We start from the raw sequence: 121,896 nt of genomic DNA on the forward strand, positions 1-121,896 counted from the left end.
ACTAATTGATAGGAAATCATTTTATAAATAGTTTTATCATTATTCATTAGTATAATAATTCATTATTTCACACAACACAATATTATTAGGTAGTTTCATTAAAAAAATTAATTTATCAAAAGGCATATACAATTGATCATTATATTATTTTTAAACGTTTTCTATAGGTAACCAACAATACTTCCGGGTAGGTAATAATAGTTTAAATTTATTTTTAAAGTAAATTCCTAATATAATAATTTGTTTCAAATCGATATTTTTTGGTAAATTAATATTATTTTTTTGTTATTAATATTTACAATATAAATTGTAATATATGTGTACTGAGTAGGATAATAAAAAGCTTTGATTACATTATGTTTTCTTTTTATCAAATATTAACTCATGAGTATTCTATATTCGATAATTTATTAACTTACACTGAGAAGTTTCTTATTTTACATACCTATAGGGATCTTATCTACTTACCAAATTAATACAATAGTAAGTGCTTGTAAATTCGAATTAAAAATTGTATGTTTATTTTTCGAGAGAATTGTATTATTAATTTTTTTTTATTTTTGTTTGGTACTATTAAAATAATATTAGACAAAAGTTTTCAATTAAATATGGTACTTAAAATATTAATCATAAAAAAATTGTTGTCAAAAATTCTTAACTTTAGTTGGTGTATATTTGAAGTTTATGTAAAACTTAAAAGCTGTACCGTTATCACTTATCAGTTACTATAAGCAGAATGTAGAACGCTGAAAATCGATTAACTTGTACTTGAACGTTCTAATCATTTTATCAGGTTTATCTAGCCCGTCATATAATCGAGTTAATGAATTATCATAAACGTGAGTACCAGATAATGACTTCAGTATAAGTATGTATAGAAATATTTGATGTACGGAAATTCGACATGCCGAAATGAATTAACACGTAATTTTAATGATGAACTGAAAATAAATTTGATGCATAGAAACTGAAAGATACCGGAGTTCGAGATGATAAGGTTCCACTGTAGGAATGTTTGAGTATGTATAATTGTAATGCATTTATAGGTATCCACAAATCATTATTAACATAAATTTATTATTACATTATCATTAATAAATATTTATTTTTAATTTTTTTCATACATTCCACGTTCGGGATCAACGTTTTTATAAACAAAACGTTTAGGCATCATGAAAACAACAAAAGTACAGTATTTTATTATTTATTTTGTTAGTTGTTTTTAAATTTTTAGTATAATATTTATTAATTGTGTCATAGTTTAAAATATATTTTACACTTTAATAATAAAAATTAGGTTAAAGTAAATAAAAATAAACATTACAAATCGACATTACTACTAATGTATTACAATATTACATTTTATAAACTTCACCTATAACTAGTAGTGTAATTACGGAGCTGTACGATCGTGCACTTACACTCCCAAATTAATTTTTAATTAATAGTTATAGATTATCATGTATAGAATATCAATTTTTCTACTGATCCAGAACTAAGTCTTTATCTAGTTTACCCAAAATAAATGTTTACTAATAACATAAATATGATAAAAATAAAAATAGTAATTAATGTAGGTACGCGGTCTCTAGTAATCTAATTATTCCTAAACATTTATTATCAATTTTTAAAAATAACTTTTGAAGAATTGTACAAATACTGGGTCTGTAAGCTATCGTAGCCAAAAAGTCTGGTTAACGATACCTGATAGTTCGGTTCGAGATTCGAACAGTTTTACCGGCTATAACTACCTACAGTATTTTATAATTATATATATATTATTCATGTAGAATTCTACACTCACGAATTCCTAACTAAAAACTATTTATAAAAACGATATATCTATAGTATATAGTCATAATTAACCATAATTGTCCATCAGCCTATTAAATAGAATATAAATTATAAATTTTTTTTTTATTTTAATTTACATTATACTTTATATTTTAAATAATTAAATATAAAATATAATCGACTATATATTAGATTTGATCTTCGACAAGACCATCAGTAACGGTTATGATGCCTCAACCATTGAAGAAATTATAACGGGACAGTTCACACATTGGTCCTGTACTCAAAAACAACAACAACAAGACAACAAAATCAAATGAAGTGTTAAAGCAATAAAGGGAACAGAAAACGGTAATCCGGTTTTAATTACTGGCAAATTCTCACTCGGGGGTGTGTTATTTTTATTTAAAATAAAAATTCGGCCACATCTCAGCGGGGTTCTATTACTTTTACCGAATGACCTGAGGGTTCTACATCGTATCCATGAGACGGAGATGACCTAAAGTTTTTGTTTTTCTCCTGTTATACACATTGAACAATGGCGAAGCCCCGAGCGTGCTGTTTTATGTGGTGAGAATTTAGCAGAAAAGGACAGTGCAAATATGGCATGAAATTAAAACTTAAAATTAAATGTAGTACACAAGATGTATCTATAGAAGAAATTTTTTTGGGACGCCCTGATCACACACGTACAGACTCAAGTTATAGAAATGCACAAAACCAGTTCCTGTTGATTATGCGGCTTTAATAATTTACTCTGTATAGTGTATTGCTAGGGTTATACGTTATTAATGACCAGCTTGACCTCTCTTCTGGTTGACAAATATAAATGATGGCAAGTGAAATACGAATTACAGTTTTATATAGTTAGAAAATAAATAATTAGTTATATGTATTGAAAATAATCAATAAAAACATTAAACTACAACTATATAATATTATGCATAATATGCATAGGTAGGTATAGTATTTAAAACTAACTGAAATATCATATTAATTATCTCGCAAATAAAATGAAATGAACAAACTATTTTATAATCCTAGTATATGAAAAAAAAAAAATTAAATAATTAGTATTAAGTTCTAGTAAATAATTTTTGATTACATGTATATAGGTTGACTATAAATTCATTTAACTTCATGCAGCTTAAATTAGTAAAATGGTCAATTTATAAATCGTCTTACCTATATAAATCAAGTAATAAAATATCACCATGTACTTTATTTTATTTAACAGATAAATAGTATATAATGAGCTTTATAGGGTAATTTCTACTGCTAGAAGATTTTATTAAAAATATTATGGAGTAAGCGTGACAAGAGTTTGGATTTAATCGATTAAAAATGTATTTATAAAATTATGAAAAGTGAAATAATATTTAAAAATAGTCCATTTTAATATTTAAAAAAAAGGTATAGGTATATAAAATCCAAAAATATATTAAGCAAACCATACATGTCCTGTTTAATTACACACAATATGCAGACACTATTGTTCCTAACCTAACCGTTTTAATCAAGGCCACCTGTGTCTCTTATAGATTCTGTTTTGTATACTCAAATCCATGATTTAAATAATTAAGTGTTAATATAATATTTATCTAAAGCGGGGAGCATGGCCCCATCGCTCTACTCCCTCTAGGAGCGACCTTGGTCCTAATGCATATAATTACATAATAAATTATTTGATAATTGTACCAAAATGTCCAATAAATTTTTATACATGTATTATATTATTCACTTGTTGGTCATGAAATGTTGATAATATAATATTATTATTATCGCTATTCTAAGCAAGTGTCTTCATGCCTTATCTACGCCATATTAAGTTTTTTTTTTATCGCGTTTTGAATTTAATTTAAAAACTTAATGATTTAAAAATGCATCATCCGTAATAATACAGCTTTTAACATTCAAACTTCTAATTTATAACCTACTTGGTGTACAATGTTCTTACAATAGTATCATCGCATCATTATGTTACTGATCATCGATGGTTTAAAAAAGAAACGTTCATCATAATAATATGTGACCTAAAGTAAACGTTAATTATTTTTTTCCCTGCGAATCGAGTTGGAAATAATATATTATACAACTACACGTCCACACATGTATGGTTCGTTGCTAGGTAATAGACATGTAGCATCATCATACGAGCATAACTTATACTCCTGTAGGTACAAATAGGGATACAGAAAAAAATGTTAAACCAGAATCCTAAAACATAAAAACATACATTCACATTTCATATATTATGTACATAATATACACCAGTAACGTATAAATTCAATAATTATATTGACTTACACAAGTTTACATAGTACCTAGTAGCTAGTACCCACGTTACAATATAATATAAACGCCTACGCTTTATATAATAATATTCCTCATGGGAGACCTTGAATTTATATATTTTTCTATTTGATTATTGTTATTTTTTCCGTTCATTTTGTTGTTTCCACACACACATATGATACAAGTAACAAGTATATACCTAATATAAAATATAATTTAAAGACGACGTCGTAACACAAAATTATCATCACGAACGACCGCGGGGCCGAACATTTTAAAAATACGGGTCGAATAAAAAATAGTGTTGTAGCTTAAAATGAAAAAAAAAACTGGAAGTGTACTCTACTTCACGTTTAGAGCCCCTTCCATTTGTTGACCTCAACATAATATATTTTACTACTATTCTGACTTATGAACTATTTTTAATTTATATTTATGATATTATTATTATTACATTGTGCGAATATCGGGAAGGAACGAGCGCATGTGTAAGTTAATGATAGGTATTTATAATAATATTATAAACAACAAAAGGGAGGAAGTGTGAAGGGGCAGAGGGAGAGTAAGAGTGAGTGAGAGAGACAGAGAAAGAGAGAGATATAGAGAGAGAAACAGACCTTCAAAGAACGTTGGAAACACGTACCGCCAGATAAGCGCAACCGGCAGACTGCTTGGTGCTCAACAGCAATAAGTTATCTTCGGCCGGTTACGCAGCGTGGACCCCGCGTACCGCCGTCGTTGTCGTTGACCATGCTTGTCCGATGTTATTATACAACTGCATCATTGTTGACGGGAGGGGCAAAGGGTTCACATTCCGTGTCGACTGACGTCTATCTTATCCGTACTTGACCTTTTTATTTATTTATTATTTTTTTTTTTATATAATTCCAACATAATGTTCCATTAATTACTCATACGCGGCTTTACATGTATTATACAATTGTATAAATGTATTAAAAAAAATCAACACAGTGAAACTTTCATACGCCTACAATGAACTTTCATTCGACGACATTTTCTGTTTAATGAAATAGTTTTTGTAAAACATAACTATTAAGTGATCAGAACTAAATCTCATGTGTAGTATTTAATTTAATAAATATTTCTATACAATGTGAATTTTTCGGTTTTAGATAATGACACATCGTACAATATAAAATTAGGTACTATCTATAAACTGTAGGTAGGTATGCGTTTTTTTTTTACATTTTTCGAATAACTCGTTGCATAAACTTTAAGTCTACATAAATAATAAAAAATTGATTAATTTTTAGATTTATGAGATTTCATTTATTTTATTTCCAAATAGATATAGGTAAATTGTATAAGTTACCCTGCACTATATATGCGTCGTTATGATACAGTACCTACCGCGTATGCTACCGGGTTAACAATTAATACGATGGTCATTGACATCATGGTTTGTAATATTATATATATTAAGCAGAGAAAAATAATTAACTGTTATATTATTATTGTAATGATGATGTGTTTAAATTAATTAGTGTCTATAAATAAAGCAACAATTTTGCAATATTTGATAACATTTCAGAGATGATTTAATAATACTACATAGTTTTATCGTACTGTTTAAAACTCATACAGAGCATTCCATTGTATTCTGAGTTATTCTTGACTATTATATAAATAATTGTAATTGCAGTGGCTCAATTATTTCACTATTTAATAGGTATACAGGTCGCAAAACGCGGAGACACTGTGTATAATATTATAATATTCACAACATTGTGTGCATACTAGTAAAGCTATTATAATTTTGCTGTATATTATAATAATATTTATTATAAATAGTAAATACAAAGGAAGATTCAAATATTTCATTTTTTTTTTTAAGTATATTATTATGTAGGTAATAAATTATTAATAATTATTTTCTTTTATTAAAAAGAGACATTTTAAAAAGTATATTAAAATGATTCACTGTGAATACATATTATTTTTAATTTTTATTTATTTTAAAATACATTATGATATACTTAAATTTAGAAAAAAATAAACTAAAAAATTGTCTTAAAAGATTGTTTAACTCTCAATCCATTTTAAAACATTATGTCCTTGGCAGTATGTTATTTTCTATAACATATGATTATTTTTAATGTATTCTACTTATAGTTGTTTCTTTATAAATAATTATAATCAATCATTATATTAATTTTAACTAATACCAACTATATATCCATTAATATAAAGTGTATAATATAGTTAACTACATTAGTTGAATTACAAATTTGTATAATTTTAACGGTTTCTTCAGAGTGAATTAAAATGTTGTTCAATATCATAAATTCATAACTACTCTTACATTAGTATAATCTAAATGAATAGTATTTTAAAGTATTTTATTAGATATTTTAAATTTTATAATTTATGCATGTACCTGCTGTAATGATATATACATCCCATCTAATACAAACTGTTAAACATCATAAATAACCGGCAACATTAATTATACTTTATACCTAACTAGTTAATTGTAAGTGTACACTTTACAGTATTACTTATTTTAATTTTATGGTATTGATATTAAATAGGAATGACAGAAAGTGTAACTATAATCGGATAATAACATATAATATATACTATAAAATATTCGTTTACTATACTTTAAATATCTATTTAAGAGATACCTATATATGAACCTAAGAATTTTATAAAAATATTTTTTAAGTATTAGGATTAGTATTTATACTATTTATACTAATTTTCAATAAAATCACATTTTTTTCCATTAGAATAAAAATTTAATTAATTATTCAATAATTCTTTATAAAAACTATTTAAATATTTCTCCTCGCTATAAGGCAATTTTACGCTATCGATGGCTTATTATATTAACTTGTGCATTCCTATATATTATATTTTATTACTCCACTGTATTATTTACATAAAATAAATTGCTAGTTTTGGTCATAAATTGTATCTCAACTTTATATTTTAGCTAACATGTTGATGACGATTTTTGAAACACCAAAATAACTAAGTCATCATAACTGTTGTAGTGATCTTAGTTAAAGGATAATAAATAATAATAATATAGTTACAGGCCTAACTCTAAATTCTGTATTGAATTGAATTTAAAATTCAAAAGTAAAGTAAAGTTTTTAAAGTATTGCGGCGCGTATTATAATATTTCTTTTAGTTTGTTTCGATGTTATTTTATGACTTAATTCATTAAAAAACATTATGCAATTTCATAAAAATATCAAGAGAGAATTTAAAAAATAAAACCATATAATATATACCTACATGACTATACTACAATAATATTCAGTTTATTTTACTTATAGACCATACAATAAACAAAGCTATCACGTGTTTGCCGTTACAATCATTATTTGTTACGAACGAAGACAATAAAAAACTGGTGGTTTTTGTTAAAATATTATAAACATAATCATATAGGTACCTATCGTATATAATGTCGACCATTGGTTTGTAATTTGAATAATTAACAAGCAACTTGTACAAACTTAAATATCTACTTCACTACAGTATTATAATATATTATTTTATTACAGGGGTGGCTAGCGAGAAGAGACTCGCGAGCCTCCAAATGTATTAATAAATATGGAAGAGCCAAAATGTAAAAAAGGTCATATTATCATATAATACATATATTCATATTAAAAAAAAAATTTTGTAAACATTTTACGACAAGATGCGAGCCGCATGTAGCTCACGACTCGCGAGACGCGGTTTAGTCACCCCTGTTATATTATATTCACATAGTGCAAATATACCAATGGTATTTATTCTACTATATCTAGAATATTCATTATTTCTTTGTTTTGTTTTTATTTTTATAGGAAAATGAATAAACAATGAAAATTGAACGAATATTAGGTATTATTGTGTGTTATGTTGAATTAAGAAGAAAATATTTTCATTCTAAAATCATAATTACCTACACTTCTAATGTTCTAAAAATTTTAAGCAAAATTAATACATAATAGGTATATAATATCTTACATCTAAAAAAATACGTAGTGGGTATATCGTATTATTTTTGAGTTTCTCTATAGAAGTTAGAAGTCTATTAATTAGACAGTTGTTTACCAAATAATCATAAACAACATACTAGGTATTCAATACGAGATCATTGAACCGATGAATCATTAAAACACGTAGTTATCATATTATTTTTTTATGTCGACTATTGTTGAAACAAATGTATATATGTAACTTTATAAAATACTTATAAGTTATAATTGTACATTAACTATTTTTATATTTTATGACAATTTTTAAATAAAATATAAATTCTCAAAAAATTATTTATTTGTATAAATGTACATCGTTGTATTTGGTACTTATATATTATGTATAAATGCATTTCAGTTATTAAGCTGTATCATATAGTCATGGTGTAACGATATAATAAACATATATCATAATCAGTGGCGTACGGGGGGTTATGGGTTTAACCCCCCTCCATATAACTAAAGCATGTATAATGATTTCTTTTATGGAATATTACACTAATAATATTTTATACATATATATATATGGTAACCTCCCCCCTCATAAACGAATTCTGCGTACACCCCTGATCATGATATTTTATTTTACTATACATAAATGCTATACTTAATATATTGTATATGAATGGCGTATAAACATTTAATTTTAAATTTAATTATAAGTTTTAATGTTATTGTTATGTTATTCATAATATTCTATTCTCATTAAATAATATTATATATATAATATGTGTTATCATGTTATAAAATATTATAATATAATTTATTATCAAACATGTGTAGTAACTTTATAATAATATTCTTATTATTGCGTTGTTGTCTGTTGATAAGCTAAAACTAATGTAAATAGCAAATGTCTATACTATCAAATACACAGTAATATAGATACGACATTTTTTGTCATATTAATAAATATTTTGAAATACGTAAGTACTCATCCAAAATAGTATACAAGCTTTTATCATCACAGACATTTTATTGGTTTATAAAATAAAATCATGATTAACTTATGCTTAGAATTTTTCAGAAAAGTAACTTTTTTTACCACCAAAATTAATAAAAATCATAATTAATATGAATATTATCAATTAATTCTGTTGTAGTATTAATCGATGATGGGACTTATTATGCTGATCTATTTGTTTTCATAAGGTGGACCCATTATTTACGTATGACAGTAGTAATAGGTATAGTAATTCTGGGTTATTTATTTATTATTGTAATATTATTCTAAAGTACAACATCATAATTTTATTAAAATATTGATATCACTACAATATGAGTTATAATTCGATATTGAGGGTAATAGAGTGAGATTATACCTAGCATAAGGTCAAAATCATCTGAGGTTGTAAATATTTTGGCCAAATGTGTTAAAAAACTTAAATAGTATAACAATAACTCTTGTAACCTGATTTTGATGTTTTAAAAATGATTTTTGTGATGACGTATTGAACGATAAATAATTAATTTTAAATGAATTTAGTAGACAGTCTTTAATATTAATGTAATTTTTATAGTTTTTCATTTATATTTATATAGTAATGTTGTATTAAATACTTACGAGTTACGAGTACCTATACCTATAGAAGTTCATAATTTAATATAGTATAATGTATCATCAGTCATCTCATTTGTAGCTATAAAATTAGACTCACAGAGATTGAGGAACCAGAAGACCTCGACTTTTAAATAGTTTAAAAATCAACGAGTTCAGGTGTTATCTTAACAGTTCGTTGGTGGTCTTAAAGGTTTATTTTTGTGTACTTTTTCCTACGAGTACTAAACCATTGAAAACGTAAATGCAATAATTCGTGAAAATATGAATAAAATATTTAAAGTGACGAAAAATTCGATTTAACCACATACCTCCATAAAATGTTTGTTAAAATGTCAATACCTAATAGTTTTAGATTAAGCCCAATAAAAAAATAAATTATAAATATTTTCTTATAATAAAATTTATATTATACAGCTTAAGTAATACCTAATTTAAATCAACGAATCTGACGTACCTATTTGTATAATAACAAATAAAAATATTATAATAGGCATGTAAATTATTATTATTAATTAACATTAATTTATTATAAGTTATAATATATTATTCTATTATCTATGTAACCAGATAAATTAAGAAATCCCATAATAATAATTCATAATTGTGTTGATTATTCATACATTTTTATTTACAGAATCATTATCTTAGCTACCGAATTTTAAATGTTACTTATTGGCTATTGCTATTGGACATAAGTCTTTTTAATTTTACTACTATAATGCTCGGCGCTCGCACATATTATATTTTTGTATGTTGTTTGTTATATCTTATAGAAGTCAATTTTAAACTGAGGTAATAATAATTAATAAAATCAATTTAATTAATTTTTGTAATCTTATAGAGTTTAATACGTCTAGGTATACTTCTGCTATACACTTATAACTATAGTGCGAAATATTGAAAATGAATTAGTTAGAAATTTGAAAGTCATTTTTATAGTTTATATTACCACGGTAAGGGATTTTAATAAGTGAATCAATCAAGCGTTAAATATATTATCTATGAATGTCATATTTAGTTGTGTTGCTTAATTAAATATTGTGAAATGCGTTTATGTATATAACCCATAAAGTTGTCTATTATGATGTTATTTATTTACATAAATGATAACGTGACGTAGATTAATAAAAGGCGATTATTTGATATAAATTAGGTTTTTAAAAAATCTATTGCAGAATTATTGGTTAAGCTGTCGGTTATCTGTTTAAAAAACTTGATATATAGCTGTTGATCTATGAGATATCGAAATTTACAATACGTAGTTGGTAGATCAACCACAGCTGATAATATATCAAATATGTTACATATTATAGACAGCTGATAATGACTAGATACAATAAACTTCTGTATATATAGTAATTATATACTATACGTGCAAGGTGCAACAAAGTAAAATTACAATATGTTTTTTATTAAATACTATAATAATATGATATACTATATAGATTACACGAGTTTAGTTTTAGAGTTTAATTTATTAAATATTATTAGACTGTACAATTTAAAGATACGGATATTAGTACCTACTCATATAACATTTTGACATCATTTTCTTCTTTTTCATTTATTTATTATTGCTTGTTTTATTGATATGCAGTTAATGTTTAACTATAAATTTATAATAGATACTATAAGAAATCAAATCAAAATTACCTATACCGGATCGCTCGAACAATCACTGTTTCATGATTAATAGTGGCTTTAATAGTTCTCACTTAAACGTGATTTAGTGGACCATTAAATCAATTAAATTTTATGCAATCCGGAACTAGACTGCAATAAATACTTTATAGTTTCAATAGTTATATCATGTTTGTAGGTTATTTAAATACTGAAATTATAAATACAAATTCTTCTTATATTCATTAACGTATAATGTCACTATCAATTACATATTTATGTTATAATATTTAACTAGTACAATTAGAAAAATTATACCGAATTATCGAACGTTTTTTTATTACAATAACTGTTTGTCTACACTAAGTATACTTTCTATATAATAAAATAATATATATATATTTAAAATAAAAACAAATATTTATATTAATGCTTGCTTAATGCTTATCAACTGTAATTGCTAAAAAACGGATATATACTTGTAAAATGTATGTATTATGTTTATAAAAAATAATTATAATACATAACGTACCTTTATAATATAATTTAGTATCTATATTATAGATAAAAATATTAATTACATTTTTAAAAAACGTATCGATTAGAACAACCAATCTTCTTATTTATATCCCAAGATGATTGGTACAAACCTATATAATATACTTATTGTATTTCTATTTAGTATATTTTGGTAAAGTCTACTCTGTTAACTCTTAATGCTATTTGACTCTATAATTATTCAATAAAGAAAAGATAATATAGTAAAATTGTTTGCTTTACCGATGTCATAAAAACGTTTACATGTAACCATTAGAAAAAAAAAGTTTTTATGTTTTATATATTTTGAAATACTATACACTGGAATTATAGGATACTGGATATCATAATATTGTAATAAAACTACAGGTATAGGTAGGTACAAATAAGATAATAATACCGAAAAAAAATGAATACAATAATATATATCTATATTATATTTTAATTAGTTATACCTACAGGAAATATTTAACCTACTTATAAATATCTATATCCTACACATCATATTATTATACCACATCTACGGATCAGATTGTAAAATACGAGAATATTAAAGTCTTATGATAGTATTGCATGAGTTTACCGATAACTACGGTGCATTCCGTACCCGGGATTTTATAAATTATTTAACGACATTCGTAGCTCATAATATTATACGTATTATATATATATAGTTAGGTGGTATACCTACACCGTATACCTAAACCAGGTACCTCTATATAATATACCTGTATATTATTATATAATAAATATTGGAAGCGGTACGCGGAATGCGACGACCGAACAGAAATGAAAAAAAATAATAAGAACCTCCACAGAGGGGACTGCTCCGAGAAAAACGATAAGAGAAAAAGAAGCATAAAAACTCAGCGGCGGCCATTAGCAGGATCGAGGAGTCGCGTATCCTCGTCGTCGCGGTGGTCGCGTCGTCTCCACGACGGCGGCGGAGGCGGCATGCACACACAAACACGCGCGCGCTCAAACGCACACGCACGCAACAGTGACCGGTTGCGGCCAGCGGTATTTTACGAGCGCACACGCATGCACACAAACCTCACACACAAGCATAAGGACGCACACGCACACGTACGAAACCACACCCACGCTGCCAATCAAAAGGAGACCGGTCTCTCTCGCGACGCTATCGGCGGCGTCCGAGTGTCTGCCGCGTCGCTACTGCGCGGCGCGCCGTCACGGCAATATACACACGCACGCGCCTCCGGCAGCAAGCAGTGCCGCACCGTCGTCGCCGCCGCCGGCATGAGGCGCGCATCCGGGCCCGCAGGCCCACTGCCGCGGCCGCTGTAGTCGGCATGACTGCCGTCAGGACCACCGACAGTCGCGTCATCCTGATAATATTAGGTAATAACGTCATCGTTTACGACCGCCATTCTACGTGACATTCGACCGACGTGTGTGCTGCAGAAAAAATACGTATTCACCAAAGAATGGACTGATTTTGAATATTTATATACATTTTTATTGGTGAAAGATTTGAACGTAGCTATGCACGTGCATTGCCCCCGCGCCACCTACACGTGGGACATTTGATTGGACTTTTCATCGTGAAAACGAGGTTAAGATCGTCCTACAAAAAATGAGCCAATTATAATAAATAAAACTATTATTATTTTAATTTTGGGGTCCTAGTACTCCCTCCCCAATCACCACATTTATGCAGCAACACCCCAATATCGAGATGGTATCAAATTCCTGCCTGAAATTCCCAATGTGGTGACTGGTGTGACAGTAAAACTACTGCTATATTGTGGAATGAAAACGAATTGATAACTGCAGATAAGGTGGATTTTGACTTATTAATCATATTATGTGTTGGAATTCATATGAACGTCCGGCATAAGAATATAAAACGGAAAAACTTTCGTGCTTTTATGATTTGAAAATGTAAACGGTTTGTTTGTTGTGGTACGCTCTGTATAGTAAGATTGTATGCAGCAGCCTCCCTACTCCGCCCCCCCCCCCAAACCACACCTGTGACAATCCCACGGGGACTCTTCTCGCGGGCCCAGGTCAGATCTATTATAGATCTCTCTCTCTCGTTCTCACTCACTCATTCCCTCCCCTCTCACTTACACTACCTCACTTATTCTCTCACTCATTCCCTCTTTCCCTCTCTCTTTTTCTCTCGTTTTACGCGACCAGGGCGCATTCGTACTTAATCACGCGCGTATCGTCATGGCATTCGGAATGTACGGTTTTTTTCCATTTCAAACTTGTTTTTCGTGTCAGCACATTTTTTTTACAATCGATCAATGTTGTAAACAAGTTGGTAACCTATTGACACTAATGTGTATGCTCACACGCGCATAAGCGCGCGCCCGGCTCACAGTGCGACTGCAGGGAAACGCGGTGATTTTTTTTCTTGGCGAATGGTTACGTTTAGTAGAATCGGATTTTTTTTCTCTATCTATATTATAACGAAGGTGCACTGATTTTTTACGGAAAAAAAATAAAGAAATAAATAAAAATTACCATCCTACGTAACGAGTCATTTCCAGTTTGTATTATATTACGGAACGCTGTGTCGTTAATCATCGTGTAAACATGTTGCCGATGACGCGAAGAGCACGTGGATCAAATCGATAAGGCGTTTAGAGTAGGTACATGTTTATTTTATACGCGTGTAGGTCCCATTATTATTTTAAGTATTTCGTAACAAATGTCTTCCAAGTGCTCACGTCGAAAACGCACAAATAAATCGACGACGAAGAGGAGTAATAGTGATATCTTATCCCATTGTACTATTGTTTTATCCGATCCGGCTCGTCGATAAATATTTTTCTGCGACAATAATAAACTGCACGTTTTTGTTCGTCTTGGTCAATAAAATGTTTAATGCTCTTAATAAGTCTCGACGTCACTTATACAGAGATTAATCAAGAACGAGAACGACGAACAATCATGTTGAATATTTCTATTGATATGTAAATAGTGAGTTTATCAATCGTGACTGTGTTTTTCATCGGTACAACCATTATGAGTTATGAGTTTATGACACTAAACTTATTATTATTTATTGTCATCATCATTTCACTTTTAAATGTTTTTTTTAGCATTACTAAGTGTACCCATCATTAAAATAAGCTTTCAAATTTAAATTTATAACAATTGTAATTAGTAAGTACTTAGTCAAGAAAAATAATAATATAATGATTTTTAGATATAGTAATAGTTATAGTTATATAATTTTAATAATAATATAGAAATATTATGTAGAAATAAAAACTAAACAATAGCCGCAACTATGCAACATATCATAATAAAAATATATTAAACACAAAATGGTTGTTGGTTGAATTAACTGTCATAATTGACAGGGCTATATGTAATACAGTCATACCTACTTATCTCTTATTCTTATTCATTATAATGTATTTTATATACTCATATAATTCTGTGCAATAAAGAAACGGTTACTTCGTAATATATACCAGTCAGCAACACAGCATGAGTCCATGTTAACACCAAAACAGTTATTGATATATTATATCGTGTATCTATGTATTAATATATATCATCTATTAGGATAACGGAGAGGAGAGATGTAATAATAATTGTAATTATCTCTCCACTTAATTTGGAAAAAAAACATTTTCTCAAATAACAAATATAAAAAATAGATTAATAAAAATAAATTATTTTCCATAGGTATATCTTTATTATATACGAATACCATGGTTTAAGATAATAAAATGACTATATTTTAAATATATATATATATATATTATCCATACTTTATATACTGTGTACTAAATAATACATGGGTAATAATTAATAATATTAAAATGCAAAAGTAACTCTATTAACCTGTTACGTTTCTGAGACTATATACAACAGATTTTGATGAAATTTGGTATGGAGTCAGCTTGAACCCTGATAACAGAACATAAGCTACTTTTTATAAATTTTTAAATCAATTCGTAAAGCTATGTTATTGCAAGTGAACTGATTGGATATAAAATAACAATTTGCAAAGGGTATTAATTTTATATTGTACCTAGTTATAGTTTAAAAAAGACTTTTTTAGAAAATCAACCTTTTAGATGATGAAATGAGGTGTAAAGTCTTAGTTTTTATTGATAAATTTGGTAATGAAGCTTATCTTTACTATTTTAATAAGTAAGTATTAATAAGTTGAGTAAGCAGTTGTATTATTTTCAATTGTACAAAACTCCTGTAAATTGAATAGTTATTGTTTGTCATATTATAGTTTTTTCTTTATTTCTATATAACAACCTTTTTATCTTATTTTTTTAAGTCTGATAGTTGTATTATTTAGTACATAATTACTTATCACCACTCATCACAATGAAATTGTGGATATACGAGTAAAGCTTGGAGAAATATCTAATATTAATATTAAAGATTGTTATTATATAATATACTTGCAAATGAATAACATTTTTAATTTAATTTTAGACATTTTACAAGTGGTTTATAGGTGGAGAAAATAAAATATAAGGTGGATACAGTAATGTTTGTTTTATATCCATCAAAACTGACCTATTTTGGTTGATGAATGTTTTCACCTCTATAAAATACTTATATGTCACAAAAATCAACCTTAAGCTGGCGGTTTTAAGCTTTGAGAATATCGATAAATCATGATTCGGCAATCACTATTGCTATCAAAAACCTTGTATCATATTCATGATAACTTTTGAATTTATATTCATTATGTAAAAATAGTGTTTAGTATTTTATTTCCTTGTTTGTACAATGGGATTGAGTTCGAGTACTGCAGTACTATATTTTAAGTACGAACATTTTAACATATAATGGGAAACGTTCTAGATTATAGAGAATACCATCATTTCTCAGTGATTATCGAAAATACTATACCATCATAACCGGTTATACCGTTGATACCAGTATAGTAAACAAATACCGGATATCGGTATCGAAATTTGAAATACCACCTTGTGCATATTATTATGACGTAAGACAATAAAATAATTTAAGTATCAGGAAAAAAAAAATAAAGCCACCAACACATCATAACGTCCTGGCGGCTGAGGGCAGGATTCGCGTAGAGAACTTACGACGACTCGGTGGCGTCGAGCGCACGTCATCGGCAACGTAGGCGAGGGCGAGGAATCCTCGTGATATAACAATATACATAATATAATATTATTTTTAAGGGGGCAGCGAAAAAGGGGGATGGCGTGAGCGCGGAGGGGAGGGTGTCGGCGTATAGGTGGTCACGCCATCCCCTCCGCTGCCGCCGCCCATTCGGCCGCCCGCCAGTCCGTCCGCCGGCCGTCGACGCGTGGCCACCACAGCTAGCGGGTCTCGGTGGGAGCTCTCTTATGCCGCCAACCCGGCCGACCGGCCAGCCGTGCCGGCAACCGCATCAGCGTTCGTCATCAGTTCACGGGCCACTCTCGAACCGCGCGGTACTATTTTCACTCTCGCCGCAGTCTCTTGCTGTGCGTCGGGTGCCACACGACGACGGAAACACGTTCGCAGACGGGGTTCATGCTGTTAAAATAATATTATTATCTGTTAATAATAATACGCGTTTGTTCGTATTACGATTTTATTAAAAAATAAATTTTTTTTCGGATGTTTGAAAGTTCCGTTTCGCCATCACGCCAACAATACTACAATAATAATATTAATAGTAATAGTTATTATCATGACGTCTTGTTCGTTTCGACCGTGGAATATGCTTAACGCGATTACCTGCTCTGATCTTCATCAATAATCGCATACATTATTTTATTACAATATTTTATTGTTCCGTCATCGAATACAGTAAAAATAACTTTCGACATCGATTTCCGTTTTATTAGTATTTTTTTTTTTTTTTTTTTGTTATACAAATATATGAAATTTGCGATTGATTTTGTGGTGTGTCGCTTATCCGCGCCGTACCGAGATTGTTAATATTTAGTGCAACGAACGAATACGCCGGCCATATTTGTCGGCATGAAAACCGACAAAGACCGTGTCACAGGTACGTGTCGTGTGCTCTACTTACTATTACTGGCGAGCTTTTCATAAAATAAAAAATAGTTCAAAAAATACCACGTGTACCTACTACCACTGTGCTGTTTTGTGTCTATAGGCTCCGCGATGTCTGGGGGGCCCGAGACTACTACCAATATTCTAGTCGTTATCGCAGTTCATCGCGTGAGAAGTGTATGTAACTTAATATCATATTACTATGTGTGTGTATGAGAAAAAAGAACTAAAATAATTGCGTCACTATCTATAGTCTGAAATAATTTATTTCAGTTTTCGTCGTTTAGTTTTTTCCTTCCTATCGCGATCAGTTTTTGATATAGGTAACATATAGACGCGCGAATAAACATGTACCTATATATTAATGGTAATAATAATCATAGCATAATGCGTTTATTTCATATAATATAATAAAATATATTGATAGATGGTTATGACTTCAAGTTGATCGAAATTGAAATCCGAACCTCTGTCAAGAAAGTTTTTGTATACAAGCACTTGGCGTATTTGTTAATCGGCCTGAAAACAACAGAAAATAGTATTGAAAACATGTTATTTCGTCAAGTTTTGTGCGTCTAATACACCAGTATGCACTGTATCACGTATTCACTTGCACGTACCTATCATTCCGCGATATAAGCACCTGTAACGATAACAACCTGTTCCAAAATGCCGTTAATCTAACCAATAGTTGTGACCTTTCTCTTTCACGGTGGTAATGGATTTTTTTATTTTGCGATTCCGTATTACACCCATTGTCACTTTTCAAAAGGTCATCTGTCCACCTTGAAACCGTTCTTGTGTTGTAAACGATTACCGCATAGGATCATAATAGTATTTTGTATCTATACGATGTATTATGTAGGTACGTATAGAAATATGAATGCACCATTTGAATTTATCGATCAAAAAATGCATTGACCATATACTAACGAGACTTTAAAAATACAATTTAACCTAGAAAAACAGTAATCAATTGAAAACGAAGATAATTTTACATATTATATATGATATGTGTTTGCATAATCTGTAATTAATGTGCGTAATATTTCAGTATTTGTACAATGAACTATATACCTAATATTGTTGAAATATTATTATGATTTCAGACGTTTGCATCGTGCGCGTGCACCCGCTCGATTTATTCGAAATAATAGGCATTGCACAGTGTGGTAATAAAATACGATAAAGTTAAACAACTTAAAAAAAAAATAAAAAAGTTTTATAATACAAATAATAGTGGACATTAAAAACATAATAACTTATTATGTATTTAATTATTAAAAGTAAAAAAAAATCTATATATAATATTATTTATATTTGAATTTTATATTTTAAATAAAATTATTAATTTGTCGTTATAATAGCGTAAATTATTATGTTATACCTATATAATTATTGTAATAGATATACTTTATTATTGTGCTGCTAAATGACGTTAGTTAAAGTATTATTGAGGCACACAGTTGTTTCATGTGGATTTTCAATTTATAAATCTTACATAAGTCTCACAAACCTAAAATTAATTTTTTTTTTATAAAAACAATTATTTATGTTTTATAATAGGTGTTTGAAATTATTTAAAAAGTTGGTTTTTACAAGTCATATAATATTTCGATTGAATGAAATAGTGTATGATTTAACTATATTTTCAATACCATAACGTGAACATGTAGGTATAATACTACCGCCGAACATTATTTAATTGAATATTCATGAAAACCTAATGTTTCTACCATTTGAACTGCTGCAATGACCTCTCAGTTAAATTAAATTCAATAATAAGGTGTAATATACAGATATATCTATGAGCAAATACACCAATTATTTGTGATCCATCGAATTAAGTTAATCTATTGTTTGTAGGTTATTTTATATTCTAACTTTATATTTGTGCTTGGAGAATGAAGCAATAATACTCAAACGTATACGATTTTAAATTTAACTCTACGGACATCAGGGTGACAGGGTGTGATCTAAAGACATTTTCTTAGAATCTTATGTGAATACGTTGTTCAAAATAACAATATAATTGAACACAGCACTTAATGAATATAAAAAATATATATGGATTAGCTTTGTAGAATACTAATTACAAACGTTTTTAGACATCATAAAATGAATGACACAAAAGAAAACTATTATCAATGAAGCATAAAATCGCAATGATTGTCACGTGCTGCACTTTTTTCGTTGTCTTCGTATTTCTTTACTCGTGAAGATTGTAAATTGAACTCTAATATTATAAGCCTTTTACGGTAGCCGGTCAATTAAATACAGGTTTCATTTTCACCAGTACGTGTGTCGAGTACTATATTAAATATGTATCCAAAAAATAATTGCTCTGCACAAGTCCAAATAATTAAAAATAATTATTATTATTAATTATACATTAATTTAAAGGTCTTGTTGTTAATTAATTTAAAGTAAAATTCATATTGTAAATAAAATGTACTATTATTCCGTGAAATATTATTTAGACTTTGACCTTTTGATGACTAATCTCTTCATTCTGCGGTATTATTTTTTTAAATTTTACTTCAATTTGATTACATTATGTGGAATAATATTTTGTAAAAGTGTATACATTTAACAAAATTCTTGATCAATGTATTTTTTTTTTTATTAGATATGTTCATTAGATAATTATTACGAGGTTTATTTAAAATATGTAAATACCTATAAAAAACTACAATTCAATAATAATAATTCATATTATATACATATTGGTTACTGATATTAATTATGTTTTACTTTTTTTTTTAAATAAATCAAATATCATAATAATATGTAATCATATTAATAGTTATAATAAATAGGTACACTTATATTGTTACAATCGATATATTGTCGATATAATTCATATAATTTATAATTGGTCAAAGTGAAAAACGTTCAGCTAATGCCCCAGATACAGACATAAAAAACATATTTTTCATTTATTTGGTCGTTAATCGTTTGAAAAATTATCCATTTTCATTTAAAAAACCAATTATAATTTGTTTTTTTTTTATTTTTCTCATTTGAAAATTTAATGAAAATGAAAATTTACTGAAACAATAAAATTCATTTGTGAATAAATATATTGATTTTATTTAATATATAGTTAATATCAGGTGCTTTTTATTAAACAGCTTATTTCCATACTTCAAATATTATATATTTAGTCACTTATATTATTTTTAATCAAAAAAATACAGAAACTTACAGATACTTAATAGTTATTTTTTTAGTTGAATATGATAGTCATGGTCATATTATAAAGTAAATTATTTTAATATTTGAAAATAGATTACATGGGGGATTTCTCATTCATAAAAGTATTGACTGAGGTATTGGATCTATTTGTTTTCAAAATTTTAAATTTCTTATTAAAATTAACAATAAAAATAATATAATATCTGTTGAGATTTTTAAAATGTACTAAATATTATTAGAATATATACAAATATATTATTGTAGTAGTATTTTAAGTCTGAATATTTAAAATTATAATTTTTGTCAAAAAATAAAAATAATGAATTTTTGAATTTTTACTGCTTATATAAAAAATGATTTAAAAAAGTACAATCCTGTGTTTTCTGTTTGGAATTAAAAAATAACAACGTAAAATGTATTTAAAACGAAAGTTCCAATAACATGTTGTAGAATTCATACTTATTACATTGTGATTTTAAAATTAAAACAGTTTCAATAATTAATAGGTAGGAATTTGTATTTATATAACGTTTTGATATAGGTGCCTATACCGTGACTTAAACAAGACCGATGGCACATAAATAATATAATGATAATTAAATCGAAGCTAATAAAGATTATAATTATTGTACGTATAATATTATTATTATCGTGTGTAGTGTGGCAAATGCGCTGATTAATGTTTTATAGGCACGTGTCTAACGTCTGATACAATCACATTCGGCTAATTGATCCGACCAATATAATTTTGTTTACCCGTTAGAAAACATATTATAATTTATTATTGCCTAAACGTAAAAACAAATTAACGATATGTTTACTGATTTCGTAGGTGCTTGATCGACAATGATAAGCGGTGTGCTGTTGATGGTGGCTGTGATATCAGGCATAGTGTGCGGCGAAACGCCGAGACCGTCGGGCGCTAGAGCCGCGTTCAAGGACGCTGGCCAGGCGGAAAGGCACTTGCTGGCCGCGCTGGGCATGAAGCGTCGACCGGTGGTGGACAAGTCCAAAGTGGAGATACCGGCCGCCATGCTGGAGCTTTATAGGATGCAAATGTCGTACGAATTCGACACGACGGCTTTACCGTTACCGGGACACCATGTCAAGTCCGCGAATACCGCCCGCACGTACTTGCATAGAGGTAAGTTCCATTTCAGTTTGTAATACACCGAAATTTAATATAAGTATCAGTCATTATCATTGACGTGAACACCGAATATATTATAATGTGATTTACAGTTTCAACATGTCTTGTAAAACGTATATAGGTAGGTAATATAATGAATCTATTATATTATGAGACAATATGTGCCACCTAAATTTGCATATAAAAATTTGTTATCTCGACAAATAACACCAAAAAATACAAATTTTATTTTATTAAATTCATCAACTAATATATTAAAACTTTTGAAATTAAAATTACATAAGAAGAATCACATTAAGAAAAAAACCCGTTTTAAACATTTCCTATTTGGTTCAACATTCATTTATTAAAATACATAAGTAGTACATCAGAAAAAATAATATATCATACTTGTACTATTGGCTATTCTCCAATAGTAAGTTTTTTGAATTTTCGGAGTGTTCTGCAGTATTTGTACTCTGTATTTTTCTGGGAGATCTGATAATTATAAAATAAAGTGTTATTAAATGATTATATTAATATTATATTATATTATTTAATATAAATGTTCAGTTTATTCGTCATATATTAAATTTACTTAAGAGATTCTTTCAATTTTAATATAAATAAATGAAAGAAAATAAGGAACTGTTTCATTAACTTAATGTTAATTATTTTACAGTAAGTTATAACTTAAAGGAACATATTTAAAAAAAAAATACTCTATGATTATTGTATATTATGCAATTTGCATCCTTTATTTAATTTGTGGTTGCTTAGAACAGTCAAACATGTATTATAATAGTTAAAAACGTTACGAATGTAGATATCGAAAATGTATCATGTTTGAAATATCAAATAATATTATTATTATTACAAAAAAAAAAAAAAAAAACTTTGAATAATAATGATAACAAATAGTATAAAAATATATGTGATTTTCCGAAAATTATTACATATTTTCTTTGAAAAAATAGCATTTTGTTCTCGAACATTTACGCACCATTTTTAAAATAATAGTGTATTATATAGGTTAGGTTAAATGCTTTAAATTTTTTTCAACTTTTTCTCGAATATATCAAAATTCTAAACTAATACTCATAAATTTGAATACTGGTCAGTATGGCTATTTATTAAATTTCGTGTAACATATAACGTTTTATTTCGTTGATTAGGTAAAATATTTATTGGTACCTACTAATGTATCATAAATTAAAAATAATGTCGGGTTGCTGTCATTGTTTAATAATACTCTTATTTACCTATTCAAAAATATTGTAACTTGCATTTTGTAAATTACATTTACAATTGAAAGTTATACCAACAATTTTTTTTTTTATTTGTATTCAGGTTTAAAATATATGATCAGAATTATTTCATGAAGTTCATTATGATAACATTTTACAACAAAAATTTTAAATACTTTTTATTGATTAAATTTTAAACAATTTAGAGCATTCCTTCAATTTTGGTCTTACATTTTTAACAGTTTACATTAATTTATTAGAAAACACTAAGTAATATTTTAATTTTAAATATACAAATTTTAGCTTTAAGTATAGATTTATGTTTAGATCAATTAGAGGTGTGTTTTACTTAATAATAAATCTAAAATAATTTTGAGTATGTTTGTAAATCAATTCGAATCAATTCTGGGTCATTTAGTTAAGCTTAATGTATAATATTGGTTTTTAATTAATATCTGGAGACAATTTTTGACAAAATGTCTAAACATGTGTACGTTTTCAATTTTACGACACCCGTCATCAGACCATATATCAATCTGGCATACTATTTTTGACTTATAAAATACTTAATTTTAAATAATATGATACCTAATAAGTGAACAATATTTAAATCGAAAATTAGTTTTTGGAAATATTTTTTACATACTCGTAATTTGTAGTATGTAAATTAAAAAAAAATTTTGTTTATTACTTTTTTGTCATTACAGTTTTTTAGGATTTTACTTTTTTATTGACAGCAGACGTATTCTTATATTTCTTACAATATATTCCTTCGCAGAATATTTTTCTAAGAAATTCTAAATAAAATTTTAAATTATTAGTTAATTAGTTATTAGTGTTTAAAATTTATATTACTAGAGTGACGGACATTCTATGGTATCTATTAAAAAGTAACCAAATAAAACAAATATAAAGAAAAAATATAAAAATTATGTTTTTCAAAATTTTACTTCATAATGACTTCAAAATATCTATGTAAAAATGAAATGTTAATTCCTTTAAAGAAAATAAGTGTTTTTTTTATAAAAAAAACCACCTTGTATGTATGTAATATAGTTATAATATTCGTATTTTGTAATACACTTACCTAAAAGTGCACTTTTAGTATACACTATACACTTCATGTTTATTAATATGATAAAAATTATTGTATAACATAATAGTACTTCGCAATATCTCTTTATCTGTCAAATTTAAAGTTGACATAATACGATTTGAATTAGGCTTAAAAAAAATTGATGCCAATAAATGGTATATTCACTTATAAACTATACCTATCGCCTATATAAGCTCAAGGTCATAGTGTTTGTCCAACATTGATAATTAAAACATTTTTTTTTATAAATGTATGTAATGAAATGTATGAAATAATGTAGTTTATAAATGTTTTAATTCAAATATCATTTATTATTTAAAAAATTATACTGACAGCCTATAATAGTTATATTTGTCGAAGATGGCGTACGCAGATCTTGAATATAATAATATGAGAAAATATATATTATTATGTAATATTATATTATAATTTATAATATATTATATACTTATGAATTATTATAACAAAAGTAAATCATGTTATATGTACACTGCATAGTATAGCTTATGCAGACGACAATATTTAAACTAAATAACTATTGCGATTGTATTATAACTGTATTTGTAACGAACATGAGTCCAAATCATTGATTAGACATTAACATGCGAGCGGCTAGAAATAGAAGGCTATTGACACGCACGTATATGGTGGGAAAATGTGTGCAAACACGCAAAATCCCTCTGAAACACGGGACAAAAATAATTGGGTCGAAGTATTGGAACAACTTCAATATGTCGATAGTAATTTTGCCCATTTTTTAAAAAAAATGTAATTTATTTAACAGATGCATAGTTTCATAATTTGATGTAGGTATACCTATACTAATCTAGCTAAATGTATACTTCCTAATCAAAAACATTGTACCTATATTAAAAAAAACTACATATTTATGACAATATTTGAACTTAAATATTTTTCATCAGTAATATTTATAAATTTGTAAAATGTATAGTATATATTAACCTATATTATAAAATATTATCATTCATTACTGTACTTAAAAAAAAATTAGTTTTTCGATACGGAATCAATTCATGTACGATTTAACAAGGTTATACAGTTTTTAGTTTCATACTAAAATAATAGTTGCTCTTTTGTAAAGTATTTTTTTGTTTTGTTTTAGAATAATAAAATTACAAGTAACAATTTATACAAGTACACTATAAATTTGGTAATATCGCTGGTTTAGGTCAGTCGATGAATTATGATTAAACCGCTCGACAAAAATATCTAATACTTATTAAAATTATGAGCAAGGTACTTAAAACAACTAACCTATATTTTGTAACTACCAAAAAATAAATTTTGCATATTACTTATTATTAACATTAATATTTTAAATTGTATATTATAACTATATCTAAGCTATACTCGTGTTATAATTTATAATATTTATGTGTTAGCATTAACGGAGTGAATAAATAGGTAAGCATTTTGTTAAATAACAATTTGAGTAAAATATGTTAGTATAAATAAAAAAAAAAATAAAAATTTTAGCTAGTTATTATAAATTAAATATTGTAGTATAGTATAGTTTTTAATGAATTTATATTATTAATGTGTAAACTAGTAATGTTATTACGTTTTAATTATTTCGTATTTAAATTTGTTAATCTAAATTATTAAAAATATTTTTTACATTCATATTATTATACTTAAATTATAATTAATTTCAAATACATAGCTTTAGTCTGCTTAGATTATCTCTGTGCACTGATATAATTATAATATTATATATAATATTTTGGCCCAGTTATAAATCTATTTTTTTAAGTCTTACCAAAAAATGTTGTCACTTAAACTTAATAACTATTTGTGAATATGCACATTATTATTTTAACACAATAATCTAATTAATATATTATGTATATTGTTATCAGTCAGATTTAAGTGATTTAACTTGTACCTATTTATGATTTCTCTATATTTTGTTAAAGGGTTAAGTTCACAACGTTCACAACAAATAATCTAAAATTAAATTATATTTTAAAAATATTAAGTAAGCCATCTATGTTTTCTATTACCCTTATATTGTTGGTAAATTATATTGATGCTAGGCTGTATTATTATGTTTTTACAACATCCTAAAAATGTGTTCGTCATAATTTGGTATGATTAGTTTAAGATGCTTCTGACAAAAACATTGTGAACACTGAACATTTATTATAAAAGGTCTAGCTTCGAGAAAGAAAAAAATGTATACACTTCTATACATTTTTTGATATTGTTATATATACCTAAATCACTTTCATAAGTATATCACGTGAATGTAATTTAAAATTATTGTATTATTATCATTTTATTTTTGCATAATTGTGATGTATTCTATTAATAGTAAGATCACCATCAAAAAACTGTCTTAATAGAGTTTGTTAAAATACCAAATACTTATTTTATTTTTATTTTTTATTGAGAACCACGGAACTGTACAATCGATTTATGATAAATTATTGAAAAATATAAAATAAACTTTCGAAATAAATGAATCGAGTGTATAGTCGACATCTTTAAATTTCACCTAAAATGAATTATTGTCCTTGTAGTATGAGTCGCGTGACTTTTATAATATTCTATAACACGTATTATAATGTATATGAATTAGCTACCTAATTTATGTGGTTTTGCTATACAATATTAAATTACATATCTAGTTCAAACATTATTCAATTTGCAAAAAAATGTGATAGTTAAACAACCGCAAATAATGTATTGAAAATCTGTATAGCTATATGGATTAAATCTTTAATATATATTACACATTAAACGGTTAGAACCTAACACTCAACTACTTGTAAGTATATGAATTGGCAGAATATTGAATAAGTCGTACTCTAGGTACTCCTTGTTCAATATTATTCCACTAATTTGATATATAAAGGATCACAAATTGTATAAATATAGAATCATTATTCCTTCGGAAAGATATCCGCGTGATTGACAATAATAATATGTATTTTGTATACATTTAAAAATGGGTAAACTGTATTTATCTACCACCATGGTTATATATTATAATATTAAGTTAGTGACTTACTGTACGAGGGTTTTTCATTGTATTTCTCTATACACACACGTTATCAGAAAGAGTAAATATCTTGTTAAGTGGGATAAAAATTCTTAAGTTCAACGTGCGTATTAATTTCAACGTATGAAACAGTTATAACTGTTATAAGATAATAATGACGTTATTGGTCGTCTCGATTTGGCGTCACAATGTCCGGAAAGTATAGACTGTAGAAACATCCTTTTTGGTATCTATAAACTTACAAATTACACTTATACTTATGTTAACTTTTACAGTAATTTATTGCTCAGCGTTTAAATTCACAGATTTATCATACTTTATTTTTTCTGGTTAACTTTTTTTCTCATATATTAAAACGATAGTACAAAATGGAAAAATCATTAAATAACTACGAATATTTAATGATGTACAATATTTATTTTAATTTCAAAAGTATTAAACTAAGAAAATTATATGGCTGTTTGAATTTTTTTTAGAACTAAATGTTTTATTAAAAATTATCATAACCACACGTTACATGTACATAACAAGCATTCTATACTTAAATTAGTTAAAAAAAATTTCATAATGAAATATTTAATTTTTTTTTTAATTAAAAAATTAGATTTTATAGTTAATATTTTCTTAATTAAATGTTGATCATTTTAAAATTCCTTTTTTTTTTTTATTAATTTTATCAATTTAAAATTAATAAACTATTTTTTATACACATTATTTTGTGTTAAATTATATAATAATTTTATAATTATATTAAATTACTTAATTTGATAAATAACATGCTTATCAAAGTAGTATTTGTGAATTATTTATTAAAACTGTATTAATTGTATGTATATCTCAAAAATAAATGTTATTATATTTGGTGATTTTAAATTTTAAACGTGTTATTAAAAATATCAATTAACAAGCTTTTATAAAATTAAGTAATTGGCTTATTACAATTGTATTATAACTAGGTACCTATAGGATTTAAAATGTAATTAAAAACTCAATTATTTACATAATTAACTCGATAATGTAACCATCTATTTAGATTAAATTATAATCATACCAAGGTAATAATAAACATAATTAACATTAAATTTGTGACTACTTATTGGTTGTATTTGTTATTAATGTTAATATAAATATAATTCTTTAAACATTTATAAATTAACTAAAATGTACCGCGAGATATGCTTATTTTTTAATAAAAAAATTTATATTTCTGACATTATTAATTTTATGAGCCGTAGGTATCTTATCCCATAGATCCCATACACTAGACATACCTACAATACTATCTAATCACAATGTCCCAGTTTGTGGAATGGCGCAATTCGATCAAATTGCTGTTTGAAGAAGAGTTTATTTGCGTTAAATATGTATATCCAGAGGCAAGATTCGTGGAATTTGAAGGGATATAATCCAAACACATTTTGCATTTCAAATAAGATGTTTAATATTATACTGATGCATCTTAAAATATTAAAATGAAAAATAAAATCAACAAATATTTTTTAGCGTATAAAATAATATATAAGTAGTTAATGTACTTGAGTATGCACACATACGATAACGAGACTATTGATATTTTTTTGAATTTTGTAATAACACTTTATTGTATGATTGAATTCGTCGTCAATTTGGATTGTCATCTCTATAAATTGGACAAAACGTCATGTTAATACAAAATATGTACACATTTGTGTGGGCGTGGTGACTATGAATTTTTATTTAGGCCACATATAATATATAACTAGATTGATATTCACTCATTCTTCACCACTTACCAATACATATATTTAGGATATAATTCATATATATAAACTTTAAATGGAAAAAAATGAAGAAATATAAAAATACTACACTATATACATTATACATACACTATCTACACAATGTAATAGTATGTATAACACTCATGTAGTACCATATTTTTCAATTTTTTTTTTTTGAGATTAGTTCATAAGTGAATCGGCTTTTTTTTCGTAAACGATATTTTGTGAACTAATTTTGCCGAGGTAGACAATCGTTTGCCATAGATTAGATATAGCACTTGGTATATTTTCTAATGTTGTTTAAACTAATTTCTAAATTTTTTTTAGATTTCTAAGAACAATCTTTAAAATTTTCTTCCGAAATAAGTCAATTATTTTTTGAGTATATAAACTATAATATTACATAAAATATTATAAAAAGGTTTTTTTTTTATTTGTGAAATTATGGTAATCATTAATCTTACATCTATATATATATATATAGAATTAATTTTCGTGATCCAAAATAAAATTGCTGTATGCACCAGCCTTATAAACTTATATACTATATAGCTAAGTTAAAAATAAAGCTATAAACACTCTTAAGTGTCAAAGAAAATGTTTACAAATTTTGGTATCAATTAGATAAGTTATATCAGAAATTAGGGACTAGGAAGTATTAACAAACGCAAAATAATTGTTATTTGTATATGTATAATTATATACCTAGCATATATTTTAAGTAAATTGTTGTTTTATTGTATACTTATTTATACATATAAAAATCAAATATACCATTATTCACTGATTGTTAATTCTTAAAAACGACAAAACGTTTATATAAGTAGGTACATGCAATTTGGAATAGTGGTTTCTTGAATGATTTAGATGTTGAATTAGAATGGATTTAAAAAACTTTAATTTTATAGATAGTCTTACTCTAGAATATTATTTTTTTTCAACAAAACTCGAATTTTTTTATAGTGTTATATAACTCTATAAACCCTTTTGTTGTAGAAAATAGAATAACTATTATGATTGGATATAATTTTTGACCTGCATATTTTTCTGTACAATTTATATTTGATGAAGTTTAGGAAGGGGTAAATCCACAGAAATTTAATTTGTTACTGGCAACGCTGTGTAGGAATAGCTTATATGTTATAAATGTGATGATATCGTGATTGTTGGCTTGGCATCATTCAACTATTTCAAAGCAATTTACATCACGTAACTCGTAAGTCACCGCCGACGTCAATATTGTCGTTATCTCGCTAGATTAGTTCGAAACATTTTCAATTAAAACCAAACTTTTTTTATATGATACATAATGTGCAAGCCAATGCATTAATTAAATGTAATGTATTAATATGAAATGTTAGTTAGAATTAAGTGACTTAGGTAATTAAAGAAAAAACATATTGTACTCTGTGCGATTATATACTTAGTTGTTTATATTTCATTACGTTGAAAAGTTTGTCCGTCTATAGATCAGTTGGGTGATATGTTCGGTACAATAAGGTCGAATAATTTGAAAATAAAAAACAATTTGATAAAAACACGCATTTTATGTAACGCTATCAGAATGGCTCTGCAAATTAATTGAACGTAATAGTAGTAACAAATACAAACTAATAGGATTATAAATTTGAATATTATAAAATGTTATAACAAATATAACTTATAATTAATGAAACGATAACGAAATCACAAACTAGATAGGTATTGTGTGTATATATAATAGTTACAAAATGATTACAACATAAAACCAAGCTCACGGTTACTTTATTGAAAAAAAAATTGAAATTTTAATCACAGATATTTTTTGAGGGGTTCAACTCCTAGTAAATATATTAGATTTATTTATGTGATTTGGCGGTACTTATAAGAAAAGCTGTATGATGGTAGGTATATCATAATTCTAATATTTTAATAAAATTAAGAACCACTAAGTGTAATAAATGCCTTGCGTTAAAACTTAAAATAATAATAATAATAAAATTACCTACAACAATATTATACAATCTAAACAACTTTAGATTTTTCGAGTAATATATTTTTCTCGAAATGCTCATAACTTTAATATGTATTTTAAATTTATTTATTAACTAACCATCATTATTTTTTTAAATTAGATGTTTGATTACAAATTTACATATATGTAAATTATATGAAAAATTATAAAATTATTTTTACTTTCTCGTTATAAAATATGATTAGTATCTTGATATTATTTATCGCCTTGTAATAGTTAAATTATTTAGACGTATATCGTCATTATTATAGTAAATCCATATAATAATCTTCAAAGACTATAACCATTATAGTAACTTTTATGGAGAGGGATTTTTTTATACTTTATACAAAGTAATAAATACAATTACAAGCTATATTGGCGTGTGGCTAACGATATTCAAAAAATATATTTATTTTACTTTTACTGTAACCTAAAATGTGATTAAATTAGTAAATATTATAATTATTACATAAAACTATAATTATTATTAATTATATTATATTTATACATATATGCACTATATGTATAATGTACATAGTACATACTATACATGTAGTATACGCAAAAAAAAAAAAATGATTTCCGTATTGCGTTGTTCACTTTCATAGCAAAACCAATTGAGAGATAATTGTATTGGAATAAAATGAATATAATATATAAAAATATACATTATTAATTTATATTAATCCGTTGTCCTGTTATAAAAACAAATTCCGTTTCGACATAGTGATTGAATGATAATTTTAAACGAATCATAAACTTATGAGCTATGACACTGTGGTAATTATATTATATACAGAGCGTTTTCAAATGTATTACATTTATCTACAGTACATTTTTTAAATTTGAAAAAGTTTTTTATTAATATGGCTTATTATATAGCAATATATAACACTTAATTTGAACTAAAAAATTGTTCATCTAATTTTTATCATAGTGATTTTGGGTTTTTTTTTTTAATTGTGCCTAGCTATTGTTTTTGAACTTTGTAATCGGAAACAGATTATTTATATTTTAATAAGTATATAATAATATATAAAATATTGAATTTTATTTATGATCTTTTGAAATTTATAGAGGTATCAGAGCGACCAGAGATAGCTGGTGAATTTTTACTTTGTAATATACTATAATATAATATATAATGTATATACTTTGATCATCATATTCTAAATGATTACAAACAATAAATCAACTCGTCACATAACTACACAATAATAATATAATACATCAAGGAGGAGGAGAGGAAATATTGCTAGTTAAAAATTATTTGTTTTTAACTTTTGTACTTAAATAATAATATAGGTAGTATATTATGTAATGTTAACTTATGAACGTGATTAAATAATTAATTGTAACAATTTCGCTTTTAATTTGAAAAATAATACGTTAAGTTAAAATTGTGTTTTCACCCATATATAACTGTAAAATTATAATTAATTGATCTATTTATTTTTTTTAAATTAATTGCCCAGTATTTATATACAATGATTTTAACTACTGAAAAATATTCCTTGATTTAATCATTTAGTTGACACAAACGTGTAACTGTCTAAATCCTTATAGCTAGTATGCAATACAAGAATAGGGACAAGGCCGTACCCAAAACCAATTTTTGGAGGTGGTAGGGAGGTATGAAAATTATATTAGGTGGAGTATGAATTAATAACAAACAGTTTTAAACGTTTTACAGTAATTGAATATGTATTTGATTTTGTAGGGTTGAAAAAGTGTAAGATAAAACGTTACACAATCAATATTTTCGATTTTTCAAATCATTAACTTAATAATATTTAATATACTAATTTGTTTGCATTAATCCCTCTCCCTTTGAAATATTTTAGTGTTATTTACCGACTCAAAGTTATTATCTCATAATATTATTTTATACCGCGTATTGATGTATTCCGCGTTTCATTTTTTTTACAGAGTCCGAACCAAAAAAGCCAAAGTGCCGTAAATACAGGCTACAGTTCGCAGTCGACCCGTTGCCGGAGGGCGAATGGCTAACCGCGGCTGAGTTGAGGCTGACGCCGTCGCGGCATCGGCCTGCCGGAAATCCGGGCCGCGTGCAAGTACTCGTACACGATATCGTTCAACCAGGTGTCCGGGGAGTGTCGAAGCCAGTGCTTCGGTTGCTCGACTCGCAGTACGTAGACCTGCCGGACGCGTCGATAGCGGGACAGGACGGAGAAGCATCGGTCACGTTAGACGTGACGCCCGCTCTGGAGCGGTGGTCGCAGCACGGTGGCCGGTGGATGGCCGGCAATCACGGACTGCTGATCGAGACGCTCACCGACGGTGGCCCCAACGTCCGGGCCCCAATACCTGAAACGTTCGAGTTGCGAGCTGCCGACAGGCCTGCGCTGCTCGTGTACTCGGACGATGGCAAGAACAGCCGTCCCGTCGGCCCGCCACGGCGGAAACGCTCTTCGGGTGCCGGCCAACAGCAACAGGGCAGGAGTGGTGGCGGAAAGCGGCGGAAGGACGGCGGTGGCGGCCGGGACATCTGCCAGAGGCATCCGCTGTATGTGGATTTCACCGACGTCGGCTGGGACGATTGGATCGTCGCGCCACCCGGCTACGACGCTTATTACTGCCATGGCGACTGTCCATTTCCAGTGGCCGAACACCTAAACTCCACCAACCATGCCATCGTCCAGACGTTGGTCAACTCCATGAACCCCACCGCCGTACCCAAAGCGTGTTGTGTACCTACTCAGTTGGCATCCATATCCATGCTGTACCTAGACGAGGATAACAAAGTGGTGCTTAAAAACTACCAGGATATGCAAGTGCTCGGGTGCGGGTGCAGGTAGGCCTCGGCCTAGACCCATCACACACACACACACACACACACACACACACACACAACCCATTCACCCACAAACACAATAGCGTCGCCCAAAGATATTATTATTAATAGTTATTAGTTATTAGTTATTATTATTATTATTAAATATTAATATATATATATATATATATTTACGTATATATTATTATTATTATTTTACTATTGTGCGTTTATCGAATGAGGGGGTTTATCCATTTTTACGAATTTTGTTTTTAATAAAAATGTTTTCTATTGTGCGATTGTTTTACGCGGTAGGTAGGTAGGTAAACGTTTTATTTGCTAAACTATATATTCCCTCAATGAAACATACCTAGACAAATCGAATAATCACCATTACTGCAGTTGACGGGTTCATTTATAGACTAAAAATATTTATACTACTATTATGTGTTTTATGTAAAAAAACACATCGACGAAGTACATCCTCTTAAGACGGATATAAAATGGTATTACGTAATATCACAATCACATTAGATAATATATACATTATACACTCTTTGGCCACAGACAAGCATAAAACGAGATCCCCGACATAATCGACAAATATATTTTACATATACCTACCTACATTTACGTAATTTCAACGTTAAAACGGCTTAAGATCCATTTTATTGGATAAATGTTGTAATCGTAGTAATAATAATTATGTAGTATTAAATTATTATGCCAACATTATGGACGTGACGAGAATTTTTTATTTAACATATGGATACCGTTAACTTTTCCGTAATATAATATATTATTATTACGTTCAGTCGAAATTTCAAACGAATATATCTGTTATTTAGTTTTAAACGCGTATTACCAGAAAAATAAATTCAATCATTTTCGGAATTCGTCGTCTGATGTCTCTTTAATATAGGTATATCGTTGTTCGTCGATTTAAGACATCGATTTTTTTTGTTTTTTTAATGTTGTTTGAGATTGCCATATCTTTTCCCCACCCCTTCTTAATCGATTCCATCACAACCACCGTTTCCGTTTACCGTTAAGTCATCACCACACTCATTGAACCCCAATTCATATAATATTATTATAGTATTGTGTCCCATTTTTTTTTTTTTTTTTTTACTTATTTATTATTTTATAGCTTTTGTACGCCAACCAGTGAACATAATATGTTATATATATATAGGTATATATATATTATATTGTTTTAAACACCATGCTCATGTACTAGTCTTTTTTTATTTATAAATTACATATTTTTTTCACCCCTACAATCAAAACCGACCAAAATATTACTTTACACAGTTGTTATATTATATATTATACTTACATTTTTGTTTGTTTATTTATTTTATTAAATTTTGACTTGTCTCAATATGTTACCATAATATTATTGTCCATGTAGATTTAGATCCGTGTTTTTATTTAATGAGTTATGAGTAAAATAGAATACAATTATTGAAGAAAAAAGAAATTCCAAAATATCTATTTTATACTTCGAAAAGAGTATCCTATTTTTTTTTAAATATATTAAATTGTACATATATTTTTGTAAATAATAAATTCTTGTGTTAAATGAATCGTATGTAGTTAAATCATTTTGTAAATTGAATTGTTCCATACCAACTTTCAAAATATAAATGTATTTGTATTGTCCTGTCAAAATTATATTTTGAGTGTCTCAATGAATATTTTTTCGTTATCATTATAAACATATACTTAATATTAATATAATATAATTATATTCACAGAATAATTTTTTTATTTTAAATTTATAACCCATATCTTTATAATTAATATAAGAACTGCTGAAAACAGTTTAAATTAATTGTTATGTGTACTTGTAAATTAAAATATTATTAAATTATATAACCATATCACAGTACCTACTCAACTTACTACAGTATTTTTAGCCAGTTTTCAAAACTTAGAAGTCATGCTGGCTGGATTTTAGATTCTAAGTGAAGCAATGAAAATATTGCTAAATAATATTGCTTATACGATGATGTGTTGATTTTATTTATTTTTTATTTTGTGTCTGTCATTACATACACATTTAGGGGCAGCACTAATGTTCCGATTTTATACTTTAAGAAAAGTTTTCCGAAGCAAATGGATGTACGTAGTTAATATTTAACCAATAATTTTTAAAGTAACTAAAAAAAAAAAGTAAGAATTAGTAATGATATTTTAATGTAAAACAAAATACTGGAAATGAAAAAAAGTTTAGATTTAATTTTAAAATAAAAGTAGTTCAAATTTTGATAAAACACATTATAAATTATAACAATCTTTGTTATTTTTAAAAATAATTATCATAAAAACTTAAAACATACCTATTATTTAAATTATCAGTTTCTATAAACAAGGAAATTAAAAATATATATACTAGTTTTAAGCCTATAAATATCTTAATTTTTTTTTAATATTGATTATTTTATATTTTATAAAAAAAAAATTTTAAATGTAATATAAGTACCTAACTTGTATTATAACACGAATGATTAATGAGGAAATTTAATTTTAATTAATTCGATTGATTAAAAATACAAATGATAAACGATAATTGTAAGAAAATAATTATTTCAATCTATTTTTTCAGATTTGTTTTAAGCATTAGTAGGTATAGGTACGTAATATAATGTTATATATTATTTGACAATCTAATTGTATAAATAATAAATGAATTATATGAAGTACATAATAATAAATTAACGGAAAAATACGTATGCCTATAGGTACCTACATATATAGTTATAAATAACACAATGTTTCGATATCTGTATATTATAATGTATGCTTCGCGATTGTGACAGCTACAGACGATACATTCAATTGTGATTTATTGGATATTCGGCCCGTTCGAAACTTGTTTATCGGTCGTTGCCAATTTATTTAATTTACATGGGTAGGGTCGAATTGCGCTCATTTTAGTTGAAAATAAAAATAGGTAATGTTTAAAGAAATATCAAGCTATGATCTATTATTCGAACACATCTCTTTTAGACAGTGTAGTTCTATATAATATTATGTCATAATACACTTTCTTAAAATGTATGCAAAAAATAATTTCATCAAATAATATATACTTGTAATATAATATACATTATATATACAATTAAAAAGTATAAAAAAAAATAATAATTAGTATGCCAATCATTTGCATTTTAAGTGGTAAGGAAAATTAGTGTTTGTATTAAGATTATTTTTTGAATATCTGCTTTTAACCCGATTGCAGTTCGATCATTACCTTTTTTTACCGTGTTCAGATCGGCTATTATCTAAGTGCAATTCGACAATTTAATTTAGGTAAAAAGTGCACTTCGGATATCCCGATTTACATAAGTAGGTATAATAATATAAGTGTATACATTTTAACTATCAATCAGAATAAGTTTGAGATAATATATTTAAAGTAGGTATCTAAGAAATATACTGATACCAATATTATTACTTAGTTTTTACTAATAATGAATAAATATTATAGGTACTTATATGTAGAAGTATAAAAAAAAATTTGAATTTGAGTTCAAATTTGCTTAAGTTCTGTAAATTATTAGAAGAAAAATTTTATGTTTGTAAAACTAGAATATTATACGCAAAGTCAAATTATTTATGTAAAATAATAACATTTAGATGTGCGGGTGTACGTACCTACTTACCTAATCTACATCTAAAATGACCCAAGATAAGGTAAATTTAGATAAAGTATACACTTATATAAGCAAGGAATGTTTATTTTACATCAAGTTAAAAAATCAATTTAGATAATTTGTACAACGTAGATAATGAATTGTAAGGTTTTTTTAGCACATTATTATTCAGAGATTCTTATTAATCTAAAATGATTATTTTCTCTGTGAAAATTATAATTTTACAAACAATTTAACTATGAGTCTTTCAAATTTTAACATATGATCTCATGCATAATTACTTATATGATGATAGGTATGATACTTTTTATATTATCTTGTTGTGTATCATATAAAAACCTTTGGATGCACGTGGCTGACAGAATTTTTTGTTGTTTTTTACTGTAAAAAACAAAACATTTGATTGATAAAAGTATAATAATAGGTACAAAAGATGAAGACATTTTTATGTATTAGAATTAGATTTAGATTCTAAGTTGAATAAACTTGTGATAGGTACATATATATATATACATTACTTATTATTTTTTCAATAATATTATTATTTATTATTATTTTTTAACTTACTATACATTTATTATATTTTTTAACTTACTATACATTTATTATATTTATTGACTACTTCTACATTCATATATTTGACAATTAATATATTAAGTACATACATATTTACAATTATTATTTTTTGAAAAGTCAGTTAATTTTTTTTATTTGACCATACCACGTGATATTTCTGATTAAGTTTCATGTAATCCATGTGATTAAGATTTTATTTTAATATTGGAAAATCAATAAAAAGTGATTTGATGCATCTAAAGATTCTTTTAAAAAAATTTAAATGAAATTTGATTTTAACTTCTAGGTGTAAAGATTATAGTGATAGATTTTAAGTTATTTATGGAAGAGTGAATAATCACAAGGATGTCCAATTAAATAATAATATTAAGGAGTAGTCCTAGATACTTGACCAAATACAAAAAATATTAAGTTTGTTTTAAAGAAGAATGCAATCTATTGAGGAGCTAATTCTTTTTTAAGAATTTGATGTTGTTGGTTATTAGAAGATTTTAGCCTTTGTAATCAATTATTCAATTATTTATTTAATAAAAAAAATAGATCTTAAAAGGCTCCCTTGAAAAATACTAGAGAAAGATAAAGTTTAGTTAAAACATCATTTAACTTAAAAAATTACTACCAATCTAGATTCTAGATAGACCAATACAGTAAATATATCAACTAAGACAAAACAAGATTCCTAATACAAAAAACTCTAAGTTCTATCAATTGTGTTTAAGTTTCTGAAAATCAATAAAGATGAAAAAGATGTAAGCCCATAAGTAGTATTGGTGTAAATTAAAGTGGCAGGGAAAATTGTGTAGATCCAAAATTATTTGAAGATAGATTAATCAATTAAGTGTTTAAGGCAGAGAAAATATTTAATTATTAAAGTGCACCACTAAAAGGTGAAAATCAAAAAAGTTTCCTGTTATATTTCCAAACTATACTCAGTTTTTGTAAGTCGATTGGTGACTTAATTTTGATTTGTGTATTTATTCAGTTCAAAAAATTAGATTTTTAAGTTATTTGGAATCAGAGATAATCAATACCCTACTTAATTAAACAAAATATCTTAAAGAACATGTCATGGAGTTAAAATTAGCAAACTTAAAATCAAAATGAGTGCATTATTAAAATTATCACGTTGATTAGCAATATCTTGTTTTTATTATTGTCTTTTATTTTTTTATATTTTAACACATACCACAGATCTATATACACGTCTGTGAAACATACCTCATAACTAGGGCTCGGAAGTTGATGCATTTTGTACTTTTTTTTTGGAAATTTTTAGACAATGCTTTTCTAACCATAATTCTGTTTCATTAGCATGTGAATCTGAATGACTTATTTTCATTTTGCATTTTCTGGTGTTTATTACTTTTTAAGTTATTTTTTGACATTTTTCCACATTTTTACTTATTTCACACTAGTTCACTTCTTATCATTTCTTGTCGACCATTATGCCAATAACTTAAAACTTGGAAATTACCACAAACAAATATTTGTAATTTTTTATTTTCCTATTTTAATGAGATTTTTATCATTTTTATGTCATATTTTGAGTAATTCGAAGCTTTGATAAATTTATATAGAATTTTATAGTAAAATATTTAAAAATAATGTATTTTTATTAATTTAAAACCAATATTTGTAATTTTTCGGTCATTTTTTATTATTTTTAAGGTCATCAACTTCCGAGCCCTACTCATAACATTTAATTTAAAAATACCTATTCAAAAAAAAAAAAATTATATATTTTAATCGCTGATTAAAAAACTGAACAAAATATTAAAAAAATCTATAACACCACGAGAATACAATTTTTATTTTATCAATATTAGGTGTATCTAATATAGCATAATATGGTGACCAGATATAAAAATTTTAAAAAAAGTACATTTTAAAACTTAGCTCCTACTCGGTTCATAATTTTTCAATGCATATACTATTCTATCAAATATTTGCCCATGTCATAGACTATAAGTAATCTCCTATAAAAATTGTTTTTTTTTTTCATCTGATTACTCCATTTTATTATTATTATTATCAACGACTATAAAAACTAATTATTTAAAATTAAAATGCCAACTCATTTGGTATGCATTTTTATAATGAGAATACTTTTAAATTTAGCTAATTAATATCTTTTATTAGCTAATAATCATTTTAACAACAAAATTTAAATTGCAAAAATTGAGAATGTTTTAATGTTTAGTCTGAATATTCAGTAACATTACACCCAATATAGTTGTCATTTTTAATTGCTTGTGACAGTACATATCTCCAACAGTAATTCTTTTGCATTGTTGATGGATTTCCAATAATTATGAGCAATGCCTTAGACCTAGACAATGCAACATTAGTGCGTTCTTTAGCAATAAGAAAACCGAGATTAAATGTTTTATCTTTTTGACTTCCAGCTATGGATTTGCTTCTAACTATTGATATGATAATAACCATTCTCTCTTGACCTTGGAACATTTCCACTGTGCCTACTTTTGGTAATTTTATATCTGGATGATACATTTTCAGTAACTCATTAATTTTGGAAACCTTAATCACACACACAAAATAATTAAAATATGAGTTTGTATGAAACTATACATTGATATTATTTACTTGAGAAGCGTATGGGGTAATAATTCCAATATCATTAGCAGATATACCAGACTTTATCAATCTAGTAAAGTACAATAAGACTTGAGAAGCTTCATGAGGATTAAACCATGAAGGACTATTGGGATCTTGGCTGTCTTCACCAACTACACCATGCACAATAACGGGTCCTTTACAATCTATTTCCCAGTGAGCGTTTTCATTCAAATTGTTTAATAATATTCTTTCCCGAGAGTTATCATTCAAAATCTAAATAAGCAGTAAATAAAGTAAGAACATTACATAAATATTATTAGGTATATCTTACAAATTTGTTATTATTACTCACAGTTGGTACTAATAATGATTGATAAAATAAATGATTGTAATTCAATACAATTTCTGGCAAAGCTCGATAATTATGAGTTAAATGTGTAATAAGTTTTGGGTTATAACCATTGTGCTCAGGAAAAACATCATTATTTCTCAGGTATGATGGGTAGTTGATAAAACGAGATAACATGGACAGTCCCAGGCCACAATCTTTTGCTAAAAATGACATGACCACAGGTCCTAATTGTTTGGGATCTCCACCCAATACAACTTGTCCATCTCGGTATGGATCCAAAAATGCTATAAAATCAGTTTCAATAATAAAAATATTTTTAAAAAACAATCTTAATTACAAGACACATACAAAGTGGTAATAATATTTCTGGTTCTGTTGATTGTCCAGCTTCATCTATAAATATATGAGTGAAGGTTCCACTCTTTAAACCCATCATATACAACAATCCAGCTGTACTTTCAGTGGAAAGAACTATTCGTAGCTTGAGAATATCTTGTTTTCTAATTAACCTAGAATCTAAAAAAAATGTATGTGTTTAAATTAAAGTAATTATTTTTAAAATATAGATAAATTTCATCTCCAGAGTAATTAATGTTAATACATCCCTAATGTAAATAATAAAAGTGGCTTAACATAACATAATTATCATAAAACATAAATTATCAAATACAGAATTAGAGAATTATTATTTTCTGTTACCTATTTCTGTGCCATCATTAAATTGCGAATTCTCAAGTTCTGGTAAAACACAATATTCATCATAATCCATGTTATAAGCTGAACCAATAAAATGATTATGGCCAACTAAACGTTTCATAATAGTGGTATCAAATAAACCAGAATCTATAAGTTTAGACAGTAACATGTCAACAGCAGAATTGGTTGGAGCACAAATCAATAATCTAAAAACAGTTAATATAAGAAAGTTTACCAACCAGTATTCCAAAAGACCTATTATAACAATTTTAGTTAAGCATTATAAGTAAAGCCTAAATGTTCTGATGACCCAAAAATATATTTGTATTTTAAAATACTAACTTGCTTTTAGGGAATTCTTTATATACTTGAATGATGCTTTCTGTCATTGTTATTGTTTTACCAGTCCCAGGGGGTCCATAAATAATGTATGGCATTGGTCTTCCTTCACCTTTCAGAATATTAATGACAGCACTTTTTTGTTCAAAGTTCAATTTACTATTAAACCATCTGATTTTTTGTACTATCTTTGGTTGTGGTAACAGGGTATTGCTATCTTTTTTAAATTATCCTCATTGGTGTTATTTGTGTCTATCTTATCATGGTTTAGGATCTTTAATTTTGATGGCCGGTATTCCAAGGAATCACAGTATGGAAACAAGAATAATTCGCCTAATCTGTTCTTTTTCCACACATCGTCGATTACTTCATGTTGTTTTCGATACATCATTCTAGCATTGAAAAAATTCACACTATAATCCCAATGGCCACATATACTATGAAATACAGGATCGAACTTCAACCATATTTCATCTGCTAAAACCTTATGAATTATGCCTTCATAGCGACCACACTCACCTAGTAACAAATTAATCATTTTAACGTAAAATTTCTAATAAAATACAATCAATACAATCACTCATATTCAATCAAAAACTAAAACTTCATAAATATTAAACGTATAATAATAATAAAAAAAAAAAAAAAAAAAAAAACGATTACCTAATTTTAGAAATTACTTTAATAGTTAAATTACTCAGTATTAGAATATAGTTGTTCATAAAATATATAAATTAAACCAATAGATATAAGTCTGTTTAGAAAAATATTTACCTAATCTTTTAGTACAGTTTGGTGGATCTGTAACTGTTATTCGATCACCAACAATTAAAGAAGGTCGTTGCTTAGAAAGGTTAGGTATTTTTAGAACTAAATATTCACCAGCAGTCTCAAAATGTGTTCTTTCTTGTGCATATTTTTGAAGAGCTGCTGTAATCTAAAATTGATAAAAATTGATATAATTTAAAAAATATAGTTTGCATAATTAAAACTTGAATAAACAAAAGTTGAGAAATAAATACATTATATATTTATATTAAATTAAGTTTCACGGGAAACCCAGATTAAAAATAGCAATAGATTCATAACAGTGTCAAATATAAAGAGCAAGTCTATTATTAAATATGTAATTACTAATTAGTAATACGATATTTCTCATTTTATTGTTTTAAATAAATTGATGAATCATTCTTTTTTTCTAATTTAAATATATTACCATTGATTATAAATAGTATTTACATAGTTGTAGACTGTAGTATCAATTACTCTTTTTAACAAATTGGTAAATATACTTACTTCTATTTCATCCATAAATAAAATAGTATGATACTTTGCTTTGTAATTTTCGTAGGTAAGAACTTCAAAAGCAGCAGGATAAAACTTTTGAATGTTACTTTTAATTTCAGATGGTATTCTAATTAAAAAATAATAATAATAATTTGTAAGCACTATTATGTTAAATTAATTTGAAACAACAGTTTTATTATATTTAAATTATTGGAGTTGTCTAGACAGAACAATAATCTGTAACTATGTTAGAGTTGTTTGACTACATTCACTTGTTAATGATTACATAAATACTTCATAATTTAACTAAGTGATTACTGATTACTATTAGTTCTATTTATACAGATCTGTATTGTAAGTAAACTTCATAGTATTTGTTACTCTCCTAGAAGTTTGTAGTTAAGTAATATTTGTTAATAAGTATACATAAACTGTACTTATAACTAAATTTAACAAGAAAACTTTTGAAGCCAGTTTACGTATTTTTTAAATGATCAAAATTATTAAAGTATACAGTGATTTTAAAATATAAATCTAAATAAAATTTGTATTACTGATTTAATTTTCCATCTTCTGACCAATAACATTTTGACAACTGAGATGGAATATTCCATTGTTTTAAACGGACTGCAGGAAACTGTGTTTTAGTGCCACTTCGAACACCAGGAACTATTGGATCATTTTGTAATTCAAATAACCTTCTGTAATTGTTAAAATATAATGAATTACAAGCTGGTGATAAATTGATTGTTTTTTATTTAAAAAATAATACTTACTGCATATCAATTTCTTTCCTGGAATAACTACCTGAATTACCTGGGAGAATTAATCTTGAATCAGTAACATCAATGCTTATGACTACTTTGTAAGTAACATCTTTAAAAATAAATTCAACTCTTTCATAAGATTTTCCTAAATACCTTGAAAAAAAAAAACTATTAGTATCTAGAAAATCAAGTACAATATTAACAACCATCAAATTTGTTTAAAATTATTTTTAGTTAATGGATATTATAATACAAATATGTAGGTACATGGACTTATAACATACTTTCCTTTGAGAGTAATATCAAAAATATATTCTGACTGCACTCCAATTATTATAGGCAACTTATTTTTATTAACAATTGACAATTGTACTTTGTTTCCTAACATGGTTTGATAATCATTTAATATTTTCTCCTCGACAAAACTGTTATTTCTAAATAATATCTAGTATATAAAATGAAATATATATTTTAATATTTTATCTTAAATCAACTTTATTATTATTATTTTTTACTAAAATATAAGTAAAATAATAATAATAAATTAGTTTACAAAAGAAAAATTAAATATTAATACCTGTATAACAGTTTCTTGTTCAAAACCAATTACTTTTGGCATGTCACCTAACACTTCAATAGTCATTTGATTTTCATTGATATTGACATCATCAATATCATCAATTTGAGAAGTTGGTTCAACATCATCAAGAAGAACACGAACAGACTCATTTGATCTGATTCTAAAGATATTATATTAATTATTGTTTATTAGCATAATTAACAATTTTCGTTGGTAATTTAACTATTTAAACATGCGGTTAAAGAACATACACATTGGGCTGATAACGAGGACCGTCTCTGGATAGAAAACAACTTGCAACCCTCCATTCTGCATTTTTAGAGTTTTTTTCTCTATAAAGAGATATCCTGACAGGACTGTTAACCTCTATGTATGGGAAGTTTCGAATTTCTTTTTCGGTTTTCGGTTGATAGTGGTATTTATCGTCAATGAGACACTTGTCAGTGTCCAATATTTTTGTCACTCTACCATTTACGTATCTGACATCTAACGATGGGTTTAATATACATGATATCTAAACATAAAACCACAACATATTAGTAGAGATATATATTACAAGAGTAATATACAAATAGAGAGTCCAACGACAGATCTTACCCAAAAATCATTTTCTGGCGTTACATCTTTTTCAAAACAAATATTTTTTGGCAGCTCGGGCACATCGGTTTTTCCGGTCACCCAACTCCAGATGTTGTTCAGCAGAAACATAGTGTTCACACTAGAATATAGAGCGTACAATGTCAATTTAAAACGCTATTTCGGGCAATCGGTGGGCACAAAATCTTTGTACGAGCAGCGAAGTGAAAAGGTTAAAATGATCTTGTCAGATTAAGAAGATACGTCTTGTACACAATAACCATCCTTTCCTCGTGTCGAACGTACAACATTGCTGATCATTGGACAGAACTACACAGTACACTGGCTGGCAGACACGCAGTACACGAGAGTTGCAACGTAAGGTTTTATTTAATTGATAATAAAATTATCTACTATTTATCCGACGAGCCAAATATACAGGGAAAAAACCAAGCTATATGTGCTTAAGGGTGGCCCTTATTTTTGAACTCGCGAATTTTTGATTTCTCACCCCCTCATTTTGTTCATTACTATAAAAAAGTAATTTTTGTTAAATTTGATCATGGTTGTTCACCCCCTTCGCGTGCCCCAAGGGGGCTAAAAAATGCAAAATAGGGGTTTTTTGTCGTTTTTTGAGTTTTATCAGATAAATATTGCACTTATCGATAAAATATATATGACTTAAATTATAGATATTTATATTTTTAATAATAAACATATTTATACAATTTGTTATAAATATATTGTTTTCCGAGAAAAATGATAAAATACAAAATTTTTAATTTATTTAAAAAAATTATTTTTATAAGCTTTTTTACATTTATTAGAATAACGGTTGGTGATAAAACAAAATATCCTGTATAAAAATGATCAAAAATTTTATCTCCAAAAAAAAGTTAATAAGTGTAAATTGTATTGGAGTTAATGTTCTATTGTCACAGGTAAGTTAAAATAAAAGTATATACAATTGATCTATCGATAATTATAAGATCACAATAGGTAGTGTAATTTATAATCACGTTTTTAAGAGAATAATACAATGCGTACGAGTAAAATGTAGATAATATAAATTTATACCTAATCGACTTTATATCTAATAGTTATTAAGTATAGGTAAACGGCAAACGAAACGTTAGAGTATTATATTGGAATCGGCAAATGGCAGATATTTTACATTTAAGATTAGATAATTTTATCGATAATGATATTATATTGTGACAGTAGAGGCAAGGCTATCAAATATTTGGCAGTTTGACACAAACCATTGTTATTAATTGTCATCATACCTATGTATTAAACACAATTTTAATTTTTTGCATAAGAAATTATTACTCATATATTATAAATACCGTTCGTTTAAATTCTTATTTTTTAAAATTTATTATTATGACGTCGTCATCAAAAATAAATCTTCGTGATTCCAATAAAATATTTTTAGTTGGACATATTTCGAATCAAATTATAGGTAGTAAGTTACCTTCAATAAAACAGGTGTTAAGTGTTCTCTTTTTTAACATGCGTAAAGTAAATTTAAATTTACGCGACAGTGCTAAATTAGTGATCCGCGAAGTCATTATATTTTGGGAAAAAGCACGTATTCCCGTTAGAGAAGACTATCACTTGTTGAAAAAAGTTGAGTCATTATATAACGAGTGGAGAAATTTACAAAAACATTCGACTAGAAAATCAGCAAAAGATCGAAAAAATGAAGAAATTTTCGTTAATAAGTTTAATGATATTTTTGATATCGCTCATGCTCGTGCCTTAGACATAATGAAAATAGAAAGTGATAAACAATTTTTAATTGCTCAAAGGACTAAAGGAAGACCCGGTTGTTTGTTGGGAATAGATAGGAAAAATCAAAAACTTGAAGAAAGCATTGAAAAAAAATTGAAAAATAAGTTGGAAAGAAAAAAAAGAGTATATGAAGACATGGAAATTTCAGGTACCTAGATTATTTGTGAATGATGGTTTTAATATTTACAATATTTACAATATTATAAATATAAATAATTTTTTGTAATTATTTCAGAACGAGTTGTTAATAGTGAGACTCTTGTTTTTTCATCTGCAAGTAGTGATTCTGATGAAATAGAAGAACACAATTTTAACACAATATCAGAGGAAGAGGTTATAGAACAACCAAATTTATTTCAATTAAGAGGTAAAACTAATTTTATAACCGATAAAATGGCTGCAGCTCTTGATAGGTGTAAGATAAGCGATCGAGATGCGGTTCATATATTATTTGCAACTGCAGAATCATTCGGTATTAATATAAATGAATTAATAATAAATCGGACATCAGTAAATTCTATTCGACAACGTTTTCGTAAAAATAGAATAGAAGCACTTCGAGTTAATTTCAACCCATCTCAAATAGGTCCATGTGTTGTTCATTGGGATGGTAAACTTCTTCCCTCATTATCCGAAAAAAAATTGGTTGACCGCCTACCAATAATTGTATCATATAAAGGCATAGAGCAGTTGCTTGGTGTACCAGAACTTATATCTGGCACGGGGGAAAATCAAGCAACAGCAGTGTATCAGGCTCTTGAAAATTGGGGTTTAATCGATAACGTACAAGCATTATGTTGTGATACAACTGCATCTAATACCGGTCGACTAAAAGGTGCTGGTATATTACTAGAACAAAAGTTAGAACGTGAAATTCTTTATTTACCGTGCAGACACCATATACTTGAAGTTGTATTAAGAAGTGCTTTTGAAATAAAGATTGATATTGCATCTGCCCCAGATGTACCGATTTTTAAACGTTTTCAAAAATGTTGGCCTAACATTAATGTTAAAAATTTTCATATTGGATTGGAAGATACTTTTGTTTTTCAATCATTACAACATTTAAAGGAAGAACTTTCAATATTTTGTATAAATCAATTAAAACAATATCAACCCCGAGATGACTATAAGGAGCTGCTAGAATTAACTATTATATTTCTTGGTCAAACACCTCCAAATGGTATATTTTTCAAAGTTCCTGGACCAATACATCACGCTCGATGGATGTCAAAAGCTATTTATTCTATAAAAATATTTTTATTTCGTAATGAATTTAAATTAACTTTAAAAGAAAATAATGCTTTGCGTGACATATGTATTTTTATAATTCGTATATATATAAAACAATGGTTTTGTGCTAGAGCTGCTGCTCTAGCTCCAAACATGGATTTACAATTTATTAAAGATATAATATTGTATGAGGTAATTGATGAACAAATTTCTAAGTCAGCGTTAAAAAAAATGTGTGGTCATTTATGGTACTTAACACCAGAAGCGACTTCATTAGCATTTTTTGATGACAGAGTGTCATCACAAACCAAAATAAAAATGGTTAAAGCTATGCAGTCTCGTGATATCGAATCAGAAGCCAACAAACGAATAATTTTAAAACCAAATGAAATATACGATTTTGCTAATAAAGATATCAACGATTTCATATCTATCCAATCTAGTAATTTTTTTAATAGATTTGGTATAACGATGGACTTTTTAGATTTAGATCCCAAATTGTGGAATGAAAATGACCAGTACAAAAAAAGTAAAGAATTGGTAAATAATATAAATGTAGTAAATGATATTGCGGAGAGAGGAGTTAAGTTGATTGAAGATTATTTATTTATTTATTTATTTATTTATTTATTACAATACGGGACGAACCCTTTAATACATGAATATAATATAATAATACAGTTTTAGTAGCTTATGGAAACGTGGCTCAATATCAGAGAGAGAATGAAGGGTCAGTGTTGGCAATGCGCATAAGACGAATGATCGGCGAGTTAAGATAGTAGTTAGAGGAAGAGAAAGGTATATGAAATGGAACAAATGATCGTGTACAGCGAGAGGGGACATTAAATGAGACTTACATAACAAGCTATTAACCAAAAACGAAGATCAGAAGCAATATTTACTGCAAGTAGTCAACGAGTATCGTCAGAAATTTCCAGATTGTAAAAAAAGCACTTTATCCAAGAACTATTAAATTATCATAAATATCACCAACCATTATTCTAATAAATGTAAATAACCTTAGAAAAATAAATTATTTAAATAAATTAAAAATTTTGTATTTTATCATTTTTCTTGGAAAATAATAAATTTATAAGAAATTGTATAAATATGTTTATTATTAAAAATATAAATATCTATAATTTAAGTTATATACATTTTATCGATAAGTGCAATATTTATCTGATAAAACTCAAAAAACGACAAAAAAACCCCTATTTTGCATTTTTTAGCCCCCTTGGGGCACGCGAAGGGGGTGAACAATCATTATCAAATTTAACAAAAATTACTTTTTTATAATAATGAACAAAATGAAAGAGTGAGAAATTTAAAATATTAAAATTTTTTTTTTTCATCTCTGACTAAGGGCCAAATTACAGTGCTGCTAAATTGTACACTATACATAATAATATCGTTAATACCTACCTCAATGGCACTGAAATAAAATGCAGTAGGTAATAACTGCTGTTTACATCGCTGATTGCTGAAATCACGAAACCGGCATTTCTACAGTTCAATTCGCTATTCCTAAAAGAAAAAAAACGGAATCGCGGACACTATATTATAGTAATCAGTAATTTACTACTTACTAATTAATACTAGCGACTAATGAACGTTGGACACAGCACTAATAGACGGTCTACTATAGACTTCTGCACGACGTACAAACAATAAATTTCATTGTAAAAATCTGTTGAGGCATTTTGAAATACTGGAACCATGACAACGATAACGATTGCTATGAGCCATGCGCTTTGGTTGAGATGACGGTTTATAACACGGTAGGAGTGCTGTTAACGCGGTTAGAAAAGATATGGTTCGTAATATGGAGGTGATCTTCCTTTTTGAGTCTCAGCGCTACCTGTTAGCGACAAAATATATGAAATAATCAAACCCAACCAAAATAGATTTTAAATGTTTTTTAAACTAAAAGTATTGAGTTTTAACTTTAAACTTATAAAATTGATAATAGTTATTAAAAAAAAAAAAAAATTCTGTGTAATAATTAGTTAAATATTTACTTTTAACTGAACTAAATACGTTTACGTATATATCACGTATGTGTACGTATTTAGTTCAGTGGTAAGAAACACAATTTAATTTTAATTTTTATCGCCACCCCTGAAAACATAAGAACAACTTTACTAACATTTACTTTCGTTACGTTACAGCTACGACGCCTACAACCCAGCCCTTGCGTTATTATAGATTTATTATAGGTAGGTAGGTACCTGTTTAGTTTTTTTGTAATTAATATAATATACGATATTGAACGATTGGATAAGCTCAATGGCATTAGGTAATCGTGAGTATATTAAACATCTTCAAAAACAATTAAAAATATTTAATGAGAAATTTGCTGTTTTTAATAAAATATGAGTTGATAAAATAGATACAAATTATTATATAATATATATTTAATACAGCTTAATATATACTTTTATAAAATAAACACAAATATAATATCAAATATGTATAGTGTGTATAATATACAGTATATACTATTACTACCTAACCTTACTATATTATCTAGTCAAATAGGTAGGTACGAATTGTTTTTTATTTCCACTAAACACAATACAAATTTTTTGAATCTATAAAATCTCCATGTTATACTAATAAGATAATTGAAACTTAAATTGATTCCGATTGTTTAAAAATATAGTATAAGAATTATCAATTTTGAGCTCTTTCTACCAATTATAGATTAAATTTACTACCAGAATACAACTTCATTGGAAGTACCTAGAAGATCGGAACCATGGCTAAGTATATATATATGATTTCCAAATGTATTTTTTCAATGTTTCGGTCAGTCATTTCAAAATCTAAATGGACTACGGCTGGTCTACGAGCAGTGACATATTTAGGGGAACAGGGGGGCTTGGGCCCCGGATGATAAATTTTGGAGAGCATTTTGATATAATACGGTACCTAGGTCATTTGGGTACAGATAACCTGGGGTGCAAAATTCCCAAATACGTCTCTGTCTACGAGAGGATCAAGATACGTACATTTCGTGTATTTCTCTCTCATAATACATTTTTATTATACAGTTTTGATTAATTATTCATATGTAAATTGGATTTTTATATTGAATAAGTAAAATATTGGAGTAATAAATATTGATTTTACTTGAATCCCATATAGATACATATAGTTGTTGGAATTTGGTCAGCAGTAAATAATAATATATACATTTGTAATCCATGATTTATTCTTGAGTAACAATTTTAAACCATCATATGACAGATATCACAGATATGTATGACGAACATTGTTACCTATATACTCGTATGTTTATCAGAGTTTGAACCATTATCGTATATAGCATAAAATCTTTTTAAATAGAAATTGTATACAAAGTGTCTAAGTGACAATATTCTCAATTCTATGAATAAGTATACTCAAACAGATTTTTTCAGAGAATGAGTACCAATGAAGATAATCTTTTACCAACTTCCTGATATTATTTTCTGTTAACCTACAGTAATCATGGATTATATATACACAATAAATTGTTCAATAATCAATTTCCATCTAAAAATGTATGTTCTAAATTATTAACCATATGATAAATAACAATTATAAGTAATAAATCAAAAATAAATTTTGTACACCAGATATAAAATATGTTTGTACCTATATTTTATACAACAGGGGTAACCAAACTTTTTTTGGTTACTATCTACTAAAAATATACTTCACCTTTGAAGATCGACTTCCATAAATTTAGGGATAAGTTGAAAAACTGCCACTTCAAAATTGATGTTAAGAAAAATCATTATATTTTGTTGAAAGTATTGATTTTTTTCTAAAAAAGATACACTAATTGGATTTATATTTAACAATGATAAATTATAAAACGGAAACTATTAGTGTTTTGATTCAAAACAAAATACTTCACATTTAATTTTTTTTAATAAGGTTAAATTTCAGAAGTTTAAAAATTATTTTTGTAAATAATAATTAAATTTTGTATTTAAATTGACATAATATAACAAATTACAAATACCTAATGGAAGGCTAAAGAAATTCCATAAAATATATAATCTCTAAAGTATGTATATTAAATCTCAAAACAAATTTTCACCTCACTATAAAAGTCTTTTATGTTAATTTTCCTACAAGAATTTGCAAAACCAAACCATTCTGGGCCTATAGTTTATGCACATTATTTTAATAATATATAAGTACATCATACAAAGAAAAATAGTGAACCATATAGAAAAGTTATGCAATAAAAAAAAGAGTTAGCAAGAATTAATAATTTCAATATAAATAAGATTACTTTGTGGGCTAAATCAACTTTAGAAGTTGCGTTCAAACAACTACAAATAACCATACAACAACTAATTTTTCGAAATTGCGTGTTCAATTAATGTAGTTTTAATTATCCATTATACATTATTAGGTACTCAACAAATTATTTACATTAGTAAAGTGGGTCATGTTTTAAAATACAATTTATAATCATTAATATTTAATAAGTATACTAAGTGCCCCGTGAGGATTTACCAATAATTGTTACTATACCTCCTAAAACAATAAAAATTAAGGATATCATAATTCTATCTTTTTTTCATAAGACTTGCAGAGAAGAATTAAAAGTTTTCATATTTTAATTTAATTTTAATTTTTGATAAAAAAGTTGGACATAATTTTTCATTTCATAATTATTTTCAAAAAAAAAATCAAAAATAACCTATTGTAGAGTTTATTTTTCTGAACATTTTGACGTTTAAACATTTTATTTAGTTTTAAATTAACATCCTTATAATTTTTCTGGAAACTAGAAAAAATATTATGAACTATACAATTAATGAAAATAAAACGATGTTTTCAGAAAAATAAACTTTTCAATCTTTGATTTTTTTTGAAAATTATTTAATAAAAAATTATGTTTTAACTTTTTTATTAAAACATTATATTAAATTAAAATATGAAATACTCGTAGTCCTTGCCTCTGTGAGTCTTATAAAAATGAAAAAAATAGAATTATGATATTTCTATTATTTCAGGATATATCGCAATGATTAAATCTTCACGGGACATCATGTTATGTATAATAATATATACATATAATATTATTCACTTAACTCAAGTACTTATTTATTTAATTATTTAACCAATTTTTTTTTATTGACTATATTTATGTGTATAATTTTAAATAAATATTTATTTATGAAAGACTTGTGTAACTAATTACCTATTTAAAAAAAAAAAATTGAAATACCCATTTTTATAAACATCCTCGTATACTTAAAATTATAATATTTATTTCATTTAATATTCATCAATGGATCAGTACCTATGTTATTAAAGTATGGAGTAATAATGTTTCAAGTGACAAAGTTCAATATTATACAATACCATTTAAAAATAAAAATTCACTCATGTTTTATGCATGCACTTATAAAGGTATGCATAAAAATTTAACTTTTTTCTATATATATTAATCAGTGATAACAATCGATTTCGTAGGTCTGTTTTCGATGGTCCACGTTTCCAAAGTTTTTTTTTTTTCATTTTCATATTTTTTAATCAAAAAGTTATAATACAATATAATATACGAATAATACTATATCAAAAAAGTAGTCTTCAAGTGATAAAATGCATATTATACCATTGTTACTTTGAACAACAGTATACATTCTAGAATAAAGGAAAATTAATCTCAAACATCGTATTATAATTTATATAGGTAAATATTAATTATAATTTATAATGACTTGTGTATGAAAAAATATCTATGTATTAATAGTACAATTAAATTATAAAAATAATTAAAGTAAGTTAATTAACTGTAAGTACTTACGTGAAAAAAAGTGACATTTATTGACAATAAATAATCAAAATAAGAAAATGTCTTCCTAAAATCGACATGGTCCACATATTGAAAGTTTAAGTGACCCGCAAATTCAAAAAAGGTGAGAATCAGTGATTATATCTAGGTTAACACTTCAAATATAAATCTGTCAAAAACTTGGTTTTGTTGTGAACTTGAAAAAGTCAATAATATTGATGTTTCTTTATCATATTTAATGTTGAAAATAAAGTGTTTAGTAAATTATTCAATAGACTGTTAAACTATTATTTCTTAATTTTCGCTATCACTAGTGCCCCTCGGTGACCCACACGTAGACAGTATAGTACTGAAAAGGTTAAAATCAGAATACAATTTCTAACAATAATAGTTAATTTTGGACGCTGTGATTGATATTTGCGCTTAAAATAAGTAAAAATTAAGATTATATTTGTCATAGTTCTTGTCTTGAATTCCTACGAGAAAAAAATAATAATGATTGGGCCACTAATGCCATACATTTTAACTTTAATTACCTATAGCCTATAGGTATATTTATTATAGTAATAGTATACTAATAACGGATAGGTCTAATATTTCAGATTTAATTATGATTTGTACGATTACCGAATACGATATACTTTAAAACTAAGTAAGCAATAGGTATTATATAATATAATATGACTGGTTTAAATTTCTTTTTTATTAGAAATCTATTACTAGAAAATAGGAATAAGAATATTTTAAATTGAAGTTATTAACTAATATTGCAGCAAACTTTTTTGAAAAATGTAATATACGAGTATACTATTACACTATTACACATATAAAATTTATCAAAACAATTCCTGAAGTGGCATCGTATGACCTTAATTGTTATGAGTTTAAACTATCGAATACCGATATTTATATGAAGATATTTTGATATCAAATAACATAAATGTGCAATTATTAATTTTATTCCAATAATTTGACATAAAAAAAATAAATAATAAAAATATATTGAGTTGTATTATAATTCAAAAAAAAAAAGTAATTCAAGATAAAGGTATGTATAAAAAGTACATTTAATATCTAAATTCTTAATTATTTTCAACTTTATAATGAATTTAAGTTTAAAAATTAAATTACGTTACCTATTAAATAATTAATATTTTAAATAATAAAATTGTAAAACATGTCATAAAACTACTTATATTATAGTACTAGGTGTCACCCGCATGCTCCACCGCCGAGGATAGTTGTTTGCAAATTTTGGGGCTGTTTATTTGTTTTATAGTTATTTTGATCATACAATGCTATAAAGTGTACATACCTTATACCTATGAAAAATAATAATGATTTAAGGTGTTTATAAATACTCATAAATATACTTATAGATAATAAAAACAATTTTTACATCCGAGAAATGTATTATATAATAGTAATATTTTAACGTCGTTAAATGAACAACACTAATAATGATTATTAAACAACAATATTTTACATTGGGTATGGTTTTCTGTAGGTTTTCTCATCACACAGTCAATCAGCGCTATACTGACTTACTATACTACTTTTCTAGTGGTTATTATTACTATTGAATACATTTTAACCTAACTTAACTACTCGAATCTCAAGATTAAGTACGTCAGTTGTAGTTAGAACGCGGACTTCAAAACCCGCAAGACTGTTCAAAGCACCGAGCCGTTGTCACATCTCATATAGGTACGTCGATAATAATAATTGATTCATCGTCGATTCTATACACATTCTGAGGTAGGTCGTGGGCGATTGCTTAACTATACGCTTTAAACAATTATTTTAATATATTGTAATGTATAATACATATACATCAAAATTTAAATTTTACAAGAGACACAAAACTTATTTTGTGTAACTTATTATAATCCCTTTTCAAAATAAATGAAATAAAGATGTGGATTTATATGCGTGATAAAAAATCGAGACTTGCTTTTATAGTATAGATTATATAATATATATATAATATATATACACATATATCTAAGGTAAGTAGTATAATATAAGGTTAATAATATAAAATAAAAATGAATGATATTTATTGAAAGAAGGTAGGTAGACATATTTTTTAAATATATATATTCTATAACGATATAAAAATCAATAATATTCCAGCCAATAAAATATATCAGGATTATTCATGAACCATGATTTATTTAGTACCTGTTTGTTTGAAGCGGTGTGTACTGAAGGAAGTTTGAAATACGCAAATGTCAAGTTTATAATATAGGTACCTGCAATCTATATAACTATTACTTATTAATTTATTATTAAATAGGTTAATTTAACGTAGGTACATTTATGTTGTATTGTTTTTAAATATATCTTATATAATTAAAAACCCATTAGAAAATAAAAACCATAATAAAACATTATGTTTACTAAAGTATGGGTTCCAAAATCAAGATATATAAATAATGTATTATAATATATGATTATGCTATATAAATTATATATATATACGTTTATTACATAATTTTCGTTTTTGAAAATATATTCATATTTTTCTCTAACTTTCATTAAACTTAATTTAAATCTAAATATATTTATTTTCAAATTCAAGGTTATTTTTTTAGGTAGGTATATAATATAATTTCTTCACGATATTGGCCGTTTAAGACCATTTAAAATGAGTGGAACGACTGGAACGTTACATTATTTTGATTATTTCACCAGTTTTACTACACATAACATCATTAATGTTTATAGTCGAATATTATCTACTTGGATTAATTTTCAATTAGGTTTTCATCCCGTAGGTATAATGTTGTTTTTTACGTATAAGACTAATAAATGGATACCTATACATGTTTCGATAAATGCATTTTTGATAAATCATCATAATATTATATTTGAGATTTAACGACTTATTATGTTTGTTAACAGTTTAATTTCTCAAAAATCAGATTTTAATTTCCAAAGGTTTTCAACTCTAAAGATATGTAGGTACCAATGATATATTATCATAATTATTATTCTTATGTATTATTAAATTAAAATTAACCATTATAAATAATCAATTAAGTGTCTGACTAAATAAAATAGCTAGATCTTTGGTTTTATAATTCATATTTTATAAGCTATTTACCTATAATTTTTAATTTAAAATAATGTGTTTCATTTTTATCATTGTTTAGTGAAATCCATGGCATTGTTGGAACCATTGCATGTGTAGGTTTACAAAATCGTTCTTACATATAAGATAATCGATTACATAGTGTTAAACACATTTCATTACGCAGATTAATACATATATATGAGTTTAAGAAGTATCTACTATATATTTTCATTATACAAATATTAACGGCAACGACGAATTAAATGGTCGCGGATACGAATAATGTATTTTATTATACTTCAAAGCTATATTAAGCTTATACAAAATTATAGTTGTATTCGCGTGATTCATAATTAAATTGGATTGCAATTAGTTATAATGTTTAATTGTATTTAATAATTTTTGGTTAAAATTTAAACGCATATTATATAAACATTATAATATAAAATTACAGTGTGTTTGAGGAATATATTAATAGGTATATTATTATTCTTATTTTGCAGCTATTGCAGTACCTACCTACTTATTTAAAACAATTTACATATCTATTTGTTAACAAATTGTTGAATCGCACAAGATCATCAAAAATGTTAAATCGCTTATTCGTTGGTTTCAGTATAATTAAAAATTTCAATTCAACGCATCAGCTTACACCTAGAATTACAGGAAATGACAGTGTAGGATATAAGTGGTTTAAAATGGTTTATAGCCGAGGGCTTACATCAAATCCCGGTTTAAAAATATCAATCCAGTTTGAATCTGGTTTAAAAATATCAAACAAGTTCAACAATATCAATACGAATTTGGAATGCAATCTGGTTCTAAGTATTTGAATACAGTGTAACCGATGAAAATGAACTCTTAAAATAAATGGATGGATATGTACCCAATTTATAGATTTTATGTAGGTATCCATTATATTTGCAATCACATTAATCACATTAATGTAAAATATCTACATGGAATGCGAATAATGACAATGACAATCAAAAATAATTGTAGAAAAATAATGGATATTTATACGTCTATATTTTCATGCTGATTGTGAAGTAAGTATAAGAAATAAATACTTCTAAAATGACACGAGCAAAATTAAAAATGTTTTTACTTTGTAATCAATATCATAATATGATAATATTATATACTAATATAACAATATTCTTCAACGGATGAATATCTCAATACAGTATCAAACTATTATAGTAGCCCCATATAGAATGTAATGAAACGTTACATCACGGACGTGATTTAGGAAAGACTTATCAAACTTTATTTTGACTACCTACCTATTTTCGCTTTTTTATCTTTTTGTCTACAAATTAATTTTTTTTAACTTTTTATGATACGAATTTCGTCTTTTTAATATTTAATAGTTTTCATTATATACTTATAATAAGGACGTATATCATATATTTATCTTATACTTTATATATGTACAGTCATTCGTATATTTTTGTGTTATTTTTCATTATATACATAGATATTTGATCAATACGAATCACGATTTATGTATCTATATTTATTTCATATATCTACCATTAGTTTACTATTTACTATTTCACGATATTTATTAATGACTAAAATCACTATATAAAAAATGTAGCACAAACAAAATCTAAAATATACAAGAGAAGTAATGTGTTAGACAAGATTTCCTTTATAAGTTTTTACTATCTTATAAATTATAATATAACAACTAATAAATTTCAAACTGAAGTAAACCAACACATACACAGCCATCATGTACGGGATATTGACTTATTTTCGTGAAAAAATTATGTGACATCTGATATACCTAAGTAGCTATGGATTATAATATTAGTACAACAACAATGATGATAAGTAAAAATGGCCATATTATAAGTAGTATATTGTAGTGGTGATGCTGCAGAGTTCGTGCGACGACTTATTATCAACCACTGTCCGCCCGCCGAAGCCATCATATAGTAATGATAATAATATAATATTATATAGTTAACATGTTATAAGCCGCGTGGCACGGTGGTTTAGTGGGCGGGGGAGCGCGCGGTGAAATTATTAGAAGCACCAGTCTGTCTGGTACATTCCTACCGCCAACGACCGCCAATAGCTGGGCCGCCCCGCCGGTACCAGCCCGAAAGCATTCCACAATAGACGGTCGACGACGCGGCTTGTCGTCCCGACCCGATATACCTATATGTGTAATATATTATAAAAGTAAGTTTACTATAATAATAATAATATAGACGCGTATATTATTATTATTAATGCAGCGATGATACGGCCTGTAGTTATATACAGAGAGAGAAACAGAGACTATAGAGACCCACGTCCAGCTGCCGGTGAAGGAGACGGAAGATCGAAGAGGAGGCTTTTTCGTCCAAACGAGCTCGGGATATTTATGATTGCGTATACACCGAAATATCATTATTATTATAATTCGGAAAACAGAGTGTGTGTGTGCATGAGAAAAAGAGAGAGATAATTTGAGAGAAACGATAACTTATAACGCGGCGGCGGCGGCGGCGGCGGTGATGATATTACATATATTATTTTACAAGAGCGCGACCGATGCGTAAAACAATAATAACGACGACGACGAGGACGACGACGACGACGATAATAATAATGGTGTGTATAGTCGTCAGTGAGCGCGTGTGTGTGTGGTCGAGTATATTATATATATGTTTTTATTGACGTGTATATGTTTGTTTTAAAAAATCGTATATAACAGAGCGCAGAGAATAGTCGAGTGGGTGGTCCAGCGCGCGCGCGCGTGTGTGTGTTTTTCTCATCTTTTACGTCTTCGTCTTTTACATTTTCTTTTCTTCTTATCCTTTTGCGTCTCTTCGCCTCCTCCGCGTCGTCATCATCGTCGGTGTTCTCCGCGTTCTTCTCGTTGCGGTCGTATCCGTCTGTACAAACGATGAAGACGACGACGACGACGACTCGTTATCCAATGCGTGCGCATTGTCGGTATTAGACGTGAGCAAACAGCGACGGTAAGTATCTATTATTTAGATATACGTCATATTATTATAGTACATACATAATATTTTAATATGCGTGTACCTGAGCACACGCGATCCCATTGAGGACGGAGGAGAGACTTGTCGGAAAAACTTTGTAACGGATCCGCCGCGCAGACTCACGAGTGGACCGCCCTTTGATGTGTCTGCGACTGCGTATGCTTGCGTGTGTGTGTGTGTGCGGTAACCGCTAATAATACGAGTAAGCCACCTGCGCCGGACTGTTTCATTCCGCCGTCGCCCTCGTCACGAATATATTATATTATTATAATTATTAAATATTATTATTCATTTCTCTATACGTATACGCAGGATAATTGATTATCGCTATATTATTATTATGAGTACATAACCGCTGTTATATTATAATATACAGCGCCAGTGAATATATATACTTAATAATATATGTAATATCATACAGGTATACGAGTCGACTGGATATATATTGTATGCGACGGGGAGGGGTCAACGGTTATATTATCATCATTATTATATATAGAAAGGTACGGAGAACAAAAAAAAATAAAATAAAAAATACAACGATTATCCTCTGGTCGGTTTCCCTTCGGCCCGGACCGCGTGCCACGGAACCACTTAACCCGTTCTCGACCCCCTCGCTCTTTTCAGACCGCAGTGTTCGTCGCGGTCATTGAATAAAACAAACAAAACTACACAGACAACATGTCGTCTATGCCGTTTGTCTGCTGGCGCGCGCGCGCTCTCGTTACCACCCTTTACCGATTTCGTTACCCGTGTACGTCGCGTAATACATTATACGTACACAAAAAAAAAAATATGAATTTAATATAAAATATATACGATGTAAGTACTGTACGTACGATACACGCGGTCATTTTATACAATGATTAAAAAATATAAATGAACAAATACATATTTTTACGATGTAATAACTTAGTTGACACAAATATGTAAGATTGCACAACCACTACGTTGCAATAAAAACGAAAAGTGTATTGTAGGGATGCATTTATAACAAGTGTTAAGTTATTTGTAAGGTAATATAATTTAATGTTGCGCCATCACTGTAACACGTGAAAGACAGGTAGTAATTACAAATATTATTTAATTTTTTCGGTCTGAATTAAGTTACTATTTTTCTTCGTATGAAATCAAAACTTTTAGAGGTCTGTTATAATATTGTTTGTTAACTATAAACTTAATAAACTTATAACGTCTTAAATTTGATTTAACTAACTTAAGCTAATTTTTTATATTAACTTCCCACACATTTGATTAGGTACAGTTATAATACATACATTATACATAGTAAATAAAAATTAACTGTGTGTATTGTATATATTATAATATAGTAGGTACAGAGAAAACTAAGTAATTAATAAAAGGGTTTTGGCTCCGAACTCTGCAGCAATATACACTTTATACTACTATACATTTTAAGGCTGGGAGTTTAATATCATTATAATGTTATGTTCTTAAAATATAAAATAATGCCCTATATAATAAAATAAGTTATTACGCATTGCATATTTTATTATTATGAGCTTATGATTTGCAGTTTATTCTTTTTCCATGACGACACGCTATACTTTTTATTTCTCTTCCACTGTTAGTGGATTCGTATTCCTGCAAGTTGGGCGTATAACGTGTTACGAGTTTGACAATTTCCAAATAATGATTATTTTTCCGCCAGTTTACGATGCTGATTTTAATTGCCTTTAAAATAATTATTTTTCTTTGACCTATTGGTCGTACATTTTCTTAAAATAGACCTAAATTAACCATTTTTTATGACTCGTCATAAAATTATTCGTATCCTCTATATTCACATTAGACTTTACAGTCAGTAAAGTAAATCTCTAGGAAGTCAAAATTATATTATATCTAAATAATATTTTACTTTTCTAAACAAGCGTAAAAACCGTTTACTTAACATAATTTATTATACCAATCAAAGGTATACGACTTTTTAAAAACTATATAGATAACATGTACCTTTGATCTAAGAATAAATAACATTAAAAACAAGTAATACATAAATGTCTATATTGCTTGGAGTAATTGTTGTTTATTTTATAACGAATGTAAATATTTTACTTATAAATATAACTATTTAAATTATGCTATTTAAGTAAGCAAAAAAATAAAAAACATAATTATAAAATATAATCATTTTAATATTATGTAACTATTTATGTTTAATTGCATTATTAAAAAAAACATAATAGTTTTGACGTATACTGTTGAATAAGTGTATAATAACTCCTTATAAATTTGCATCGATTTCATTTTATTTTTTTCTAAATTAAATTTCAAAAATGATTTATAAGTAAAATCATAACACCTACCTTGATTGAAGTATAATATAATAAAATACAATCCGTCTGATTCATAGTTAGTTGGAATTCGGTAACGGTTTTTTTTTTGTTTCATGAAAGAATTATTGTTTTCTTGGGAATAATATAGAATCAGACAACCAATTATTTCTCATATTATATAATACGACGTAAATATAACGAGGAAATCGCATGCATTTTTTCTTTGTCATAACTTTAAAAAAAATAACTATGAAACAACAGCATTTCAATTTATCCTCTTGGCATCGTTTTTCTTGACCAATGTTTTCAACACTAATGTCAGCAAGCAATAAATTAATATCATATTAAGTCACATTAGCTATAACCCTTTCTGTTTATCCGTGACAAGTGAATGAACAATATATTATATATTACACAGTACACACACACAGGCACACAGCACGTATACAAATATACATGCGGGCGCGTATTTGTATGTCTTGTTGAGTAGCGCCCAAATGGCTGGCTGGTTTGTTCAGTAATGTTGTTTTAATATACTCGGCTGGGCTCCAAGACGTCTCGTAGGCAGCAAACCGGTAGTTATAACTTTGAAATACAAATTAAACATTTATCAATATTGTTATTAGATTTATTCGTTAAGCGTATTATGGCATTCGTCTAACAATTGTCTATATATTATAGGCATAGATATCAGTGTACATTTACGTTATAAATAATGCTGTGACTAAGACGTGTACATATTAAGTACTACCTAGATGATGTATAAGGCTAGATTTTCTGGAAGATATAATATGCTACAGCTAAAAACTATACTAATATAAAATATAGTATAATATCAGGTGCTTGGGTAGTGGGGTCTTAATTTTTGACCATTATAATATCTTATTTACATAAAATATTATGTACATACGGTCATACCTAATACACCTAAAATATAGTTATAGTAGGTATATTTTGTTTCAGTCACGAGGCGTAGATACTTACGAATCCTATAGAGGAGTTGGAACATTCACATGATCACGCCCCGAATGTGTACGCTTAGATTTCATGCATACTATACTATATAATAAATACTCACATTCTTTACAACCGATTTAGAGCATAATAATGTATATTATTTAATACCTACTCATTATAGACTATGGATACAATATGCATAAAAAGTCTTATAATAGGAATTTAGATGATTACAAAATATAATATTATTATTTAGAAACTATTTAGTTAAAAATATATTATATTGTTTATGCTTTCTTGCTAGTTATTATTTATTAAAAAATTCAAATAGAACTAATAAAATAAAAAACCATATTTTAAATGTATAGATATAAATATTTATTTCAATAACTTTGTCTGTAAAGTGTAAGACTTATCCAGTTTTTTTTCATTCGATTCAGCAAGGTATAACTAATTTATATGGTTTATCTATAATATTTCAATAGTTAAATAATTTAATATTTTTATTAAATTGTATTTATTATAATAAGTAGGTATAGCTAGATAGGTAATAATGCATTAATACATTATGCAATAATGTTTTTGGTAAGGTTCAAAATTAATATGACGTAGGTTTTAGATACTTAATACATTAATATCATAATAATAACCACCTAAGTACCTATTATTAGAACTTTAAACTCATTGTGATTGTTATGATTGTATTATAAGACATAACTTATAAAATAAATTGGTTTAATACTTTGATGTATATATATACATAGCTATTAATTAAAATAATAATGTTTATTTTGTCTATATAAAGTATAAATTATAACTAAAAAATCATATTTTATTATTTGAATTGTTATTTATTTTATGTATATCAAAATTTACGTATATTGTAACGATATTTTTTTTATTATTATTAGAAATAGGCTATAACATCATAGGTTATTAGCTTAACACAATTTTGATATAAATGATAAATTAAAAGGAAAAAATAAAAAATAAAAAATAAAATAAATAACAAATTAGGTTACTGTAACTTAGAGACTAAGAAAAGATTTTTAGTATTTTTTTACAATGTTAAAGTTTGTTAATAAAATCAATGTTTAAGAAATGTGATAATTTTACTGGAGTTGTTTTCGTTGAAGGTTTCTTCCTTCCATATTCGGTGGTATAACGAGTTAAGTTTTTGTGTCCCATCTTAAATATTATTTTAGCAAAAATAAATTGCATCTTTAATATTCAAAAGTGTTTTAGTGTTGTTTCTTAATTTTAAATGGATAAAAGATATTTATTTCCCTTGGGTTGAACATTTTTCTATAATAATTTGAGTAATTTAATTATATTGTAATTATTTTAAAATTACCATTAATTTAGTTCAGAAAGGATATTTTATTTAAAAAATGTATTGTTTAATATATATTATCAATAATAACAATTTCAAGAGTCCCGTATTGTGGCGATAAAATCTTCTTTTTTTACTATAAATTATTATTAAACAGATGATTGTTTTGAAAATATTAATGTATCTAAATCAAAATTCGAACAAATAATTAGAGTAGAGTAGTTTCTGAGTAATTAAAAGTAGGTATATAGTTACTAAACATTTAACGTAGGTAGTCCTTAACAACAGATTTTTTTATTTTCAAAAATATCAATTATGATATGATATATTGAATTTAGTATATATTACAGTCTAACAATATTTATGAATTATTAAAAATGAATTCGATAAATTATAAATTTAGAAAAAATGGAAAATTTATTACAGTTGTTAATAGACCTGTATTATATTGACAATAGATATACTATTTAAAATCGGGGTGTTTTTTGTAAAATGTATAGCTATGCTATTCTATTTTATTTTATATATTTATTGATATGTTACGTTATAAAATGTCGTGAATTGAATTTATATGAAATGCATCTCGTCCTATTCACATTCTGCTTAGCTATTTATAATATATGGTATAATTTTAATAATTATTATATTATCAAACATGAAGTTAGATATCTACCTACAAATTGTTAATTAAGTAGTATAGATTATGATCAATCTTCTAAAAAAATTACAAGTAGTAAAAATAAAATGTTGTAAAAATTGTAATTTGAAAAAATTTAAAAAATGTATAGCTGCAGGTAATTCGAAAATATTTTATCTTGATATTTATACATTGTTTTCAAATCTCTTATAGACTATAGTTAAAGTTTATCACGTATTTCGTGTATTATTAGAATTGATATACTTATTATATTATAACGATAAATTAAGAAGAATATTTTCTAAAATAATATAAAAAGGTTATAAGTATAGGAGGGTCCTTAATTATTGCATTTTTAATCCTTTATTATCCAACTGTTACTTTGATATTAAAATTCACAAAAGAAAATAATATTAACACATAATACATTCGTAAAAGACATAATGTTATTTGATAATTATTATTATTTCGTAAACATAATAATAAATTAATATTATGTATTTTATTTTGAAACAAATAATTTATTATTTTCTTAACCGATAATGTTTCAAATTAAAAGTACATTTCATCAAAAATTATTTAATAACAATAATTAAAATACATCTATGTTTTTAAAATAAAAATGTGTTGCAATGTTATTTTTCGCTGTATTTCATAAATCAAAATATGTAAAAATAAAACATGTTTTTGAATATAGGTTTTATATTATAATAAATTTTACAAATATCTTTGTAAAATCGTGCTTTGAAAATCATCGTTTTACTCATTCGTGTTTAGCAACCAACTCGAGTCATAAGTGGAAATATAAATAAAAACAAAAAAGTGGCATTATTGAATGGACCACCAAAGCAGTGGAGCTATAAGGGTATTATACGCACAAGTATATACAACAAAAAAGTAATTAAAGTAGTGGGAGTATTTTTGCCAAAAACTATATATCATCAAACCGCCCCGAGGACATACCTAACATGTCTTTTAATGCTCCGAAAAATAATCGAATAATACTTTTTTTCTCTTCCAAACCGAAGGTTATAATTACGTACGAGATGACATCAAGAGACGTTCATTTTTGTTGTATTCCATATGAAAAAAATATCATTAGCGGTCGACAAGAAAAAAATAAAATAAAATAAAGGTATATATATATATTTATTTATTATACACGAAACCCATCTGCGGCGGTGAGAACGATTTTTCGAGCCTGGTACAAATGCAATAATTTTCGACATCCGGCTGACGGAAGAAGCGTATATAACTCTAATAATAATAATTATTGTTACGAGGAGGACGATTACAAAGAGGCCTGTCCAATTAGCGTCTACGTTCCGAGGATAGGACCGATAATATCGTCCGAGGGTCGACAGTTTCAGCTGCATTCCATAGACATTAACATCTTTCGACCTGACGTTTCAATACTAATTATCATACTAATAAAATAGTATTATAAAAACAGAGAAGAAAATACCAATAGAGAGGTGAGTACAATCTATATGCAGTTGACGATGGACATCAATAATCACTACTACGTAGTTATAAACAAATATAATTATATGTATATAGTATACATCATATAAGAATATTTACATTTATTTAAAATCAATATATTTACGAGGATATTGTCAATCATATTATTTTCGTTTGATAAATATCTAGAGCGTAATCGTGAGTTATGTGCATTTTTCATTATTTTTACAACAAAGTATGTTACAAGTTTTTTTTTTACTTTGTGAAACGTAATTATTGAACTATGACTTATAATCATTATTATTGTTATAACGATTATTAGATACAAAATATGTATTAACAGATTAGTCGTAAATTATTAATTATTATAATAAAATATATAGGTAATAGGTAAATCCGGTTATAGTTAATAAGTATCTAATGACTATATTATACTAGATTGTAGGTAATGACGTAATGGCATATATCTATATTACATAATAATTTTAAATATTATTTAAATGTCCTGCTAAACTATCAGATAATTTTGTAACCCAGTACATATCGTCATAATGTTATTACTTTTTCCATTCATTCTTTTATGATATAAATATTGTAATATTGTATATACCTATAGGCTATATTAATAAATAATAATGTGTATGGAACTTTACTTATAACTTTGTGGTTATAACAATTATATAAATAATACTCTTATAGTGGTGAAATACCTATATTTTGAATACAAGAGAGAGTGTTTTAATATTTAAAATCAATAATAAATGATTATATACCATTTAGCAATTATAAGTAGATATCGTTTAAAAAAAAAAAAAAAAATTAAGATTTTTTAATTAAAATAGACTGTAATATTATTATTATTTATTTATTTTTTTTGTAGTTTTGCTTAAACAAATTTAATGAATAACATCATTTATAATACAAAATATTTAGGAAATTAGGTTTAATTAATCTTTGGTACGAAAAATTCCACGAATAAAAATTAATTCTAAATTTTTTTAATAAAATAGGCAAATAAAAGAATAAATCAAAAAAGTAAATGATAAACAATTAATTAATTGCAGTATATTATATAAAACACACATAAGTAAACAGAAAATAATAATCAATGAATTCCATATTATGTTTTATAAAAAAATAATTGCAAAACATTACAATCGATTCGGTACTACATCTGTATAATGTTATGTAGTACGTATGTATAAAATGTTAATACGAGATGTTTTGGGTTCTACGGTTCATTAAATTATCTGGGGTTGAACAACAGCGCGGAAAGTGTTCTGATTTTTCACTAGGGGGAATCCTTATACATCGTTTTTGATGTGACACGTTCCAGTCATGTTTTTATTAGTACTAACTTAACAATAATGTAAATCGAGATTTCATATTCAGTTCCTTAGGTCTTTGCTATATAGTATCGTATTTTTATGGGTTAGTGATATTTTTCAACCAAACAATAACCAAAACGAAACCATTTCAATGCCCATTTCATGAAACAATATATCCAAACCCTATCAAAGGTTCCGAATCTTATATTTAGGTAGATTTCTAAGGGGAAAAATCATAAGACTACGTTACCAGGTGACTGGCGAGACCATAAGAAAGGTGATCCTAAACAATATTATTATTCTTTATGAAACTTAAAAGTTAAAACTTAGTATAAAATAAGACACATTTAAAACATTTACGTTTACTCTTAAGGGTTTTATTAAAGCATTAGTTAATGATTTTATTTTTAACTTCAATAACTAATTTACCTCATTTTTATAATAGCACCTTTATAATGTTACGGACCTATACTATCCGTACTAATAATTACATACACATAAGATTGTGCAATGTCACATTTTTCATATTTTATAATTAATACTACAGGCATACGAGTACATGATACGAGAGTGTGGAATATTATATTAATATATTAATTTAACAATTAAAGTAAAACCACACGTCTCCCTGCAAAAAGTCAAAACTCTATGTCACTGCGATTCGATAAGAATCATGTGTTAGAATACATAAGCAGTCTTTTCGGACCCCTCGTATGACGAAGTCACCACCCACTCTTTTGTAAGAAATCATATATAAGGGAGACCGAGACAAGAGCTCGGCAGACGGTTAGGGATATCTATGACACTCAGAGGCCAGTCGTAACACCACTCAAGTCATTTTGATATCAGTTTCTGAGGTCGGTCGTAACACCACTCACCATATTTTTATACATATTTTAAAATAAACTTTTAATAATTGTATTCTTGCAAAAAATATTTTAATAAACGTTAACTTATACTTGAACAAACACGACGTATTCATTTTGTACGTTGATGCATGAATCGACCTAGTCGGGACGCAACAATATATATCAATGTTATGGTTTTAACTTTTAAATGTTACAAACATTTTTACGGAAATAGTAAAACTATCGTTTGATTTCTACCAAAAGTAACCTTTTATTTATTTATTATTATTATTATTATTTTTTTTTTTAGTTACATAAATTAACTATTAAGTACTATAGTAATAAGCGTAAATGATAATAAAAATAAATAAAGACATTAAAAATTTGAGTTTGAGAATCCGCTCACTAGCGAAACTCCTTAGTGCATTATATTATACTATACATTTATGAGGGATTTATTGGAAAGAAGGTTGCGGCACTATTTTCTTTTCAGCCTTTGGAAAGGTTTCCAATAGTAAACTTATAATTTAATACAACATAATGCCCTTTATATACACAGTTTAAAAACTAAATAATTACCTATAAAAAATTATTATTAATCGTAAATTATTAGAATTTAAAATAAGTATGAACGCTGTCAAATCTTTATATAGAATAAAATAACTAGTATCATTTATAACATAAACGATGTTAAACAAACTTATATTATACATTATAATCATAAATAAAGTATATATGTCTAGTATCTATAGTCTATACTAACAAAGAAATATACGTATATCTTAAATATAGGTAAAGTTCTTAACATAACTTAAGATCAAAAAAAAAAAACATTCAGCAATGTGTCCAATGTGTTCGTACATTTAAAAAAAATATCGAACAAAATATTATATTTGTGCATTAAATATAGAAGAAAAATATGCAGTCGAGGTCGGACGACTGCTTGTGCAATTGTGCAACGCTGCACAGTATTATTGTTATTACAGCGAGTTAAAGTATATTATATTATATAGTGCCGAACGAGCGGTCATCATTTTGTCCGTTCGCTGGGAGTTTAGAGTATAAAAATAAAAACGACTATTAAAATAATAATGTTGTATCCCAATGGATCGTTCCCCGAGGGCTGTTCTCGAAAACGTTCGAATACGAATATTTATATACATATACGTATATACATACATTATGTATATATGATGTCTCCGTTTGGCATCTCAACAGCATATACACATAATATATAATGTGTGTAAATATATACGCGATGAAGACATAAACTATACACGGAATTAATTGCACGTAATAAATTGTCAACGTCATCGCCGCCCCCACCACTCGTTCACCAGCCTAGCCGGTCGGGTAGTATTATATATATTATTTTATTCCACGCTCTCATCCCCTATCATTGGCGTTCGCGCGCTTCGCTCTATTCTTTCCGCGGCCGTTTGCGCTGTGTTTATTGTAGGGAAGCAATCACATTAGTGCCCTCTTGGAAGCGGCAGCGTTAGCCGTTTAAAATTCAAAAATTTTCTTTATTAGATTTAGTCGGCATAAATATTATTACGATGATAAATCGGTTCGTCGTAATGTGTATGTATATAGAAAACGTCGAAAACGCTTTTACACTGCAACACACCCACACACTCACTCTTCGTAAGTACGTAAGTACAAATGGGGTGGACGTGCCGGTGCACACCCCAATGGTGTAAATGAAACTGTAAAAATTAAGCCAAACAACATACTTTATACGTATATATTCGTTGGTGGGTGGGTATCCAGGACGGACAAGATAGTCGAACCCAATAATACAACGGAATTAATGGCCGAAATTATATAGACCGCGCGACTACGACGTTATACATAAAATCGACCAAGTATAATATATATTATGTACAGGTACGTGAGTACATAACAAGCATTCCAAATAACAATCTGTAACCGCGAGACACATACGCATTATATGTAATACATATTATACATATATATATATGTACTCGACAGGATTAATAATAATAATTCGATCGTCTTTTCATTTCGTACCCATTGTTATATTATGAAGATAAAAAAAGAACTAATAATAATAATAATAATGATAATAAAAATAATAGTTCAAAATCGGACCAAAATTACGTATTGTAGGCGTGTATGTGTATATATATATAAAAGAATAGTCAGAACACCCCCATTTGTGTTTATTATAATAATGCACACACGTCGTATATATTGATATTAAATGCGGGATTTTGACTGTGTGATTTGCCCGCGTTTTAGTGGTGTGCCCTGTCATTAAAGTTAACCCGGCACGCAGGGTGAAGTGCCGCTGCCGTCGCACCTGTACACCTAAGGTTGCATTGTTACGAGTGGTGGTGATGGGCTGTGATTTTAATGAAAGAAGTGCGTGGGCACAAAGTATAATGTGGTGTGTGTGTGTGTGTGTGTGTGTATGTGTAATAATATAATGAAACAAATAAAAAATAAATAAAATCCAAACGAACCTCAATAAGGAACCTGAGGGTAAATACAGGGAAGTTATATGTTATATGTTGTACTCACATATTATATTATTATGTATATATATATACATTCCTGCTGAATGAGAAACAGAGGATATGGACTATAATTTTGTAACGTTACAAGACATTGCCCGAAAATCATCGTGTGCCGCTGTCGTTATATATATTATATTGGCCGAGAGCGAGGGTGGAAACTATTCGTTCGGAACTCGTGGCAACGCGCGCGAGAGGGTCCCGCGGAAAAAGGGGTTCAAAAAAAAAAACTATATATATATAACAAATAAATAAAATAAAAGGAACTGTCTAATGACGGTTTCAGTGTTATTGCCAAACAACCCCTAAGCCACTGCCACCGCGGCCGCCGTAGCTCCCTACACGATCGTCCCATCGCGAGCCCTAGTATATATACACACACAATGTAACTAGATTAAAGCGATGCTACGCGCGTTATCACATTATCTTGTTCAGAGTGCGGTTGATTAATGTATACAATTTCATGAAAGTGGCACGTGTTAACTCCTCTCGACTATTTAGATGGTCATTTTACATTTAATATAATATACATTTACTTATGTATAATTTGATACATTCTAAGTTTCACTAAGGTACCGCTATAGTATACAGTAGTATTGATATTATACTCTTTGAGCACGATGATAATTTTTCGGAACTTTCTCGGATATTCTAGTACTGACAAATAATTATTTAAAATAGGACCATAGCAGGTCCCACAACAGGTCTATATTTTTAGCAGTTAATATTTTACTTTTTAATAATATAATATAGATATAAAAATTAATTATTAATCGATATAATTTACATAATAGTTAGTGTTTGATAAATATGTAAGTTTTATAAGTTGTTGTAATATTTTAATTGTATAAGTTGATACATCAAACCTTTTCAGTTTCAAACTAATATACTGTCTAATATACAATCTTTCTATATAAATACTAAATTATTTGTTATAATTTATATTCATTCCGTAATCGAATGTAAAACAAATTTAATCAAACACTACGTATGCAAAAAAGAGTTGTTGGATCGCATCCAAATTATTGATACTCGGATTTATAATTTAATAATAAAAATCAATAAACAAAAGTCGGATTTGAGCCAATTTTTGTATCTTTTTATATTTTACAATCACAATATTTAACAAATAAAACATAAAATAAATATATAACAAATAACCTGAGTTAATTTAAAACATGCATTTGAAACAGTTTAAAAAACTTGCATTTGAAAATCGTTTCACTTTTTTTTTTTTTTTCAATGTACTTATTTGAAATACGCAGTCAATATAATTGAATCTTATTACAAATGATAAAACTAATATTTGTATTACGAATTTTTTTCATTCACTTTATTAACTATATTTTCACAGATTTATATTTGAAGGGTTGAGAGTTGAGTTGCTATATAGACCCCTTTTATACCGTACATTTCAATTGTGAAAATAAATAAAACACTTAAATAAAGTGTATTTTTATGTACCCACAAGTCACTATTCAATACTATCTACTGGTTAAAATTATTGAAATATCTTATCTATATTTTATATTTTCTATTACCACAATATTAATAGCTGAATAAATGAATAATAATATATTTGGAAATAATTTCAAAAAAAAAAAAAAAAAATTGACAGCATTAAGAGCTATATTATAAAAACAAGAAAATTATATGTTTCATTAATACTTAAATGTCTGTATATAAATATATAATATAATGTCATTATAAATTATGCATTTTATTTTATAAACATTTCGTAATCTATAATATAATTTATTAGATATTTTGTGTAATTATATCAACAGTATACTAAAGTAAATTGTTAGTGTTAATAAATCTGTTTATAAATAGCTCGTTTAAAACATTTTTATTACTAATAAAATACTTCAATAATTATGTATAAAATAGTATTGATAATATAATTTAATATAATATAGGTATAGTAGTTATAATATCCACTGTGTATACATTTATGACGTGTACCACGTACATTCAAATTAATGAAAGTTTTGCGATATAGGATAATTATACATATATATGTATTTTTAATAGTCTATAGAGTAATTTTATTAAACTGTATAAACTATATTATATGAACGGAAACAAATTATAACTTTAACATACAATTTGTTTTACTTTTTATAAAAACTTTAGTCTAAAAACCAAATACAAAAAGTGGTTATATTTAACCGAATTGGCAATCCCTTACTCTATTGATGGGTCAGATTAAATTTAATTCGTATTCACCTAACTATAGACTCACCTTTCCTTTCAACATCCAGTTTTTATTTTAAAACAATTTATGAAAGATACATACAATTATTTTATTTGGTATTTATGTATTTAATATTTATAATTTATATTGATAAATTGATTATCTTCATGGATTATATGAAAAATAAATGGCTTAATAATTATGCCAAGTTTTTCATAACTGTAACTGAAAATTACGTTAGACTTTATTTGATGATAAAAAATACATGTTATCACATTTTAATAAATATTTTTATAAATAATAACTAGGTAATACTGTTTTTATAGTATATAATTAAATACTTATTTTATTGACTTTGCTTTTACATATATTATTTAGTCCAATCATTAAAATTAAACACACATTATTTAGAATTATCTAAGGAAAAATATATAAATGAACGTAGAATCGGTTTTTAGGTGAAGTTATAGAGGTTTGGTAAACCTTTTTTAAAAGTTATTTTCATTCAAATTAAAATTTCACGGGCGTAAGTCATCACTATATTATATATATTTATATACCTAACTTATCCGCATTTAGGAAGATACACTTTATACATACGTAGATCTGAGACAGTGACCCCCTAAATACGAGGGTTAAAATTCCTGCTTGAATGGGAAGGGGTTGGTAGTGGTTAGGGTAAGCTACCTGTTGCTGATGGTCTAAGGGTTATATAACATTGGTATATACCTATGTTGCACGTGGATATAGCATACGACGATTGCAATGATTACCTCCACTGCCCCGCCGTGGGTCGCTTTCCTATTAAACACTATTGCCCGAGACAATCGTCCGACTTTTCTATTTTTGTCTTTTTTTTTCATATTCTCTTCTCCTTTTTTCTTTTTCTAATTTACTTTTAAAAAGGACATACCGCCGCGTTCCCACGGCACCTGTGCTCTTTGTTCATTGCTGACACAATGGAATCATTAATATCGAACAAATTCATACGTATACACACACTCGCACAATTACACACACACAGATACACACGCGCGTAGAAAAAGAGAGAGAAAGAGAGGTAACACTATAACAACAACAATAATAAATAACGCGCGCGCGAGCGCATGAGTACACATGGATACTGTTGAAGAGATGATCTGTATTATGCGTGGAAGCTGCGGTCATTGTGAATCGCGTTTTAATTATTAGAACGTAAATAATCATAATAATAAAAATCGTTATAGGAAACGTACATAACAGATAATCATTATAGGTATGTTGCGTGTTACTTGTACATATATATAAAGTGTCCGGCAATATATAATAATAATAATAATATTATTATTATTTCAGCATGACCGCGAGGCTTGTGCGCAATGATGATGATGATGATGATGATGATGATGACGACGACGACGATGACGACGAAGACGACAACGACGATGATGTTGTTCGACGAACCGACAAATGGAATAATATACATCGCTTGTTTTTACCTATATACCTACGTTACTCATCTGTGTGTGTATAATGTATATATTATATACGTATACCTACTATAATAATATGTGTCTTGTGTGATCGGATTAGTTACGGTAAACGCTAGTACGACGGCGGTGTTTCAGACAATCGGAATGAGAAAAATTGAAATTCCACTGTTAGTGTTGTACACCAGAGGCTCATTGCAGACGATCGAAAATTGACGCGTGGGTGGCGATAGTCGGTTTATAATAATATAATAAGTATAATCCTGCACTGGGCACCACGCATAACGCTTTCCATCGCGGTCTTTATCGCGAACGGCGTTTGTCGGCAACACAAGTACGAAGAACTGAGACTAAGACCGTGCGCGACAAAGCCGGAGATCATACTATTATATAATATATTATTTTTGTGTTGGTGCATAAAATTCGGTTGGGAAAAATTAATACCACAAATTATCGCCCCCAGGATCCTATTGCCACCGAGCACAATAAATATATATCTATTTTATCATTTGTGTGACTGTTGTCGAATTAGATCGATTCGTGACGAATCTTTATTAGTAATGCACAATAATATAATAATATTATCATAGACAATGAAATACCACTACAGTAAATAAATTATACACGCAGAATACTTTTACACGATATGCAATTGATTTTATCACTCAAAATCTCGATCAATTGTGACAGACGGATAAGGTGTAAATATTTTTTTGTAGCTAAGATAATGTTTTCGAGAAAATATAATTTTACGCAATTTGTATTTAGATCTCAGGTGGATACTATAGAACAAGAAAAAAAAGTGATTTCAGTAGTAGATATTTTACTATTCTAGTTATTGATTTTGACGGAAAATGCTGAATTTCTAAATCGATCTGAAGTCGACGGATAAATAGCTTTCTTTCTCGAGTATACCTACCTTGAACTTGATATCAACTGCAATAGTAGGCATAACTGTATAGCCGTACGTATATACATATATACCTACATTAGTACATTACTATAGTCGATATATGTGTACGAGTATGTGTGTCTTGTATCTATACGGTCACGCGATAAGGTCGGTCGATTGTGATGCAACAGGGTTATTTACATATTTAAACACATATTTCGTTTTAATTGAAACTACGCGATTATTTTAATATGGTAATTACTTATTGTGGAAACTAGTGGATAAGGAATCGAACAAATTCGTATATCATTTAGGTATTTATCTATACAATAAAACGATGTTAAGTTATTTTAATGAAAAATCAATAAAAAATATATATAATGCAAACACATCAACATTTTTAAAATTATTAATACATTATAAATTTATAATAAATCTATAGCTACTATTGTTTACATTTGTATATAAATATTATATATATAATACATATAGGTAATGAGCTATGAATCTATGAATCTATAATATGCCATAATAACTTGAAATAAGATATGGATTCAAAACTACCTATCACATAACATACTATGTTAGAAAATAATAATAATAAATTGGCTACTGTTAACATTATTTATACTTTAAAAAATTCCATAGTAAAATGAATCTGTATTTCTTAGTATATTATTATTTTACATGCAAAGTAAAAAAAAATTAAACAAAATAAACAATTAAATTATAATGGCACTAAATATTTAAAATACTACAGCGAATGAAAAAATATAATATACCAAATAGCGATTTTTAGAAAATATCTAAGTAATAAATAAATTTTAAGTTACATAAAAAATAATTCAAAAAATTTAACAACGAAGTTAAATTAAAACAAAAAATAATAAAATATTAATAAATCAAATCATTCGTGTAATAATGTACCTACTATAATAATTATTACCTAGTTAACTATAATATGCTTAATTTCAGTTTTTTATTTAATATTATTATTATTAAATAGATTTTCATTTTTACTCAAAACTCAAAATATTTTACTTTTAAGAATATTTTAAGTCTCTAGCTTTAAAATAGTTTTTTAATAAGAAAAACGCATTTAATATTAATTTATGATTAACAAAAATTTAGTAAAAATTAATCGGTTTTTTTTTTAAATTATAATAGTTTATTTACCAATTTAAAAGTTATATTTTATAAATATTTTTTTAAAAAGTAGATAAATTATTAAATTAAATTTCAATCATGTCAACTGTTTGAATGAATATATTATTAGTATGTTATTGATATTTAAGTGTGACTTCTAAGGTACATATTCAATGATATTTATAATAACAATCATTTTATATATCTAACTATAAATACTAATATTGTTGATTTTGAAAACCTAATATTGTTATTTATTAATGACTAAAAATCTATATTCATCAACCTAAAATATTATGGCTAGTCGATGGCACAAATCAATTGTTATTAATTTTTATACATAATATAAAAAATAAAATTATTGATTCACTAAATAATACTACATACAAGAATAATATAAATAAACTATTTACATTTATGTTATATTAAAATTTAATATCAACAGGCTCAACTCATACATGATAGACATATATTTATTTTAATACACAATCAAATATTTCTTAAGAATATTTTGAGATTGAAGATAATTATTTTTATAATACCTAGTAGGCATATTATATTATTTTAATATTCCTAAATGTTTAAAACCCTATGTATAATTTGGATTATTAACAGAAAATTGATTTGAAAATGTAGGTGGAGTTGTCATCATTAAACAATAGTTAGTGTGGCCAACATATTTTGTAAAGATAGAGGCATAAACGTCGGTACGTGACGGTTGCACTGACATGAAGTGATTATCGTTTATTTTATTTATGAACGTGATCTCTTGATCTTGTTTGTACAGCTCATAGAAGTATGTGTGTAATCCAGGGTAATGTAATGTATTTCTCGATTTAACTGAAAAGGTAGAGGCAGTAAAATTAAACGATTTTTTTAAACGATTACCTGTTATTCTTCACTTATAAGTTATACACATATAATATATTATTATATTATTAATTCCATTACCAACGTTATTATGAATATATATAGTATTGTAAATATTATGATAATACATGTTTAAAATTTTAAATAGCCTATCCTTTCAAATTAGTAATTAAGTATATTTTTGTTCACAATAACTTATTTTTTTTATAAAATTAATTTTCAAAAAAAGAAAAATTTCTCTATTTATTAATTTTCATGTGGTTAGTATGACCGCGTAAGAATGCTCGTATCCTTGATTTTTAAATTAATTTGAGCAATCTATAACTTTAATAATATAATTGGGTGAAAATACATATTATGCTTTATATTTAGGTTACATAATTTCAATTTTGATAGTCTAAGCCTTCCGCTCTCCCCAATGTCTGCCTATTTGAGATAAGTCATTAGTGTCTAATAAATATTATGTGACAAATGTTAAATACATCTCGAATAGTACATTTTTAAAGTATGTGCTTAAGTTTAATTTTAAATTGTTTTCGAATACGACGATTTATCATTATTTTCAAATGTATAAAGTATGACAGTTACTTATGGAATGCTATATTGCTGAACGATTAATAATCATCTATACCATGAATTGATGAATAAATATGTTTTTATAAAAATTCGTAATTTTTAGTAAAATTGTATTTGAGCCAGAAACTATTTTTGTACCTATATTTAGTTCATTTATCATATTTTGAAAATTAAATATTTTTCATAAAATTGTAACATATTTTAAATGTCAATTAAAAAAAGATCAAACACAAAATATAAAAACTTTATTTAGATTAATTTCAAACTATCTATAGAACATAAATATCTACTGTACAAAACTATTATCAAACCGATTTAGACGTATTGTGAATTTGTTTAAGAAGTTAAATTTAATAGACATACTACAACCTTCAGACCATTACCACTGCGTACGATATGATACTGAGATGTTATAGCTTGCTTTCAGAGAATAATTCAGTAAGTGTGTTCATCGCACTATTCACTAATATGAGTAAGATTGAAACGACACATTAACCAAGCAGACACTCAAGTAATCAGGTACTATACAAGTCAGAAGACTTGGTTAGGTAATATGGTTAGGACAATGCAAAAAAAAGAGTCATTTCAATTGAAATTTAGCTTCACACTAATGTTTATACTTGTTTTTGTACAATTATATTAATTATTTGTCCAGTGTATCCAAATATTGTTAATCATTTTAGATAAACTGTTCAATTCAATAAAAAATAAAATAAATGTACTTTAATTCTTCATATAATTGACATTTTACTTTAAAATACTTATGATAAATACAAAATTAACATTCCTCGATCTAATCAATTGGAAAACCGGCTTAAATTTCGAGGTTAAAATAAATATTTTAATTTTGTATAAAATTCAAGTAATATTTTATTTTATATGCATATATAAAAATAAAAGACCAAATGTTGTACTTAATGAACGTTACAGATAACATTATATTAATCAGACCAATATAAAATGATACTATGTTATAAGATAGTAATAAAGTTTTGAATATGCTGAAAATCAAAACTCCATTGCTATTGATATGACCTTAAAACTATATCTTTGATAATTTCAGAGTACAGATATAATTACTTAAATTGTATAAATTATTGGACAAATTAACAAGAAATAATGCACATTCTTTATGAAATGATTAATAATAATCAATAAATCAAGTGAACCGGCTAAACCTGCTACTTTAACCAGCTATACATTAGCTATATAGTATACTTCTAGCTGTTTGTGTCTTTCTATTCAGATAAACTTCTGCGTGTCGTATAAAAACATAATTTCGATGATGCCTATGATATTCATGACACATAAGCCGTAACTTATCATATCACATAATCATTTATAACAAGTATTACATACTTTTAATATACATTACTTCATTAGGCAGTGCAAACTGCATTAATTATATACTATAAATTATTGTAAATCAAGTATGTTTACTTCAACGTTAAAATTGTATCTATTTTACCGTAGTATGTTTGTTGTTTTATTTACAATTTTTCGTTTCCTAAAATGCACATTCCTCAATCAATAATCGTATTTAAATATTTTTTGCTTATAGTCTTAGAATTTAATAAACATATAAAAATAATGTTACCTTTTTGATAAGTAAATTTTTTCTATCTCATGTATGATTAAACAAATAGGGACTACTATACACTACGTCATTACGCATATACCTATTGTACATAATAATATTATAGAATATCAAATATTATTTGATACAGTGAAATATTATCTGTTATACACATTAGTAAATAATTCATTGGCGTAGGTAACGCATTATAATACGTTCCCATGTTTAAAATAGGTACTAACCTGTTAAGCATATTTTTTAATCATTATATACTAGTATTATGTATCATAACGAAAATAGTAAAATATCTAATTATAACACGATGTTTTAATTTTAATTGCTACTTTAATTGAGATAATACTAAATATATTCGTTATTAAAATAATAAAATATGTAGGTATATTGTATATTTATTATATATAGTAGCTATAATATATTTTGTACCTATCTATAATATACATAACATATTATATATACCACCAACCTACTCATAATGCTTCTAGTGGTTTAAAGTCTACGAAAATCCTATTAGGTCACAAAATTTTAATTTTGGTTAAACGGTTTTTTCATTTATGGTTGTTGCAAAAGTAAAATGATCATACATGTATATGTTGTCGAAGCATGTATAAATAATGTTTTTAGAATTATTTAAAAGCAGTTTGCAGTGTAAATAATACTATCCTTGAAGTCTAAGTAATAATATAAACAACGCTTTAAAGCATTTAGTTGAATATTACTATCTTTGGAAGTAATATATAGTAACTACTATATAGTTATCGAGTTATATAATATTCTTATTTATTAAAAATTACTACTGACGTATAAAAGAAATAATATTAGTTATTATCTACTTAAAAATTATTAGGTAACATGTGTCAAAGTTGTTTATAAGTATTATTTTATTTACATAGCGAATAGGTATATTTTTATTGTATAACTAAAGCATGTTCCTTCAAAATAATTCATAATATATACTAATAGAGTATTTAACAATTCATTTACATGGCTATAGATATTTCATATAGTATAAATATATTTATATAATATAATTTATTGTAGATTTTGCTGATTAATTTTACCACTATTTTTATAAGGTAAAACATAATTGATAAGTTAAGTTAATTAATAATTCACAATATTTATATATTTTAATCAGGTGAACTCTCATTTTTTCTAGACCATATAATTATAGTACTAAAATTTATTTGTTTTTATTACTATAATCATATTTATATGCAGCCCATATAACTGTCAAAATAATTTGATAGCGTGTTTAGAAGAATATGTTTCGTGCTCCGAACAAACGCAGTAAATTTGTATTCGAACGAGATTGAAAGAACTGTAGCGGACGCGTTACGTATATATTATTATATATAAAAGATGAAAGACGAAATGGTCGGAATCAACTACCTCTACCTACACACACGCTGCTGCAACAACAGCAGCCAGCAGCAGCCCTTACGAGTTACGTTGCCTCGTGGACCGCACAGGCTCTTTGATCAGGCGCTGGACACGCGTAAGCCGGGCCAGGCGATTGCATTCCATTCACTGCCGTCTGCTGCAAACATTACACGTACGGTAAAAACGTTTACGACCAATAAAGAGTGATTTCGAAAAAAAAACATTATATTATCTCTTGATGACATTGAGGTGTCCGCTTGGACGAGGCCGACTCAGTAAATTCATCAATCTCCAAGTCTCGGGGTATTTGTTTCTTCGAACTTTATGGCCGACCATTAATCATGGCCAAGAGTTCTATCTGGCTCCGGAGATCGGGCACACGCTATAAACGCTCCGGTTTTATTATTTATTTATTCTTCTTTATTTGACTTTTCAATATCCCCCGCTACTCTATTTATATTAAATTATTACCGCGAGATTCTTTTTATATTTTTTTCATTTCGTTTTCTCTCTTAGTTTTTTTTTTTTTTTACATCCATTATATAGCATAAACTCGCACACTACACAAGTACATCGAAGTTGATTTAATGCGCGACTATTGCCTCTATATAATAATAATGTGTCAGTTTGCTGTGCGGGAGGCCACGGAAGACTGGACTAGGAAGAAGGAAAGGTTGAAGACATGGAGGACGAGTAGAAAAATAAAACGAAAGAGAAGTAGATGAAGAAAAAACGAATCGAGATATGACGATCGAGGGAAAGGAAAAAACAACGGGTTTATAAATTATAAGTGCACAGTAAAAACTCAGGTATGTCTATTAATACTAAATAAGACAGAGAGAAAGAAACAGCAACTATGAGTGTGTGTGTGTATATATATACATATATTATGTATAATATATTAAATATAATAAAATCCTCTCCAGTCTTCACGTAATAAAATCTCGAGACTGCTGGTCGCCGTTTAACGCACGGTACACTACGGACAACCCATCGTCGGTCGCCCGGCTGTACCGCAAACGGATTATAATCCGCGGTCGATCATTATATTATATCTTCACGTACATAATATTATAGTGAGTTAATATTATCTCATTTGCCCGGTCTGACAAAAAAAAATAATAAAAAAAATATTACATGGCAACCTTGTATAGTTTTATATATATAATATTATTCCGTGTGAATGTTTCAATATAAGATTTATGGCAATTGCTAGATTCAGTATAATATAATTGGTATACACTACTTGCAACTCATATATTTACTATTTAGTGCAATAAAGAATGCAAAAACAATCAAAAATTTAATTAGGTAGTCAATACGTAGTATTATTCTGTTTTAACCAAACACTGTAGTTTTACGTATATTCATCTTTCATCAACCTATAACACTTAAACATTAAAACTTTGTGTTAAAAATACTTCGTTATATGTACCTACTAACATTTTATATAGGTCTACAATAAGAAGTGCCTTAGGCTGATGTTAGGTAAATTTAAATTAATAGAAAAATAGAAACAGCTAAGTTATAACATGGCAATCTGAAAAGATTAAGAATATTATACACATTGGATGGACCGAAAAAACGGTTAAAATTCAGAAATATTTTCTTAACGCTATGCAAATCGATTTCACGGTAATCTTTATCATTTATAATAAAGGCAGTATAAATAATTAAATTATATAAATACGATATTAAAATACAAGTGTTCTCGTCCAAAACACTACAATTAAAAATGTTTAGAATCAATACGTTGAAAATTTAGCATTCAAGAAACTTTACCAAAATCTTAAATTTTTGAAGCGAAATTAAACCTGTTTTACTTAGATTCTCCAAAAATATGAAAATGCTTTTAGAATTTAGTTTTATAATAAACATGTGTAAATGTATTTACTGGTTTTTATTTAATATCTCATACCTGCAAGGTAATTATGATAAAAGTCGTCATAGCAAATAAACATAAAACAGCACAAATTTATGTTTAAATGGTTTTGATGTTTTTGGATGATTTGAATATATCATCATGGATCAAGAACCATCAAATAATAAAAGCAAATATATTGAATTTATCTTTTTTTTGGACTGTATCAACAATTTAGTAAGTCATTACTCATTACTAATAATAATTATGTCTATTTGTGCATATATTATATAATATAAATAAAATAAATAATATTACATATGTTTAAGGAGGCTTCTTTGAATTTTCCTATAAATTTCAATGTATATTTTGAGTTTCATGGCAATTTATTGAGTGTAGGAGATGTTATCATTACTCTGATGGATACTGATGGAAAAATTGATTTAGAAGTTTCTTTGAGTTTCCCATTGGACGAAATTGTGGAATACAAGTTTGCCTCTCATCCCATGCTAAGTAACTATTATAAAACTTGTATTTAAATGAAAATTGTAACTCATTAATCATTATACTAACTTCATTATCATGTATTAAAGTGTACAAGTTCATGTATATTTTGTTATATTGACATTTCACAATTTATAAAACTCATGTCACTAAATAAATATAATTCTTAAAATATATTTCACAATTTATAAAAATATGAATCAGTTAGATCATTGATAAATACATAAAATAAAATTGAAAAAGTCAAATAAGATGTAATTGCAGATATCGATAGGGTTTCCTGAAGATAAGTCAAACAATCAAAAAAATCAAAACCTGGCTTCTTCAAAGTAATACATATAATAATATCTAGGCCATAGCAAAAACATAACTTGTTTCATTATACTTAAGGGTGGTTTATTTTTGATAGAAAATATATTTAGTTGATACTTTGGAAGGTTAAAAGTAAAAATTCCAAGTATTTTCCAAAAATTACCAGGAAAATCGCAATTTTGGCGCAAAACTACTATTTGACATAAATAATTTTGTTCTTTTGTTATAATTCAAAAATGACTAACCATAGATACTTAAAATTTCCACCAAATATTTATGTTAAAATTATCTACATATACTATAGTTATATATTTTAAATTTGATTCTATTTGTGCTATTTATACTTATACATTTTCAATTACCTACTTTAGTTTTTATTCAATAAATAACGATAGGTAACAAATTTATAACTGAACCAAAGTTCTTAAAAATTTAATACAAAATTGTACATAAGTTGTTCTTATATCTTCATAAAAAATAAAGTTGCATTCGAAGTTTAAATTTGAACGGAAATATAATTTTATCAGAAATAACAATGCTAATTATTTTGTTATAATTCAAAACATCATTATTTGTAACTTCACGGTAACTTAAAACTTTTACGTATATTATGAATTATTAAATTATGCTATACAAAATAGCATTTTCAAATAATATGTTTATTCATTTTAGAATATTATTTATTTATACAATAAACCTATTCACACTGTCTTACGTTGAGATGGTTTTAAAAATTAATAATATAATATCAATATGGTATATATTATTATTATAATAATTAAATACCAAAAATATAATAAATGTGCTGTTTCCGAAAAAAAATAAAATCAATCTATCTACTGCGTAATACTAATAGTCATATAAACGACTTTAATAGTTATATCAAAAAACATACGTAAAATATTTTAAATGATTATTTAAGCTCATAAATCGTCTACGCTTGGAATTATTTTTGTACATAAGTACAACGATACATCAGTGAATTCAAATTTAACACATCCAGTTACGCACTCAACACCTGCTATACAGCCCATCTGTTTTAAAACTTAAAGTATTATGATTTTTCATTCATATTAGCATGATGCAATGGGATAATTAAATCATAATTAGGTTAGACAGATTAGATACTAACATATTTTACTACCTATGCTATGATGTACACAGTAAACTATAAAGTGTTTATAACACTATTGCTGCTTTAAATACGATCGTGATCAATTTTACGATAATTTATAATTAAAAAGGTGCAGTTATATGTGTTGATGGGGGTGGGGCGTGCCGGTTGAACTTAGACACCTTATGATATTATAAAATTGAGGCCCTAAAAATTTAGCCTCATGGTTGCAAAACACTTTATATAGCATTAAGCATTTTTAGCTATAAAGCATTTTTCACTTGAGTGTGAATAACCATCGTTTTTATTATAATAAAAGAAGTACTCCAAAACCTTATGTCATTAATTCTTCTTTTTACAGTACAATAAATAGTTTCAAATATTTATTTAAATTTAGTAACATACAAATTTGACAATTAAAATATTAGCCATCTATAATGTTATAAATTCCTATATTACCACATATTATTTTTATTATTATCATTATAATAGTATTGTATACTACTCAATTAGTATTTAATATAATTTTATTGTTGTTACATGTCTTGTTAGGAGAAATCCTAAATAAAAAATAAAGCCCAAAATTCTGTAGGCACTACTTGCAATTATTTAAATCTGTGTACGCTTAAATAATACAGATTAAATAAATAATAATTGACTACTACTATATTTCTTTATTAACTTACCAAATAATAATAATAATCAATACAGTATCATTTTTTAGTTTGTACACTTTAGTATATGATAAGTTACAAGTTGTTAAGAATAATTAAATCAATAATCATTCACATAATAACAACATATTTTTGTTTTGTGTATAAAACATATTTATACGTAATAAGTCATACACGTGTTGTAGTATTTTATAATTTTATTATTAATTTCTATTTGATTTACCATTCTATTATTCATTATAACTAGGACTCGGATTTAAAAGCATTTGCTTTTTTTTTTATAAATGAAATAGAAATCTAATTTTTATACATAAATTCATTTCACGTCATTCTGATTCCAAATAAATCAATTTATTTTTGGATTTTTTTTTAAGTAAATGCTTTTTTATTGCTTTTTTTAAAATTATACCAGCTGTGAATTTTTCATAATGCTTATCATGCATTAAAATAAAAATAAAATAATTAATAATTAATGTAAAAACCTACAATTCGGGTTATTATTGTTTTCGTTATCGGCTTGTTTATTAAATTTAAATATATTATAAGTATAGATTATCGATTTATATATGGCATGCAGTACCTATGCGGTCAGTATGGCTATAACATCAATATCGATCATTTCAAAATTTTATATTTAGTGTAGTAATTTGAAGCCTCTGGTATGATTGTATGAAGTATGCACTGATCATTCAGTAGTTCAATAGATGTAAAGAGTTCGTCTTCTATGTATAAAAATATTCTAACGAACAATAGTCAGTTTCACTATTGCAAATAGGTATAGGAAAGTAAATGGTAAATAATTCTTTTTTTAAATTAAATTAATTTTTATACATTTTTATAAATAGTTCACGTTAATTTTTGGTCATAATTTTTTTGTTGCTTTTTTAAAAAAATAAATATGGTTTCTTTTTGATTTTTTAAAACAGTTGTGTATTTTTTTTTTTTTTGCTTTTTTGTTTTAAAATCCAAGCCGCATTTATAACCAAACTAATAATAATTATTTTATTTTCCAAACACGTTTAAACAATAATTAATACTCTAATAATGTATAACTACTAGTTAGTAGTTATGATTTATAATATTAGATAGGCAGGTATTAACTAGTTTGTTTTAATTTGGTTTTCAGTTTATTTTGAATCACTGAATGAAGTTGAACAAATCTCTCTAAAATCAACGAGCAATAATAAAAACGATATTAAACAAACATGGGTCTGCATAGTGGACTTGTTGCCATTAGTGTATGGTAATTAATTATCAAAATCGAATGATATAAACATTTTATCCACCAACAAAATCTATCCGAAAATCAGGATTTTTTAATCAAATATTTTATTACTATAATATACCCCACTAGTCGTGGTAGTAAGAGTATTTTTATATTAAATATAATTTTAATAATTTTTATCGTTATCGCTGTAGCCATTAGGTACCTATTCTATAATTTGTACATAATACACAAAACATGACTAACATAGTATTATATGATTGATCTGTTCAATTAACATACTGTCATAATACAATATTACATATTACATAATTTCTGATTTCTGATATTTTTATTTTTCGTGCGCGTGAAGATATGTATGTATATAATCATTAGTCACTAATTGAGAATATTATAGAAGATGAGTTTAACCAATTAAAAAAAGAGCGTTTTACAAAGACTTTTACATGCAACAACATTCAGGTCATTCTATGAAATTACCTGTTATCAAAATAAATATTTTTAACTACTTTTAATATGTGCATATTTCGTATTTATATACATACTTATTACTTGTGATCGATAATACTCTAATTCTCATATACCTCAAATATAAATGGCAAATAACGACTTCATTCATTTCAATATACCTTTTAAGAATATTGTAATAGTTAACAATCTAGTTTATAACCTATTTGTATAACTGTGATTCTAACATATAGTACCAAACTTAGCAAGAATACAGGGAGTGAAATACACTGGGAGGGGGGCAACAATGAGGAATTTGTTTTAGGCAACCTCAAATTTATGTTTTGGATTTTCTAACTTTGTTAAGTGATAAATTATTATTATTATTATAGTAAAAAAAAATATATTTCAAGATAATATCCACACCCTTTTATTTTAAACTGTTATGGACCTTCATTTTTATCAAATACCAAAAAAATATAATATGATTGTTGTTTTAATTTTCTTATAAACATCAATTTTTTTTAAGAGTCCTCTAATTTTTAACACGCGGTCTATCGAGATTTAGATTTCCGGTGCTGATAATATAATATATACTACACCATTGTAATACATAAACGTGTGAACTAATCGTACATCATATGTATAGGTGATACTAGTGATGAAGTGGAAACAAGTGTCAAGGTATGCGGACAGTACCCGTTGAAGGCGATCGGCGAGCGCAATCAAAATTTGCTGTCGGACGCGGCGTACTTGAACGCGGCTTTATCGTGTCCGACCAGACTGAATCGGATTGGATTGACGACGCCAAACAACGTTCTAAACATCGCTATGCACGGCCTGTATAATCCGTCGTTGAGCGGCCGTCGACGTCAAAGTCGCGGATCGGACACCACGTGTTCGGCCATACTGCACGTGCCCTCGGCAATCGACTCGGTAATAATAATAACAACACCTTACAACTTTGGCATGCACCATATAATTCGCTGCATAGTATTATACAAAGTGCTATAATGACTATAATGTATATATAAGTCATGATATTATATATTCGTTTTTTTTTTTTTTTAATGTATATAATATACGTTTTATTTCTTTATTCGTACCTAACATATACATGCACATTATGTAGGTAGGTTTAATATTATTATCGTTTTTACGACTGGGATAAGATGAGACCGCTCTGGTTTTGCCCGCGCACAACCCGAATAATAATATTACATACCTACCTCTATATTATATGTCCGAGAAGGTATATATAGATATATAATATATAAACATATAGGACAGTGCCGATATAATAATAATAATAATATTATAATATAACAGTCATAAATAAATTTGGTTGGAATTTTTTTTTATTATTATTTTTTTCTCCCGAAAACTGTCTCGCGCTATAAATTTTGCCAAAAAACAAATACGCCCGTCGTAAAATATACCGACAACGGCTCAGCATGAGTTCGTTTATCGATTTTTTTTTACTTTTTCAAAAACAGCCCACACGCCGCCGCTGCCGCTTGTTCCACGCCGGCATTACATATGCCATATAGATTCCTAATGTATTCACAAATCCTATAAGTTGAAGTGTATATGCAGCAACTTAAAACTAAATCCGGTCCGATTGTAAGCTAATATATTTTTTTATACAAAAAATAATATTTTGAGAAAATGTTTCCTTTTTTATTGATCATAATATTCTGGATTATGATGTATAATAGGTATTACTTACGTTCTCACTCAATAACTCGACAGATAAAAACAAATCCAATGTAATAATACTAATAATATTTATGAGCACAAGGCTTATATAAAGTATCTATATAATAAGTAGGTGTATTCTAGCATTATAATAATTAACGAATTTAATGAACATCCCCTCAATAAAAAATTTCTAGCTATAGCACTGGATAATAATGTATAGTAATAAATAGGATATTATAGTGTTAAATTAGTAAAATATTTATCTAAATAACGTATACCATTGTAACATCTCATTAAATACCCTAATAAAGTAATGAGTAATAAGTAATGACATTGACATAGAATAATAAATGTAAAATTATGATATAATATGGTGTCCATATATAGGTATGTAAATACAAATTTATACTGTTTAAATTTATTCATACGTCAAAACAATAATCCAATAAAAGCAATAAATCAAAATCAATGCCACCATACCCGGGTGTATAGAGTGTATATTACGTGTAACTCTAAGGCTCGCATTTATATATTTTAAAGAATCTATCAACAATTTTACATCTCAAAATTCTCACGAATATATAATTGTTGATTAACATAAAACAATTTAAATACCTACCTATAGAAAAATATGTTGTGTTTATAATTTTACAATATTTATTACGTCTATATAAATGTTATTATGTGATGAATTGATTTAAAAACTATTTTAAAATATTAAATTGTTACAAACATTAAAATATTTGCACTCCAAGGGGAGAATCTTTTTTCTATTTTTTTTTTTTTGTTTGTTTGTTTAAGAACAAAATTCCAATTCCAATTTTGATGTGGTTTTTAGATGTACCTAAGTGATATAACAAAATTTTCTGTTGTAGTCTTAAAAATTAAATATGTCTCTTTTAATATTTTAACCAAATGTAGTACTTAATAAATACAATACATATACGATTAATACAATAAAATTACACATTAAAAACATTGAAGCTTTTAACATGAAAGTATGCATTAATTTCTGTTAGGGTTTTTAAATACTTTGAAAAACTCTTTATCAAAATTCTAATGCCAGAACCAGTTCTTTTCATTACGGTTGCAGTTCCGCTTTTTTTTTTTTGTGCAGCATAGATGAACAGAAACTATAACTGAACGTTTTTAATAAATTAATTAATAAACTTTGTTAATGATATCAATATGAATCCTCAATTCTCATCACAACTATATGATTGTAATAAATAAAGTCCGTCATATTAATTAACCATCACACTAATCATTGACATTAAAATATATAAAATATACATGATAACTGATGTTCGAAGTTGTTAACTGAGTTGTCAAATAACGATTAATAAGAAGTTAACAATAATATACAATGTATAGTGTATACATAATATATCGTTTATATAGGAAATCCATAGCTCTATATTTGAGCGTGGCACGTTCACGGACGTAACGAGGGACGTAAACGATCTGCGATGGTTCAGCTTGGATAACATGCCGGCAACCGTATCCACCACGGGCCAGAGGTGCGTTATCATACTATTCCCACGAATTCACGTGTTTAGCCACTTGAAGTCGATCTGCGGTAGGTCAAATATATATATATACCCAACAAAGACTAAACAAAATGAAAAAAAAACGGGTAGGCTCCACTTAAAACAGACACACAGTATATTATATTATAATATGTATACATGTAAAGACAATAGAGAGAAGTTTATTCAAAACAGCGTATACAATAATATTATATATAGAAGTATATATGTTAATATTCCATATACATAGTGTTGTCCGTCATTTTGATATCTTGTGATTGTTGTGCAGTAAAAATCCCATAGATGATATTTTGGTATCTAAAAATATTCCCAGATCGATACAGGTGGTCTGAATTAAACTCAAGAGCTTCGTTGGCGTGCGTATATGTAACATGATGTTGAAATCAAAATTGTCTTTCCTACAATAGGTTCGAGGAATACAGTGGCATAGTGGTAAATTCGGCAAAAATTCCCAAACCAAAAAACGTACTGTTCAAAGGACCCAGATTCGAATGGAATCTATGGAACCGATTTCTCATGAACGAAATATCATCATATGCATTACAAGAATTTATTTTCAAGTATGTACCATTGTTTTGTAACCTATAATGGGGATACAGTAACTGTATCCTAAAAAAAAATATCTAGAGCTAAAAAACGTTCAAAAAAAAATTAATTTTTTAAAAGGAAACAAAAAACAATATTTATAATAATTATAATGAGAGTATCCTTGAGCTCTGATTATTTTTAAGTAAAATGACAGCTGTAGCGTCTGTAGCTTTACATTTATTAATATTAATTATTATATTTGTACTTTTTATGATATTAGTATTAAAAGCAATAAAACATCATTTACATCACATAGTAAGTAATTTTTTGTAGTTTAAAATATATCTAAATGTTGTTTATTAATTTTAATTATAATTATTATAACTATTATCCATAATAAAAAATTTTCTTAAGATACTTTTACATGGAAACTTGTAACATATATTATTGAGCTACGTCATCATTTTTATTCATGAGTTATTTTTATCAGACAAAGATATCTACTTGTCACATTTTTATTTAACGAAAACAACCACATAATGATTAACAATACTAGAAAAACGCCTTCTCGGGATTCAAATATGAGCGTCAACAATGAAGTAATATTTGTAGCTTTTTTGGACTTGTCGATGTTATTACAACCAAATTGTATAAAAAATTGTTTGTGTTTAACACTTATCTGAAATAATGTATTTATATTTATAGGCACTTCAATAAGATGTTTGTCCACTGTTCATAGTATTGACGTAGAAATTGTAAAACATAACGAATTGTCATTCAAAAATTTTGACCTTGGTAAACTTATAAAGACAAATATCGAAGAAGATTTGAAAAAGGTTTTATAATTATTTCATACATATATCCTTAAATTATTATATATTTTAAGTAAAATCTATTAGGACTTGGGTTGTGAGATAATAATATATAATAATTTTTTTTTAATCTTATTTTATTCACAGTAAACTGTACAGAAAAAGATTATTGACGTAGATTATATAGGTAATATACATATACATATTTACCTACTGAGTATAAAACATAACAGAAAATATACTAAATAACAATTTGTTATTTCAAGTTAATTATTGAATATATAATAGTTATTTTCAAACAAATATATATTTAATATTTATCTAACACTATCATATACAAATTCACGACAATATGTATAATATTTCTAGTAATTATCCGGTGGAAGACATAAGCGCTAAAATGAGATCGTAAAAAAGTATAAAAATCGTATCGTACAAATGCCCCAAAATCCTAGGTATTTGTGTAAAAAAAAATTTGGGTTAAAAAACAACCAATTCCCTAATATTTTGCATATTTTCATTTATTTTTATGTATATTAGGTATATATTCATATCAACTATTAACAATTTTAAATATTTTTAAAAAGCTACTTATAAAAAATGTATAAAATATTAATTTTGGCGCAAATAATTTGTTATTTTTATATCTTTGACACTCATGTCATACAGTCTAATTATCTACATTTAAAAATATACTTAGATACCTTTAATAACAAAAAAAAAACATAGTATAGGTATTTTAAATGAATTAAGCACAGTTTAATTTAGTACATAGGGGTAAAACACTATTGGAAATTGGTGTACAAATCCTTGGAAATCATTGGAAATCTGCAATCTGGAGTAAAAAAATTTGTATAGTTTACCCTTCATTTATTACTGTGCAAAGTATATCAGTATAGTTAATTGTAAAAATGATAGGTACTTAAAGACAACTAATCTTAATGACTATACCATTCAAAAAAAAAAAAAAAATTGTCTGTGATTGAATATAGATTTATACATCTCAACTAATAATTGTGTTTACATTAAATTGTATTATTTGTATTGAATGAGATTATTTATGAATGAAAACATTTTTATAGAGAATATATATTTAAGTCCGGCGCGATTATGATAATGCGTGTATATGGCCATAATATTGTATTATGAAATGATAGATCGCGAGGGGACAAAGTCATGTAAATATACTACAATAGAATTATAACTCCAAAGAGTAAAAACTCTTCTTTTTTTTTGAAGTTTGGTAATTGTCAATAACGGTGGATTGATATATTTGTAAAAGTTTTTGTTTAATAAACATTATTGTTTATGTTATCACGTCACAGCTCTAACAAAAATAATATTTTATTATTTTATTGTGTATTTTTATTATACACATTGAATGATTATAATATTACATTTGTTTAGTCTAGAACAACAGTGCTAGACGCGTCTGACAATGAAGGGGTATCCACTCAAATGTCAACCGAATGGACATTTCCTTTTGTAGTTGTTGACATTTCCGTGAATTATTCGCTTTACGATCAGTATTTAAAATATTTAACATCAAGGTAACTATATATGTGAACGTGAACGTGTAGTTACTATAACATAAATGTATTAAATGCATTAATTAGCATTATAATATCACTTAATTGTGTTAATATAGACAGATCGCTCTGATGCAGATGAATATTATTTCCGAAAGCCCACAAGCTGTAATATGTAATCGGCCTAAGTTAAATAAGTATCAAGATATATTAAAAACCATTATAGAAATGTTGATAAATAACGTACAGATAATATCATATTATTAAAACAATGGTATAATGCACAAGTTAATATATAAAAACTTTTTTTTTTTTTGTAAAATTAGTAAAGTTATAACGGTCTAGACATATTGTTATGTATAGAACCGCAATATTGACCATTGTAAATATATCGTTTTAAGTTATAATATGAAAAAATGTCAAACATTACTTCAGAACTTCAGAAGTAATAGGTACATAGGTACAACGGTAATAATTTATTATTATATATTTTCAAATGGCATTTCTGTAATTTAATGTAATACAATGTAACAATGTGCGCTATACCATATTTTCAATGAAGTGCTTTTGTAATAATTATACAAATATTATAAATTATGTTACTATACAATTAGTTGGAGAGAATTAATGATCAATATAGTGTAGATGTAGAAAGATACGTTCAAGAACTTCGAATTTCTGAGACCTACGAGTCAATGTATTCGTTGTTGTTTGGCGAAATCCAGCTGTATATTCGAGAAAACTATGAAAGTCCTATGATCGGTGAAACGATTCAGGTAAATATTCAATAATGGTAAATAGCTATAATGAACGGCAATCGCTGAATTTTCATTAAATGAAAATCAAAAATCGTTTAAAATGCAAAAGTATAATATAGGTACATGATATTTTAAAAATGTCTATTGTTTTATTCATTTTATATAATTTAATTTACCTAATAAATGGTTTTTCACGATATTATAAATATTTAAGTCTATCTACAGATAATAATAGGTATCTACTACATTGCCGTTAGTGAATAATATTACAAATATATATATACACTCAAAATATAATTACTATTAAGTATAATATGTTTATTTTAGAGTTTCGTAAATCGTATTTTCACGGATTTGGTGAATAAAATGAAAAAGGCAGTAGAATCATTTGAGTTTCCGCAATCTGGTAGTGTTGATAGCATACAATTTGAACGTGTGATCGTTTACGCCAGAGAAGCGGACGAGATGGAACAAGCGGAACGCGCCAAAATATTTTACTTTGACGTAAGAGCGTCTTAGATGAAAAAAATTAGGATAACGACGCGTTTTAACGTCCGTCCATTTCAGTTAAACTCTACAGCTGGTGCAAGGTGTAACCCGAACTACTGGTTATTGTATGCTAGTTTATGCTCAAGGCGACTAGATTTCGATACGGCTTTGGAGTATGTCAAAGAAGTGTTACTAGTCGACAGTGGCAACCGAATCGGGCGAGTTTAACAGGGCTATAAACTAGTATAGTTACTGTCACCGTAAAAAACACTTGTTCATAATATACAAAATCTTAAGAAAAAAAAAACGAAATCGACTGACAAAAATCTAGCACATAATTTTTATAATCATCACTTTCAAAAAAAAAAAAAAAATTAAAAAAATACGTTGATATTTATTCTGCCCGTATTTTGTATTACATTAATGAAAAATATACGTATTTCTTCGGCATACATAAAATATAAAACAACCGACTTTCTTCTTAACAAATTTATTTGCAATATAGATAAATAATTTTTTTTTATTCAATCCATATCCGCGTAAATAAGTCAATATAATTTCAGTATGCAAATTCACTGAAATGAATATAATCTCTGATTTCGTTAAATAAAATTATTTCTTATTATTATTATTATTATTATTATTATTTATTTCGCACTATAACTTTCAAATCACATTGCAATTCATTCATGCGGTTGCCCTAAAAATGTCAATACTTATTAAATAGTTGATATTATTAGTAAGTCATAAAATTGACAATATTATGATGTTAAATATTATTATAGTACCGTTGTAATAATAATATATTATGCCATTTTAGATTTAAAAATGTTCTTTTAACATTCAACTGCTGAGAAAATGATTTTGATAGTTTTTTAATTTATACCTACTTCCATCATACATGTTAACATAGATAGCTACTATCATTATTATATTACGAATATTTTTGATATGAATTAATTAAAAAAAAAAAAACAAAAAAAACACATCATTGTAAAATAAATAATACATTCATCACTTCGTTCAGAATCTTACATTATAAATCTCTTGATTTTATTCTATTCAATAAAATCAATTACATTTAATAATTACAATACAAAAAGATTATAAGGGTTGAATTAATTAACAATTATTTGATTATTCAGATTATTTTTATATGCTGCAATACAGTTGATCATTCACGAGGACAACAACAATGGCGAAATCGTGTTGAAATCTTTGATAATGAGTCACGGAGACTTCAGCGAAGTGTACGCCTTGCTCAGTGTTCACTATTCAAGATTGAACATGTATGAATCCAGCTACATCATGCTGCAAAGGGGTAATTATAGTTTACTTAATTTATTCCATGTATATTGTGTATTTTAGTAAGGTGAATTGGAAGGTAAAGTAAGATTTATTGTTTATATTCATACGGATAAAATGTTGTGAAGCAATAAATTATAAAAATATTTATTTAGAAAATATTATTAGGTATTAATAAATTTATGAAATATGCGATACTTAAATGTCAATAAATACTATAAAGAATTTTTTTTTACCTTTTAAATTTTAATATACAATTTTAAATCACTAAGTGGATTAATTTATTTGAAAATTGTGTTTAACAACCATCATATAAGTTAACTTTTAAAACATTTATATTATATTCTAAAACAATAAAAATTAATATAATGATAATACTATTTTGTAAATAGTAAATATTTGCAATAGGTAACAACAAACCAACCTTAAAAAAAAATTGAAAAGATACCAGCTGCAGCTATTTAAAAATGTTAATAAACCATTTCTCTACAGAATAGTGTTTAAAAATCGTAAATAATATATCTTCATCATAAATAATGTTTGTATCAATGACAAAAAAGATGGACCGCTTATAGCTGAATAGTAGGTGTCGAGTGCGATTGGGTCACCTTAATGGATCTATTAAATTTGTATTCAATGATATATCATAGTATACAACAAAAAAAACTATTCTAAGTGAAGACAGTCAGTCTATCATTAAGTATATTTCATGATCCGTTACAGACGATGCAGATATTCTAAAGTACAAAAACATTTTGTATTACATAATATAATATTAAATTCATTGCATTATTGCACTATAAATTGCAGTTTAAAATTTGAAGCTAATTGTATTTAGTTCTCAAACAAATAGAATATTTTTATAGTTCAAAAATAGCATTAAAAGTGTTTAGTTGAAGTTTAGAGTTAAGTTAATTTATTGTATCATATTTACGAATTTTAAACAATTTTCAGAAATCTGAAATAAACTGTGTTTCAAATTTCAAGTTTTAATATCTCTATTAAAACTCAATCAACAATGACTATGCCTTAAATAAAATACTTCAAAATCTTAACTATAAGTATCTATAAAATAAATAATAAATCGATTCATATATTTTTTAGATATTTTAGTGCCAGTATTTAAATGACTTATGAGAAACATTGTATTACAATTATTTCAAACCTTATCTATAAAAATTGAAAATTTCATAAATGTTTTTACTCCCTCAAAAGGCAACGACAAATAAAATAAAACATCATAATAAAGTCATTACATTCATCACACCACTCTGAATCCAAAATGATAAAAAAATATATATATAATAATATATAATAATATATAGTGTTTTAAATTAATGGAACGAAATTCTAATAAACATTTTTACATCATGCATAATACATGTATGAGTATTATATAATGTACATACATTATACTCGTATAATATACTATATAGATATAGTACCTAATTCCTATAATCGTTATATAAATTGAATCTAAAAAAATATTTAGATGATTTCTAGTTTATTACCTACTTTCTTTAAACAACTTATTATAATATTAAATAAAAATTAGTAAATAATGAACATTTATTATTTTTACTCGCTTTAATCGTTATTTATCTATTAATAATGCTGTCTTAGCTGAAAGGTGTGTTAAAGTAGACACATTTGAAAATAATAGTCTCATTTGTGAAAATCTTTTGAGTTGGACACCAATAAGTCATGAAAACGATCCGTTGATTAAGTGTACAATTTTACTATTAGAACTCGAATTAGTACAAGTCAGTTAAAATAATACAACAATAAATATAATTTTTATGGAATTATTTTAAATTATTATATTTTTAAGTTGGCGAAATATTGTTTAAAATGTGTAAAAAATCAAAGTGAGCAATACCATTATTACATGGCAGTATGTGAATACAAAAAAGGAAATCATTTAGCAAGTTTAGAACATTTGAAAAATCATAAATTGATGGAAAAATATGTAAGTATTATACTAAAATAGATATATATTATACAATAGAATTACCAGATTTAGAAATTCCCAAACTGGTACATCACATGAACTTTTTTATGTAACTTATAGAATATACTAATATAGTGAAAGATAAACCTAATAAACTCTAATACTCACTATACTTTTTTACAATATCATAAAATTATATCAAGTTGTTATACTATGATATATTATATAATTAGGTACATATTACCTAATAACGTACTATACAATTAATATTATACCTATTGAATAAATATTAAACAATACAAATAATGATTTAATTATGTTTTATTTTTTATTTTATTTAAAAAATGTATTTAAATGAGAATGTGTAAAACAACTGTAATATGCAAATTAAAAATTAATAATAATACTTCTAAAGGTTTCAACATTTTCCCTTTAAATAAAAATTATAAACATAAAGTAACATTTTAAATACTGTAATCTTATATCATTATTAAAAGGTTATTTAAACATATGTATAGTATACTGTATATTTATACGGCTATATATTCTATATATTGTACTAAACCAAAATGAGAACATCAAAATTACTACGAATAAACACACTATAATAAATTATAAACGTTAAAACATAGGTATATAATTAATTTAATAAATCAAATCACGCTTGCTAGCTAACAGTCATTTAATTAAAATAATATTTTTATTATTGAACTTCATAGAATCTGTTTTTTTTTTCAGAAGAAAGTTACTGACGCATTAAAATTTCTTAACGATATAGAGTTAAACGAACAACTTGATATTTTTGAAAATGACTTGCTACACATAATATATTCAGAACCACCTAGCAAAGAACTACATTTAATATATTTAAAAGGAGCTATACATTGCTATAAAAATGAATGGTATGTCAAAGGAGCGGAAATTTGTCAAATTGCTTGCACTGTATTACGCACGCCAATGATACTCACATTGTTAGCCAAATGTTTAATACAAGTAATTTTTTTATTTTTTATTTAGTAAATAACTAACAAAAATATTTTTATTTCCATAAATGAACATGTAGGTAGGTATAGTGTTATACATTTGTTTATTAAACCGAGAGCCTTATAGAAAAGTGTTTAAAAATGCATGTAAATAAAAACCAGTTAATCCGTGTATGATTTAAATTTAAATTTATCATTTAACGCATATTATTCTCACTTAGCAATTTAGCATAATTTCTGATTAAAATGTGTATATTAATAAAAAAAAATATAAACATATAAGTAAGTATATATGGTAAAAATATCTAATGTATATTTTTTATATTTTTTGAGCTGCAGACGTTTATTAATAATCAGGTCTGACTACACTAGTACAGTATATTTTTATCATCGTATCTTTATAAGCTAAATATTAATAAATTCTGATATCAATAGGTTATTAGTTAATAGGTCATCTAATGTTTCAATTTATAATCTATGTGAAAGAACAATAGACTATTATGATAACAAATTGTAATATTTAATTACTCGTTACTTCCTGTGTGGGTTTTAATTATTTAAAACATAATTATTTAGTTTTATATTGACAATAAAACGCATTAGTTATGGAGCTTTTTATAATAAATATATATACCTAATTAATAATTGAATATTATTAATTAAATATTAAGTTAATATATGTTAAGCCTTAATTTATAAGTATCATCCAAAAATGCTTAACTTTGTACAAAATATTCGTATTGTTAAAATAGCAAAAAATACATTTTAAATGTTCACATAATAATAATGGGCGTTGGCTGTTTGAGTACGAGTATACTTTTTTCACCCTAAAATTGCTATAAGTCATTTTGAACTTGGTCGTTTGAAATAACTGCAAATTATTTTATTGTTTTTTATACCATTTTTTCTGCAGCATGGTTTTTATAATTATTTTTAATTTATTGCAGCTGTTTAATTTATAATTTATGTGTCCTTAATATTTATGTCAATTTTCACTTTTAAATACAATAGTGTATAATTCGATATTATTTGTTTTTAAGATAACAAAGTACGTATTCACTAAACATTGCCTCGGTTTTTTCTTAATCTATGAGTTTTAATTAACTAATAGGTTCTTTACTCATCTTCCACATATTTATTTAACACTTTTTCCCGTTGTTGTTAAATCAAGAAGAAACATTTGAGAGTCAATAAAGTTAAAGGAGAATTAGTTAAAAAAACAAATCAGCTCATTAATCTGCCGATTTCTTTGATAACATTAAAAATGAAAACAATGTAATAACCAGAGTAAAACAATTGTTCGACGTTAATTTAACTGTTTTTTTTTGATTATTAATTATTGTTTTTTTTATAATTATGAAATATTATAATAAATTATATGAGAAACGTATTTAATTTATTTTCATATAAAATATTTATTTTAGATTATAAAATACAATGATGTAATTTAAATAATACAAATGTATAATCAGTATTACAATTTAATATATTAAATTTAAATGTATGATCTTTTATCTTTGGGTAGGTATTTCTGGAAAGTAAAGTTGGAAACTACCTTGTTACGATTAATATTACTTTTTAAACTTTCATTAGAAATTATAATAATAATTTAAATGTTTAAGCTTTACACGCATTAGGTGCTAAATAAAAAATGTTCATGTACATCTTACATTTCTAGAAGAATATCCCCAATGAAAAAAATCCAATCATGCTAAGAAAAAAATTATCATTTTGTAAGAATTAATCAATTTATATTTTTACTCAATGATAATTAGGGTCTTTACTTAAATGCCCTTAAAAACAATCAAACTATATTTAAAATAAAACTAAAACTGCCAATTCAACTCAATAACTCGCTTAAAATTTTATTCACATTTTTTTAATATGTAGGCACGCAAGCGAGAGAAAAACAATGGTTTAACTTAGCATTTTAAGTATTTCTTTATATTAACAATAATACAAAAACAAAATACCAAACTAGGGCACGTACAATAGGTATTTAGGTAATTAAATTTAACGTGCACCACGCATTATTATTGATTGGCTTAATTTATATACAATATAAACATTTCTAAGACACAATTAATTTTATTTCTTTATTAATATTTGTAAACTAGATTTAGGTGATATTATTATTACATAATTTATAACATTATCAATATTATACAGTTATTCTTATAATTTATTAATATTTAATTACCTAAGTTTAACATACTTATTGCATTATTTTCTTAACTTTTATACTAATAAGAATAAGGATTTGTTTTCCTAGCTTATAAATTTATTTTTCAGGAATTTTTTTCCAACTATCGTACATTTTTGGTACACCATACATATAATATCTTAATGATAAATATACTGAAAATTAAATTCTGTTAACAAAGATTAATTTAAATATTTCATAATTGCACTTTTTTAAGCTGTGGAACTTTTCTAACTAAATAGGTACAACAACTGTCTTACAATACTCACTCAAATTTACTGTTGAAATCACGACTCACATAACCTACGATTTTACTTTACACACTCAAACATATGTTTGACAGCTTCCTAGCTTATACTAAACAAATTAAACATAAATTAAGTATCCATACATTATAAAAATATGCATATAACATACGTACCTATGTGAAACGGTTATAATAATTTCGTACTATTGAACCACATCAAAATTATAGATTTCAATTATAGCTCATACCTCATAGTATTATTATACAATTTATTTTGGGACATTGAATATTTTTTATTTAGAATCTAATATACTTAAGTATAAAATTCTATAAAAATGCTTGAAAGCAGTGGTCTTTTCCAATAGGAAAACAAGGTTCCTAGTGTATAAATGTCCTTGTCGCGTGTAACCTGATCTAACCTTTCAGTAAATAATCTAATAACAAGCTGCATCGACGGAAAATGATGACTTTTCGTCATAATATGCTCGAGGAGTCTTGATATACCTAAACATAGTGTATATATAGTATTATTATTACACATTTTTTTTCACTTTGGCACGTTTCATTATCATAATAATATATATATATATATGTATCGTATAACGGCTAATGGCTAATGCACTCTTATACAAAACCATCGGCGAGGTCGGTGTACACAATAATATATTATAACTACAACTGTGTATAGGTATTAATTTCAAGTTACATTACGATGATATGTATAGTTTCCGGATTTTCTAGAAAAACGATAATCTGTACAGCAGTGCAGTAAGTTTTGTTGAAACAAGTTTTTCGTATTCACCCGATACATGCCGCCTCCGCCGCAAAACGTCGTCCCCTCATCGGAAGAAGAGCGGCGTATATATATTTATACATAACATAATGGGAAAGTGTGCGTGTGTTTTTGTTTGCGGATATACACTTAGTCGAGTCATATGTATAGATACATTTCGCTGTACGAAAGATATCATCGATTGCGTTTCCTATTTACGGACGTAATTTAAGTATATATTATTATTTATTATGTATATATATATACTAAGAATGCCTTACATACGTGTGTGTGTCTCTCTAATCTTCGGTCATCGATAAAAGGTCAACTACATAACGCACCCCATTGTTATTTATTATTTTTATGTATTATATGTATAGGTATATACGCTGCCGTCGATTCCAAAATACGAGTCTAATTCGTTTTCCATCCCCGCGTTATTGATAAAAATCAACGACCGTGGACAAAAGCACTATATATACTGTCAGTTCAACCGCTTTATACATGTATACTGTACATACTATATTCAACTGCTTACAACATATAGACTGAATGTATAATATATATATATAATATATATATAAAGAGTGCCTTTTTATACATATATATGATGCTGATAGCTGATTGCTAGACTTGAAGTGTAACAAAACTTTTCGACGGCCGATAAATTTGAACTCGAACGCTATTACTCGTATATATACATTTTCAATTCTTCAACATGAAAATATTTTTTTTTTATCATACTGAAATGTAATTACACACGTTGCTATAAAACATAATAATTAATAATATAACTCTGTAACTATGTAGTATGGGTAATGCCTATATCTGATTGAACTCGGTTAAACTCATCATCCAATTAACCATGCGGTGATGTCACATATGGTTGCAGATATCGGCATTGTAACATGGGGTAGGTCTTAAAAAGACACTATACTCACATGTGTTATGTCTGTCTTAAAAAATAGTAAATTGTCTTTCAGTAGAACCGAATTTTAATTACTAACTCTAATATTAGGCTCTAATATTTAAGATCAAACTTATAAAGGTAAGGATATTAGAATTAGATATTAGTTAATAGTTATAATATCTCATCGGATTTTTACAACATTTTAATTTTTAAGCAAGTAATGAATATGTAAAATATATAATTATAAAAATGCTCATAAAGTCATAACTCGCTTAAAAATCAAAACATTTTAAAAAATCTACAAGAAAAACAGATAATTTTCTTACCTTTACTCTAATATTAAAACTAACGACACAAAATTGGTTCTGGTAGACTTCAAAACGCACATTTTTAAATAAAAAATTATATTCGTACCTATTTTTATAATTTTTTAATAAGCTATTTACTTTTTTGGATAACATTGTATATTTTTCATTTCATTTCTAAAAGAAGAATAGGTATTTTCCTAATGTATATGAAAACTAGATTTTAATTAATAATTGATTAGATAATAAGAAATAACTTATAATAGTATTTAAAAGTTAAATGGATGTAATGCAATTAGTGTAATTAGTGAATTATCATTTATTGTGATGTACCTATTATAGGTGCCAACCCCAGCAGCTACCCCTACATGGTAAGACTAAATATGCCACACAACTTCAATAATTCAAACTTTCAATTCTTAAGTTTATCTAATTAACAACTAATAGTTCAAAATTTAATTTTTACATAGTTCGGGAAAATAAAATAAAAATGTATGACGTTGTGAAAAAAGTTAAAAATTGTAAGAAAATATCGTTTAGAAAAAAAAATGAATTATGTAAGAAAAGTATTTTAAAAAACATTATCTCTTTTCAAGATAATACATTTTTACGTTTAAAAGAACGACCTTTCAATTATGATTCTAAAATAAACTTGTATACATCTTTAAGCTTTACTGCATCAGTTTACTTATAGAAATAAGGTTCTAATGAATGATGTCGAAATCATACCGATAATACATTACAGGTATCATAATATATTAAGTATAATAATAAACAAAAATAAGACAATACAATTTGTCCTTCGAATTATTTCAATACAGTTCTATTATTCATTTATTGATAAATACATAGACGTATTGTGGCAGTGTACACCTATATAATATATACCACCATTCACCAAACGAATCATTTGATAATGATTAAAAACACGTTGAATTGTCGTCGGCGAACTGATTTACTACTTACTACTTAGATATAAATACATTGTACATAATATATAATACATTATATTAAATACATTTAATATACAGGTACCTATTACCTAGTATAATAACTATACCAAATGTATAATATACGTATATGACTAGAGGCGACACATACCTATATAATTTTATAATTAGTTTATTAAATTATTCGCGTTCAACAATATGATATTATATACTTAACGTGTCCACGTCAGTCGTGCCTTTAAATATCTTTACATATTATATTATTTTCAATCTCAATATTTCTATAGGTACTAACTGTATAATAGAGGTATACCTACTATATTGTTGTTTTTTTTTTTTTTACTACAATCCATTATATTTATGTATATTTTATAATTATTTATTGTTTTAAACCTAATATTCAGATTAGTGAATTTGAAACAGCCGAGAGCGCACTAAACGAAGCAAACGTTATGGACATAAAGAACGAGGAAGTGTGGGCATACTTGACGGTGGTAAACATTAAAATGGGAAATGTCAGTGAAGCGAAAGTGTGTTACATACGAGCACTTGAAGTAATTATGATATTGATATAATAGTGTGTATATTTTAACGTTCCTTTAAGAAAGAATACTTTAAATACTATAGGTATCTTTATTATTATGATTTTTATTATATATTCTATTATCCTATAATTGTAATAATTATTACCTAATTATTTAACATTCTAATAATATTGTAATAATTATACAGTATTGTCAATTTATAGTATATAGAATTATATTTTCCATAATTTTATAGCCATCAGCTATGTACAAAGATAATGGTAATAAAAGTTGTTAAATTCAATAGAAAAGGAGTTGGTACATGCAGTGTGTGCAATTGCACCTCTAAATGTAAAAATTAAAAAAATATATAAATGAACAAATACAAACAAATATATGAACTGTAGGTAGATTTAACAATATATCTATAACATAATCGAAAAATTTCAAGTTTCTACGATTGCTATTTTTTTAATTATAATAAAATAACTAAAAACGTAATTTAGCTAGGTATATCAGTATATCACCTATAGTGTCGAATAGGTACCTAGGTACCAATCTATATAATAGAATCATTATTTTAATTTTTATCCTACCTAAGTTTATAAAATTAATTTTAATGAATAAACATCAAATATCAAATAGAAAATAATAAGTACCTAGTTAAATTTAAAATATAAATTACCTACTAATAGATGAATAATGATTCAAATGAACCTTACCAAATTTGTGTATGTGTTTAATATTTAAGCATTCCCAATTTAAAATACAGTAAGCCGGTAACGTCGGAAGCGATCTACATAATGTAATTCATTAATGTCGTATTAGTGATCTATTAAAAACTACACACTAATTGTTTTTTTTAATTATTAAAGTATGTGTAAATACTTTATTAATTATTAATTTACAAAAAATCATGTTAGGTACATAAAATATTTAAAAAGGTTGTTTCACAAAAATGTATTACTATTAAAAAAAGTTGATAGGTAGTTAACAAAAAATTATTATATTCATTACTCACAAAAAGTTATTTCATTTCGTTTAAAAACACATCGAATATTAAACCCTTTGATGTATGTATATCTCCATTCTCCATCATTCTACTTGCAACCCTTTCAAGTAAAGGTGAAGCACTATTCAATCGAATTAAACACTTTTGTTTTGTAATAGGTATTCCATAATCTTTTATCAACTTGCGGGTTTAGACCAGATAAGTTACAAAAACTAGGTATGATACATCATTTACTTTACATCTACAGTACCAATGTCTTACAAGTAGATAATAACAATTATGGAAGATTGCTTATAATACTAACACACCGTTTGTTACGCCTATTGTTAAATAAAAAAAACTATAAGATCAAGGTATTAAATATAAAATAACCAAAAAGTCTTACAAGTTATAATACAATTTTTGTGTCTACAATACCTATAGTAAGAACATAAGAATCTAAATAGCGCAGTGGAATGTATTGATTTTATAATGTTGTACAAATTATTTTTGTATGTGTACATAATACAATATAATTAGATACAAAACTTAAAATAGAAAAAATACTTCAATTTTCTACTTCAACTATTTTAGTGAGAAAGAGTTAAAAATTAAAAATACTTTTACTATTCTAATTAAATGGAAAAAATGGAAATTTTTATAATTTTGTTATAAATGGAAAAAGAATTTTACATTTTGATACAAGGTTGTACTCAAATAACTTCTACTAAAACCAAAAAAATCTAACAAATATATATTAACACAATATATATTTGGACAAAATATTTAACCAAAGAATAATAATTTTAGTTATTTTGTTGTACATAGTTGAAAAAGTATTTTCTAATTAGACTTTTATGTATGATAATTAAAAGCAATAATTATGTACACTTTAAGCTAATTTACACTTTTCTATAGCAAGGCATTAATGGGCGATAAATGTTAATAACAATAATTAAATACTATTTTAATAATTAAATATTAACAAAAAATAAATGCAATATCTTCTAAATTAATCAACAGTAATACTAATATTAAAATAGTTATATCAAAAAATATATCATGATTTAATATAGGCTGACAGACCACCTTCAATCAGATTTGTTTTTTATTGCAATGATTGATTAATTTGTCATATAATTCAAATTTAACACATACCAGTGACTTCATCAACGAGATACACTTATTCCACTGTACAGCAAGTTACCTACTTTCCCTCTTTTTTTTTTTGGAATCAATCGTGCAAGAATTTTATATATAATAACAAAGCCTCAAAATATGAGTATAAAATCTATTGAAATTAAATGAAATATACTATTCATAGACTATTGCAAAGAATTGTAGTCACAAATATTTACTAAATTAATACAATTAATTTGATAATTTTTAAAAATAAAATCAGTAAATTATTAGTCAAGTATATATTCTATTGATTTTTATTTAAGAATTGGATCATTTAACATTTATTATAAGAAATAGCAAACAAACAACATATACAAACAACTTAGTTAAATTTAAATTATTAAAAAAAGTAAACAAAAATTAATTTTAAGTTACATATCAAAATTTATATGAATTTTTAGTACTCATATGAATTAAAAATGAATTGGTAATTTTTTTTTTTCAGTGTGGACTACAAACAGAAATGAAAAACGAAATAAATAAATTATTTGGAAAGGAGTTGGATATACTTATATAATTAAAAAAAAACAAATTAACATATATTTTATTTATAATACATTATTTACTTTATTGCTGGCAATTTGGAATTTATCTGTATTATTCATTATTTTATAGTTAATATAGTCATCAAATTTAAATTGGTATATTTATTTTAGTCAATAGAGTAAGTAATGTCACTACTTCTATTTTTATATGAATATATAATTTATTCTAAAAATTTCAAAATGTTTAACATTCTTATCTCTTTCTTTCAAGCATTTATACTATTATAATCAAATGCCACTAAAAGTATTACATTTTTATTTAGTATAAAAGATTTAATGATTTTTCAAAAAATCTAATACTTAAAATAAGTATAACACAACTTTTTTGGTTTATTTATAGTTTGATAACTTATAATAAATGCAAAGTGGCATGAAAAGTTGTAATTTTGTTTACATCTACCTGGTATATTTTTAGAACAATTCTATATTTTAGAAGTATACATTATTATTGAATTATATCAATAATACAATATACGTCATAAAACAAAAGGGAATGAAAAAAAGGTTCAAAATGTGTACGACTACATCAATATTTAATAATGTATAGATTAACCAACTAAAAATCCAACACCCATTCTTAATTGATGTTTGGCAGGAGAAAACATAGTACTCAATGCAAAGGTAAATGGCATAGGATGTAGACGTTTTTCTAGTGTCGTGCTTATATTCCACTTTCTGTCTATGCTCCCTAAAAACAAAAAAGTAAAACAATTTTTTTTACTATATGTGTTAATGATTATTATATTTATATTAAATAGGTTATATTGGTTATAATACATTAAATATAGATTTTTTTTTAATTTACCAAAAAAAAAAAATGAATAACAAATGTATAAGTCATTACAAAAATTAATATCATTTAATTTCTAACTTTATACAAATGAAGGACTCTATATACTCGAAAAAAATTTTAATTTGGAAAAATAATATTTGTAGCCTCTGGATAGAAAAGAATAAAATCATAATTGATAACTTTCCTAGTATTCACAAAATAATAATTTAAATATGGTAGCAACAACATAATTTCAGCATTTTGTTAACATAATATGTTAACATTTTTTTTAGAATGAATTGTATTTTACGATGAAATAGAAATATTTTTTTAATTAAGGAAAAACATGTTTATGGATATTTTGAATACAATGAGTGATAGTACACTTTATTTAGATGTTTTTGAATCAGGATGTGACTATAATTATTAGTAATACTATAACGTTAATAAAAGAAAAAATTTAATTATTAAATCAAGTAACCAATAATTATTAAAATATTTTTTTCAAAGAGTATTAAAGTTCAAATTTAGTGAATTATTTATAGATAATATCACAATTCATAGGTTATAATAGATAACTCTGTAATGATTAATATTTAATAACATAATTATAATTAAATTATTAATTATATTTAATAGGATCAATTTTTTTAATTTATTATTGATGCATTTCAATGTACTATTTCTCATTTAAAATATTAATATATTTTAATTAACCTTATTCAATCTAATTGAAAAATAACTTATTTAATTTAAAGCTCTAATTTTACAAAAAAAAAAAAAAATCAATGATAGAAAACTTAAATAACAATCGTTTATATTGATATTATAAATAGCTTTTTGTTTTTCATTTTGAATGCCACCTAAAGGAGAAAATACTTGCTTTACTTCTTCTAAATAAAATTAATAACTCAGTAACACTGAAGTAGAATAGAGTAAGAGTATTATTATGCATTTGAACATGGTAATATTAATAAAAACTCATATGAATTTATTTAAATTATTTCTTTAACAATTTGTACACGTATACAATCATATTACTGTAATTACTGTTTCTCCATAGTCAGCAAATATTTAAATTCCAATACGTCTCAATCTTTTTTAATACTATTACCTATTTTTTGGATTTACTGTGATATTAATAATTTTTTTTTTTTTGAATTCAGCTTAAGTTGATTTTTTCAGTTAATAGATTAAAAACTGTTTAAAAAAACTTTATTAAAATCCGGGCACTAGCAGAAGATATCTTAATAAACTCCAAATATAATTTAAATGTAAAATTACACATAAATGAGAATGTATATTCAGTATTATATAAGAAAAAAGTAGGTATATCAAAAGTATGTAATCTGAAATATATATATTTTACTAAATCATAAATAAAATGTCACTTAATTGTAAAAAAAAAATTAAGAAAAATGGATAATTCTATAAGAAACCATAAACTACTTTATCAATGATAAAATTAACATATTTTTTTTCATGGGAATGTTTTCAATAACATAGTCTTATAAATACTATATAAGACACATGAAAAAAAATACATAATGTGATTCTTGGGAAAATGTCTGTATCCTGTTATAACTCACTTTGAAGTCATAGATAAAATACTTTAATCAATATATTAGAAAAAATATTTGATATATTATTTTTATTTTATACCTTTAATGTTGATATCTGATTTAGGAATTTGTGCTTGATATGCAAACGTTGCATTGATATCTCGTTGTAAAAGACTACCTTCAAGATCTACACCAAACTGGAGTTGCTCACTAGCTTTGAAATGATAACAGCATTGGAGCCCCGTTAAACTCAATGTAGTACTGATCGTGGTAGCATCATCATCTAAAAATAAGGTTTTAGTTATCAACTAACTGTTAAATATTAATTGATGAAATTTGTTTAATTATTCACATATATATCTTCCTAAGACATTAAACACTGTTATATGCCCATTTGGAATTTGAGGACTACGTTGGTGAATAACTTCAGCACCCACTGAAGTTTTGTTATTCAAAGCATATAAATACTGAGATATATATATTCCCGTATAATTGAATAAATCAGGGTTGACTAAACACAAGGTAGCTGTATATCTGTCTGCTCTATATTCAGCAGTCGTCTGAATCCCATTTGTTTTGAACTCTTGAAACTAATATAAACAATTCTGCATGAATATTTTAACAAAATATTAAATTATAATTAAATAATTACCTGAGTGTTAAGTTTGATTTTGACATTATCCCAGGGTTGAACATTAACATTTGTAGAAATATTTCCACGGGGATCAATGTCCCCTATCAAGAGAGGACTAAAATCACCAGGTCCAACCTGATTGGTGCCTACAAAGGTAGATCCAAATTTATAGTTAGACGTTTGACTGGTTGATCCTATAAGTAGACTGTGGCTAACAAAAAAATGATTGCTTAATCCTTTATTAATGACAAGTCTTATGCCCTCAAAGGTCATTGGAAACAATTCTGCAATGAAAATAGATTTTTAATTAAAAAACTACAAATAAAACTATACAATAAGATAAGAAACAGGTACAAAACAAACCTTTGCATTTTTTGTGTAATTCTTCAACAGATCCTGGGTTTTCAATGCGATTTTCAGGAGGCAGCTTTTGCGGTGTCGTGGGTGGCGGAATAGGTGTCGTATTTGGGGGCATCGGTGGTAAATTGGATGAAGCTTGTACATTACCCATGACGTTCTTGTTTAAAAGAAATTCAATTTAAAATTTAAATTTACTTGTTTCCACGCTGTTTCAATAAGGAAGGAAATTCACCGACAGGCGATAGTTGATAATTTGATAGTCAAAATCGATCAACCTAGTTCACTGATACGGTTCATGGAGGAAAAATTTGTCATGGGTGGGAACATGACATTTCGGAATAACTTTAATTTTCCAACTAACAACAGCACTGCAAACAAATTCAAATTTCTCAAAAATAATTAATGTATTATAAATTATAATACATAATATAAATATATTTATTAATATTTTTTATTTAATATAATAATATACTGATTAACATATCTAATAATTAAGTATCTTATAATTTGCAAAAAAGCTAAGTCAAAATGTCAAATTATGGACATAATTGTTCTGTGCTAATATTGTATCTACACATTTTAAATTGTTTATAGGAACCATGGCTATGGTATTTAGCTTAGATCATATACTATATATAGTATATGATCTAAGGTATTTAGCCATGATAGGAACTACATAATTATTTTAGAAAAGCGAATTGCTTTTAATTGAAAATACTATTGATGATAAATTAATATAAATATAGATTTGAAACAATTGAAACTGATAATAATGTTTCGGCATAGAAGTTGTGTAATACCTACCACCAAATACTATATACGAATACGATATCGTATATAGTATTTGGTGGTATCTGCTCTTGATCATTTTCAGTTTGTTAGTTGTCTTTAAAACACTGTATCTTCATATGGCTTAAATTTGTCTGTCTTTTAGATTTTATAAGAGTAGGGAGCAGACTGAGCTTAGCGATGTGTTAAATTATTTGTAATCATAATTTTTTGGAATAGTAAAAATACTAAGATTTCTAATTTATAAAATTCCCATTAAATTAAAAATATCTACATCAGGAAGAACTTGTGAAAAACCTTTATTAAATTTTCAAGCCCTAAGGGGGGAGGTCCCAATTTTTTTTCTTACAGCACTTTTAGCATTTTCTTAAAATCCGGAAGTATCTCTGTAGACTACCTACTTAAGTTTTATTTAGCAGTGCATAAGTATAAACAAAAGTAATAAGACGTAGGTAAATAGTAATATAGTATATACACATATTAAATATTTTATAAAACAAATTATTACATTGAACATTAACTGTATATTTTTAATTTTTATTATTATTGTATAAATAATATAATTAAAATTATACTCCAAATAATTTCACGGAGTTCTAAATTAAATTTGCGGCACCCTGGTTGGAAATCTCTGCAAATTCATACAAAAATAATATTCGCCTAGAATTAATTTCATTACCCATAAAAAATTTTTTTATAAACTTAATAAAGTAATTTTTACTAACTTCACATTCACAATTGGTAAACTAGTACCAATATCTAAATCAAAACCCATGTAATTTGTATGCAAAAACAATAATCAGGGACATTTTGTAACTTAATTTCATAATATTTTCATTCTCGTTACGAATGCACAAATTATAATTAAACACTTTTATATAGGAAATTTGGGATATATACATTTTTAAAAATTACTAAGCCTTATAGTAAAGTGCTAAAATAAAAACATTAAAAAAAAAATTCCAATTAATAGAATTTTGATTACTCTATTGTTTTATTACCATACTGCCCAATAAATAACTTTGGTAATAAATAAGTTAGTTACCAAGACAGTTTAAATGATAGATAACTATATAACATAGACACATTTATTTAAAAAAAAAATAAGTAATACCATTGACAATAAATTAAATAATAATAATAAAGACGCTTAAATATATTTTATTTTCAGGTGTGTTTCAAGTAAGTGATGGGGGACATAATCCCCTGATTATATCAGTTATTACAATAAAAATGCATAATACATCACATAATAATATTATTTATTTAATTGTGAGTCTTCCTCTTTAGTTTTTTGTTTTAGGAAAGGTTTATGAAGAGTATTATACAATTGTGTTGCTTTATGTTGAGCAAACCCGGGACACAATGCCAAAGTTGTTAGAGAAGCTTTACAAATATTTTCCAACGAACCAAATGTAGATAATAACAATGCTGCATCAGTTTTATTTACAGCACGAATAGTTGTAAGCGCATTAGCTACCTATTATTTAAAGAATAAAATATAAATATTATTTTGTTTTATTAAAAATAAAAATCTAAATATTACTTTGGAATAATCATCTGCTTCTGCTTTCTCCATTATAAGATCTGGTGGCTTGTTTTCAAATATTTTATAAGTTTCAATAAGTTTGCCTGCCTCTTCAGAAGTCCAAGCTAACATTAATGTAAGTTCAGCTACCAGACACATTTTAGTTAATTGTTTGAGGGCTGTGTGTGGCTCTTTGACATCAATTTGTAGTAACAATATTCGTAATTCGTATAATTTACCCAAGGATTTTACTCTGTTGTATATATAGTCAGGCTTTAACATATGATATCGTAGGGACAAAAATAATGCACATGTTGTACGTCCCATTACATAGTCCGGTAAAATATCATCTGAATATTCCCATGGCACATTAACAATAGATTTAAGCAGTGGATTACCTCTCTATTAATAAACACAAATTAATATTTAAAATCATTTAAAACATGTCAACTACTTAGATAATAACTATATACTTGTTTATTGTTGACTAAAACACCTGAAAAAGATGCAGGTTTTACAGGGGATTGTTTTGCACCACTTGTGCTAGGTTGATTAGTAGTGGATTCTGAAACATTATTATGTTTACCAACAGAATTAATTGTTTCATAATGTTCTGACTCTTTTACTTTGCGAAATTCGTCTGTCACAATAAAAACATGTGTTAAAATTATATTTAACAATAGAGTAAATAATATAAATAATGAGTTTACCAGCAAAAGAACCTGGATTATTCATGTCTACTAAAAACTGAAATGTATGCTTAATCAAATTAAATTATAGTTAAATCATTTAGGTATACACTACTAAATAAAATATAACAAAATACTTATTTCAGCTGTATAAAATTATATATATTAACATATAAATCTTAGAAATTAGAACTATAAAATAATTCGTAATTTTAAAATTATAAAATAATGGAAATAACTTAAGCATTTATTAGTTATTTTTGACACTTTTCAAAAGTCAGTTGTACCTCTATAGTTGAAACTTTAAACATTTAACATGCAGCAGGCAGCAGCAGCTGCTGTATCCATAGTTATCTAAGGCTGTATCCCTTATTCATGTTTTTTATTTCATTGATAAGGAATTATAGTAATGATAATATGTGATAATAATAATTCAATAACAAGAAACAGGACACAATATATTATTATTACAGGTATAGGTTTTAGTTTTATACCTTTTACACAATATCATTAAAGTAAAACTAAAGTAACTTTCCTAGATTCTAATTTTTATTTTGTAAAGAATTAATATTTTTATTTTATTTTACAGCTAAATTATTTGTTTACTTTTTCTATTCATTGCAAGTAGTAGTATTCAGTGTTAACACAAACTTATAGTACATTTAATTTGTAAGTTGATATTTAGTAAATATAATCTATTATTAATTAATTATCTATTTCTAATATTGCTACCAAATTTTAAAAATACTTTTAGAAATCAAAGTATAATGTTAAGTATTTTATATTATAGACAATACTGAATTGATTATTACCATCAAACAAAATGGGTGAACGTAAAGGACAAAATAAATACTACCCACCAGATTATAACCCTGCTGTAGGAGGATTGAATAAATTTAAAGGAACTCATGCTTTAAGAGAACGTGCTCGAAAACTCCATATGGGTATTTTAATTATTCGTTTTGAAATGCCATACAACATATGGTGTGATGGATGCAATAATCACATTGGAATGGGTGTTCGGTATAATATATATCTTATTATTTAAAACAATGTAATTAATTAATTTGAATATTTAGATATAATGCTGAAAAAAAGAAAATCGGGATGTATTATTCAACGCCAGTTTATCAATTCCGAATGAAATGTCATCTTTGTAATAACCATTTTGAAATTAAAACTGATCCTGGGGTAATAAAAACATTTTATAATATACTTTTATTAGTTAAAAATTAATGCATTTTTTAAACAAAAATAGAATTTAGATTATGTGATTGTAAGTGGTGCTCGCCGACAAGAAAATCGATGGGATCCCTTTGAGAATGAACAAATTGTTCCAGAGGACAAAGATACGAGTAAACGATTGTTTGATGATGCTATGTTTAAACTTGAACATGGTACTGAAGATATAGATAAGGCCAAAAAAGCAGCTCCAATATTGGTTAAACTTCATGATGCGCAAGATGCTAAATGGAATGATGATTTTGCTGCGAATTCATTACTAAGACAACAGTTAAGAGTAAGTTTAAAAAAAATTATCTACATATATTTTTATGTTTGGCTAATATTCAATAGATATTAGTAATATAACTTTTCATGTATCACATGTTTTAATAGACACTTATAATTTTTTATTTTATAGAAATATATACCTATGTATCCTTATAAATATTTTATGAGAAGTATAAATTTATGATTTTCTGTTTTAAATTTTATTTAATTGAGGAAAGAAGGTGTTACTCGTTCCAATTTTTAATATCGACCCCAAATATTTGTCAAACATGGCTGATCTTTATTATGATTTAATGTATTTTGTTTCAAAAAAAGTTTTTTCACGCAAATAAATTGTAGCATGTACAGATAGATATTCAGACAAATTAATTTGGATATTGTTTATCTGGAAAAAATGTATAAAATTCAATTAAAGTATTTTTGTAGTTTTTGATTTTTAGGGCATCATTGCATTGCAAGTCAGTCGTTTCCATTTAAAGGGTAGGAAACAACTTCTTAATATTACAGCTAAATGAATTTGAAAATATTTATTTATTTTTTTGATTTTATGATGATTAGAAAAATGTTAGAATTGGATTTAAGTTCAGAAATTAAGTTTTAGCAAAATTGACTGAAAATTATATTTAAATTTTTTTTTATTTATCACAAGTAAAAACATAAAAAAAATTCTTTGAAATTTGAGTTTTATATAAAATGAGTTTTTGTCTAAATACTTAAACAAAAATGTAAATATCGCAAATATTGAAATATATACATCTCATCTTATAATTTGCGAGAGAAGTATATAATATTATTATTATATAAGTTATAATTGACATGTATGAACAATAACAGCTTTAGATATACTAACTTATATTTTAAAATTATTTACCATCCTTTGAGGGGGTAGAGAAGCAGTTAAAACTTGTTTGCAGGTCATAGTTTGAAGATCTCTACTGTATTTTATAAAAGTTTTAATTTAATAATAAATTCAAATAATATAATTATAAAAAATTGAACATAATTAATAATTATCATTAACTTTTATTAATTTTTAACTCTTATTTGGACAAATTATGCTATTTATATTGATATCCATACATTGTACTCTTTTATAATAATTAACTCATTCAAATTTCAGACACAAAAACAGAAAATAGCTGTGAAAGAAAAACATGACAATGAATTAAAAGAAAGACTATCATTAAGTATTCCATTAGTAGATGAAGTTGAAGAAGACATAAAAATTGCTAAACTGTTAAGTTATCAAACTTCTGATAGTAAGGATTCATTTTATTTATGTTTCCTTTTTGTAGTTTTAAAATTGTTAATTATTATTTATCAAACAAATCGGAAATATTAGCTATTATTTTAATAGAATTTTAATTTAATCTATGTATGTATGATGAAAAAAATAGGTCAAAGTTAAGATTTTATAATTTATTATTTTTTAAGACTTTTTTTTATTTACTTATTATGCCATTTAAACAACTTATACTATTAACACTATATGTTATTTACAAAGTATAATTTGCTTATACTATAATTTTTTTTCGTATGGCTCTATGTCCAGGAGTAGGCACCAAGACCGATTTGGCAGAACTTCTAGTGGGCACCCATAGGTTTTTGCCATACTCGAGGTGGGGGGGGGATGGCCTCTCTCTGTCTCTAGATACTGTGACTGCCCAGAGAGGTGCCGCCCTTTGATCGAAGTTTTAATCGGCAACGATACGCATCACAACCAATGCCTGAGAATGCTCGGCCACTCTGTCCCCTTATTATTAGTATATAGTATACTTAGTTAATAACATACCAAGTTAATATTTTACCTTTTTACAGTAACATATTTACATATGTGTGATATCATTTAACACATCATTAATCTAAAAAATATTTTAAATTATATATATAATTTTTTAATCAGTGTTTATTGTAATTTAAATGTAAAAAGGTAATTCCTATTAAATTATATAAATAAATAAAATAAGTATATAGCTGTTTTTTTCATGTGCATCAAGTCATATCATATAACTTCTCAGTTCCCATATTATATTTGGCATATTAATTGTAAATATTAAATTTATAGATGTACAACTTTATATATTCAAAATTAAGTTTAAAAATGCCTACATAATATATACAATGTACTTGTCTTGAAAAATTTCAAGAATTTTTCGTGTATCATTATTTTTTAAGTGTATACTTTTTGTTCTCTTTAGGTACAAAAACCAGACGAAAAAAGTTTATTCATGGACTTCGCAAAACTCCTAAACTAAACCCTAATAGTAAACCAAAAAAGTTTCTTAATGTGGGTATCATTCAATCAACTATTACAGCGAAAAAAGAAACATTACCAGTTGCTAGTACTAATAATAGTTCTATATCATCACTTGTATCTGCAGATTATGGATCATCATCATCATCAGATTAATATTATATAAAAAAATTATACGCCATTATTATTTAAATATTTTATTTTAATAAATAAAAAACTATAACAATTATTGGTAACAATGAAAAATTAGAAAAGTTCATCAACTTGAACTTAAGTACTATTAAAAAATTTCAAATCATATTTTTATGTTTATCTTCAATTTGTCTACATGTTTTTTCATATACGCCAAAAAATAAAGCTCCACCAATCATTATAAATACAACTCTTGGAAGAAAACCAGCAAACAATCTGAAAGCATGAATATATTACATAATAATTAATAAAAATATGTACATTATGGAAGAATTTTGATTCTTTGGCAAATTAGCACACATCTTTTGGACGTAATAAAAAAAATATATATATTTATTATAGTAATCTGGAAAGGTTACCTAAGGTTATTTATTGATTTAAAAAAAAATTGAAGTTCAATTAATATATTATTATTTTATAATTTGTATTCATTTTCAATGTGAAGTATACCAAATGCACCAAAACGACATAATAACATATTCTAACACATTAATATTTAACATTTTACTACAATTTTACAGTAAGATTCTATTCTTTTAATTATGCATCTAGACAGATTGATAAACAATAGAAAAATACATGGATATTTATTGTGTAAGTCACTTTGAAATTTGAATCATAATTTAATTCCAAAATTATTTTAGACAAATTGACTAAATTACATAAAATATTAATAATGAACTTGTAACACTAAACTAGGAATTGTGTTGACACTTCTGTACTACTCACTTAGCGATTAGAATAAATAAGATTTAAATCTACTCAACTGTACTCTATAAATATTTTTTTTTTCTATGACTCGCTCAAATGATAAGACATAGACTAATAATAAGAAAAATATAATGCTCTGCGATTAATTTTTTTTCTAATAAGGAAATAATTCCTTAAAATATGCCTTCATAAATCAATACATTATCGAAAATTGTAATATGTACATTGACACGTTGTGTCTTAGAAAAACTTTAATAAATTATCTCTACAACTGGTTGGGTGTAATTATTGAAATTCTTATTACCACTATGTTTCATTTTATCTGAATACAATATCATAAATAAAAATATATAAATTTATCTAATACCCATTGAGTCCTTTGTTTTTGTATATGTTCTTAAAGACTGTTGAGAAATTTTGGTCCACGGCACTATTTGCTAACATAATTTGTGTTTTTGTTACATCAATAGGTGTAGTTAAAGCAGCAGCTATGCCTCCTATGAACAAAATTATTATGAAAATATAATTGTTAAAAAAACGAATAAATAGAACAATATAACTGTTAAACAATAATAAATAATAACCTGATATAGAACCACATAATGCAACTTCTATTGTTGTTAAAGGTTTACCAGTAAAAATTCTATACTCTTTTTTTAAATATTCCCATATTGGTAGTTGCAACATAGAAAACGGTACATCACGCATAACAGTTGTCCAGAATCCACGATAAAATCCAAAAACTCCTTCGTTAGCATATGCATTTCTTATGATTTTTAAAATGGATTCTTGGTTTGGCGATGCTTGACGTCTTTGTTTTACTATCTCTATGGGTACTTTGGTTGTACAACAAACCTATATTATAAATATTATAAATTAATAGTAATATTATGAAATATAATTTATACCAAAATGTTAATATTTGATGTGAAATAATACAATATAATTAAAATGTAGTATACCACTTCACCAACGATTCCTGCGCATAAATGAACTAATGGAGCAGTATTGTTAGATACATTAGGAAATAGATTTTTAAAACCATCATAAGTGCCAAAAAATAATCCCGCTAAAAACATATTGGTTTCAATTGTTTTATATGATTATAATGACAAAAAATATTTTACCTGTAAAAGGGGCACCAATAATAGTCGGCGTTAGTCCTTTATAAATACCTCTGAAACCACCTGACTGAACAAATCCATATTGGCTTTGTAATCTAGTTTTTAATGTGTCAAGTGGAAATAATGCAACATCAACAACAGTTCCAGCAACAGCACCAGCCTAAAATAAATGAACAAATTTTTTTACTAATTTATTTACTATAGTAGATAATTACCCCAATAATTACAAATGTAAGATTATCAAATTTATATTTTCATTAATTGAAAATATATAAGAACTAACATTTATAATAAATAAATGGTATTATTAATATAAACTGTATTAAAAATAATAATTGATTATTAATAATTAATGTATTGCTTTTATCTAATATTTTATAGTTTAATTATGGACATAGTATTACATGATAAATTAATACAAATACTAAAACAACTGTATAATATTATTAATCAGGTTGATTTTTTATTTTTTTTTTTGATATTATTATATCAAGTATAATACTTAAATACAACCTTATTAAATAAATGTGTGTTCTTTAGAGCTTACCATCTTGGAATAAGCTGCAAATTTACTATACCTAAATTACAAAATACAAAAACTTTTGTTTTAATTGTATGCATCAACTAGTTTTTTAATAGATTAAAAACCAAAACCAAAAATTGATTTTTACAGCATAGAGTAGGTAGCAGATAGGTACACAATATAAAAATATAATTTTCACAATCAAAAAAAAATTGATATGTAAGTAGGTACTATAGATAATTTATTAACATTTCTTTTTTAATTAAATAATATTTTTTTTCAATTATTAAAAATATTATTGAAATTAAAAATTGAATTATCTACGTCTACAGACAGAACTATGATTATAATATACCTAATGCATTAAAATTAAACTTACTATTAATGAAGTTGAATAATGTCTAGGTCCATTAATCGAAATAGAATTTAACTTGTTATTTGTATCCAATTTGTTTTCATTCATTGTAGGTATATTGCTAAATATGAATAATTATTATTTGATTTACCTAATCTAACGTGTTACAAACATAGGTAGGCATCAACTACCACGACTGTATGAGACTGCATGCATCAGAGCAATTTAAAAAATAATTTCTCGTGTTTCTAAAATTCTTAATGTTATCAATATTATAATTTAGTGTTAACATTATCAGAAATAAGTATCATATAATTTAAATAATTGTTGCATAATTTTCAATTTATAATGAAATATAATACTAAAATTTGTAATTACTATACATATAATAAAAAACCTTTATTATTATAGTATACGTTAATACTTAATAGATAAATTATATTTTATCAAATAATAACGTTTATGTAATACATGTGTAGTTGCATTATCCAAGTTAGGTTAGAATTTTATAGTGTCTGAAGTTTGAATGGATTATGGAACGAGTAACGACTTGAGACAGTCGAGACTCTAATTCTATCATTGATTATAGAATAGAATATAGATCTATTCTAC

General features: G+C 26.4%; 8 protein-coding genes across 17 annotated transcripts; 4 read left to right on the forward strand and 4 right to left on the reverse strand.

Annotated features, from left to right (window-relative positions):
• Window positions 1-17,126: 17,126 nt before the first annotated feature.
• Window positions 17,127-35,631, forward strand: LOC114123096 (protein decapentaplegic-like). Its single transcript, XM_027985958.2, has 3 exons — window positions 17,127-17,788; window positions 21,827-22,138; window positions 33,177-35,631. The coding sequence occupies exons 2-3, from the start codon at window positions 21,841-21,843 to the stop codon at window positions 34,064-34,066; spliced, it is 1,188 nt and encodes a 395-aa protein (XP_027841759.1). The 5' UTR covers window positions 17,127-17,788; window positions 21,827-21,840; the 3' UTR covers window positions 34,067-35,631.
• Window positions 35,632-40,442: 4,811 nt separating this feature from the next.
• Window positions 40,443-50,028, reverse strand: LOC126550630 (probable RNA helicase armi). The gene is given in 16 exon segments (XM_050202525.1): window positions 40,443-40,817; window positions 40,884-41,129; window positions 41,209-41,492; window positions 41,557-41,724; window positions 41,908-42,110; window positions 42,247-42,469; window positions 42,472-42,762; window positions 43,018-43,180; window positions 43,540-43,657; window positions 44,085-44,231; window positions 44,307-44,450; window positions 44,582-44,742; window positions 44,875-45,037; window positions 45,129-45,391; window positions 45,475-45,595; window positions 49,909-50,028. Coding segments are annotated over 15 exon segments (3,027 nt in total). The 5' UTR covers window positions 45,586-45,595; window positions 49,909-50,028; the 3' UTR covers window positions 40,443-40,475.
• LOC126550632 (uncharacterized) lies at window positions 46,686-49,479 on the forward strand. The gene is made up of 2 exons (XM_050202536.1): window positions 46,686-47,398; window positions 47,486-49,479. The coding sequence occupies exons 1-2, from the start codon at window positions 46,840-46,842 to the stop codon at window positions 49,168-49,170; spliced, it is 2,244 nt and encodes a 747-aa protein (XP_050058493.1). The 5' UTR covers window positions 46,686-46,839; the 3' UTR covers window positions 49,171-49,479.
• A 10,021-nt stretch (window positions 50,029-60,049) lies between the features above and the next one.
• On the forward strand, window positions 60,050-108,314 carry LOC114127870 (uncharacterized). Of its 10 annotated transcripts, none has more exons than XM_050202527.1 (19): window positions 83,154-84,005; window positions 84,098-84,281; window positions 87,499-87,615; window positions 88,694-88,980; window positions 91,147-91,265; window positions 91,703-91,855; window positions 92,314-92,471; window positions 92,529-92,659; window positions 94,043-94,185; window positions 94,284-94,407; window positions 94,779-94,940; window positions 95,250-95,426; window positions 95,490-95,629; window positions 96,557-96,732; window positions 98,340-98,479; window positions 98,548-98,685; window positions 99,409-99,660; window positions 105,442-105,591; window positions 108,180-108,314. In XM_050202527.1, the coding sequence occupies exons 1-19, from the start codon at window positions 83,931-83,933 to the stop codon at window positions 108,249-108,251; spliced, it is 2,898 nt and encodes a 965-aa protein (XP_050058484.1). In that variant the 5' UTR covers window positions 83,154-83,930; the 3' UTR covers window positions 108,252-108,314. The 10 variants fall into 10 exon arrangements, with proteins under 10 accessions (XP_050058488.1, XP_050058487.1, XP_050058491.1 ...); XM_050202526.1 differs by having other exon boundaries at window positions 83,159-84,005; window positions 99,406-99,660; XM_050202529.1 differs by having other exon boundaries at window positions 83,929-84,005; window positions 84,168-84,281; window positions 99,406-99,660.
• Window positions 108,315-108,793: 479 nt separating this feature from the next.
• LOC114127980 (mitochondrial import receptor subunit TOM40 homolog 2-like) lies at window positions 108,794-111,859 on the reverse strand. Its single transcript, XM_027992375.2, has 5 exons — window positions 111,611-111,859; window positions 111,266-111,531; window positions 110,966-111,203; window positions 110,714-110,896; window positions 108,794-108,967 (listed from the first exon to the last, which is right to left on the reverse strand). Exons 1-5 carry the CDS (start codon window positions 111,756-111,758, stop codon window positions 108,828-108,830), a joined length of 975 nt encoding a protein of 324 aa, XP_027848176.1. The 5' UTR covers window positions 111,759-111,859; the 3' UTR covers window positions 108,794-108,827.
• Window positions 111,860-113,470: 1,611 nt separating this feature from the next.
• Window positions 113,471-114,928, reverse strand: LOC114127945 (DNA excision repair protein ERCC-1). Its single transcript, XM_027992326.2, has 4 exons — window positions 114,635-114,928; window positions 114,398-114,564; window positions 113,943-114,326; window positions 113,471-113,876 (listed from the first exon to the last, which is right to left on the reverse strand). Exons 1-4 carry the CDS (start codon window positions 114,657-114,659, stop codon window positions 113,655-113,657), a joined length of 798 nt encoding a protein of 265 aa, XP_027848127.1. The 5' UTR covers window positions 114,660-114,928; the 3' UTR covers window positions 113,471-113,654.
• Window positions 114,929-115,140: 212 nt separating this feature from the next.
• LOC114127929 (coiled-coil domain-containing protein 130 homolog) lies at window positions 115,141-118,605 on the forward strand. Its single transcript, XM_027992302.2, has 6 exons — window positions 115,141-115,282; window positions 115,404-115,636; window positions 115,693-115,804; window positions 115,872-116,132; window positions 117,246-117,384; window positions 118,324-118,605. Exons 2-6 carry the CDS (start codon window positions 115,437-115,439, stop codon window positions 118,533-118,535), a joined length of 924 nt encoding a protein of 307 aa, XP_027848103.1. The 5' UTR covers window positions 115,141-115,282; window positions 115,404-115,436; the 3' UTR covers window positions 118,536-118,605.
• LOC114127938 (S-adenosylmethionine mitochondrial carrier protein-like) lies at window positions 118,561-121,629 on the reverse strand. The gene is made up of 6 exons (XM_027992314.2): window positions 121,309-121,629; window positions 120,410-120,566; window positions 120,245-120,351; window positions 119,867-120,137; window positions 119,650-119,779; window positions 118,561-118,787 (listed from the first exon to the last, which is right to left on the reverse strand). The coding sequence occupies exons 1-6, from the start codon at window positions 121,390-121,392 to the stop codon at window positions 118,670-118,672; spliced, it is 867 nt and encodes a 288-aa protein (XP_027848115.1). The 5' UTR covers window positions 121,393-121,629; the 3' UTR covers window positions 118,561-118,669.
• Window positions 121,630-121,896: the final 267 nt, after the last annotated feature.

Source organism: Aphis gossypii, chromosome 3 (genome assembly GCF_020184175.1).
Source record: "Aphis gossypii isolate Hap1 chromosome 3, ASM2018417v2, whole genome shotgun sequence".
Lineage (NCBI taxonomy): Eukaryota > Metazoa > Arthropoda > Insecta > Hemiptera > Aphididae > Aphis > Aphis gossypii.

Excerpts from the sequence above, each read along its gene's own strand:
- LOC114127980 (XM_027992375.2), bottom strand. The coding sequence starts at position 111,758 with ATGGGTAATGTACAAGCTTCATCCAATTTACCACCGATGCCCCCAAAT. Across the intron at positions 111,204-111,265 it reads AAATCAAACTTAACACTCAG|TTTCAAGAGTTCAAAACAAA; the intron begins GTAATTATTTAA and ends TGTTTATATTAG. Across the intron at positions 110,897-110,965 it reads TGTCTTAGGAAGATATATAT|ATGATGATGCTACCACGATC; the intron begins GTGAATAATTAA and ends CCTTATTTTTAG.
- LOC126550632 (XM_050202536.1), top strand. The coding sequence starts at position 46,840 with ATGACGTCGTCATCAAAAATAAATCTTCGTGATTCCAATAAAATATTT. Across the intron at positions 47,399-47,485 it reads TGAAGACATGGAAATTTCAG|AACGAGTTGTTAATAGTGAG; the intron begins GTACCTAGATTA and ends TAATTATTTCAG.
- LOC114127929 (XM_027992302.2), top strand. The coding sequence starts at position 115,437 with ATGGGTGAACGTAAAGGACAAAATAAATACTACCCACCAGATTATAAC. Across the intron at positions 115,637-115,692 it reads CACATTGGAATGGGTGTTCG|ATATAATGCTGAAAAAAAGA; the intron begins GTATAATATATA and ends TTGAATATTTAG. Across the intron at positions 115,805-115,871 it reads AAATTAAAACTGATCCTGGG|AATTTAGATTATGTGATTGT; the intron begins GTAATAAAAACA and ends AAACAAAAATAG.
- LOC114127945 (XM_027992326.2), bottom strand. The coding sequence starts at position 114,659 with ATGAATAATCCAGGTTCTTTTGCTG. Across the intron at positions 114,565-114,634 it reads TAATCCAGGTTCTTTTGCTG|ACGAATTTCGCAAAGTAAAA; the intron begins GTAAACTCATTA and ends TTATTGTGACAG. Across the intron at positions 114,327-114,397 it reads TTTTAGTCAACAATAAACAA|AGAGGTAATCCACTGCTTAA; the intron begins GTATATAGTTAT and ends GTTTATTAATAG.
- LOC114123096 (XM_027985958.2), top strand. The coding sequence starts at position 21,841 with ATGATAAGCGGTGTGCTGTTGATGGTGGCTGTGATATCAGGCATAGTG. Across the intron at positions 22,139-33,176 it reads CCGCACGTACTTGCATAGAG|AGTCCGAACCAAAAAAGCCA; the intron begins GTAAGTTCCATT and ends TTTTTTTTACAG.
- LOC114127938 (XM_027992314.2), bottom strand. The coding sequence starts at position 121,392 with ATGAATGAAAACAAATTGGATACAAATAACAAGTTAAATTCTATTTCG. Across the intron at positions 120,352-120,409 it reads TATTGGTGCCCCTTTTACAG|CGGGATTATTTTTTGGCACT; the intron begins GTAAAATATTTT and ends ATATGTTTTTAG. Across the intron at positions 119,780-119,866 it reads ATTATGTGGTTCTATATCAG|GAGGCATAGCTGCTGCTTTA; the intron begins GTTATTATTTAT and ends TTTTGTTCATAG.
- LOC114127870 (XM_050202526.1), top strand. The coding sequence starts at position 83,931 with ATGGATCAAGAACCATCAAATAATAAAAGCAAATATATTGAATTTATC. Across the intron at positions 88,981-91,146 it reads TGCCCTCGGCAATCGACTCG|GAAATCCATAGCTCTATATT; the intron begins GTAATAATAATA and ends TCGTTTATATAG. Across the intron at positions 98,686-99,405 it reads ATAAATTGATGGAAAAATAT|AAGAAAGTTACTGACGCATT; the intron begins GTAAGTATTATA and ends TTTTTTTTTCAG.